Source organism: Diabrotica undecimpunctata, chromosome 8, assembly GCF_040954645.1.
Source record: "Diabrotica undecimpunctata isolate CICGRU chromosome 8, icDiaUnde3, whole genome shotgun sequence".
NCBI classification, from domain to species: Eukaryota; Metazoa; Arthropoda; class Insecta; order Coleoptera; family Chrysomelidae; genus Diabrotica; species Diabrotica undecimpunctata.
The window spans coordinates 51539954-51684132 of NC_092810.1; the positions used below are offsets into that span (position 1 = coordinate 51539954).

The 144179-nt window shown below is 33.3% G+C and overlaps 1 protein-coding gene across 1 annotated transcript; it reads left to right on the plus strand.

Moving 5' to 3' along the window:
- Nucleotides 1-28434: 28434 nt before the first annotated feature.
- LOC140447535 (uncharacterized) lies at nt 28435-102219 on the plus strand. Its single transcript, XM_072540238.1, has 3 exons — nt 28435-30130; nt 81297-81407; nt 93677-102219. The coding sequence occupies exons 1-3, from the start codon at nt 29783-29785 to the stop codon at nt 97076-97078; spliced, it is 3861 nt and encodes a 1286-aa protein (XP_072396339.1). The 5' UTR covers nt 28435-29782; the 3' UTR covers nt 97079-102219.
- Nucleotides 102220-144179: the final 41960 nt, after the last annotated feature.

Consider the following 144179-nt stretch of genomic DNA (forward strand, 5'->3'; position numbering starts at 1 on the left):
ATAATAATAATATGAGAAAAGTAAAATTTTGCAAAATAAATAGTTTAATTAGTTTAAACAAACTACTCGGTTAAAAAAACAATTCACAAATTAACTAATATTGATTTTTTTTAAATCTACGCAACGATGTACAATTTTTAAAAACATCAATTTTTGTTGATTAGAAACGGAGATATTGCGTCTTTTATAAATTTAAATTTATGAATTCAGTTTTTGAAAAATTAAAATCAAGAAATAAAAAAAGGCTAACTGTATTTTGTGTTTTTTTTTAATTCTGGTAAAAATTCCAACATTTCGAATAAAAAACCTAACTTCCTAAGTATATGTCGATGCGTCTGAATTATCGTCTGAAAAAATCTAGCTACGAGGAAAACTTTATTGACAAAAACAAAATTTATGGTGCCAAATGTGAAACATCATGCAACAATGTAATATTAAAGTCAAACTATTTCTAAGCTACAGGATACACTATACAGTATGAAACTGCAAATAACAGTTTCTTTCTTTATCAATACACAACGGTATTGTGCATTTTGTGCACACTATATATGTTTTCCCTGTGCAGCCTGGAAATTTGCATCTTGACCTAGTGCTCTCATCCCAATAGGGAAAATGATCAAGCCCATCTTTACGGATGTCTTCTTGGGATATTTCTTTAGTGGGTTCCTTTTTTCGTTTGTTATCGAACATCTGCTGAATGCTACTACTTGAAGGTCTTCCTACTCTGTTCTGTTTAATTGTTTTTCCGGCTTTGCATAGAGCATCGGCTATTGCTGGTCTGGTATCCAAAAAGGGTTAATCAAATTTCTTCGCTATTTTAGCTAATAACCAACTGTTTACGGCTGTCATGTCAATGAAATGAAAAATATTTGTAAATAATATTTCTTCAATCTGATTTTTATACGATAAAATCCTTACATGAAATCAAGGAGATCTACACCTCCCATGTAGTTGTTGTAGATTAGGACACTGTTAGGACAAGGTATCATTTTATGTATACTTTCTTGTTTGAAAAATCTTCTTTTTCTCCCTTTGGTTCACTTCCAGCATATGTTGACATTGTAGTAACGATTTTAATATCAAACCAGGACACGACACTGACATCCACATTGTCTATATTGGCTATTTTCTCTACCATATGACTTCTGCCGCGCTTCTTCATTTCTTTCTCAGCTGGCATCACAACTCCAAGAACACGATTAAGTCTTACTGTTCCCAAAGGTAAAATGCCCTCTTTCGTCAGATATATCATAAGAGGTATGCTGGTGAACCAATTGTCAAAAAACAACTTCTAATGTTGATGTTTTGGTATCGAATCTGCTAATTTGACAACCACGTTGCTGCTCATACTAAGATTTGGTGCTCCTAGAGGTACAATATTACTCTGGGAACCAGCAAACAAATTAAAGTCATAGCTGAATCCCGAAATACCACTCAGCACTAAGTTTTTGAAGCCTCAGTTATGTGTTTTTTTTTTGGGTTATACTGCTTTAGCTGGCTTCGCGCTTTTGTTGGTATAATCTGTTCGTCTACAGCTAGAAATTCTTTTTTCTGAACCATGAGTAGTCGTTCTTTGATTTGGCTCAGAACAGGTCTAATTTTGAATAATCTCCAATCTCCGAAAATTTTGAATAACCCTGGGCCCATAACGGCTTCTTAATATTGTTCTGAAGCTATTTTCTTGTGGCATTTTAAAGTAATTACTATTTTAAATGAGAATAAACCACAATTAAAGGTTAAAGTACGTTTATTGACGTTTCAATTTCCACTTCGGAAATCGTTCTCAAAATACAAACATTTAAAACTAATGTTTGAATAATCTGTCATGTTCAGGCTGATCATTTTCAATCATGTCATCATTGTTATTTAAATGCAAGAAACGTTTTATTTCTTCGAATCTGTTACAGCTCATCATATCGCTAACTGCTCGGTGGCCAATATTGGCATTCCAATAGTGTCTTGTAAATAGAAGTTGAATTATCGACATGTAAATAGTAATTCCTATAAATTGTTCTATAGGAGACAATATTTCACCAAAATTGTTCACGGCAGCTCTAGAGTCAATATTTAAGAACACCCAATGGCAAGATATGGGCATCAATATAGATGGAGAAAGATTAAATCATCTGAGGTTTGCAGATGATGTCGTATTAATCGCAGATAACTTACAGGATACGGTTTCTATGCTACATTCGCGTAAAAGTCTGTCTGAAAGAGCAGGATTAAAGATAAACTTTGAGAAAACTAAACTTATGACAAATCTCGTAATGAGTGGAAATATAACTATCGACAATAATACCATACAACAAACAGACACTAACAAATATCTGGGACACGAGATCAAAATAAACATAGACAATCAAACAAATGAAATACAGAGGCGAATAGGCCTGACATGGGCAGCATTTGGCAAACTAAGCCATATTCTAAAAAGTTCAATTCCCATGTGTCTCAAGCGAAAAGTTTATAACCAATGTGTTTTGCCTGTACAAACTTATGGAGCAGAGACTTTAACACTCACGCAGAAATCTGCGAATAAACTAAGAGTTACACAACGAGCCATGGAACGTGCAATGCTGAATGTGAGCCTCCGAGACCACATAACAAACCGACAAATCAGGCAAAGATCAGGAGTTCAAGACGTCATCGAAAGAACCACGAGACTTAAGTGGAACTGGGCAGGACACTTAGCCAGAACACAAGATGGACGATGGACAAGACGAATTATGGAATGGAGGCCCAGAAATTATAAAAGAAGCCGAGGACGACCACCGACTAGATGGACCGACGACATAAAAAGAGTAGCGGGAAACTGGCTACAAGCGGCCCAGTGTAGAGAACACTGGAAAGAACTGAGGGAGGCCTATGTCCAGCAGTGGACAGGATTGGCTGATTGATGATGATGATAAATTGTTCTATTTCATATTTTTTTTTATTAGCTGGTTTATCTGGATGTTGTTGTACTGAGTATAAATTTGATTGGTTTGTGAAATGCTCTATAAGACTATCAGGAAAGAGAAACTTAAAAAATTGGACCGGAGTTTCTAATTGTAAAATCGAAGAAGGTAAATTTTTAGAACCAGTATATTTTGTATCATTTTCTTATCTTCTCAGATTTCCTTTCACCCAATTATTTCTTCCTTTTATATCGTAGTTTTTCAGAGAAAGGGGTATCATCATCTGGGCAATCTTAGGATGGGGCAGAAATGACAGTTTCCTTGGCATTGCTTGGTCAATTTTCACACTGCTCATTGTTACTATCTTGACACAATATCACCTCATTTGTGCCGTCTTCATCGGAGAGATCTGATTCTTCACTATTAGTACTATTTGGAATTCTAACTGCATTCATTGTACCATAAAAGAGTTTCGGATCCATATCTACAAAAACAATCAATGAGTCCATAACTTCATACAGTGCCATATATAGCACAAACCCTTTTTGAGGTTTTCGAGAGACTTTCAACATTCTTAATTTTTAGTACTTACCTAAGCAGATATCTAATATCACAATACAATAAATTTCAATGTTTTCTCGCCGTAAAAAACGTTTTTACGCTTTCCCATTGTCTTCGGTACGGGTGACATAAAAAGTAAACGATCGTTGCTCATATTCCTCCGAATGCAAGATATGTTCGTTGTTGTCAAGTGTTCTTTGAAAGAAGAAGTTGCAATCTTTTGGTGAATGATTTTTTATGGCCTCTCCCATAAGTACTCTTAAGCTTTCACCTTGCAGGGGTTGCCGATGACTTGACGGCTTAGTTTTCGAAGAATGCTTACGTGATTTTGTCCCAAGTCACAGTGCAGAATATTTACAGCAAATAAAATAATTATAGAAATATAAATACATAATGGTCATTTTCAGACCACTGGACTTTATTCCATAAAATAAAGTCTTTGGTTTTAAAATTTTAATAAGTTCTTTGCATATTTTTACGTTTCATGCGAAAAATTACTTCATTGCATTATAAAAAATGATCCATTTATGGTTAAGTCAAAAAATGTTTGGATCTTCAGCTGGTATTGCAAAACTTATAACAATATTATAAGAGTACAATTGCAATTCTACACAGAAATTAGTTATTTATACTAAATGATTTTCCAATCCTGGCACTTTTTATTAGCACTGCCAATTTTTATCAAAATATTTGTGTTTTTTAAACTTCTAAATATCCAGGGGTTTTCACTCTATCACCGTTCACGACACATGGGAATTGTGTCAAGTAAGAAAAATAGCGAAGTTCTCTAGAATGAAGTGGTATATCACCAAAAATTATTTTCGGCTACTATGCATATTAAAGGAACAAGGGCAAATGAAGAAACATTTTTCTTTTCGCGTAATTTTAAATAGCTATCAATATAATTTTGTGAAATTTCCAAATAAAAACCAATGAATTACATTTGCATTTAATACATCTCTTTTAGATTTATTCTGTCAACTTACCAAATCTTAGCGGTGTGCAAGGGGTTTATGGTCTATACCTGCCACATGGTACAGGTAGGGCAGTGATGAGTTTACCAATCTCTAAGGGTCTATTTTAAAATCCCTACTTTTATGGCGGTGATGAGTTTGTACTATATCTGAGGGTACTTATGCTAAGTGGTGATGAGTTTACGTGTACCCACAGGGACTACGTGTTGATCTTTTTATAAATGCAAAAAACAATGTCATTTCATATCTCACAATTTCATAATTATAAGTTTATATTAATTTCAAAAACGCACATTGTTTTTTGCAACCCTGTATATTTAACACAATAAATATAAATATAAATATAAAATAAGTGCACCTGTCATATAGAAAAGTAACAAAAACTGAGTACGCAAGTTGCGTTTTAATACATCCCGTTTCGCTTGTCCGTAAATGTAGATTGTAAGGATGCAGCTGTAGTAGTAACCGGTTCTGAAATTTTTTAGTCATCTTGATTTGTGTAATGCAAAGCTATTTTCCTGTGGTATTTTACGTTTTAATTATTATATCTCTTTGATGGGAGTTAACAGAGAATATAATTAAAAATATTTTATTTGAATTTTCGACCTTCAGCTCGGAAACCCTTTTTTAAATGCAAATTTTTGAAAAATATTAAAAATAAATTTTTGTTTTTTGTTTGTTGAAAATTTTAATTCTTGTCATAGTTTCATTTTATCTGCTATACACAGTGGCGGATCCAAAGGGGGGTCACGGGGGTCATGACCCCCTCCCCAAAAAAAAAATTAAATATCAATCAAATAATCCTAAAAAAAAATAATTTAAAACCCATCAACCCTATAAGCAAGAAGTCAAGAATTGAAATGATTCAAACTCATTTATTCTAGGAGTAAGTGCAGAATTATGCGGAAGCCTTTATACATGGCTCTTTAAAAAAATCATTTTAAAAACAGTAATACCTCGACTAGCGCTACCCCGACTTCCTCGAATTTAGAGTAATGCGATTTTCAAATTTTGTCAATTCGTCATTTGAGTGCTAGAGAATCGTTCGATTATCGATGGGATAGAATTACCGCCCACACATTATTTCTCATTCAGTGTAGATAACATGACTTTTCGCACAAAATCAGCGCATTTTTATTTTGTATTAGGTATTTCTTACCTTCAGTTTTTTCTACGAATTGGTTGTTTGTAATTTGAATATGTATTATAATTGTTGAGGCTGTGTGCTGCAATTTATAATTTATTTATAATAAATAATATCAAAGTGAATATTGTTGAATTAGCTCCGTCTGATACGTTAGTAAATACAAATAATCATCGCGCACAGTCGATGAGCACGGACGGCAACGCACCGCAGACAGAGCTCTTCCAGAGCTACAGTCTGTGTAGGTTCGTGAGAGTACTGTTTGATTTAACTTTATTTAAAAAAAGTTAACTCTTTTTTTAGGTCTTTAATCGAAATAGTACTATTCTTTAATTGATTTTTTATTCGGTTCCATGCATCGTATATATCGTTCCAGTTCTTATGCTCTGGTGCCGTAGAATTCCATAAACTTGGTTCATTTTGATACCAATTTAAAAAATCAAAAATAACTTCGTTTGTCCATTCCATTTTTTAGCAAAAAACTTGGATAGGAGAGGACGCACCAGCACAGACGTGTCTGTGCTACCACGGACGAGGACGAGACATTTCCCACGGTGCGTCGGTGCAAGCTGGTCCGCACTCGTCCGCAATATCGCCGATGGGAAGCCGCTTTAAGGTATTTGTGAAAGTCGTTGGGTTGACAGGCATGAAGGTCATCTTCAGTTCCAGGGCGAATCAATCATCAAAATTTATAACGCTCTTCAGACAATTTCTACGTGGAAGGACAGTAAAAAACTATTAAAAGCCCATAATTTCTCATTTCAATACTTTGTCTTAGTAATGTTTTAGATACAACTGTATCACTTAGTTGTCTTCTTCAGTCACCAAAATTAGATTTGAAGAAGGCTACTGAGGCCATAGAGGACACTAAATGCATTCTTCAAAATAAAAGATCAAATGCTGAATCTGTTTTTAGCCAACTTTACTATGAAGTAAAGGAAATAGCTGAACAATTAGACATTGAATTGAAGATGCCTCGTATAGTTTCTCGTCAAACCTGTCGTCAAAATCAACCTGCTAACTCTTGCCAAGAATATTTCCGAAGATTTATTTATTTACCCCTTTTAGACAATATCTTAACTGATTTAGAAGAACGACTTTCACCGAAAGTTATGAATCTATTTAATCTTCGAGTTGTTTTACTTAACACTGATAACACACCAGAAGATAAAGTTGCATTATAAAAATTTGTTGACACTTTCCAGGATATTATTGGACCATCTACTGCATATTCCACAGTTAGAAGAGGTTTGATTTTACAGTCGCCACTCGCATTGGCGCAAAGTAGTAGAGTTAATTTATCTTTTATAGGTTTGTAACCTGTCATCGTCTTCTCCTTTGCCATTATGTAAGTCCTATTCGGCATCTTTTCCCAGAAAAGCCCTGTTTCATCACAGTTGAATACTCGCTGGGGATGTATCTTTTGGCTTCTATCAGTTCGGAAAATGTTTTGATGTAAACCTCATCAGCTTTCACATCCGAATTTGGTGTCTCACCATGTCTAACGACGGAGTGAATGCCGGTCCTCTTCTCTAAAGTTGTCAAACCAGCCCCGACTGGCTTTAAACAGGTCTTCTGATTCATCATTTGTGAAAATGTGTGGGATCTCCTTCAGCAAATCTTCGTAGATTGCTCGTGCCTTCTCACATTATGATGCTTTGTGTTAAGGTTCCTCCTTGAAGCTGCTTCTCTGTTACCTACACCATTAGTAGGTTCTCCATCTTTTCATTGAGAGAAGTCCGGAGCTTAGAAATTATTGTAATGTCCTTAGCTGGCAATGTACCATTTATCACCTCCTTCCGTTTAAGTACAGTATATATTATTGATGTGGTATGCCTGTAAATCCTCGCCAAGTCAGTTACTCGTACACCTTGCTCATGTTTTTCAATGATTTCACATTTTAGTTCAATAGACATCATATTTTTCTTCGAACCCATGGTTGTAAAAATAAATGAAATATTGTAATGTACAAAAAGCACAAAACGCGAACCCAACTTATCACCAATACTTCGAAAATGAGGGAAACAAGCAAAGCAGACAGACTGAGGTCTATAGTAAAAATTCACACACTGTAAATTACACTGACATCGAGACTGCAATGTGGTTAGTAGAATCCGAATTTTTGTCGGATTTAACTTTCAATGACCATTTAATTTGTCAGTCCAAGTAATAGTCACGTACAGACCCGTAAAATGATCTTTATGGCGAGGCCGTAATTTCATTGACCATTTAATTTGTCGGTCCAAGTAATAGTCACGTACAGACCCGTAAAAGGATCTTTATGGCGATGCCTTTTATCGAGGTACCACTGTATTAGAAAACTGCGATATTCATATGTATCTAAATATCATATTTCTGCAAATAATAATTACACTGCCAGTCACTGCAGCAACAGCAGAGCGTATTTACTCAAATCTAGGACTTCAATCTCCATTTTACATTGAAAATTTGTCATATATACTGAATTATCAATACTAGATTACCTATTGAATGAATTACCGACCCTTAGAGGTCAGCTAGGATTATCCGAGTTAGAATTACTTGTATAATTTAATGTAAGAATTTAAATAATAGGTAATAAATTTTAATTGGTAAAAAACGTAACTAGTTTATTGTATTTCCAATAGATATAAATATACACTAAATAATTATTTTTTTCATTATGTTAATATTTTTCCTATATTGATCATTAATGTCTTCATCTTAATTGCTTTTGGCACTAATAACCTGGCTATTAAAGCATTTATTAAAATACTTAATCCACAGGAATATCCTTTGTCTGCAGTATGTTTTTACGAGACCAATGGGTGTATTTGAACAATGTCTGGAAACATACTCTGCAGTTCGATGCATAATTTTCTTACCCCGATTTAGGTTTTCACCATTAAAATTTTGAAAATATTTTTCCATCGTCATTACTTGGTCTACCCATTCCGATGATGCATTTATGAGTCCACCAAATGATAAATCTTGTATTAATAAGCTCTCCAAGTTTTTGTGCTGCGATTTTTTATTTCTGGCTGCATCTTGAAAATAATGTTTTATTAAGGCTGTGTAAGATAGTAATTTGTCCAATATCAAGTCTTTAGAATTCATATCCGAAATTGGACAGTATAATTTTATCACCCAGTAGACCGAATGAATCTATTTGTTATTAAATACACACACGTAGTTAATTAGGTTACATACACATTTGGTCAATTATCAATAATATAATTTGTACATCAGTCAAAAGTGCTGACAAAGTTAAACTATTTACATAAATTAAATACACATGTCACGCGAGGTCCGCGAAAATATTGACCCAATTAAAGTTTATATAAAACTAAGATCTCTTGCCTAGAGAGGCATTCAATCAATATTCACTCAACGAACTTGATAGTCCTCAACGATCAACTTCATCAGTCTCTACTCAAAGTAATCCCGGGTCTACACCCATAGTGTACGTCTCTACAATAAACTCTGCTACTATTATTTCGTGTTTCCATTACAACTGAACGAACATCTTCACTGAGCCAACGAAGGGGATTTGTTCATGGTCCTATCGAGAAACAGAATACTTCAAGGAAGTTTGAGAGAGCCTATACAGTCCACGCCAGCAACACCCTCAGTAGCAGAGAGAGACCACTAGACCCGGGAGAACGAGAGCCATACCAAAGCCGAGAGCCACACTAGAGCCGAGAGCAGTACCAAAGCCGAGAGCCACACTAGAGCCGAGAGCAGTACCAAAGCCGAGAGCCACACTAGTGCCGAGAGCAGTACCAAAGCCGAGAGCCATACTAGAGCCGAGAGCAGTACCAAAGCCGAGAGCCACACTAGAGCCGAGAGCAGTACCAAAGCCGAGAGCCACACTAGAGCCGAGAGCAGTACCAAAGCCGAGAGCCATACTAGAGCCGAGAGCAGTACCAAAGCCGAGATCCATACTAGTGCCGAGAGCAGTACCAAAGCCGAGAGCCATACTAGAGCCGAGAGCAGTACCAAAGCCGAGAGCCACACTAGAGCCGAGAGCAGTACCAAAGCCGAGAGCCATACTAGAGCCGAGGCAGTACCAAAGCCGAGAGCCATACTAGAGCCGAGAGCAGTACCAAAGCCGAGAGCCATACTGTAACGCTTGCCGTGCTACAATAATATTACAAGGCCAGAATCGCTCGTTGTCGAAGAGAATAGGGCGGGGTTATAGAAACTATATCGTATTTTAAATTCAAGCACAATTAGATAATATGAAATTATTATTTATTATTGGACGCCACCCCTGGTTTATCCTCGAAGGGGAAGAGCAAAAAAAAATTAAGATTTATTGAAAGTTTACAAGAAAACTATTCTTTATTATTTCTTAGTAATGAACAAAAAGAAAACATTAAAAGTTACGTTATCCCAAAGGGATTGCAAAATATTATTTTATGTTAACATTATCATAAACAAAAAATCTTTGTATCGTATTAAATTAAGAATTGGTTATAAAGAAAATGAATGTATATATATATATTAACCCCAAATTTCGAAATTTGTTTACATTGAAAATAATATAGTTATTTATCAACTAGGAACAATGAAGAAAATAAACCTTTAAATTAAATTAGAACACTTCACTATATTTTCATTTTTTTTTTGAGTTCATAATCATTTCTGTTGTCTTGAAAGTAGGTATAATAAAAATTGGTACAACCTTAATCTGCTCTGTTTCTCTTCTTATTTAATCAGTCACCAAATTGATTCAGCTACGTACTATATCAAATCACCACCATCCTAGATAAGAGGGGTTAGGGATTCCATAAAAAGATACTGCTACTGGGCCATGATCTGGAATAACTCCATAGCAATACTATCTTGCGACGAGTATTAGAAATATAATATCAGCATTATAGCCTCTCCAATAAGGGTCTAAAAAAATAAATATCTCTGAATTGAGACCCACTTTGGAAACACGTCTTAACGGTTGGACGGTCTTAACAGAAAAAAGCGAAGCGCTATCATGGCGCCTGAATCTGGAAATTGGGCGTGAGTGACAAGTTGAAAAATATGCTCATCTACCGGATATATTTGGGAATTACAGAAGAATCCTTGAGTCGGCTACAGGTAGGTACTTGACAGATAGATGGGGCTATTAGTTTTATAAAAAAAAATATAATCGAAATATATAATGAGTTTCTTTTAAATCTTTTGAAACGGTTACAATACTAGTGCCGAGAGCAGTACCAAAGCCGAGAGCCATACTAGAGCCGCAGAGCAGCCAAAGGACAGGGCCGATTGCAGAACCCACCAGAAGCGAGGGATCCTCAACGTCTAAGAACACAAAAAACCGTAAGTTTTTGAATAATTACAAAATCTTCCAACTTTTACAATCTTACAATTTAACAAGTTTTTTTTTATTACAATTTAACAATTTAGAACAACAATCTCCACTCTATCAATCGTATAATAATGTACTTTAGAATGTATACCATTTAAATAATACAGAGAATTGATAAAACAAAAAATAAACATCATTCACAACTATAACTTACTAAACAGTAATTTTGTATGACAATTTGAAAAAAGAAACGTTCATACATATAGCTTGCTTTTAATTTCAATAACTTTATTTCGACAAACTTTACAAATACTTTATTTCGAAAAATTAAAATAATTACGTAGCAAATAATTTCATTTATTTTGATAACAATATATATATATATGTATATATATCATTATAAGAGTGTGTGGATTACATCTTGACCTACCTCAGTACAAAGAATAGCACAGCAGGCAAGGTCAAACTCATATTTCGCTAAATTGCACATTCCGATAGAAAAGAAAGTGTTATAATACAGGTATACTTATTTAATAAATAACGTACATTTCGTATTGTCTAATATATTTACCGCTGAATGTAAAAATTTATAAGAATAATCATGGAAAGCATATACGTTAAGCAAGCGGAATTAGGAACAGAAATAACGAAACTCGTTTCAAATACAAAAAAGGATTCCCAATCTCGGAAAAATCAACAATACATCCGGGATAGACAGGAAAAATTAGAAGAATATTGGGCAAAATTTTTAAATAACCACGAAAATCTGCTAGAAGGGGGTATAACGAAAGAAAAATATTTTGAAACAAAATACTATGATCAGGTATTTAAGATATACATTGAGGGGAAAACCCTGTTGGAAGAATATGGAAGGGTGCTGAAAAGAGGAAAAGCACCGAAAGTAAAGGAGATACAGATAAGAAAACAAAGAATCGAGGAATTATTACGGCCAGAAAATGAACAAGACTTGCAGGAGGATGAAGAATTGCAGTCAGAGTTAAGAGAATACATGGAAAAGGTGAATACACTAATGATTGAAGCAGCAGTAAATGAGGAACTAGACGCTACAGATAATGGAGAAGTAGAGAGAATAAATCATCTAAAGAGGAAAGTCAGGGAAGTTTTAAAGAAAATAAGGCCGGGAATGCAACGGCCAGAAAGCACACAGAGGAGGGACGGTGTGACATTGCCGCAGGTAAAAATCCCTGTGTATGAAGGCAGATATGAAACGTGGAGAACTTTCCACGATCTGTTTACTAAAGTAATACATGAAAACGACCAGTTATCAAACGCAGAAAAAATGCAGTACCTAAAAACTCAAGTAAGAGGGGAAGCCAACAGAATGATACAACACTTAAACATATCCGAGGCCAACTACGAAGTGGCCTGGAACATGCTAAAAAATAGATGACGAGATAAAACAAGGATTACTGGCACTAGGTACCCAGTGGCATGTCATACCTGCATATGCACCACATTTCGGAGGATTATGGGAGAGCGCAGTGCGAATAATGAAATATCACTTGAAAAGAATCATCGGGGAAACAGTTCTAACATATGAAGAATTGAGTACGGAGCTGGCACAAATAGAAGCATGTATGAACTCGAGACCATTATGTGGGTCATCAGAAGACCCTGAAGGGAAAATAGCCCTGACACCAGCTCACTTCCTTATAGGAAGAGAAATTATATCACCAAATCGGGAAGAAGAGCTTACGACTTATTTAAAGATGCCGACGAGGTGGAGATTAGTGGAGAAAATAAAAAGAGACTTCTGGAAAATTTGGAAACAGGAATACCTGCACCAATTACAACAGAGAAATAGATGGTATAAGGCGCACCCTAACATAAAAGAAGAAAAAATAGTTATAATTAAAGAAGAGGATACACCTCCAGGCAGATGGCCATTAGCAAGGGTAACAGAAACACACCCTGGAGCGGAGGGATTAACCAGAGTAGTAACAGTGAGAAAGGCAAACGGGAAACTGACTAAAAGACCCATACATAAGCTAATACGACTGGAAGAAGACAATCAGGAAAAGCCGAAGAAGGCAGCAGCACTAAGATGGAAGAAAATACTAGTAGCTATAATGTTTTTAACGATGTTAAAACCCATAAAGGCAGAACCGTATAAAATATATAATCCGGTACCAGGATTTTTCACAGAAGACCTTGGAGAGGTCGTCATAGACCGGGGAACATTTCGAATAAAGGTGTTACTCGAAAAAGGAAGAATTCGAACAGAGCACCAACTAATAGGAAATATGATACAAGGCGTACGAGAACTGTGTCATGAGATAAAAATCGTGAATTGTAAGGATATAATAGAGAAGTTAGAGGAAGGACAAAGAAAGGCGGAGTCAGTAAGCGAGGGGTTGACAGTAGAAATAAAAGGAAGGGAAAGAAGAGGAATATTAGGAACAATATTAACCTCAGTATTTGGAGTCAATGACGAAGCCTACAGTAACATTGAAGCATTAGATAATAACCAAAAGGAGCTAATAAAGAAAGATGCTTACTGTTGACAAAGGCGCAGATAGCGTGCTCACCAACGGCTATGAGAAACATGGATACCCAACCAAACTGCATACTTGAAGAAATTTATGAGCGATCTAAGAATAGCACATGTCCAGTGGTAGCCAGGACAATACAGACAGCTCAATGGAGTAAGATGGGTACTCCCAACCTCTGACTAGTTATCACGCCAGTCACGATACACATATCCATTATTTGCGATGGAAATCGGAACGAAAGAGTACTGGAACGAGTCACATTCCTGAAGCTTTCACCCAAATGTATCGCCCAAACGAAAAATATTACATTACTCCCCACTAGCAGTGGGGTGGACAGAGCAGTGACGAGTTACCTGAAGTCGCCAATCACTCCCGTGGCCCAACTGGTGGCGAGGACACCCCGCAAGTTTAACATGCCTCTAAACACCTACCTTGACATACCAGGAGGAGAGCTACGTCATGTGTTACTTGAGGAGGAGAGTCTGGAACAAGAAATGACGCATATGCAGTGGCGATCGATTCACGAATCTAATTGGCATTATTTTGTGGCCACCGGGATCATTACTATAATGGTAATAATTGGGATACTCACGTTATGGAAGTACCGTCCTGTTGCACGACTATGTCGTTCAGGGAATCCACAAACTCAGACTAACGAACAGGAAGTACCTGTATTAGTTAGTAATCGGCACAACAATGTACCGTCGACTTCCCAAGTTGACATCCCCATTTCCACATTTTCATCCAATTGCCCTAATTTTAATCTAGAGATAGAGTCGGACATTGATAGCTAGGGTACGGTTGGAAGATTGTTGATTATTCTTAAACTATTTATAATTTATCATGTTTGAATTTTACTATGTTATGTAATACTTATATGTAAACTTTGAGTATTGACACTTGGACCAGATTGCCCGATTCCGCAGTATGTCCAATATCAAATCTTTAGAATTCATATCCGAAATTGGACAGTATAATTTTATCACCCAGTAGACCGAATGAATCTATTTGTTATTAAATACACACACGTAGTTAATTAGGTTACATACACATTTGGTCAATTATCAATAATATAATTTGTACATCAGTCAAAAGTGCTGACAAAGTTAAACTATTTACATAAATTAAATACACATGTCACGCGAGGTCCGCGAAAATATTGACCCAATTAAAGTTTATATAAAACTAAGATCTCTTGCCTAGAGAGGCATTCAATCAATATTCACTCAACGAACTTGATAGTCCTCAACGATCAACTTCATCAGTCTCTACTCAAAGTAATCCCGGGTCTACACCCATAGTGTACGTCTCTACAATAAACTCTGCTACTATTATTTGGTGTTTCCATTACAACTGAACGAACATCTTCACTGAGCCAACGAAGGGGATTTGTTCAAATTCTGTAAAGTCTAGTAAAGTGCAACGTTTTGTCTCCGCATTTTTTTTACCTCTAAATGATCTGAAGTCAGCTTATATATGGAACTTATTTCTGTTGTTGCAGCTTCAATTAGTTCTTTTAACAAATCTTTTTTCAATACACTTGCATCTTTAAGTTCAAATTCTGTGTCGATTAACCAGTTTCTTATTAATTTTAGGAGATGGGGAGCATCAGCAAACATGTAGATATTTGCTTCTGTGACTGGATATGTAAAATGTCTGATGTCAACTGATATATTCAATTTTTTCCAAAGTCCTTGATTGCCTCCATCGCAATCAGACACGCATGCAACTACATTATATTTTACATTGTGCAATTCAGTGATTATGGTAGATAAACTATTGTCAGTCATACTTGTATCAAAGCCAATGTAGACTGGTTGCTTCAATTTATCAATACTTGCATGTAGCTATGAGGGCCAACCACTTCATCCTCTTTTTGGTCAATCATACTGGGCAGACTTTCATGTTATTATATGACAACACAAAACTACTCTTTGTAGTTCAGTTTTTGATTTTCCAGCAATATATATTACCTGAAGTACATCTTGTAGGAGACCAAATCTAAGATTAAAGATTAATCTTTTTTTCACAATAATTTTAATTTCGTTTTTGCTAAACCAAAGTGTTTCAAAATCTTTTGATCACTATCAAGGTCTTTTTCTTTAATTATTTTATTTAATTTTACAATCCTCGTTCTGGTAGTACACAAATCTTGTTCATTTTCTTCTAATTTCTCTTTTCATTTTTTGTTTTCTTCAAGCAAGTCCCCGTATTTTCGTTTTAAAATATCTACCTTCGATTCTTTACTTGTACCGGATACATAAGACAAATCAATGGTTACAAGATTAGTTTTTCCCTTTTATGTGAATTCACCTCTAATAAGTCTTCAATGATAGCTGTTTGTGTTGTCATTGCTACTCTTTTATCTCTTCTTGCTGTAGGTTCACATTCTCTTTGTTTTTAAACATCTTGAGATTTTAAGTTTTTACTTGGAATTGCTACAAAATAGTGATGATAATAAACAGAATTACATTAAGTAAACAACACTTACCTCTATCCTTTAATTTCAACTTAGGCCTAGTTTCCATTATTCGAGCATACATGTCATCCACAAAATCATCCTTGAAATGATTACTACATACTCTAGCAGTTTTTATATTTATTTTATCTTTTCTGCAACAGCGCATAACCCATATTTTTTCTAATTTTGTATTTTTGGGAAACGTGATAAATGCTATTTGTTGATCAGAATCCGCAGATTTCTTGTTTTTATAAAAATTATTTTTACAAGTGGCCACACTACCTGATAACCTGTGCCTGGCATTCTAAAATTTGATCAACATTATTATTACGTTAATAGACAATGAAATTTTAAAGTTTTAACCTACCTTATAAAAAGATATTCTTATGTAAGGTACTCTATGATAGGTACGATGTACAACTACAATAAAACTTTTCTTCGATAATTAAAAATAAGTTTTTACAGAAAGCAACACCAAATTTTCAAATACAAAAATATAAAGTAAACTAAGATATTTAAGAAACGATAAATAATAAAGCAAATAATAATCTGAAAGATAATTACCACGAACAAACTGTGATAAGAAATGGGCTTTGTAATTTTGTATTCTTGTGTACTCTGGTGACGTAACTCAAACATTTAACTCTCCCCTCCTCAGTCGGAAGAGGCAACCGTAGTAAGTCTAGTCTACGGTCTACGAACTGTGGCCCATTACTACCTCTCGCAGGGTTACCAGGTCTTCTAATTTTTCAGTAGATCTACTGATTTCACCTTCAATTTACTGATTTACTGAGACACTATATCGATCTACTAAAAATCTGGTGCCGGTTTGGCTTAAGTCAATTCCATACGATTACGCGCCCCTTATCTTTCCTTGTCTAAGGGTAGATACATCGTAAGGTTGCCATTTAATACCAAAAAAATGAAATTAGGTGATTCATAAATAGCATATTGAAACGTCTCTCCAGCAGGACTATTCTGGTCTTTCTTATATCCTTAATGGTCGGTACCAAATTGCAGGATGCCTTATTCGTCATTATTTTTCGTCATTCGTCAACATATATTCGTATTGGCAGTCGACACAGAGAAAATATGTCGCCAAATTCTCGTACATCTCTATGACGCTATTTATAAACAATTTTGTTTCGTAACAATCCACAAGAGCCAATAAAAACGTACATTCTTAATACTGTCACGTACGGTAACGCTCCGGCATCTTATTTATCAACTCGAACTTTTAAGCAATTACCTCAAGATGAAAGTCCTGCGTATCCTCTCGCAGACTTTTACGATGATCTTCTCACTGGTGCAAAGACTCGCGCAGAAGCTTCAGCTTTGCGAGAAGATCTTATCGCTTACCATTTTACTATAGAGAAAAAAGTAATACAACGCCAGTATAGAAGCTTCGCTTGAAAATTAAAAGAATATCTGTCAATAAAAGATTCGATTCGTAACAATTGTCAAAATTTAAAAGTCATAAATATCATCCAATTAATAACAATATTGAATATTTTGTTTAAATTTTTATGACTCTTCTTGTTTTAAAATAATTTCATATAAATACAATTATTATTTTTGAAGCGAAGTTTCTATATTGGCGTTGTATTACTTTTTTTCTCTACAGTAAAATGCCGAGGTAAGCGTCACGGAACTAGCGCCATAAGATGGCCATCGATTTATTGCTCTCGATAAATTCGTTTCTAGTCATCACTATATTTACTCTAAACAGTTTTAAATTAAACATTGCGTGAAAAATAACTGACAAAATATAGATATTAAATGAGAAGTACAAAATTAAAAGAATATTGACATGTTTTTCATAAGTAAACAACGTATGCTTTGTTAATAAGTTAACAGGTGGCGTTAGGAGCAAACATAATACTTTATTGAATTTGTTTTAAATATAAAAAATAAATAAACAATAAAATTACTTTATTTAATTTTAAATATATCGGGTAGAATGAATAAAAACGGAGTATAAACTCCGAGTTTGTTCTCATGAGTAAGTACGAGCATAAAGTATAAGGTTGTACTCGATTTCATACGAATAAAAATATTTTGATGTACCTTCTTCTTCTTGTGCCACTCCTATCAGAGATTGGAAATAATCAAGGCTATCCTGACCTTGTTTACAGCTGACCTAAACAGTTCATTAGTGGTACAGCCAAACCACTCTCTCAAATTACGCAGCCATGACATTCTTCTACGGCCTGGATTCCGTTTTCCTTCTATTTTTCCTTGCATTATATTTTGAAGTAATGCGTATTTATGTCCTCTCATACCGTGGCCCAAATATTCGAGTTTTCTTCGTTTGATCGTTGACAAAATTTCTGGGTCTTTTCCTATCCTTCGCATTACTTCAAAATTTGTAACTCTTTCAACCCAACTTATCTTCAGCATTCGACGGTAGCACCACATCTCGAAACTTTCAATATTTTTTATATTGTTCTGCTTGAGAGTCCAAGGCCTCTACACCGTATAACAGCGTGTTAAATACGCAGCCCCGTAGCATTCTTAATCGGAGAGGGATGCTTATATCTCTGTTGCAGAAGAATTTCCTCATATTTATGAAAGTGGCCCTGGCAATTTCGATACGTCTTTTTATTTCATTGTTTTGGTCTCCAGTTTCGTTTATTGAAGTACCCAAGTATTTGTAACTTGATACTTTTTCAATTTGAATGCCGTTTATACTAATATGTGTTGGTTGTGTCATGTTCTTACTGAAGACCATATACTTAGTTTTTTTGATACTGATACTTATGCCATAATTGTTGCAGGCAATATTTATATTTGTAAGTAATCGTTGTAATTCTTCTACTGTTCTTGTAACTAGTACAGTGTCGTCTGCGTATCGAATATTGATTAGGATTCGTTCGTTTGCTTGCAGAAGGGTTTCCTGGCAGATACTTTCACTATAAACATTAAATAGCAGCGGTGACAAAATGCACCCCTGTCGTACTCCTCTACCTATTTCTATTGCTTGTGATATCTCATTTTCTATTTTGATGTTAGCTTTCTGATTAAAATATAGATTGAGAATTATTCGCAGATCTTTATTATCTATGTCCTTTCTTTCAAGAATGTCTTTTAGCTTATCATGGCGTACTCTGTCAAACGCTTTTTCAAAATCGATAAAACATGCATGTACTTCCTGATTAACGTCTAGGCATCTTTGTGTAAGAACATTCAAACCGAAAAGAGCTTCTCGAGTACGTAATCCCTTTCTGAACCCCACCTGTGTATCACTAATATCTGAATCCAACTTTTGATAAACTCGGTTGTGGATGACTTTTAGAAATATCTTTAGTAGATGGCTCATTAAAGATATTGTTCGATGTTCTGAACATTCTTTTGCATTGGATTTCTTTGGCAGTGTAACGAATGTAGACAACAGCCACTCTTGAGGTATAATACCAGTTTTAATATATTGTGTTAAATAAGTGCAATATTATACCTATTGAGTCATCATTCAAGAGCTTTAGCAATTCAGTAGAAACCTCATCAGGTTTATTTGCCTTTCCAGTTTTGGAATTTTTAAGCACCGCTTCTACTTCACATTTTAGGATTTCAGGTCCCGTTTCACCATTTACCTGAACTACATATGTTATTTCTGTTGTCCTCAAACAATTCTCTTATGTATTCATTCCATTTATTAATTTTTTCTGTTAAATCTATAATAATCTTTCCGTCTTTGTTCTTAAGCAAACTTATTATTTGATGTCTTCTTTGAGTTCCTGTAATTTCTTTTACTTTTTTATGTACATTGAATGTGTCATATTTTCTTTCATAGTTTTCCATTTCTACACATTGTTCTTTAATCCATAATCCTTTGGCCTTCTTTATTCTTTGCTTTATGTTCTTATCAACCTCTCTGTATTTTTGTGCATTATTCTTCATTTTACGTCTTTCATCCACTAGTTCTAGTATGTCTGGTGTCATCCATACCTTTTGTTTCTTTGCAGATCTGGTTAGGTGTTTCTTTCCCGTAGTTCTTATTGTAGTGTTTATATACTTAAGTTTTTCATCTATGTTGTCTGTTCTGCGGATTTGACTTTCTGCTATTCTGAGGCTGGTGTTTATTTCTTCTTGCACTGTTTGTCGTAGGTGTTCACTTTTTAGCTGGCTTAAGTCTAACGCTGGAATGATGGTTTTTCTTATTTTATTTTGTCTAGCTTCTATTACAGATACTACTGGATTATGATCCGAACCGATATCAGCTCCAGGATAAGTTTTAGTAGATTTCACGGCATTACGGTATCTTCTTGTCACCATTATGTAATCTGTTTGGTTTCTGATTACTTTTTCTTGAGTGTGTTGAGGTGACGTCCACGTATACAGTCGCCTTGGGGGTAATTTAAAAAATGCATTAGTTATTATTAAATCTTCACTTTGACAGAACTGAACTAAACGGTCACCCCTTTCATTTCTGATACCTAAGTCATATTCACCGACATTTTCACCAACTTTACCCTGACCTACCTTGGCGTTCAGATCGCCCATTACTATGTTAATGTGTTGTCTCTTTGTTGTTTCATCGCCTCGTTTAAAGTATTATAGAATTGTTCTATTTCCTCTTCGTCTTTGTCTGCTGTACGAGCGTACACTTGTATGATGTTTATTGTGTTCTTCTTATCTTTCAATTGTATTAACATTACAAGCTCTGAGAATGGAGTAAAGTTTACTACGGCATCTTTCCATTTTTTTTAAATGATGACCCCAACTCCGTATCGATGGGTTGTGGTGTCACTTCCGGCATAATAAAACATTCCATGATTAATTGTGGGACATTTGCCATTTCCTGGCCATTGTGTATCACTCATGCCTAATATGTCTATACCCAAACGATTCATTTCCAACACGGCGTTTGTAACATTTTTTTATATAATTAAAATATTAATTATTTTTACTCCTTTTACCCCCGTGATGATACTCTCATGTTCGGTTTACCATCTTCAAAATTTTATTGAATGCACGGAATTTCCCTGCGCCCGAAAGGTTTTTAATCCTTTCCGTCTTAATCCGGAGTATGAAAGGAACTAATGCTTTTCGGTGAAGGCGGGTCCTTTATGATAGATTTGTAAATATTCCGAAGGCTCGTATAGTAGTTTTTCTGTAAAGACCCAATCTAGAAGATTTATATTTTGTCACGTCCAATTACTATTAACGTTAATTATCTCGAACTTTCCACTGTCGTTAGAATTTTACCTTCTAAGAAATGGATACTGTCCCATGATTTCTGAGTGGGAGATATCCCTTCTTCTTTTTTTGGGGGTAGTTTGGTAAAATTTGAGAGAAACCAAGTTACTTCGGAGTGGACACTCGTTAAGAAAAGTTATTTCTCGTGAGACGCTTCGCTCATATTATCGTATCTACTACCTTACCGTATCTGTGCATTTTCTTTATAAGTGTGTATATACTTGTTTATTTGTCCATGATCAGTACTTCTTCTTTGCATATCTGCCATGATGATTGTTACTAGGGGTACTCTATGAGTCTTTAATGCAGTGGTTCCCCGTTCCCTTCTGCATCCTTATGCCGTTGACCATTCTGTAGGGTTCATCCGCCTTCGAGACCGATTTCTCAGTCTCAGGACAAAAAAGTGCCCTAAACAATTACTGACTCATCGGGCCGAAGCCGTTGGTCAGTAAGTGGGGGACTGCTTATACCGGCAATCACGCGGTGAAATTTTCGCCATATCTGGCTACCCTCATTGTACATTGTACATTGATGTACCTTCAAGTCATAAACACCAGCTGTCCGACTATCAAAACCAAAAGCACATGAAGCCATGAAAAAACAATGGGAGCTTAATTTCGGTTCACAAATAACGACAAGTCAAATCTACAAAAAAATTAATAACATGAAATCGAGACTCAAGAAAAAGACTGATATTAATAGAACTGGAAATAAGAAAATTGTTCTGAATGATGGGGAAAAGATTTTGTTGGAAATCATGGAAGGCGATACAAATCCAGTACTTACAAAGATACCTGGTTAAGTAATATCTTATGTTCATTAACCTTTAGTTATCTTTGATATTTTGTCAGAAAAGGACATCAAAAGGTATATTATGTATTCTTACATTATAATAGAGTAAGGTTATGTTTATAATTATCGCCCATGTATAATATGATCGGTCAAGGATTCGGCTTTCGGTAATTGACACCTGGGGGAAGGTTTTAGAAATATGTTAAAACATACGTGTTCAATTTTTTCACATGCGAAAAATCATGTAATTTTTTCGTTGTATTACTAGGTACCATTTTACCACAATTTTACAATTATTTCCCGTTCTCCAACCCTTCCTACTCACATTTTAACCCCACTCCATTAGAAATACAGACAGTTGTAAGATAGCAAAGAAGAAAGTCTCGCTCTCTTGGCTGTTGTCTATCGATGATAACGGACACTCTCTCTTCCCTGTTGTCTATCGATGATAACTTACACTCTCTCTCCCCTGTTGACTATCGTTTGGTGACAAGGTTCTCTCTTGATTGCTGACTGTTGCTACGGACAGTCGTGGGCTTTTTTCGTCTGCTGAGTCCTCGCTAGGCAGACGTATAATCTCTTTAGCCTATTACCTATCGCTTGGTACAGACTTAGCACGCTTTTTCTCCACTCTAATTATCTATCTCGCTTATAGTTACGCGAAAAATACCGCAAATACTATTTTAAATCGTGAACAGACGCAAATGTGCTATATCTCGTGTTCTCAGTGTTAGGACCGCGAAACACGTGTTCAGAAACCGGTAACCGTACAGTTTCCCCGTATGAAGAACAACCGCGACCGAAAGCCTCTAAATACCGCGAGTGTGTGTATGTGCAGCAGAAGAATTGGTAAGACTTTGTATAAACATAATTTGCTATAATCTGTATAACCTTTTACCACATATCCTAATTTATTTGAACCAGCCCTATGTAATACAGTCCTCATTAACTGAAATTATATTCATAATTTCACATATGTACACCCTTTTTGTACATATTGTGGTCTATTCGAGTCGGATACAAATTATAATATCATAATCTCTCTCTCACTCTCTATCCCTCTGTCTCACATCTTGATTCTACATAGTTTGGCACATCTTTAAGTCATATGTAAATCCTTAGTCTCTCTGTTTTATCTCATGCTCAATTGAACATATGTTGATCCAATTAGGTTCAGATAAATCTTATCTCTGCTGTAAATCTCATTAGATTTGGTCCTTCGAAATTATGTATTTCTATATATGTGTATATGTTCTTTGATATATATGTATATACGTATGTATTGATAAATCGATATATTGATAGATCGTTGTTTAATAATTCTTATCTGTGTAAATTCCAATTTTATGATTCTATTGTTACAGGACGTTAGAAAGTCAGGTAAAATTACCCATTGGTAGATACCTGTGACGTAGTAAAAATCCCAGCCTTTGTCAACAAAAAATACCCATTATAATCCCAACTAATTGTATTGTTCTCTGGCACGTTTCGCCATAGGTACATATCTAGGTAAATAATTTGGGATTTTGTCCTATTGTTCTGAATAATAAATTTTTACAAGAATTCTCCACTGTTATTGTCATTAATCCCTAGCATAATAATTGCTTTAGTCAAATCGCTCGATGACACAAACTAAATTTTTACAATAATCTCTGCTCTTAGAAAGTATTTTGCGTATTAATTGCTTTATTAAATCAATGAAAATTATCTCTATCAGTGTTAATTTAAATTAAATTCACAATACCAAATATAATTTTCACACAAATAAAAACAAGAAACTGATAATCTCATTACACTCTTATATATACATATTTTTTCTCTGCTCTTTCTACTCGTTCCAAGGGTCGCTAGGTTTTATTCTCTTTATCATTAATTTCTGTCTGGTACACTCTTATTATACTCTATATAACTATAATATACTCCAATTCAAAATGGCAGAAATTGCAGAATATTTTTATGCAATGCACGTTTCACAAAGAAATATCGCCAGAATTGCGAACGTTGTTAGTTCAAATGAACAAGGCCTCTCTAATTGTAGAACTAGGGAATATATTACTCAGCTTAGGGCAGCTTATAAATCGTATTTGGATGCTTTGGAAAACCTGGCTGACGACGAAACTATTCTCGAAAGTGAGGAAGTAGATATTACTTATGAAAAATATATGGATGCTTTATGTTTCTTAGAAGAAAAACTGGAAGCTAAACAGGCTTTTAAATTTGATACAAAATTTAAGGCGAATACTTCCAGTAAACACATTGTTAAAAGTACTGATTTGAATATAAATGGCCAAAAACAAGTTAAAAATACATTTTACTCTGACTCCCTCCCCAATCAGTTCAAACAGATGAAAGAAATAACTATAAGTACTTCGTTTAGTTCTGCAATTGTTCAAGCTCAGACGCAAAAGCTTCAAAAACCGACTTATAAAAACACTTCTAATAAAATTAGTACTCAAGATGTAATAGGCCAGCCTTTCTTAAAAAATGTGTTACCAGCACAAACAGTCACTTTTCAAACTACTCCAGAACAAAATATGATTACTGAAACTGTAATATATGCATCTCCCGTGCTTCTTAACATTTCTCCCCCACAAATATTACAAGAATCCAATACCTTGGTTTCAAGTCAAGTTTTACATACACAAAATGTTTTAGTCTCTGCTCCTATTCTAAAAACTGTCAATTTGTCTCCATTGGTTATTGAAAACTTAACTCAAGTACCACCTTCTTGCGGTGTGCAAGCGGAATTGGCAAATATACCTCCCCAAACTCGTATACAAATTCAAGATATCTGTCAACCTGAAAATTTAAATTCTCTAAATATAAAACAGGTTAATAAACTCTCTATTCAAGCTCACAATATATTCACTCCCACTTTCTTCATTTTCAATAAAATTCCTACACAGAAATCTATTGATTTATTATCAATTGCTACACCTTGTGAAGAAGGTGATGTACATGTCAATTTTTTGAAAATTATCCCTCCTCGGAATAAATTCATAGTTCCTCCACTAATACACGAAAATCAAATACTCCTTTCACAGCCTCGTATTGACACGGATGTCATCAAATTTCTCTCAATACAAACTGTTCTTACTCATATCACCTCACAATCTAATTCATTAGATTCAGTAGAACCTGGCTTTTCTTCTGTTACCGTGGCCCTACCATTCGTAGAGGGCCAAGTACCAACAGCTCCTGAAGTGCCCAACAATATTCTGTTACTGGAGGCCCAGTCTGCATTGCCGCCTCCTGATATGGTGAACGTTAATGTAACGTGCCCTACTCCGTTGTTTACTGTCCCTCAGGTTCAAACTTTTGCTAACCAAACCACACACTCAGTAGCCTCTCATACTATAAAAAATTATGCAAATATCGACAATATCGTGACCAGCGCCAATAACTTGGAAAGGTTACACATACTTTATTCTCAACTACGGTCGCTTCTGAACATTTACGGTTTCCAACTGTATAAAATATATTCAAATTCTCGTGCCTTTTCAAATGAGTGTAATATGATCTTCACTTCAGAAGTCAATCTTGACTTAGTTAGTAGCTTCTCTAAGGTCCTAGGTATTAACAGGTCACCTTATCAAGACGATTTCTCTTTTAAGTTGCCTATTTGTGAAGAGGCGCCTTCCTTAACAAAAAGAAAATTATGTACCTATGTTTCTCGAATGTATAACTCCTTAGGAAAACTCTTATCTTTTAGAGTACACTCTAAATCTTTCTTACAACGTATCTGGTCATTGCCCTTAGACTGGGACAGTGATATACTGGATGAAATATTGATCTCGGATTGGAAATCATTATTGGATACATTCCAATCAATATATAAAATTCCATTTCCCAGATGTCTGACGCTTTCACTGCTTGTATCGGATATGCTACTACGACAAAGTAGGATTAAGTGGAACATCGCTACTGATCTTCTAAAGATAGTTGATGTGGTAGTAATCAAAGATAAAGAGACTTCCCCACTCCTCTGGCCTCTGACAAAGCTAATCGAATTGCTCCCAGACAAGGATTCTCTTACTCAAACAGGTGTATCCACACCTAATGCGAATACCTTAGGTTAATAAAGAAAGCTAGATTACCCTTTAACCAATAGTGGCACTTTCTGCCAAATATGTATATAGTTTCTCTAGATTTTAAATAGTTCTTAGTTATCTTAGTTTTTACAACAATGTCCCTACTGTATACCAGTTTACCCTCGTTCTCGAAGTTACTATTTGATACCCTATCCCAGTGGCGTAACTCTTCTCGCCCGCCCCCAGTATGTTCAATTTTTTCACATGCGAAAAATCATGCAATTTTTTCGTTGTATTACTAGGTACCAGTCTACCACAATTTTACAATTATTTCCCGTTCTCCAACCCTTTCTACTCACATTTTAACCCCACTCCATTAGACAGTTGTAAGATAGCAAAGAAGAAAGTCTCGCTCTCTTGGCTGTTGTCTATCGATGATAACGGACACTCTCTCTTCCCTGTTGTCTATCGATGATAACGGACACTCTCTCTTCCCTGTTGACTATCGTTTGGTGACAAGGGTCTCTCTTGATTCTTGACTGTCGCTAAGGACAGTCGTTGGCTCTTTCGTCTGCTGAGTCCTACTAGGTAGACGTATAATCTCTCTAGCCTATTACCTATCGCTTGGTACAGACAGCGTGCTTTTTCTCCACTCTAACTCTCTCGCATATAGTTACGCGAAAAATGCTGAAAATACTATTTAAATCGTGTACAGACTCAAAATGTGCTCTATATCGTGATCTAGGTGTTAGTATCGCGAAACACGTATTCATAAACCGGTACCCGGCAGATTCCGCGTATGAAAAACAACCGCGAGTGTAGCCTGTCAATACCGTGTGTATGTGCAGCAGAAGAATTGGTAAGACTTTATATAAACTTAATTCGCTATAATCTGTATAACCTTTTACCACATATCCTAATTTATTTGAACCAGCCCTATGTAATACAGTCCTCATTAACTGAAATTATATTCATAATTTCACATATGTACACCCTTTTTGTACAATACGTAAAAACGAACAATTGTTTTTAAAGTAACTAGAGGTTTTTTTTATTGAACACATGATATAAATACACCCTTTTTAAACACATGCATAAATTAGTAACCGAAATCAGGCAACGGAAGGAAACGCCCGCGGACTGGAAGTTAGGTGTAATACACCCTCTTCACAAAAAGGGAGATATGATGGTGTGTGATAATTATAGAGGCATCACTCTACTTAACGTGGCATATAAAGTATTGTCCAACGTATTGTACAGAAGATTGATCCCCTATGCTGAACAAATAGTTGGGAACTACCAGTGCGGTTTCCAACCCAATAAATCAACAACGGATCAAATCTTCACAGTCAGGCAGATTCTTGAGAAAACGCTTGAGTTCGGAGTCGACACCCACCACATATTCGTGGATTTTAAAGCCGCATACGACTTAGTCAACAGACAAAAACTTCTACAGGCTATGGTGGAATTTCAAATGCCGCTTCATCTTGTTTAACTAACGAAACTTACACTCACAGGCGTAGAGAGTGTAGTCTGAATCCAAGACGACTTTTTAAGACCCTTCCATTGTAAAAATGGACTGAGACAGGGAGATGGACTGTCGTGTCTCTTATTTAACCTTGCACTAGAAAAAGTAATTCGAGAGTGCCATATTAATACGAATGGCACCATCTTTAATAAATCTGTACAAGTGGTCGGATATGCAGATGACATAGACATTATTGTTAGGTCCACAGAATCTCTGATCGAAGCATTTCGATTACTAAGGGCGTCTGCACTGAGAATGGGATTAAAAATAAACGCACAGAAAACCAAGTATATTGGTTATATAAGGCCAGTGTTAACATACGGGTCAGAAACGTGGTCACTTACACAGAACGACCAAGAATTGCTTAAACGTTTCGAGAGAAAAATTCTAAGGAAAATATATGGAGGAGTCCAAGAACAGGGTTTGTGGCGTAGGCGCTACAACTTTGAGTTATACAGAAATTTTGGGGAACCTGACGTTGTAAAATGTATTAAATTAGCACGCCTTCGATGGATAGGACATGTAATTAGGCGAGATGAAGATGCAACAATCAGAAAAATTTTCGACCGAAGAGGACCAGTGGGAAGACGAGCTAGAGGAAGACCAAAACTTAGATCTCAAGATAACATAGAGGATGATCTAAAATCCATCGGAATTAAAGCATGGAAAAGAGTTGCCAGAGACAGGGGCGAATGGAAGATTGTTCTGAAGAAGGCTTTGGCTCATAACGAGCTGTAATGCCACACTGATGATGATGACATGATATAAATAATTAATGATTCAAATGAGGTAGAAAAACTATATTTAATCTACAAAGTTATTTAGAAAAAAATAAGTCTAGGTTACTTCATGTTACAATTTTATTTTAGGAGCATTGTCTGTCGGTACAGAATAAACAGACCCAAGACACGACAGTATTCATGAAGCCAAAATCCGCAGACCTTCTGTTTCTGCAACGTGTTTCACAAATAATGATACTACTATTGAAGTATTTCCACCTAAAAAAAAGAAACCTATTAAAATTAGTCCTCTTGAAAACGTCATCATCTTGAGACGTCATTTTCACGAATGGTCATTTTCAGGTTACGAGCGAACCAGTAACATCTCCAGAAGATGCCAACCCCTAGTGTTGGCGAAACGTCGAGAACTAATCTCAGAAGAAAACGGCCTAACAGCTGGAACAAACAGTTTAACAAGTTAGACGATGGCCGTGAAAGCCTAACTCAGTATCTCTCACTCCTGTTTGAAACCCCCGATCACCTACATATCTTATAAATATTTTCATTTTATCGAAGTTACATATATTTTTCACTCAAAAAGATATTTGAACGCCACTTAACATTTTTTTCATTAAATCGATATAATACTTTAAAGTCACGATCACACGTACTTCTTCTTGGTTTATAATATTTTTTTGAATGCAAATTAAACATGAACTGAGCCATAGCTTTGCCACGATGAAACTGAAGTCTGGTAACTGTTAGACTAAAAATTTATGGAGTAAATCTCATCCTGAAGAGCATAAAGATATTTTTATTCATACCAAAAATGATAACATGCCTACAACAAACTGTACATAAGAGTACATACTCAAGCCGGGTGGGTATCTACGTCTGTTTTATTCATAAAACCACGTTTTATACCACGTGGAGTACTTACTACAAAATTTGGAGTATAAATTAAATTCTCATTTTTATTCATAATCCCCATTATTTAAATTTTAAAAATACAGAAAATCTGATATGAAGCTTCGCGCTAGTTTTCTGTACCATATTTTTTTTATTCCTAATGCATACATGTACCTACCAGGTTTGGTAGAAAAAGAATTTGTTAACACGAGAAATAAATCACTTTACAGTTAAACAGTACCTAGGTAAGTTTATTTACTAAGACCAATGAGAATTATAGTTTTAAAAAATTACTTTAAATATTCAAAATACTCACAAAAGTTATTAAAAAGACCTTGGCAACTAGAAAAGAACAAAATTAGTAAATATAATTACACAAAAAAGTATATTGTCTGAAAGCTTGATCACGTTTCATTTTCTTCCAGCAACTCGGCCATTAACCTTGGTAGATTTATAAATATGTACATATAAAATGTATCAAAGGAAATTGTCAGCATTAAACAATACTTATTATTATTTATAATGCTGACTATTTCTTTAACATTATATAAATTACACAATATTTAAAATAGTGCACTCTTTTTTTATTCTACTTTTTTTAACACAAAACAAAGATAATAAGCATTTTATTATTATGACCGTAAACGAACTAAACAAAAGTAATATCTGACATAAAACCGAAAATAAAACCGAATTTATACTCGTATACACACAACACCCTAAGCCAATCAAAACAAAAATAAATAATTATTCAATTGATAGTGCGCATGCATAATATTCATCCATCGTCACCTTCAACCAGTTCAACCACCAACCCAACGAGACTTATCGCTTCGGCATTTGTCGGATTGTCGGTTGTGAGCCACAGACGAGTACGAGGAAACGAGAAAAACAAAGTTTCACTAGCAACGGAATGTAAACAAAACAGCGAGGTCGGAAGTTTGTGCAATAAAAAAGTTAGTTTTGGCGCGATATTAAATTTAGTTAAAATGGACTTAAAAGATTTGTGCAGATTGTGTTTATCTCGGGACAAACAATTAATGTGGGTGTTTGACGATAAGTTGGAATGCACTAAATATGTGAAGAAGTTAATTCTTAAAACTGTTGGTGTAGAGGTAAGAATGTTTGATTTCTAAGGTTATGTCAAAAGTCAAGGAAACATTGAGACTTGTTAAAATAAGGTTTTTTTCAAATAATGGATTGGAGAATGGCATATTATTATATTCGAGTATTATTTAAAAATCCGTATGAAACTGTTACAAAGGATTCAACTTTTGTAAATGAATAAATATTATTTTAACGAACTTGTCAATGTGGTCAGTTTTTTAGTCTATTATCGTTTTTAGTGGTTTTGCTTTTAATTTTTATTACCTATAGAGTTTTATTTAAGGTTTATAATTATTGTTACTAATTGTAATGAAAGATCCTTCTTAACTTATTGGAACTTATCGGACTTTTTCACTCGTTTAAGTTGGACTATAATATTGATAATAATATCGGGTTAATCTTTCGTCTATATTCTTTGATAATAAATAATAGTATGTCGAAAATTTCGTTTATACACACTCAAAACTACTGTTTATGACCGCAAATGGAATGAAAAAAGGCCCTATGACAACGAGAAGTAAGAGGAGAATCTTCATTGTTGGGTTCTTTTGCTTTATGTGAGCAGGTAGATTTTGGATAATTGGATTGTATAGTTTAAAAATTGTAAAAAAACGTTTAAAAATTTGGTCTATCTACACTCAAAATATTAGTAAACATCTCATCAGGTTTTTTTTTATGTAATTTAATTTACTAGTCATTAGGTACCTACCTTAGTAGTTTTTAGTTGTATCAAGTTGTATTCTCACAACATTAAGCCTGTAGGTTTTTTGAAATTGAAGTATGTTTTTATCTTTTGTTAAATTTCAGTAAGTTCTGAGTGTTAAATTAGAAACGCATTTGACTGAATTATAATACAGTTTATTTCTAATAAGAATTGATGGCATTATTATATCAATATTAGTAGTAAAATTAATTATCTGATTACTGTAGAATGCTTATTTACCGGCTTAAATTTTTTCTATTTTGAAATAATTATTTTTCATAGCTTTGGTAAAAGTATTTGGTACTAGTGTAGTAAACAATGATGTCTACGGAGTGATGTCAATGAAACAATGATGTCTACGGAGAAGAAATTTATATCAATGAATTCTTCTTCACTTACTGATGATTGTACAATGATTTTTATTCTCTGTAAAACGTTCATTTTTATATAATTTCCATTTAAAATATGTCTTTTAAAAGCCTCCGCCATTATCCGAAGTATTTATTATTATAGCAAGGATCGTCGAATTAATCTGAAATTGAACAGTGGATTGTGGTTTACTTACTTTACTTTACAATGCATATTCTTCCACGAAAAATTCTAGTTTTTATACAGTTATTTCTTATTGAAAACACTGATATTTTGACATTAATTTTAAACTGCATCATCCTCCATGATAGGTGCTGTCAACGACGCACAAAGTGGAATTTTCCATAAAAGCTGGTCAAAAAATTAACATTTTACATAGCATTTCCAGCCTATTCTTCTGGAAGGCCGACTCTAAAAATTAGCTAGCTTATCTTATATGTGACGTTATTTGGAACCACCCCCACCCCAAATAGACTTAGATTACAAATTTTACAGCACCACTCGTTAAAATAATTTGGCTGCGTGTTTAGTTGTATTGTGAGATTTTACTACACTTTTTTTAACTATTAGCAATTTTTTTATTTTTATATTTCAACTGATTTTTGTGAAAGGGACAGTTGGAACCAGTAAGTACTCAATAGTTGGCAGTAAGTACTCAATATTGAACCATTTTTTAAATTTAAAATTTAGCATTAAGTATCTAGATTCATAAATCGCTTGTACTACTCACAGTATTTTCGTTTTTATTTTATTTTGTGAAAACTCTGAAAACTGTTCATGAAACTGTTTACTCTAATCTTTATTACTAAATAACTCTTAATGCGGTATCGATGAGTAGAGGGTAACTAAACAAAAAACCGTTTATATTGAAAATTATACAAAAAATTGGATTAATTTTGATTAAAGTTCTAGAAGGGTAAGGTTTTAAAAAATGGTTTAATATTTGAAGACTTACCTTCCTCTGGCATATCCATAACTACCCCTTTCACAAAAATCATTATCCATAACCGCCCATTTCACCAAAATCACTTACTTAAATTACAAAAATAAAAAAATACTAAATCTATCGTTTTCATTTTTCTACTAATAACTGTCCTTAAATTTTGATTGTGATGTGTACCTATGCTATTTCGTAGACTGTTTTTAGTGTGTCTAACTACGCCGTATTTTCAGTTCTCCTATAAACAATTTCGTCTGTTTAGTCTAGTTATAAAGTAGGTAGTACTCTGCTGTATAACCAATTTTGTATTATAAGCACAGGCGCACTTTCTTTCTCCACGACTATTAAAAATATTTATATTAACATATAGTTTTCAGTTGTCTGGCCAAAGGGTATTTATAAGGATGCCAGGATTTGAGACATATTAGTTTTGGTGTACAATGGCGGCATATGTTAAGTAATTACTTAGTCTCTTAAATACAGTTTTGTCGCAATAACTCGCATTTGCGGTAATTTATTTTAATTTTGTAAACATATATAAAGAATTTAGGAGTTCTATCAGAACGCTGGTTTCTGTCGCCGTCCGCATCATATCATAACCTCTCCTGATTGTTTAATTTGGGTCGACCAGATATGGTTAAATTTCTTACCTGCTTGAAGGGGTATGGGACGATTGCGCCTTTTACCTGAGGTACGTTCAACCGAGGGCACGATTATGCCGAACTAATCAGATGGTCCCTAATCCCTAGGTATCATTGCGCCACCACACGTGATGACGTAATATCTTAATGCACCGCCGTACCGTAATGCATTAACAGACGAAATAGGTTAGGTCATATAATTAAAAATTGAAATAAAATATAAGAATTTATTCCAAGATTATACACTTACACTTGCGAACTTATATTTACTAAGTATAAAACATTATTTACTATTGTTTGAGATATGTACACCTAATTAATTAGATTAAAGCTCTAAGTAAGTAGCTATAATAATTATCGTGCTGTAAGGATTAAATCCGCTGCCGGCGCAATCGTGCCACTGGATTATTCAGAGTGGATTATAGCAGGTACCATCGGCGCAATTGTCCCCTCCCTATTTGAAGGGTCGTGCCTACCTTTTTGTGCTTCAAGACACATGCCTTGTTGTTAATTATTGAGGACAATTTGCCACCGTTGCAATGGTCAGTTGGACGGATCACGTCAGTGCACCCTGGCAGGGAGAGTACAAACGCTGCGTGAAGAAATTGTGTCCACTTCGATCAGTTAGGTCATCGATGTCGATCAGCTAGATCATCGATGTCAAACGACCCCTTTATTTGATTTTCAGTAGTTTAAGGCGGCGGTATGTTTCGTCTCCTTATATTTTAATTAATTTTATTATTAATTAGTTTTTATATCTGTAATTTTTGACATTCCTTTGGAAAATATCTTCAAAAGATTAAAATATCAGTTTTAATATATACATTTCTGTGGAAGTTCGACAATTGTAATTGTTATTTTTGTGAATGGTTATAAAATTTACCGTCAGGTAAAGTAAATAATAAGCCGTCTATTGTTTGTTAATAGTTTTAAGAAGGTACTTTTGCCGTTTTCAGATGAATATTGTTTGCGCGAGCCTTGGGAATTTACCCAAATTGAAAAGGTAGATTTGTAAATCTAAGACGATGTTTACTACCCCTTCTCTCTCGATATTTTGTTAATCATTTTTGTAAGTTTGAACATTTTTGTATCAATACCAAACCAAACGTGAGCATGTACACATCGCTATGGCAAACAATAAACATTCTATTTAACTATCGTCGTATGTTATTTTAAATATTAACATCAGGTGACCATTCTGAAACACTTTCGGTCGGATGTGGTCTGTGAGGACCAAAATGAAATACCGCCTCCCGAGCAACAGCATACATTTTATTGCTAATTTCTCATCAACGTGTTTTAAACAAATCATTTACTATATAATGTTTATTACAGAAACAATTTCAAATTTTTTTTAAGTTGTATTAGATAAATTTTAAAAATGTTTACAATTTCAACACATATTTTTTCAAATTTGTGAACAGCGCAGCGACTAAATAATGAAAAAAACAAAAAAAAAAACATTTAAAACTTTAATTAGAAACAAAGTACTACAAAAACATATATATATATATATATATATATATATATATATATATATATATATATATATATATATATATATATATAAACTAAAAAATTAAATTGTGGACACAAACTACAGTGGTCAAACTTTGGTGGTCAAATTTTCTAAGCAATCTTTGCAGCATGCCATTATGTGGTCCATACATAGCCAGGATTTGCAAATTTTGAAAAAAATCGAGTTTTGCGTCTTTTGCAATATTTACAATTTCCTCTCTTACCTGGCTGGGGCTCTGGTACAACGTCGACCTCAATGCCTGAGAGTCAAGGCCGAAGCACGCACAGCTTTGTCAAATGCGTGTCAACTGCTCTCCGTCGTATACTCTCCTGTACCAATTCCATACCTAGGTTTTTTTGGAATAATCTTCGCGTTTTGGAAAATTCTCCATCTGGGTTGTTGCCTTTGTAAATTACAAATGCATTAAGTGCTGCGAGATTAAGGAGATTATAAACTACTACCATTGCCCAACGTTTCGTATTTCTGGAAACATTATATGATGTGATCATTCTGTCTACCACATCTATTCCACTCTTTGTGGAATTGTAAACAGTAATTATTTCTGGTTTTTTCTGATCACCAGTATCTTCATCAATCCGATCATCTCTGTGCATAGTGGAAACAGCAATCACATTTTTTCCTTTCTTCGGTATGCGGCAGTCATATCGTTGCTAAATGCAAAAACTGAAGAATATACCTGCCTATTTTTAATTTGCGTTGTTTCTGGCCAAGTGAAACAAGATTGCAAGAAAAATACAACTAAGAAGTGCAAATATTGTTACACATTTGATCGGGTGGGGTCTGTCAGGACAAACAGCCATGCAGCAGCTATTTAGAAATTTCAAAAACAGTTTTGTATAAAAAAAATGAATTGTATTTAGTTTCTGGGAAGGTACTGAAAAGGTAGAAATTTAAAAAAATAAAATGAGAGAATTATCCAAAATTTTTCTTTTGTCGTAGACTCACAGACCACACCCGATGGACGGAGGGTTAATAAAGTAATAATTTTGCAATTATATCTTACGGCAAAGTAGTCGTGATTCAACACAGGCACCACTTAGCAGAAACCCAGTATGACTGCCAATATGGGCGACAAGTAGACGCTGGGCCTTACCTGACGGTGCTCGCAATCCTGTCGATAAACCTTCAACAAAGTCTTATAGTGCATTTGTTACTGTTGTGTCTTGTCGACTGTATGTCCGGCTCGCGGAAATAAGAATACAGCCGGGGCGATTTTCCCTGCCTGTCGTAAGAGGCGACGATTGGGAAGGAACGAAGAGGTGAGAGCCATCGTTTGAGGTGTCGGGTTTGTAGAAACGCACGCAGGGCGCTTCGGCGTTACGGTCACCGGTCTACACTCCTAGTATCCGAGACGAGCCTCTCGTGGGACCACTCTACTGTCATTCCACAAAACTAAGGTGAGGTTGAACGTGTCGCGTCCCAGATACACCCTTTCCCTATTAAGGGCGTGGGGTTACGGCACGTACCCACCTGGGAGACTTAAAGAGTGGTAGAGGAGTGCTTCCAGCGGCGACCTGTCAAACATGCGAGGTCGAGCCTCGACCTGCGTTCACCTTTTCGCTCCACTGATAACGGACGGGTGTGCGTACCGCAACACAGGTACTACGGGGAGAGTGGAGCCCCGTGTTACTTTATGTAACACGCTACCCTCAAATGGTGTTGGACTCGTAGGGGCAAGTGGATAGCTAACGGACGTATGCCGAAAGGTCAGGTAGACCACAGTCCAGCTGATGCTTTATCATCAGAGGGTACATGAATTCGTCAATGTATGTCCGGCGTGTACCTAATAAATTAGAATCTGTGAGATAATAATTTTTTCATTTTGCCGTACCATAGACCCGAATTGAGAGTAGATAATTACGTCGCCATATATGGAAATATAAGTCGCCTGATGAAAAATACGGCATATCGTCCTACTTTAACAGAATGGCGGTATTCCACAGCATATGGGATGCAAATTATAGATTCCCTTCCCGACTAATTCCTCAATCTGTCTGCTTTGCAAGTTTTAGAAAGCACAGTGGTAAAAATTTGAATTTAGTTTCGCCAAGTACGAAATCTTAGGATTCCTAGTGTTGTTATTAGATGGCGCTGTAACGCCTGTAAATAATTATTGGCCTATGACGGGAGAGATTTTGTTTCGATTCAGAGGAACTGCATATGTCACTCTGATGGGACCTAATGAGGTTGAAATACGTATAAGCGGCTTGCAGATGCCCTGCATCGAAATTAAATCTAATTAAATTAAGTCTTTCTGTTTTAGTTGTTTACTCGGTTTCAAGTACCAGACACCCCTTGCCGACTATAGATTCCCTTGCCGACTAATTTATCAATCTGTCTGCAAGTTTTAAAAAGCTTGAATTTAGTTTCGCCAAGTAGGAAATCTTAGGCTTCATAGTGTCGTCGTAATTTAAACTAATATTTTGTCTTACTTCACAATAAAAAACTAATTAACAAAATGAGTATGAAAACTATTAGAGGAACACAAATTCAATAGCTGATACTATAACAACAACGATAAACATTGATTCCAATAACATTTTTGCTGACTGATCATTTACCAATGGAATTCCCGCTAAGGGTGCGGGGGAAGCAAAAATATACCCCATTTTTGCTTTTTTTATTCTTTTTATTCGCTATTATCCAGTTAAAATTTCAGAGTAATCTGAGCAAACTTGATGGAATTATAAGCATTTAGCGGTGAGTGAGTTGAGTGAGTGAGGTGAGTGAGTGATTAGGGTGATTGAGTGAGGTGAGTGAGCTTGATGAATGAGTGGGAGAAGTGAATAAGCTAAGTGAGCACTAACATAGAAATTGGAATAGGTGCAGTGTAAAGTTCTAATAAATATACACTCGCGGCAGATAACAATCGGATTAACAGAGCGTATAAAATGGCTGCAGATGCAATAAAAAAAGTAGAGGTCATCGAAAACAGGAGCAAAAAGATGCTCTAGATGTTTTAGCAGGAAGCACGTCGCTATATGGGCCTGGAATAGACGATACTGTGTAAGTATCGAAAAAAATAAGCTTTTTTTTAAACGCGTTTTTCTCGGAATAATTTTTTTCAAGTTGGTATTCACTGTATCTCAAAAACTACTTGATCGATCCTTCTCAAATTTTGCACACTTCTTTTATAGATAAATTACTAGGTCGCAACGTCGAGATATTTTCCATTTTATTTTGTAACATCAAATTAGTAAGATTTTAACAAAAAATTTTAGAAAATTCAATAAGTTTGTTTTTTTACTTCGAAAATTTGAAAAATCGATCAAATGAACAATACCTCAACGATTCGACATAGGAAAAATCATAAAGTAACTATAAAAATAAACTTATAAATTTATAAATTAATAATTATAAATTTTTTTGGTATGTTGTCGACAGATGATCCGGTTATAAGTTTGAACGAACACCGCAAAGTAACTTTTTTCAACTTTTCTTTCGTAATCAACAAAACTGTAATATGCTGACAAGTATGTGGATAACAGTTTTTAGATAACATGAATAATTTTTCAATGATATGTGTGGATTTAAGAAATTGATTCCGGTAAAAGCTTTATTACATAACGATAGAATTAATTTCTAATATAATAATTAAATTGTAATAAAAATAATTAAATTAAAAAAAATAATGAAATAACCACGCCGCTGGAATTGTATAATATCCCAACAGTTGGTAGTTTTAAAATCGGTTCTTAACAATGATCGCCCTCCTTATTTTCTTGTCAGATTATAGCTTGTAGGAGAGGTTCTACACTATCAAAATTAGGTGCTAAAGTAACACTTATCGTTCCATTCAACAAAAAGTATTCCTACATTGACATTAAATCGAAAATCATATGATCCACGAGCTTCTTTACCAGACATTTTGTATCTTGCATAGGCCACTTCGCTAATCTATTCTTGTCTTCTCGCAAGTTTCTGCTGGTAAACAAATTATTAAAAAATACACAGTGGTTTGCAGGTTTAGAAATGCAATCTAACATATTACGTACTACTCTTGATCCCAAGATCAAATATTCGTGGTCATTTTAAGCGATTGTTTTGCCAGTATAAAGGTCAAAGGCCAAATGAAATAAGTTTTCTACGTTTAAATCGGTTCAAAAAGTTATGTCCATATTATTTCACAATCATTTTATTTACTTATACATATTACAAAATACTATTCGTTAAACTATTAGTTACTGTGGAATTATTTTTCCTAAATATGATAAATTTTAAACCATTTTATGCAAATCGCAATAAACAAATATGAAATTAAAAAAAATACAGCGACGCACTGCACATTTTGATAACGCTAAGTATCAGTGTCTTATTTATAGATCAGTAAAATATAAATTATAATGATGATTCATTAATTTATATTTCCGATATTCATGAATATAGTTTATAACAAACATTAATCAACAAGAATAATCCAGTAAATGATAACAAAGGGTCGATATGAAACTTTTATTATTAAATATGTAAATCTAAACAAAGTCACCAAATTCGTCCTTATAATTGTTTATATAGGAAATATAACACAACAAAAATTATAATTCAGCGTACTGCAGCCTAAAATATATATGGAAAAGTGTTCTTAAAATTTAAACAAATTTTAAGGGTTGAAAAGAAATAACATTTTCGGTGATCTATATATAGGACGCTGGCTTATAATGGGTTCCATGTATATTGCAACACGGAATGTGATTAAAAAATCTTTCAGAATTTTGAAATCACGATTTCGTGATTTGTACAAGCACAGGGTTTTACATTACATTCCTGTTAAAACTACAAATATTATATATTCCTGTATTGCATTGCACAACATGGTAATGAAAGAACAGCTTCTTCCTTAAGATCATGAAGAAGATGCACAACATCCTGTGGTTCCAATTGAAATGATTCCAAATGAGGTAAATAGAAACAATGGTTGGTTGTTACAAGGTCAGAAAATAGAAAGAAATCTTTACTACTGCAAATTTTTTTTATAAAATTAAAACAAATTGTTACCTAAATAAAAATGTTTAGTTTAAGATTATTTCATAATTATTGTGATATAATTTTATAATCAATATATTTATATGTTAAATGAAAATATTATTAAAATATAAACTTAATATTATAATAAACATAAATCATGTTTGTTGCAATATTAATTATAAAAAGATCAAAACAAAACAAACCAAAAATATATTACAAAGTGGTCCAAAAGTTCTCAAACCCCTTAAAAATACGAAAAAATGTTGTTGCTGCAAACTATGTGTTATAAAATTCATCATCATCATCATCATTTGCCTCTACAACTCGTATGTGAGTCTTGGCCGCGTTTACTATTTCCTTCCATTGTTGTCGGTCCTGAGCAGCTATTTCCCATTGCTGTATTCCCATTTTCCGTAGATCACTAGCAACTGCGTCCTTCCAACTCTTTCTTAGGCGGCCAACTGACCTTCTGCCATCGGGCCTTTCCCAGAATGTAGCGTTGAGGAATCTTTCGTCACTCGATTTTAGTACGTGGTCCGCCCATCTTATTCGGTTTGCTTTAATGTAGCGTACTACGTTTTTATCTCCATATACTTTCTGGAGTGCATCACTGTGTCTTCTTCTCAATTCTCCTGTTGTCTCTTCTCTGCAAGGCCCATAGATAGTCCACAATATCTTTCTTTCCAGTACCAGAAATTTTGTCGTTTCCCGCTTGTTCAGAGTCACATGTCTCGCTTCTATACGTTATTGTGGGACGGATTATTGTCTTGTACACTCTTATTTTTGATTTAAGTACGGTCATTAATGAGTAATATGCCCTGTTTCCTGAAATGATCCTGGCTGCCACGTCCTTTTCCTATTTATTTTCAGATATTATGATCGCTCGCAGGTACTTGAATTTTTTGATGACTTGAAAGTTGTATTCATTGATTGTTACGTTTTGTCTAACCCTTGGTCTTGGGTTCTTCGTAATCACCATGTACTTGGTCTTGTCCTCGTTGACCTTCAGGCCAACTTCCTTGGCTACGTTTTCGAATAGGGTGAAAACTTCTTTTGCATCTCTGGTGGATTGTGCAATTGTGTCCACGTCATCCGCAAAAGCCAATAGTATTTTTGATTCTTGGGCGGCAAATCCGTTTGTCAGTTGTGGTTGAGCTTTCCTTACCGCATGTTCCAGTGCAAACTTAAATAGCAGGGGAGCGAGAAGATCTCCTTGTCAAAGCCCGGTGTCAATGAGGAATTCCTCCGACGTGGTTCTACCTTTTCTGATCCGTGCGGAAGCGTTCTCTGTGCTCACCTGTTCTAATCATACCAGCTTTCCAGGTACTCCCATTTCTACCATGGTCTCCCACAATGCTTCTCTGCTAACGGAATCGTAAGCTTGTTTAAAGTCCAAGAAGATTTGGTGTACATCGCGGTTGAATTCCCAGTTTTTTCCCAACACCTGGCGTAGGACGAATATCTGGTCTATGGTCGACCTTCTTGGTCTGAATCCGCTTTGGTAGTCGCCTATTATTTCCTCTGCGTTTGGAGTTAGCCTTCTAGACAGTATTATGGATATAATTTTGTATGTTGTATCGATTAACGATATTCCTCTATAATTCCGACATATTTGTTTGTCTCCCTTCTTGTAGATAAGTACTATATAGCTTTAATGCCAGTGTTTCGGTATTTCTTCTCGTTCCCAGACTTCTCTTATAAGATGATATATCTCAAGGTGGAGCTTTTCTCCCCCTTTTTTTAGTAGTTCTGCCTATATGCCGTCTGGGCCTGGGGCTTTATGGTTTTTTACGGACGAAATTGCGGACTTTACTTCAGCTAGTGTGGGCCCTGGTATTTCAGGTTCGGCTAACTGGTACTGTCTTTTTTGCCCTGTCGTTATGGGTTTTTCTGTATTTAGGAGTTGCTCAAAATGCTTTCTCCATTGGCGTGCTTCGGTGCAAAAAAAATGTAGATCTGGGTGAATATTTGCCCATCTGAGATAAAAAATTGTTATATGTATAGTTGGTTCTGTGAAGAGGAACATAAGGTTTGGTTTAATCGTGTTCTACGGAGATATACATGCACACCCACCTGCTCAAGCAGCTGAGGATCCAATACTGTAGAATTAATTATGCCATAAAGCATCTTTAATTAATCATCGGTCATACAATAAGAAAATATCAAGTTGGGTTTCAATTTGATTATAATTTACTTTTAATTCGAAAGGTATACCCTGTTTATATGCTACATATTTCAAGAACTTGTATCGAACTCTCTGGATTTTTGATATGTAAATATTGTAAGATGGAGACCATATACAAGAACAAAACTGTAGATGAGGTCTAACTAAAAAACAATATTGTAATTTAATCGCTTTAATATTCTGAAAGTCTCTAGTGCATCTTTTTATAAAGCCAAGCATTTGTAAAGCCTTGAAAATTATTGACATATCGTCCCTACCATTTCCAACTATCGAATGTGAAAAATCGGGTTTTTCAGATTCGATACCTTGTCTTTGCATTAGACGTGATTCACCTTGTAGCAAAATATCGAAATTGTAGTCTGATAAGGAACGCGGGAAATATCTTGATTAAACTATCGAATATGAACATTTTGTCATTTTGTTTTGGTCAAAATATCGAATATACTGCAAAATGATGAAAATGGAATATTCCATACTTTTGTTTTGTGAAAATATAACTAAAGGCATATTTGTAGGACACAAACTGACGAATGTGTCACATTTATGAAATTTCACAAGCCGAAAAAAGACCTTTACAAAGTTTGTGTCACTTATGATTGTAGTTCAGATGACGAAAAGGTTTTAAACCGCGAAGACCATCACAATCACCTCGAAAGAAAAGATGCAGCGAGAAAAAAAGGGATGAAGATAAACAGTCGACTTTGGAGAATAGGAAAATATAAGCATTTAATTTCGATCTGCAATCTGTTTTGTTAACGACTAAAGGAGCTGCAGGACCTTATTTATGCGAGAAAACTTGTCATTTATAATTTGAACATTTATAATTTAGGAGACGGGAGCGTCCAGTGTTTCATCAGGGATGAAACCGTGGTTAAACGCGGTAGTACTGAAATTGCTACATGTATATTTAAATACATCATGTCTTACTCTGATATTGAACATGTCAAAATGATGTGCGACAATTGCGGTGGACAACAGAAAAACTTTGCTTTTTCTGTCATGTGTCAATATGTTGATAATTATCACCCAAATTTAAAAAAAAAATTGACCATGTGTTTTTTATACAGGGTCACTCAGAAATGGAATTCGATTCTGTCCATTCAAAAATTGAATTCAAGTCAAAAAATTCTCCTGTATACACCCTTGAAGGATGGGCACAAATCATAAGACTTGCACGCACTAAGCCATGACCGTTTGAAGTGGCATACCTACTTCATGACGACTTCTTAGATTTTAACCAAAGAAAGGTAACATTTGCACTAGAAAATAAAATAAAACCAAAGAACAAGCAAAAACAACATGAACAAGAAAATGAAGTAAAAGATGAACAGCAAGCAAGTAAAGAAAATACTAATTTTAAATATAGTGGTGGTATATTAGTTTTAAATATAGTACCAGTATCGGAAAAATGAAAATAACAATTTTTTCATGAAGACTAGCATTGGCGGAAACTTTTTATCTCTTGAAACCAAACAAAATAGTATAAACCCCATTAAAGCATACGAAGAAAGGCTCCCAATCACGGATGCGAAGGAAAAAACCTCTTGTCACTATGTGAACAAAACTTAATACTTAGGTCATACCACCAATATTACCAATCTTTACCAACATCTAGTACTGCCAGAGATTGTCCTCCAGAACCTGAGGCACATGAAGACAGTGATAACGTTTAATTCAAAATTTAAGCTTTTAATTTACCATTATTTTACAACAATTGAGGGTGAGGGTCATGACTGAGTACTTGAGTTATTTACAGGATGTGGTTCCATCATTAGTGTATTGTGATTATTTTAATTTTTATGTTTTTTACGTTTCTAATTACATTAATTTTCTAGTAATTCATACTGTCATAAAAATACTTTTAATAATTTCTTTAAACATAATTTTCCCATTTTATCCTACAACTTCAATTTTGAATTAAATGATTTGTAATAAACATTAAGAACATTAAAGTTATTTTAATTTTCCTCCTTTTTAATTAAGAATATGAATGTGTTAAAATTAGACCAATATGAACTGTCGAAAATGCCACATCCGCAATTTTGAAACATTGGACCAAAACAAATCGCTGATTAACACAAAAAGCAAAGTGACGAATGTGATTTTTTGGAAAGACAAAAACGGTAACCAGTTTAATTTTTTTATCAATCTAACAAGGATTAAACATTAAATATAAAAAACATACAAATTTTTTCATTTGTCAAGGCGCTGATTTAGGATTCTCTAAAAAAGAGTTATCTTCTTCTCATGAAAAGTACTACTTTTCACATTCGATAGTTGGAAATGGTAGGGACGCTATGTAATGTACCTATCACCCTGTATAGTTGTTATTAGTGAAATATTTCCAAATTATCACTAAAACTATATTTTTCACCAATAATCTAAAATAAATGTACAAAGTATTCTTCCTATACAAAATATTTTGTTAATAATAATCAAAAACTAATATTAGCTAATTGATATAGTTGACCTTATTGAATTTTCCCAGACGATTTCTAATTACTTTAGCATAGTATAAAAAGAACAAAACTCACAATCATAAATCATATTCAGACTACCAGTTGAGTAAGTTGTTTCTATATATACTATGTATATTCTCTATTTTGTACTCGTTTATCCTTACTGTGTATGTAGTGTTGTTTATCAGCTTTCTATATTTTTCGACAAGTATTTATATTTGTATCAATAAATATTAGAAGAAGGTTAAGTGTTTTGACAAAGAATCCCATTATACATATGATGCAATCCAAATAAAAGTTTAGAGTCTAAATTAATTCCCAGATCACGAATTTCGGTCACTCAGTCAACAAGAATGTATATTTCCTTGTATTATGGTTACCTGTATATTATAATTATATTCCATTGGGTTTCTCGATCGTCCAAAAGAAACAGCGTGGAATTTGGATGCGTTCGGGGCCATGGCATTCAATACACACCACTCACTCAACCGATCAAGATCGTGTTGAAGATTAATACAATCTTTTGAATATGTTAAATGACAGGGGCTGCAAACCAGAACCCTGGGGTACTCCTGAATGATCCTTAATCTCACTGGAAACAAAATCTCTGATACGTACCATCTGAAATCGGTCAATCAAATATGTTCTCAGAAATCCAAGAAGTGAACCATTTACAGTCATTTTTTTTAAGTTTTAATATTAAAATATTATGATTGACCCGATCAAAGGCCTTGGAGATATCAGTGTATAGTGTATGTACCTTACAGCCCTCTCTAAGGTCTTCCTCATGAAGTCCACAAACACTAGTATATTACATTCGGTTGATCTGCTATTCCGAAATCCAAATTATTGGTCTACTAGCTATTTTTCGAGTGATGCTTTGAGATAGTCACGTACAAAACATTCAACATATCATTGGTATTACACTAATTATACTAAAGGGCCTGTAATTATTCACCAATGAATTATCTCCCGCTTTAAAAATAGGTTTTAAAAAACTATTTTGCCAGCATTCTGGAAATTCACCCTTATTTAAGGATAGATTAAAAATGTGAAAAAGAGGTCTGGATTATAAAACAACAATTCTTGAGAAAGCTGGGAGGCGATTCATCAGAACCAGGACCCTTATTCGCATCCAGTTCTGATAATTGTAAATAAATATCAGATATAGTTATGCTGAAACCAGTCAAGTTAGTACTCGTAAGACCAAGTGAAAGTGAGTCACTGAGTGTGATACATATTTGAGCGGAATAAACCGTAGAAAAATATTCTGCAAAAGATTTACAATATCTGGTTCATGACTGCATTCAAGACCACCATACTTCAACACAGCGGGCAGGGAGGGTTTTCCACTCCGGATTAATAATAATAAAATATTGTAAGGTGTTAAAATGATGATTAATATATTTGTCTAAATTTCGTTATGCTGCTTAAATCATCCTGTATATAGACTTTAATTTTTTATAAATATATCCTAAAATAGCTTACAATGTATTCAATTTGTTTAAAAACCTTATTCAAGAATATCACCAAAATAATATCCTTTTGTAATTCTTTAGAAGTTCTACCGAAGATATACGTAAAATAATCGGTGTGATAATAATATGATCGTTTTTGCTCTGAACAAAAACAACCGTCAAACAATAAACTCATTGATTATGGAAATGAATGAAACGAATTGTCTGCAAATATTGAAAGATAATATATGAAAGAAGCGTTCTACTATTATGAAATATGAAATATCCTACTTGTCGAAAATGAGACCACTCAAAGAAATAATTACTTTGTTATTGGAATATTCCTCCTTTGATTTGTGTGTATCCTATTTCTCTTTTTGGTCATACAAGCATTTAAAAACTGTCGCGCCGTGTAAAAAGCACTGTGTGTGCTTTTTTGTGTTAATGCATGTAGGATATCTTATTATGTATTATAATAATATTCCATCTTATTATTTAAGTTTATTGTACAATTTTATTTATGTGTGCGCCCCTGCATACTACAAGTATAGTCGCCTCGTATTTCGGTGAGACTGTGTAAAAATATATTTATCTGTAATAAAAGCAGGCAATACAAATTAAAATAAAAGTACTTTACCAGGAGTAGTTATTAACTGCGAAATTATCAATGACTGAGATGTATAATAATACAAAGTTTTAATATTCTCTTCGATATTTACATTTAGATGAGCCTGGTAAAATATGTACAGTCGCTCAGATAAAGTTATCATCGATGCATTCTTTGCCTAAGATAACAATATTTGCATGAGCGACCGAAACCATAAAGTAAGTTACCCCAATAAATTTTGTTTCGACCGTCCAGTGGTTTACACTTGGGTAGGTAGTATAATATTTTATATTATTTTAAACTTTATTTTTAAACGAAATATTGTTTATTTGGATGAAACCTGGTATGGTACTCATGATACCGTGAAAAAAAGTTGGACGACTAATAACAAAAAGTGTTCTAATTCAGTACCGCCAAATAAAGGACAGAATTATAATTTTATACTGCGGTGTAGAAAATGGATGCATCGACGATTAATCTAGATTATCATGAGGATATGGAGGGTGGAGGGATTTTTTGTGAATCATGGATTGAAAAATCTCTTCTTCCAGAATTATATATATATATATATATATATATATATATATATATATATATATATATAAACAACACAATTTATTAGGGTTGCAGTCAGAAAATTGGCCGGGATGTTAATGAAACACTCCTATGACTTTTTGTCTAGCTTTCGGAATGGTTTTATTCCTTTTTCAAGACACTGTAATAAGAAAAAAATGTAAATATTTATAAAATATTACAATTCTTCAGTGCAACTTACTAGTCGTTGAGATTATTTATAAAATAGTCGAGCGTCAATTTTAATGCTTTCAGTTATCAATATGATGAAAATGAAGTATAAAAAAAGTTCAACTCAGGAACCATAGATGTAAACGTTTAATGTTTTTTTGAAAAAAAAAAACAGAAGTTAGTTTTTATAAAACTCACAAAGAACGGAAGTACATAAAAATATGTAAAAGAACAGTAAACTTTATAATTTTACTAAAATACTTTTGAAATGTGGCACCCGTGGTGTGATAATAATTCTGCAGCTGAAGAGCCAGTGGAACCCTGTAATCAATTGGAATATTTTTACAAAGCCGTGTAGTAAAATGTAAGCGACATTTTCAATACCTCTCTGATGATACCATCCAAACATATGCTGAAACATGTTTATGAAGGATTGTGTTCTAAATTGTCTAAATCAGAAGCAATTGTAGAAACGTATTTATCAGAGTGTCCAAAGCAATCTGCTACAAGACTATAGGAGAAACATCTTCTAGACAGAGGAGAAAGGATTGTGCAAATTCACACAAATAAAACCGCACCTAAAGGAACCTATAATCAGAACAATATACAAAATGGATGCGGCTAATATTTTTTCAACTATTGAAAGCCTTCGAAGTGAACTGGTTCGAAAGGATATTCTCTTATCTTCAGCAACAACACTTCGATTATTTCATAAAGAAAATAATTTTAAGTACAAAACTTTAGACAAGCGCCATAATGGAAAGTACTAGAATAATTATTTCTTTAAGAAACATTTCTATCAGATAGATAACTTAGTATCAAAAAATGAAACGAAACGTTGTTTATTTAGATGAGACCTAGTGTGATACTCATGACAGGACAGAGAATTATAATTTTACACTGCGGTTGAGAAAATATATGGATCGATGATGTATTATTAATATCTGCAAAAAAATATTACAACGCGTCTCTAGGTTATCATGAGGATATGGAAAGTTTAATTTTTGAATCATGGTTTGAAGAACCTCTTCTTCCGAGATTACCTAAATATAGTGTGATTATCATGGACAATGTATCATATTATTCAAGATTAATGAGAAAATTTCAAATATTACCTGAAACAAATTACAAATTCAAGAATTTTTATTTGAGAAAGATTTGTACTTTGAGGCATCATATAGTAAAAAGCAATTGTTGGAGGTTGTTTACAGTAGACAGTACCAGAAGGAATATGTTGTTGATAACTGTACTCGCAGTAATGGGCATACCGTGCTTGGTATGCCCAGTATTACAATTTACAATCGTACTTCCTCCTTACTATTGTAAATTGAACCCAATAGAGTTAATATGGACACAACTTAAAGGAAATAGAAGAAGAAGAAACGTGGCTCCTAAATTTTTGTCTACTGCTCTCCAGTTAATTAGAAGAGAAGTCACAAAGATCACAGCAACCAACTGGACAAGTGTAATCAAACATGTAATCGCAGTGGAAAATGACTATGTTAAATATTTACTAGCATTAACCAAATTAACTATAAATATAGAAGATACAACTGATACTAGTGATAACAGTGATTCTAAGTAGATTAGTAAGTTCTTCTTCTAAATCAAAGTACAGGTTAGGTTATTAGAAAATACCTGCTAGATATATAAAAAAAGATGTTCATACAAGTTTTAGACTTCTTACCCATTTTTAAATTATTGAGGTACTAAGTCTTCTCTCACACGGTGTCAAACCAAAGTTGTTAATAGAATACCCTGTATATAATTTAAAAAATGAATTCTTTATTTTTTTTATTACAATAACTAAGTTATCAGGGATAAAATGTGATCATAAGTTTTAAAACTTATGAGCAGTTGTGTTATTAAAACGTTTGTATACTTAAATACTTGTACATAAAACATTTGTTTAATTGTATGTGATAATTACTTTTATTAACAATTTTTTTATAGGTATTGTTATTTTACAATAAGTTCTATTTAGCCGAGTCGATTAGTGTTATCTCTTCCTAGATATATCACAGAAGTTAACAACACCAATATTTTTTATTTAAACTTTATAGAAAATGAAACTTTTTCTTAAATAAAATTAAATAAAAATAAAAACTTTTATTTAATTAAAAATTAGATATCTACGCTACTGTTCAATAAAGTAGTGACCACTCTGACATTGTTGCCATTTTCTAGTATTTTACCCGTTCTGGTTCCTATAAATTTTCTCACGAAATTACGTGTCGACTATAATGTGAACACATAATATTATGTAGCTGGAAACGAAACGAAATATTTTAATTGCCACATAAAACAACCCCTAGCGGTGAGAACCAATTTTTAAGAACATGTAGAGAGACGAAATTAAGTACCAGAACGAAACGGGCATTTGGATACAATCAGCAGTGTTGCCAACTTAGTGGATTCTCCGCTAAAACTATTGGTTTTAAATCCCGATTTAGTGGCATAATATTGCTTTTAGTGGCTGGTGGAATTTTCTAGCGTACGGTTGTAAAAATACCTGCATATAAAATTACAGGAAACTAAAATTTTAAAATTGCTACTACAGTTTTCTGTATTTTAAGTCTATTACTAATTATTACGAAAGAAATCTGCTAGGATATATGACATGAACACTGGTTATCATCAAATACTATATCATTGCGAGTTTATTTCATACGTAACTATGCCGAAACCACAATAATATATTCAACATTTTCGGGATTATTGGCTTTAAGAGCCACATTACAAGATTGGCTACAGATTATTGAAAGTAGTACAGGTCAAGAAGTAACGAAATGTAAATTTTGTGGTACAACTTTGTGGCCTCAACAAAGAAGCATCAACCAAATAAAAAGGTAAATAACTGCTGTAAGATTGCATGGGAAATAAACTAGGAAACGTCTCCAGACAACCGCTTTATAAAGAATTATACAAAACCATTAGCGATGGACAGAAACCGCTAAAAATAGTTCAAGCATGCCAGACAAGGTGATTGTCAATAGAATCTGCTGTATCGAGAATATACACGCAATGGCTAGAGCTAAAAACACATTTTTCCATAGCAAAGGTACATAAAAGATGTCACTCGGCTGAGTTATTGCACTCTATGTATACGAACGAGATCAATTACGCATACAATATACGTGAAATGAACAGAGTTAATAAAATGTTCGAGTCAACAGATACGGACCACACCAAATTGTGTGAAGAGCTGATCAACCTGATAGGTATGTTCGTCAACAAGGTTACTTTACCTACGAATAAAGTTAATATTTTTACTCAAAATATTCGTGATTTTTTGGATCAAAAATGTTATCTCGGATTCCGATTTGAAAATCAAATACTTGAAATGAGAGAAAAAGGATTACCACGGAAAGATGAAGAAATGATTGGGCATCGGTGCATGACATTTATAGTAAATCTAATTGAAGAAATCAAAAATAGGTTACCAGAAAATTTGACACTGATGAAAAAAATATCCCGAATAAGTGTTGTACAAGTACTCAATCACAATAAAGAACCACTAACTGACATAATGGCTCAGTTCAATCAAAGTGCAGAACAAACAAGAGTCGATGATCAGTGGCATCAAATTCATGTATTGAAATGGAATGAGACTAAAAACACAAATAAATTTTGGAGTGAAGTATTGCAATTTAAAGACGCTCAAGGAGAATCGCGGTTTGAAGAATTAGCGACTTTTGCGTTTATTCTACTAATACTGCCTCATTCTAATGCCGATGTTGAGAGACTATTTAGCAGTATGAATGTAATAAAAAACAAGCAGACGAATAGAATGAAGTTAAATCTTTTAACTATTATATTAACACGTCGCATGCTTACAGCCTAACGATATGTTATTGATAGGTGATGAGAGTATTTTTTTTTGTAAATTGTTATAACTGTGATTGGTTTCTTGTTGGCAGAATACAATTATAAAGATTTTGCTAAATTTTGTCTTTTCAGGCGTCGTCAGCTCTAAATCATGTTTCATCCATATGCTAAAAGACTCACATGTGCGTCTTTGATTTTTAAATTGCAGAAAGTCATTATTGTCAAAAGAAACATTTGGTGAAAATTTTAATAGAAAACATACTTCAATAATAATATTAATAATTACAAATTATTATAATATGTAACTGTACAACACAATGTCCAACGCAAATTCCAGGTTTTTCAGGACAGAAAATGCACTCAAATATCGTGTCTTTTATTAAATTTTATTATTCTTTGAACATACCTTACATCTTTTTCTCTTTATCCGGCCTTTACTATCAACATTTAAAATTTTTGAAATGTTGTGCTTGTCTGTTGTTTGTTGTTTGTATGCTGGAGTAACCAATACTATTTCAGAATTTTTTAAAAGATGTCTTATAATTTTTAAACGATATTCATATAAATTCATTTTTCTACCAGTGTATGGAGTACAACTTTTGTACAAATAATAGGAATTTAATAACAAAACTTGAAATATGTGAAATATATGAAATACCTATTTTTTTTATACCATCTGAGCGCCTTTCGCGCACATTGATGGTAAGTTATAGTTCTATACGCGCGTTCGACGTTGGAAATTTGTACGGGAGTCAATCGGCAAAATCATTACATATGTAAGATATAAGTAAGAGAGAGACAAAAGATATATTTTCTCTCTCTTTTTCTCTCGAGAATAAAAATGTTCCTTTTGTAAATATATTTAATATTTATTAATATTATTAATATTTTTCCATTCTGTTCAGATTTGTCTTGAGCCTCGTTAGGAATGTTAAATTATAAATTAAAATTTGTAAATACCTCAGTTCAAATGTGTACTTATATACACAACAAACAACAATTAAATTTTATATTTGTCAACGTCAGACAAATTGACAGTTGTATCACAAAACAATATTTTTTTTATTAATATTATTATCATGGTAAATTAAACCTATGCGTAAGTAAGTTATGTATATTGTCATTTTTAAATATTTATGTATATTGCATTTTAATTTGTATTGTATTACTATATTGAATTATGTTGCAGTGTATTGTATTGTATTTTTATATTAATAACAAAATAAACAATGAATTTTACTGTGTAATGAGTATGTGTAAAATTTTTTTTTGCATTCAACTCCCTTCATACATATATGAAAATAAAAATATACATTTTCATTATATACAACGTATTATGTATGTGTATTTTGTACAGTAGTTGTAGTTGTGTAACATCAGGAACTTTTTTTGTTTTTTAAACTTTCAAAGTAACGATAGACATTTTTTTCCAATCATAATACTTGCTTTCATAAGGATTTATAAAGAATTTGTAATAATTAAAAATGTATGTCTTGGGGCGTGGTTAGCTGTCATTTTATAGTGTATTTTTATGTATGAGAGAGTAATAAAACAATAAATTATGTATGCAAATCCCTAAACTGTTGATACGGGCGACTCAATGAAAAACAGATATTTGTCAACAAGTTTACAGAAGTATATAGGAAAACAATTTTAAATTGAGTATGACCACCCGGTATAAAGGTTGGAGCAGAATAGAATACAATAGTTGTGAGGTTAGTAATCCCTAAATAAGGTTGCCAGTGTCGGAGTGATGGAGGTTAACAGGTACTAATGAATTTGTAAGAAATGTAAGATGTTTATTTTATTGGTTATATATAACCAATAAAAGTTTAATAAGTACCTACCTATTTGCAAAATAAAGTTTAATTCTTTAGATAAAATAAAACGTTTTATTTTATCTATTTGCAAAATAAAGTTTAATTCTTTTCCTATTTGCAAAATAAAGTTTAATTCTTTAGATAAAATAAAACGTTTTATTTTATCTGAAATGAGTGCATTCCACGAAGTAAGGGTTTCAACAATCAAACATTTAATTCTTTAATTCCAGGAATCTACGACAGTAATTGACTAGATAATTACCTTCTAAACTTATTCCACAGAAAATGTGATAGTGGGTTTTTCCATTTTGTATATAGGAAGGTCCAAGTGGCGTATTCAAAATTCTTAACAGTTCACTAAAAGTAGGTACTTCAGTTGCAAGGTGCAGTTTATTGTGTATACTAGTGTTATGGAAAATTTGGAAGTGCCGTGTAAACGCCGAAAAATTGGTCCTCTAACAGTTAATGAAAAAACATTAATATTTAATTGTTTTAAATCATTTACAGACAAACGTTTATGTGAAAGTGTTGATGAGACCGTTGAGTTAGTTAGCAGTACACTTGGTGTTGGGAAATCTACGATTTACAGAGTTATTAAAGAAGAGAAATGTGGTAGTTTTCAAATGCCACGTAATGCTCCAGGGAAACCAAAGTTTTAAATAGAATATCATTTTAAAGAAGGACTTCGACAGAAAGTGCATGAATTCTTCTTTAGACAAGAATTTTCAACATTGGATAAAGCTCTTGTCTCAGTTCGAGATGATAAGGATTACCCAGAAATGAGTCGAAGTACGTTATGGAAACTTTTAAAAGAAATAGGCTTCCGCTGGAAAAAGAATCCCAGAAAGTCTATTTTATTAGAAAGAAGCGATATTGTCGTATGGAGAAGACATTTTCTAAGAACCATAAAGGAAATGAGAAACCAAAAAAGAAAAATATTTTATCTTGATGAAACATGGATCAACGAGGGTCATACACCAAATAAATTTTGGCAGGATGAAACTGTTACAAGTCAAAGGCACGCTTTTGTAAATAACTTATCTACTGGTTTAAACCCACCATCAGGAAAGGGACGCAGGCTGATAATGGTACACATTGGCAGTTCAGACGGTTTTGTTGAAGGTGGTTTATTAACTTTTGAATCAACTCGTACCGGTGACTACCATGAAGACATGAACGCTGATGTCTTTCAAGAATGGTTCGAACAAATGATAGATCTTCTTCCTAAGAACTGTGTAATAGTAATGGATAATGCAAGTTATCACTCCAGACTTATAGAAGGACTGCCCACAACCAAGTGGTTAAAAAAAGACTTGCAGAATTGGCTGAGTTCAAAAAATATTACTTACCATCCCGGATCTATAAGAAAGGAACTTTATTCGTTGTGTGCCCTTCATAAAGAAAAATTTAAAAAATACGAAATTGATGAAATTGCCAAAAATCGTGGAATGACAGTACTTAGATCCCCACCATATCATTGTGAATTAAACCCGATTGAACTGGTATGGGCACAGATAAAGAGTGAAGTTTCAAGAAAAAATACCACTTTTAAAATTCATGATGTTTTACATAATTCATACAGTTGTTTTTGGAGGCCGTAAATAATGTAAAACCTGAAAACTGGGAAAAGGCAGTAAATCACACTATTAAAGAAGAGGAAAAAATGTGGATGCTGGACAATATTACTGATAAAATGATCGAGCCAGTTATTATAAATCTTGGTTCTGAAAGTTCATCTTCTGAATCTGATTTGGATTTGTAACAAGTAGCTGTAAGTTTTATATTAATATTTTTATTCATCTATTTAACATACCTTAGACGGTTTTAAAAACTCATTTTCTCTTTTGTAATTTTTAAAAATTAAAAAAAATATGAATTTTTTAAAACCCTTTTTAATGTAGGCCAGTCAGTTCTAATATAGTGTGTGATAAAAGAGGTCACTTTTGTTTACATACACATAACACTTTATAACACTGAAATAATTCATTTATTTTTTACAATTATTCAAAGTAATTTTTCAATTAATCTTGAGCACGCCCATGGAGTGGTCGGAGCTACCAGTTAAAATTATGCTAATTACTCTCTCGTTCATAAAAATAAACTATAATTGTTCTGTTTTAAAATTGTATGCTGACATATGACAGCTAGCTTTATTATTTTTGAAATTAGTTTGTTTTGGTTTTAGAAGGTCATTATACATGGTTTCACTTAAAAAGTTAATTCTTTATTTGTAACGATTTTTTGTAAGTTTTGTAGCACCCCCCCACTTGTAAACATCAACAAAGTGTTTCTTTGTTATTTTGGTATTTATCTCTGTAACTATCTATAAAGTAATTTGTAGCATTTATTTTTGTCACTGTTTGTGGTGAAACAACAATAAATGTTTGATTTATTTCTCTAAACCATTTTTTTATTTATTTAGAAAAAAAATTTATACTTAACCCTTTTTTGAGTTTCGTTTAAAAAGATATATTTTGCATTTTTAATAATTATTTAAATAGTTAACAACTAGTTGTTGCAATCGTTATAATTTGTCACCTCGAAGCGGCGTCCTTATTTTAAATAGCTAGAGGCCCTTCCTGTTGTTTTGTTTGTCCATTTGTCCCAGGAGATTCATGTAAGTACCCCTTTGGTTCATTTTTGTAGTTGCCCCAATCCAACGCCCTTGCCATTCACTTATCCACGACTCAGCTACTCCAAATAAACCCTGAGTGCCGTTCGCATACGTATCGTTTATTTTGTTTGCCTTATCTCCGCTCCAATTTTCAACTACCCATAGTAATACCCTATTTGGTAGGCAAAATATTTCGTTACAATTTGGCGCCCAACGTGTGGAAATATTTTGCCTACCACATAGGGTATTGTTATGGGGGGTTGAAAATTTGGGACAGAATTTATTGGGGCAGAGGTAGGGCAATCAAAATAAACGAAACTTATGCGAACGGCACTCAGGCCGTTCTTCCTTCTCTGCCACACGGTCAAATCCATCTCCAAACTGTGAAAGATGCTCTGAGACGGTTTCTAGGACAAATACAAACTTGAGGTTGAAAGTTTGGAACACAAACTTTGGACTGGGCTTCTTAAATAACAGGAACAGGTAGAATTAGACTGCAACTACACATTGAACTTTACAATTAACTGCCACTACACACTAGATTTTCATGAAAAGGGGCGAAGAACGAGAAAAAAATACAAATTCCACGTATAATTTGGACTAACCGCTGGATGTGATTCTCCTCAGCGCGAGTGACGTGATTCTTAAAAATCATTCGCTTCCTCACTTAGTATAAACAAAACATATAACTAGAATATTTCGTTCATTTGACGATGAAATTTATCTTAAAGCAGTTTCAAAAGGATAAAAATGATATTACTTGGCGACGCAAAAGGGATCGAAATATTATTTCGGTTTTTTTACACATACCTGTTATGAAATACATTGAAAATATGCTTCGATGTTCTCATACATATACGAGGGGATTTTAATATATATCAAGGAATTTGCAAATGCTACAAGCTTTTATATTGGAACTTTCAACTTGCTATGTTTATATACATTTTCTGATATTCCAGACATTACTAGACATTTCGGGATTTTTGGATGGTATCTCGGTCACTCCAGACTTCTTTAATAATTGTTCTTTCTCGTCACGGGACTTTTTCGATATGGAATAAATCTCTCGGAACTGTCGTAACACTGCACCCTTCTTTATAGTAGTAACGTCTCAAATAACTGGACTATCATGGACCGATTAAAACTAATAGGGTGGATCAGTTCCATGGTATGGAGTTTCGGTCGCACTTGCCATTGTCAAGTCAGGTAGTTACACTTCGTGCTAGTGCTGGAAGTAGACTTCCAACAGTTAAAACAAATTGTAAATATTTTTATTGACATTATAGAGTAATTTTTTTCGACAGCGATGATAGGAAGTCGTAAAATTTTATTACTACATAACATCTTTCGTCGTAATAGACAAAAAAATGCGTCGCGTTGACTAATGAATCTTCAAGCTAAGAAAAACATAAGTGTTTATTGGAAATATTCGACATCGTGTGAGCTGTACTTAAAACTACGTGCAATTCAATATGAAATTAAAATAGTTAATGTTTTTAGGATTCTTTTTTTTTTCGGACATGCGTATTACCAAGCTTTGGTACAAGCTTGGTATACCAAGAGTATAAGGTTCAATAAGCTTTGAAACATTTCCAGATGTCCACTTCCTTATTGAATGTACTGAATGTAAGGCCATATCTCTTAAAGAGTATCTTTGTAAATTGAGAGAAAAAATGTACTAAATTACTTACATTTTTGGGTTAAAATGTACCAAAGAATAAAAATCTGTAGAAAATTATGTCTTCGATAGAATTTCGAATCGGTAGAGCTGGCATCGTAGTGCACACGATGGCAAGACCAGAAGCGCCATTCCTTGCGCGGATATTGCATAATATTCTCTTAATTTTTCCTATCGAACATACATTATTATCTCGATACACTTTGTCAGAACTAGGAATGGCTTTGAAAATCCTAAAATCGGCACACCCACTTGATGCGCACCAAATTACTGGAAATAGTAGGAGAAGTAAACCCGACCTGTAAACTACGTTTAAAAATCACGTAGTCGAGTCCCGGCATTCATCAATCTCTTTCTCTGCGAATAATTTCTCTGTCTGCTCTCTGCGCAGATGGGCAAAATTTCGAAAGTAATTCCCAGTCTTGACGAGTAATATATTATGAGCGGCGCGTGGGTAAATTTGAGTCTACTGATTCAGTAAATAATCAACTAACATCAGTGCGTCGACTAAATCCAAGATCTGCCGAAAACGATATCGGAAATAGTTTGTTGTAGATATTAAAGGGAAATGATAAATACCTTATCAAGTTGGAAAGGAAGCCATTTCCCTTGTATTTCGATATCAAAAAGTCAACAGGCGGAAGCTACATCCGCCTGAGTACTAATTAGGTGATATGAACGAGTATACAAGCGTATGTAAGTCCACACAGTTTATGACGGGTATTTAAAGGCAACCGTAAATGCGAGTAGAGTACTTGTATTCACTTTTGACCATAGAACCACAGCATAATGCTGTGATAGAATTAAAGGTCGCGGCATATTATCGTGCACGTATAGTTTCCGGCACGTAGCGTTTCCACTCCAGCAATTGGGCTGCGCGTTCACATTTTCATACATAGAACGTTTCAGTTTGGTTCGGTGAAGATATGATCTCACTTTTCTCGACAAAAATTATGTGCAATTGCTCTTCTACTTAACGACGAAGAATGAAAAACTGTTAAAAAGAAGGTTTGAGGTACATCCAATGCTAAGAGAAAGGAAGAAGGAATGTGAATACTGGACTTTATACAGAGAATTAATTGATGGCGATGAAAAATATTATGGATATTTTAGAATAAATGGGATTCAGTTTAAATGTTTTAAATTTAATTTCACCTTCAGTTAAAAAACAAAATACTACATTTAACGAAGCCATACATATCAAACCAAAAAGTATTTTTAAAAAGAAGAGGTATCACTTCCGTACAAAAGTCCTAATTGTTTATCACTTCCGTGATTAATTGTCACAAAGCAATAAAACCACATGCATAAATGACGAAATAGCCTCGAAAAGTATTTTTTTTAAATACTCTGTATCAAAATCAAACAAATACCTAAATAAACAAGGGGAAAATGAGGGACATCTAATTCACATTATCCTTATACCAACCGGTTACGGCTCATTACGTAGCCGTCGGCATCAGTAAAATATTGTTTTCAAATAGGTATACTGAACGGAAAGGTTAACTGTCTGAAACGCTATGTTCCGGACAGTGTGCGTTGTCCATATTTAAAACCATTTAAATTATATTTTTCGGAAACTAAACGCTATGTGCTGGAAACGCAACGTGCATGATAATATGCCACGACCTTAAGGTCGATGCAAGTTGTGTTTCCAGCACGTAACGTTTAGTTTCCGAAAAATATAATTTAAATGTTTTTAAATAATATGAACAACTCACACTGTCCGGAACGTATCGTATCAGACACCTAACGTTTCCGATCAGTATATTCGAAAACAATATTTTACGGATGCCGACGGCTACGGAACGAGTCGAAACCTGTTGGTACGGATAATGTGAATAAGGGCTCCGTTGTTTTCTCCTTGTTTATTTAGGTATTTGTTTCATTTTGATACAGAATATTTAAAAAAAATATTTTCGAGGCTATTTTGTCATTTATGCATGTGTTTTTATTGCTTTGTGACAATTAATCACGGAAGTGATAAACAATTAGGACTTTTGCGCGGAAGTAATACCTCTTCTTTTTTAAAAATACTCTTTGGTTTGATATGTATGGCTTCGTTAAATGTAGTATTTTGTTTTTTAACTAAAGGTGTAATTAAATTTAAAATATATTCAAACTGAATCATCCTATTCCTTCTAAAATATCCATAATATTTTTCATCGTCATCAATTAATTCTTTGTATAAAGAATTTATATTGATTTTGATTGATTGATTTCAAACCTTCTTTTTACTACAGTTTTTCTTTCTTCGTCGTTAAGTAGAAGAGCAATTGCACATAATTTTTGTCGAGAAAAGCGGGATCATATCTTCACCGAACCAAACTGAAACGTTATATGTATGAAAATGTAAACGTGCAGTCCGATTTGCTGGACTGGAAACGCTACGTGCCTGAAACTATTCGTGCATGATAATATGCTGCGATCTTTATACCAACCAAACTAAAACGTATATGCGAGGAAATTAACCGGTATTATTAAAGCACTGTCTCTGCTCTCTTACTATGCCCCTAAAATATCTTTATAATTTATCTCTTATGACTGGTGAGTTCCCTTCTTTCTGGAAGAACAGTTATATTGTTATTGTACCCATTTTTAAGTCAGGTAAAAGGGAAGATATTGAAAAATACCGAGGAATTTGTATACAGTCAGCAATCCCAAAACTTCTCGACAAGCTAGTGACTTCTCACTTATCAAAACTAACAAATAATATAATAATACCCCAACAGCATGGCTTTCAAAGGGGGAGGAGCACAGTGTCAAACTTGTTGGTCTACCAAGATGATATATTGGGTGCCTTTGAGAGGTCGTACCAGGTGGACAGCATCTATACTGACTTCTGAAAGGCATTCGATAAAGTAAATCATCGTTATTTAATCAGTAAATTAGGAGCCATTGGTATAACTGGCAAATGGCTTGATTGGTATGATAGTTTTCTTGTGGGTAACACCCAGAGCATTAAAATAAATGGTGTGTTGTCTCAATCTGTTGACGTCCTCTTTGGAGTACCACAGAGGTCACATTGTGGTCCTCTACTTTTTGTCCTCTTGGTTAACGATGTTGAGAAAGTCATTAAGTATTCAAAATTTCTCAACTTTGCTGATGATAAAAAAAATTATAAAGTCATTACTTGTCAGTATGATCAAATTCAGCTACAAGAGGATCTCAGCAGATTTAGCGATTGGTGCAAACTAAATGAATTAAAATTGAACATTGATAAGTGTTGTGTTATTACTTTTCACAGGAAGCAAACAATTTTAAATTACGATTATAGCTTTGATAACACTCAGCTGTCTAGGCAGGACTGTGTTAAGGATTTAGGTGTTTATTTTGATTGTAAATTAACATTTCGTAAGCATCTAGAGGTCACAGTAAACAGTGCATTTAAACAATTCAGGTTTATAACTAGAAACACTTGTCAATTTTCATGTTTTGTTTTACCAATTCTTTTTAATAGACTCATTCGCTCCAGACTAGAATATGCAATAGTTGTATGGGGACCTTACTATCAAACATCTATAGACAAGCTTGATCGTGTTCAGCATAAATTTGGTAAACACTATCATTATCGTAGTGCTTTTCATGACCTCTCTGTCCCATACAGTTATAGTATGATAGCTGATCACTTCGTTCTTTCATCTACCATTTCATCAATTTAATTATGAATACTTCAAGCCTCTTACTCATATGGTGAGACTATATAATAGGTACCAAATAATATCACACAACTATTTGTGTGATATTAGTTTGTATTCCAGTTAATTATTAGTTTTGGTTAAATTTTACTGATTATTTTCCAATGTTATGCTTACTTTGAAAAATTTTATATATTATATTTTGTTCCAATGTAAATGGTTAATAAATAAATAAATAAATAAATTACGATGGGTGAAATAGTTACAGTGATGGACTAAGACCCATGTGATCAATAAATTGCGTCGGTGCATAGCAAAAATGCATTTTAAGTGCATCTCGTTTGTATTTTGGATTTTTCAAAATTTTTTAAAACAGTTCACATCCTAGGTCACCTTCATCATCGTCGGTGCCTGACTACGAACACGAACTGTCGAAATCGTCTTCGCTAACATGTATAATCAGTTCAGCCACGTCATCTATTAAATAATGTTCTTTTCAAAGGTACTGTTCTACTCCAATAACCTAATTGCAAGTTTTCTTCCACACATCTTCTTTGAAATTGATACATTTTTCTTCTATGGTTAGGCTATCTGCCTAACGTTTGAAATTTTGAACGACACATTTTTGATGCTACAACATGATTTTTGACTACTCCCCAAATTTTCTCAATCGGATTTAGTTCAGGGTGGTATAGAGGAAGACATAATGCAATGTGTCCTAGTTTGGTCATCAATGTTGGGTTCTGCATTTCGTTTAAATGCATTTTTCTGTGAGCCTTCGCTGCATGCCCTTTTTCCCATGAAAATGTATGAGCCGCTTCATAGGCAACGCTGTGGTACGACGCGTTATCCAATACAAGCACGGTTTTCTGGTTCAAGTTGGGAATTAACTTTTTTTGAAGCGATTTTGTAAAGTTGTGATAATCTCCAGTACGCTGACCAAATTTGAACATTAGGAGGCCATTTAGAACAAAACCTTTTTCCCCTTCTGCTTGTACAATAATTAACCTCTGACCTTTGGCAACTGGGGCGTTTAAACAGTTGTTTGAACCATCATCCCATGATTTAGATGCTGTATGACTGCTGTGGAGATACATTTCATCAGTATAGATAATATCATAACCCTATGCTTTATCTATGTTTTATTAATTTTTCTTAGATATTCTGTTCTTTTGGCTCGTATATCAGTATTTTTCTATTGTCCGTGGGTTTAATATCACCCGTAGAAATTAATATCATCCTTCAACAGCTTGTAAACAATTGACATTGTAGGTCTGCTGCGGGCTGCCATGAATTATTGCAAAGAAAAATCGGAAAATCTATCCTTCTTTAATAATTTTTTGGTCGCTTCTTTTAGAATCTTTTAGAAGATGGCTGTTATTCATTATGATGTAGGCACTGTAAAGGCAGTGAAAATAAAAAACAACATATTTTAATTAAATAATTATGGTTGATATAACGTTAAATTAAAAAAACATATCACGTGTATGTTCGTATTAAAAAACACAAAGAGTTAAAAAAATGTTAAGGATTAACTATGTACCTATATAAAATAAGGATTGGAATTTTTATTTTTATTAACAAAAATTATTTTTTATGTTAAAAAAAGGTGTGCTTTTTTATAATTTTATTTTACACTTTTAGAACATGTTGTATAAATCAAAGATTTTAAAAAATATAGACTCAAAATCAATATAAATCATAGTTTGAAGTAGTTTTGGAAAAAAGATTATCTAAAATCAAATTAACAAATCAATTGAAGCAGACTCCAATTTTTATTGTTTTGCACCAGTCTGGAAGAAACAAAATAAATGAAGAAATTTTATTTAAATTTGATTAATGCGCCCATATTTTTATTTATTATAAAGTACCTACTCATCCTATTATACATTTATCAAATCTTAAATGATAAGTAATAACTAATAATTGATAGACTTATCCTCTGAATTACCTAATTAAACAAATGTGTGTTGAGAAAACAGTTCTTAATAAATTTGAGTAAGCGAGAAAGAAACAGAGAACATAATATACACAATTGGGTTGAATTTAACACTGCCAAGTCAACAAAACCAATAACCAAATTTTCAAGTCGATATTTTTAAGTTGCTTAGTATACTGTTTCGCATGGAAGGGCCGACTGAAACTAATTTCGTCTGCCGCACCGTGGTTAGGGGTGTTTGCACTATAATATAATATAGCTTGTATTTTTTTTATACTACTTGTATAATAATTGTATATACTGTTGACTATAGAATTGCGCGAAGGCGACGTTAAAATTCACGTAAAGGTACTGGAAGTGGAATTATACTAACCAAACTAAAATGTATAGACAAAGAGTATAAGTCAGTTTTAGTGTCTTTTTAGTATAAGTCAGAAGTAGGTAGAAAGATATGTATTCTACCTGGTACTAAAAGTTCAAGTCAAAATTTAGTGTTTTTATAATGGTATCTTGTATTTTAATCCAAATAATCTAACTTAACTGAGGCCATTTTATGCTCGGGAGTAAGAGTATAAGTCAACTTATACTCTTAGGTTCAGAAGTGTCAGATTTAGTTTATAATTGTTATGGCTTTGAAGCACGACTTGTACTGTTAAGATCAGCCGAAAGTGAGGTTAAGTTTTGTTATTGTGTGTTTCCTATCTCCTCTTTAAAAGGTGTTTTGTTTAAATTTCTTGCTTTAACTAAAGAAAATATGGACAATTTTAAAGTTTTAAGAGCCTAAAACGAAAAGAAAACGAACTGAAGATCCCGAAAAAGAAAAATTTCGAATCGTAACGCACACATTCCATTTTAAAGTCGAGGGGAGCTCATAAAAGTGTGTAAGGGGTGTTTTATGAAAGCCCTGGATGAAACAAATCTGTTTATTACATTGGCTATTAAAAATGGCATAAGTAGCTCTACTTCTGGCATACCTTCTACCGACAATAGAGGAAAAGACCCACCTGCCAACAAGAAGTCTCCTGAAAAGCTTAATGAAGTGCGAAAGCACATAGAGTCATTTCCTGCCTACGAATCCCATTATACCAGGAGAAAGAATGATAAAAAGTACTTACCTGCATTTTTAAACCTCAGCACAATGTATTCTCTTTATAAAGACTCTGTATAATCCTGTTTGCCGCAGTATTTACCAAAAAGAATTTTATAAAATGAACATTTTATTTAAAACTTCAAAAGTGGGCACATGCCACAAATGTGACACTATGGCAATGAAACTTAAAGTGTCCAGCGATGAAGAAAAATTGATAATACAGTCGGAAGTAGATAAACATCATGAGGAAGCTGATTCTACTTATCTAATGAAAGATGCAGATAAACGAAATTCAAAAGAAGATAGCACCAAGAGGTGTTACACTTTTGACTTACAACAGTGTCTGCCAACACCGTTTGTGAACTCTTCTGTGTCATTTTACAAAAGGCAATTGTGGACCTATAACCTCACTATGCATGAAACCGGCCTAGGAAGTGTAAGATGTTACATGTGGCATGAGGCTGAGGGTGCTCGAGGTACAAATCAGATAGCCACATGCTTATTCAAAGAAATGTCTGGTCTTCCAGAAGATATTAAATCTGTAACACTGCCAGAACAGAAACTCCCATGTATTTGCTATGTTTTTAACACTTATGCAAAACTCGAATCATTTAGATGTAATCGACCATAAATTTATGGTAAGCGGGCATAGCCATTTAGAGTGTGATATTGATCATGGCTTGATAGAAAAACAAAAAAAGAAATTACAAATCTCGATTTCCCATCCACATGACTGGTACCAGCTTGTCCGTACTATAGGCAAAAAAAATTTGATGTTGTGGAATTGAACCATAAAGATTTTTTAAATTTTGCGGATTTGTATAAAAATGGTCTCTACCTTAGCAAGAAAGACACAGATGGAAACCCATTCAAATGGACTGAGATTAGATGGTTCTGCTACACACATGAAAACTCTATTTTAAATGCACTTTGAAAGAAGAAGATCCTTTTAAAATTAGTTAAACGAAACTCTGTGGACCCAGAAAACCTAATGCATGTGCCATGTTATGAAACCACCCTTCCTATCACACCTAAAAAGAAAAAAGATGTTTTGGATCTATTGCCACTTATTAATCCGACCTTTCATGATTTTTATAAAAATTTGAAAACGCACTCCAATGCGAAAAAAAAATCTTCCTTGCCAGATATTGAAGAATTTGGTGACTAAAAATTAATATTTTTCCTGTCATGTAGCTAATATTATATTTTTTTAATCATTTATGGGTATGAATAAAGCAGTAGAGTAAATTGTTATCTTACGAAATATGATTTTTTATAAACAGTTACCTTTTTGCAAAATATTTTTCCAAGACTTTCCCATTTTCCTAAGAATTTCCCATTTTCCTAAGAATTTCCCAGGAAATTTTCTACTTAGTACTAATACCATTTTGATATTAATCTACTAGAAAAAGTTTGGACTGATTAGTACAAGAGCTGGTCCTAATGGTACAAGTCAGTAAACAGAGTAAATCTAATAAGATAAGTCAGGTAATTCACCATGATTTTTTTCATCTTTTTATACTTTATTTGCCTCTTTTTAATAATATAGGGATGTGTTGATTTGCATAAAATCAAACCATTAAAATCTCACTGGTCAGTAAACTCTTCGAAGCGCGCTACTGAAAAATATACTTTTTTGACTTATACTCTTAATCCCTAACACGTTAGAAATAAAAAATTGTATCGGTGCATAACAAAAATGCATTTTAAGTGCATCTCGTTTATATTTTAAAATATTTTTGTTCAAAATTTTTTAAAACTGGCATTAATTTGTTATTTTTACTTAAACTTTCGGTATTAAACGTGACAAAATCTCTATTATTATTCATTTCGAAATTATTATTTATAAGTTTATATTTTCAATATTTTATTTTGTGTTAAGACAGACTTTATAACTAAACTACATTCATACATAAATGGGGCTCATCTATACATTAATGGGACGCAGATAGAGCGAGTAAAACAGTATTGCTACCTGGGAACTATTATAAACGAACAATGGAGCAATGTACAGGAAATAAAGTGCCGCATAGGAAAGGCAAGAACGGTCTTTAACAAAATGAGCGCCATCTTCAAAAGTCACAACATATCCCTAGATACAAAAATGAGACATTTGAGATGCTATGATTTCTCTGTGTTGTTGTACGGGGCGGAGGCATGGACGCTTACAGACACCACTATTAAAAAACTTGAAGCATTTGAGATGTGGCTTTATAGAAGAATGCTGAGAATATCATGGACAGCAAGGATCACGAACAAGGAAGTTCTAGAAAAAATGAAGAAGGAACCAGAGGTTGTGTTTACGATTAAACGCATAAAATTGCAATATCTGGGACACGTTATGAGAAATCAGCACCGTTACTCCCTGCTGCAGTCTATATTGCAAGGTAAAGTCAAAGGTAAGCGTGGACCCGGTAGAAGGAGAATATCATGGCTGCGGAATTTAAGAACATGGTTTAAGAAAACCTCAACGGAGCTGTTTCGAGCCGCAGCGAGCAAGGTCATGATTGCCAATATGATTTCCAACATCCGAAACGGATAGGAACCAGAAGAAAAAGAAGTCATTCATTTTACAAATTCTTAACTGTAAACAAACGCACGTGGAAGCCAAACATTGTTACTGAGGTGTATCATATGATTTTTAAAAATATTTACTTTTGAAACTATTGGTGTAAGAATTTCTTGAAATTTAATCATTGTGAGCAAAATTTAATGTCCCATTGAAGAAAAATGTGCAAAAATAAAATATTCATCAACTGAGAGATCCATAACAAAGTGAACATTTTGAACAAAGTAGCATTGTCATAGGTTTATCAAAGCATAAAAACCATTTAAATTACTCAGAATCTGAGGAGCTACATGTGCTGCTGTCTTCGTCTGGATTTATTATTATGGGTTCGATATGGTTCTCGATTATATTTTCCAACTTCCACATTTTGGACTCGACTTTTTGTTGAACGTGTTGCCCACATTTCTGCCAAATAGTTGGACTAATATTATTTATTGCATCATAAAACTTTTTACTTCTGCCCAGATGAGTTCAATCGGATTGAGCTCACAATGGTTATGGGGCAGCCTTAACACTACTTTGTTTTGGCTTTTTGCCATTTCATTTCAACAATGATATATTTATTATATTGTCCATTATGTTCCTTAACGATAGCCAGCAGTTGCACTTTTAACATGGAGTCCTCAAATCCTATATTTTTTGATTTCAGCCACGCTTGGATGTCAGCTTTTCTAGAAGCAGTAGTTGGAAATTTTTTCCAATTTTCTGGAATGATAAGACGCTTTGTCTAATACGATGATGGAGTTGTCTTCTAATCGGGGCAGTATATTTTTGAACCAATTTTCGAAAGATTTCCCGTCCATCTCTTCATGGTAGTCCCCACTTTTTTTTTATTCAAACACCCATAGCGCATTCTGGAACAAACCCACTTCACTGGCAATGTGACAGATTATTAGTCTTTTTCCTTTTTCTGAAAATTTTATTGTTTTAAAATTTACTTAAAGTGAAAAAGCACATAAACATTTACCTGCAGGATTTTTTAACCCCGTAGAAAGTCCATCTAAAAACGCTTGTTTATAAGACGTTACCGAATTGCCGACCCATACTTTAGATTTGGTGTGTCCAGCGTTTAGCCAAGTCTCGTCTAAGTAGTAAATTTTGGGATTTTCATTTCTGTAGGACTTTATTTTTATCAGAAATTCTCATCTCCACAAGACACTTTCGTCCCTGTCCTTCAAAATGCTGTTTCGCTGACAACGTTAAAACTTAAAATTTATTTTTTTCAATAATTTAAAAAACGTAGTTCTTTTGAAATTAGGCAAAACCGGATCTTCATTAACAACCCTCAGAACCTTGTCTATTGTGGGTATTTCATTTCGAAAAAAGAATTGATGGATTATTCTTCTTATCGCTTCTATGTCAAATTCATCCAGCGAGTTGACAATACTTTTACGATGCTCAACTGATTTTGGTGTCGACAATAATTTCATATTCATGAACCACATTGCGTACACTACGGCTACACACGCTTACAATAGATAAAAAGTAACAATATTTTTTCATCAGTACCTGTTTTATCTGCTACTCTAATAGAAATAGCACTTTTCGATATTGTAGGGTTCTCCTGCATTTCCGTTTTAAATACATTTATAATCATTTCCTTCGTTTTAACGTCAATTACCATTTACTGTTCTTTTTTTAGGTGGAGTGAGGGTTAAATCAATATCAAGGAGTTCATCGACTGTATCAGTGCTTGACATTTTTGTTATTCTATTTATCTTCAATAACTTAATGTACTTAGTTGATTGAGAGAATGTCAAAATAGCCTAGGAAAAAAATAATATGTATTGCAATAAAACCAGCATCATCTAAAATATCGTTATGAAACTGCATTCTGTATATTTTTTCGACTCCAGAAATATTCCATTCACTTACGATAAAACCTCCCCAAAGAACAGTTTGGATTGACATGACATTTGGCATACACATAGCTAACATGTTAAATAAAAAAGTTATATTTTGCCGATGGGTGTCTCTGTCCTAAGGGTGAGTTTCACCCATTCTCAGGGGTGAAACAACATACTTTCAAAGTAAGACAGGAATTGGTTAAACTGACTAATTCTAAACATCCTTTGTTCTAAAGAGTTTTTTCACTGAGTCAATACTTTTCAACTAAAAGTAAGTATTTTATCGAAAAAATATTCTTAGCAAAAGTATAGCTTATAAAATAGCAAAAAAAATGGTGTACATATAAAGCCAGAAGCACATTTGTAGCTAATGAAAAGTAGGTTCTTATTCGTCAAATTCCAAATCGAATATTTCAACGTAAAAGAATAAAAAAAAATTGGCACTTTCCCCAACAGCGAGTTTTCCCCGAAAAGTGCTTCATTTTTTTGTTCTCGTTGAAATATTCGATTTGAAATTTGAATTACTTTTTATTAGCTACAACTCTTCTTTTACTGAGTCTACAGACATCGTTTTTTTTTAAACTTTTTTATAAGCTATATTTTTGCTGAGAATATGTTTTTCGATAAGATACTTACTTATTGAGCTATTTGCAGAAAACCGTCTAAAAACGTGTTTTTTTTATTGAAAAATGATCATATTCACTCGCAAATAACTCGATAAGTATTGACTTTGTGCAAAAACTGTATAAAATAAATGTTGCTTAGAATTAATCAGTTTATTCAATACTGGACCTATTTTGAACGCATGTTTTTTCACACCCGAGAAGAGGTGAAACTCACCCCCATGGCAAAAGCACACATCGGCACAATATCACTTTTTATCTTTGCCGTTAACTATGTATATGCTAAATTTCATGTCAATCCAAGCAGTTCTTTAACATTTACAGCAAAAACCGTGAATAAATGGACTAAAAAGGAAATAAAACTTTCCGAAACATCAATCATTTAAAATATTGGTTTCTCTTACCTTTATTAAAGTGATTACCGCAAGCTATTTTTACTTTTGATTAAAAAATACTTTGTTTTTGGATACTAAAAGTTCACTACACACTATAAAACTTAATACTAAACACTTACACTAAACTCTAAAAAATAACACGACCAGTAAATAACTACTATAAGATGTATCACACAATATATTAACTTAAAAACCAACACGCTACAATTTGAATTTAAACAGACTGACAAGTTTGGACCTGTAAAATGAGAATCCGTCGGACTTAGACAATAAATTATATTTAATAGCCTCTTGACGTGCGTTTGTTTACAGTTGGGAATTTGCTGAATGAATATACTTTAATATTATTTTTAAGATTTCTTAACAATTGTACTTAAAAATTATTTACAAATCAAACAATTTACTTTATTTATAATAAACCGACTGGATAATAACAATACCATAATAATGCAATATTAGTAGGTATTAAAAACATGAATATCGCAATAAAAACCAGCTTTTACAAAAACAGAAAAGAAAGAAAATTATCCTGATTTTGTCACTATAGCAGTTCATAGCAGTTCATTCTTCCACACATCTGCTTCCAGATTGATACATTTTTCTTTGGTTATCTGCCTAACGTCGTTAATGTCGTTCTGAAGCTATTTTCTTGTGGCATTATAAAGTAATTACTATTTAAATGGGAATAAGCCACAATTAAAGGTGAAAGTACGTTTATTGACGTTTCAATTTCCACTTCGGAAATCGTTCTCAAAATACAAACATTAGTAAATTAAACACATTTTGTTTTTTTGTTGCTTAGTGAAAAATTCTTCTAAAAATTTAATTTTATCTTACTCATCTATATTGATAATTCAGACATACATTATACATTTTAAAGTAGACGACTTTAAAATGATATTGCCAATATTGTTGAGTTGCGTTCCTGGGACGACTTTACTTATAAGATAGTTCATTCGATTATATGAAATCAACTTTAATTAAATCAATTTTAACTTTAAAATGTATAATGTATGTCTGAATTGTCAATATAGATGAGTCAGATAAAATTAAATTATTAGAAGAATTTTTCACTAAGTAACAAAAAAAAACAAAATTTGTTTAATTTACTAATGTTTGTATTTTGAGAACGATTTCCGAAGTGGAAATTGAAACGTCAATAAACGTACTTTAGTCTTTAATGTCAATGAAATACGTTATTTATTTTACTAGTTTAGTTTTAAAGTAGTAGATTTTATTATTTAAAGTTGATATGTCTTACTAATTGAATTTTAAGTATAAATATCAATATCAAACAAAGATACAGAAATAGAACCAGAATATATAGATAAAGAAGTCGCAGACAATAAAACCGACTAGACGAGACCACCCACACGAGGGACAAACAACACTGTAAGCTATAAGTTATTACTTATAAACAATATAAAAAGACTCATTAAAAAACATGTATTCATTCTAAGTTTAGAATTCAACAGTAGCTGTTAACTTTTGTATTAAGTATTTTGTAATTGCATAACTTAAAAAATAAAGTGTTCTGAGTAAGAAATGTCTATTTGGGATGGAATTTTAAGAGATTAACACCTTTTAACTTGGAAGTTGTTATAGTACGAGATCCCGCCACAAAATAACTAAAATGTACGTTTATAACGTAGTTAATCAAACTCACATTTAAGAATAGGAGAAAATATTGATGACAGCTTGCCAGTCAGATAATTAATTTTTGTTCATTTATTTTTTAAAATATTCTGCTCATGACGTATATGCATGTTTTTTTTATATCAAATTAAAGCCAACTTTTTTTAATATGATGATATAAGGTTGTCTGAATAAAAATGGTCGCAAATTAGTGTTTCCAGCGGTTAAAAACTCAAGTTTCAAAGATAAAGGAAAGAGAGCTAGCGCACAACGTCACTGGTTTGACAAGGATAGCCAGTGTCAGATTATTCTGGTCAAGTTTTGAACGTCGTTATACCGTTAGACTCGTTATAAAGTTAGTAGTTTAGAAAAATGAAAAAGTGTATTTTTAATTAAACTATGTTCATAACTACGTTATGAACGTAGTGATTTTGCAATGGGATCTTACCTATTATTGTTTGTTTTTAATTGAATGTCTCCTATATAGTTGATTTGGAATATTTTGTTATTTATACGCAGTATGCTCAACGAGTAAGGACATTGCCATTACGCGATTTTATTGTGCTGTTTAGAGTAGTTTATTTTTTAGCTTAAGAATTTAGCTTTATTAATTGTTAGATATACACACACATAAATCTACTAAGTTTATTATTTTCAATGTTTTTAAATAAACTGTAAGTACACCAGCTCAAATTTTTCAATTAAAATAACTTGCTTTGAACCCATAAATTTAGCCCATAAAATTTTAAATCCTTACATGCTATATTTAGTTCAATACTTATAAGCGTCTGAAGGTTAATGAGGTGGTATTATTTCGGCTCATTTTTAAACATATAGAAGTGAATACTTCTTATCGCTCAATATGATGTTTTTCCACGACCCGAAATAATATTTAGCGTGACACGAAATATCGAGACGCCTGCAAAAAATTAAATTACGTTGTAAACAGATGTCACTTTTTTATAACAACTATAAGAACGGAAATATAAAAAAAATGAAACAAAGTAAATTAAAATAAATAAAAAAGAGTAAAGTAATATAAAATATAATGAAATGAAATGTACTGAAACGAAATCAAATCAAATGAAATGAAATCGAATAAAATGAAATCAAATGATACGAAATGAAATCAAATGAAATGAAATCAACTAAAATTAAATGAAATGAAATTCCAATGAAGTAAAATCCAATGAAGTAAAATCAAATAAAATGAAATCAAATTAAATTAAATCAAATGAAATAAAATTACATGAATTGAAATCAAATGAAATGAAATCAAATGAAATTTAGTTAAATGAAATTAAAAGAAATTAAATGAAATTAAATTAAATTATATGAAACTAAATGAAATTGAATGAAATTGAATTAAATTATATGAAACTAAATCAAATTGAATGAAATTGAATGAAATTAAATGAAATTAAATGAAATTGAATGAAATTGAATGAAATTGAATGAAATTGAATGAAATTGAATGAAATTGAACGAAATTGAATGAAATTGAATGAAATTGAATGAAATTGAATGAAATTGAATGAAATTGAATGGAATTGAATGGAATTGAATGAAATTGAATGAAATTGAATGAAATTGAATGAAATTGAATGAAATTGAATGAAATTGAATGAAATTGAATGAAATTGAATGAAAATATATGAAAATATATGAAATTATATGAAATTATATGAAATTATATGAAATTACATGAAATTATATGAAATTATATGAAATTACATGAAATTAAATTAAATTATATGAAATTATATGAAATTGTATAAAATTGTATGAAATTATATGAAATAATAATATGAACTTATATAAAATTATATGAAATTATATGACATTAAATGAAATCAAATGAAATAAAATTAAATTAAATTAAATTTTTAAAGAAAAAATATTAATTATTATTTTTAAATTTTAAAAAACTTAAATATGTGGTGTTATTATAAAAAATATTAATTCAGTAATCATCAGAAATAAAATTCTTTTAACACATATATAGTAATAATGCGCGTAATATAGTAATAATATAAAAAGTATTCACTTCTGTTGGTACTCCCATAAGTGCCACGCGCTGTTATAAAGTATAAGAAAAAAGAAGTAAAATTTAAAAGGGAAATTGTCAGTGTTTGGCTGTATATCATAGTTTAAAAAAAACTTACAATGAAGTAAAAACTTCTTTTGTAAAATGGTATAAAATGTTTATTAAAATTTTTTTCTGTCGGCCGTCCATTTATGATTAATTTTAACACCCTCAAAATCATTGATTAATGACCCCTATTAATGAATGATTTTCTGTTTATGAACGATTGAACGTTTATGAATGAAATTGAATGAAATTGAATGAAATTGAACGAAATTGAATGAAATTGAATGAAATTGAATGAAATTGAATGAAATTGAATGAAATTGAATGAAATTGAATGGAATTGAATGAAATTGAATGAAATTGAATGAAATTGAATGAAATTGAATGAAATTGAATGAAACTGAATGAAATTGAATGAAATTGAATGAAATTGAATGAAAATATATGAAAATATATGAAATTATATGAAATTATATGAAATTATATGAAATTACATGAAATTATATGAAATTATATGAAATTACATGAAATTAAATTAAATTATATGAAATTATATGAAATTGTATAAAATTGTATGAAATTATATGAAATAATAATATGAACTTATATAAAATTATATGAAATTATATGACATTAAATGAAATCAAATGAAATAAAATTAAATTAAATTAAATTTTTAAAGAAAAAATATTAATTATTATTTTTAAATTTTAAAAAACTTAAATATGTGGTGTTATTATAAAAAATATTAATTCAGTAATCATCAGAAATAAAATTCTTTTAACACATATATAGTAATAATGCGCGTAATATAGTAATAATATAAAAAGTATTCACTTCTGTTGGTACTCCCATAAGTGCCACGCGCTGTTATAAAGTATAAGAAAAAAGAAGTAAAATTTAAAAGGGAAATTGTCAGTGTTTGGCTGTATATCATAGTTTAAAAAAAACTTACAATGAAGTAAAAACTTCTTTTGTAAAATGGTATAAAATGTTTATTAAAATTTTTTTCTGTCGGCCGTCCATTTATGATTAATTTTAACACCCTCAAAATCATTGATTAATGACCCCTATTAATGAATGATTTTCTGTTTATGAACGATTTTATTATAGGCAATACAACATACATTGCTTGTATAAATTAATTTAACCACACATAACGCTCTGTGATTGGCAGTTACCTGTGGTGTAAGCAACCAAACATACCTATTTATATTCCCACTAAAAATGATTTAAAATGAAGTAGCCGCTGTAAGTACTGTCTGTCATTGTATGTCATTATTTATCGTTAAGTAAATAAAAATTTAAACTAAGATATTTTTATTTCTGAAAAGTACGGTCGACGGAAAAGTTTTGTAACGAACTCGTGAATTAAAATGGCGATTAACAATCTCGAACATTAACGCACTCGCTTCGCTCGCGCGTTAATATATCTTAATTGTTAATCGCCCTTATTAATACACTTGTTGGTTAAATAACTATTAAAACTATCCATTTACAAACCCAGAAAATGGGTTTATAAATTTTCAGAACGTTTTTGATTCTATCAGATTATCATCAGTAAAAAACCTACACTTGAGTATAGCCACTTGAAAATGGAAACAAACGGGTAAAATTTTGACTCTTAAATTTAAGATGTGGTTAGTACTTACGTCTATAAAGTAGTTTAAAGTAGTCGCGTAGTGAGGTCAGATGACCCTTAAATTATATAATTTGACTAACGAACATAATTATTAAGCATGTTAAAGGATTACATTCTTTAATTAGTACATTTTCCCATCTCAAAAAAAAAGAACCTTACGCCCTGATAGGTAACAAGCAACTGTTGACAGAAGGAAATAAAAATTGTTTTAAAATGTCAAGACCTTCAAGATGATGATAGGTACTATAATGATAGGATTAAATATCGCTTACCAAAATAATATGCTTTTGTAATTCTTTAAAAGTTTTACGGAAGACGTGCTTAAAATAATCTGTGTGTTATGATCGTTTTGTAAATGCTATGTAAGAAAACAACCGTCAACTATAACAAATTCATTTAATTTTCTTATAAGTCTACCGCTCTTTTTACTAACTTGTCGTGGGTCTATTTGTCTGCAACATTCGAAAGATTTTTGCTTTCTTTTCGCCTATTTTGGACTTTTTTCTTATTTAATTAGGGTCCCAAGTATGATCCAAAATATAATTCCAGTGTCGATCTGAGTATAATCTGAAGTATCAGTCTAATATTGTTTATATCAGTCAAATATTGATCCAAGTATGGTCCACCGTTAATCCAAAGACGGTCTCATGTGTAAGCCAAATGACTGCCCATAATCTGCCAGTACTAAGCAGCGGAGCCTTCGAGCTTATTGGGTACCGGTGTCTTAAGATTAATTCTTCATAATCTAGATCATCTTAGCCCGGTACAATAAAATGGCGCCCAACGTGTAGGAAGCAGGTGGTTCGTGTATGTTTTTGGGGCGGTATATCTTTATAACGAAAAACAGAGCTTTTGTTCGTGCTCAGTGGTGGCCACGGATTAGCGGACATTACGGATATTCTCTAAGTCCATGTTGTTTCTTACGCCGGGTACATAGGCAATGACTTCATCCTAATGCATGATAATGTGGACATCTTTTAAACTGTTCGAAACGCAGTCTCACAAACCCCTCAGGTGAAACACAGCACAAACAAAACGATGATTACTCAGACGAAAACTGACACATTACACTTGAGTATAATATTCACTTGTTCACATATAAATTTGCCGGTTTCTTGAAGAATTCACACCTCAGCTCTTTTCACGTCATGATTTTAAACCTACCTCCTTTTAACTTCACATAAAACCTCACACTGCTACTATATTACACATTTTCCCATGACAAAAGACGAAAAAAAAACATCACGAATTTGAAGAAAAATTCAGACTCAAATAAAACTAGACAACAAGGCATACACGAAAATATTGCTGTTTATTGGACGCGCAAAATATCCTAAAGCAGTATCTCGATCAAAGGAATACCATCTGTCTTATATAAACAAACTTTAAAATGTGTTTTTATAAATCTCGGCGACGCAAAAAGGATTGAAATAATATTTCGGTGTTTTAATACATACAGGGTGATTTTTAATACATACGAAAGAAAATACAAATGCTACAATACTACTGTTCAAAATATTTTACTTCTAATTTGACATATATGTGGAAAGACACTTGCCAAACAGCATAGACAAAAAATATAACTTATTTTACTTTTGAGTGTATTTTTTTGCTCGCAAGTGTAGTTTTGAGTAATCTATTTCCACGGATAAAATGATAGAATTATTTATTTTGCTAATTGAATTTTAAATATCCAGTTTATAGGTAATGGATTTTGACAAGAGCTATGACCTTGTAAATTACAGGTAAACTTGTGTACTGCATTCGCATGACTCAGCTATTGTCAAAATCCATTACCTCTATTATTGTTTCTTAATTTAATGTTGATGTTATAATTAAATTTCAAGTATCAATATTGAATAAAGATAATTTAATTTGCCTATTTCGGATAAAATTTTAAGACTGGAGGCCTTTTAAAACTGAAGTTTACTATTGTTCATTTGCTAATTTGATATCTCATAATACACTCACCGGCACGAAAAACGGAGCACTTCCGCTCTTTTATATAGAATTAAAAACTAAGCCAAATAATAAAGACATATATGATGTGAGAGCACTCCAGAACATGATTGTGTCCTTCGAACCACCATATCCCAAACGTCAGGTTCCCCAATGTACCAAATATCAACGCTACGGTTACACACAAAAATTCTGCCATATGCCTCCAAGATGCGTAAAGTGTGCAAGTAATCATCTTACTTTACACTGCCCACGAAAAGAACGCAGCAATAACGTAAAATGTGTACTTTGTATGGGAAACCATCCGGCCAACTATAAGGGCTGCAGCGTATACAAACAAATACAAAAAGAAAAATTCCCCCAACTCAGAAAGAATCAAGAGACCCACAGAACAGACACCCATGAAACCAATAGTCAAAGAGTAACCCCTGGTGTTTCTTACGCCCAAAAAACTTCAGGAAATAGTCAAGCGGATGAAATCACAAATCAACAAACTAATGTCGGCTCAAACCATTCAACGAAAATTGCCAACCTTGAAAACCTGATGACAAAACTAGTAGAGAGAATGGACACTATGCTTAATCTTCTTACGACCATGATTTCCAAAATGCACTAATGCAACACAAACTTAAAATAGCCGTCTGGAACTCAAATGGCCTAACGAACCACATCCAAGAAATAAAAATTTTCCTCGACGAGAAGAAAATTGATGTTATGCTTGTATCAGAAGCTCATTTAACAGACAAAAACTATATCAAAATTCCAAAATACATTGTCCACTACACAAAACATCCAAATGACAAGGCACACGGTGGCACAGCTATTATTATCAAATCTAATATAAAACACCATGAGTTAAATAAGCTCAGTGAAAAGTACCTGCAATCAACTAGCATTGTCATCGAAGACTGGCTAGGCAACCTTACCTTATCTACTGTCTACGGTCTACTGTCTACGGTCTACTGTCCTCCTGGTCAACCAATCAACGAAAACAACTTTAGCGCCTATTTCAGTTCTCTTGGACACAAATTCATAGCAGGAGGAGACTTTAACTGTAAACATCATCACTGGGGCTCTAGGGTAATTACAACAAGGGGTAGACAACTGCTGAAGTCAATAACAAGAAACAACCTACAACACATATCTACAGGAGAACCAACTTATTGGCCTACAGATCCAAATAAAACACCAGATCTCTTAGACTTCTGTGTGATTAAAGGTATCTCTCTTAACTATTTAGCAATAGAATCATGCTGGGACCTCTCTTCAGATCATTCTCCCATTCTAATTGACCTAGACTCCAAAATCATACTCAGAAATAAGCCTCCAGTCCTAACCAATAATCAAACAAATTGGAAAATATTCCGAAGCGCACTAGCAGAACAAATACCAACGAACTTGCCACTTAAAACAGAATTACAAATTGAAAATGCGGTACAACAACTTACTACCTCCATACAAAAGGCAGGTTGGATTTCTACTCCCGAACAAACAACATGGAAGGAAAGCATAAACTGTTCGCAAAGTGCAAAAAACCTGATCGATGAGAAAAGAAAACTTAGGAAAAAGTGGCAAAACACACACGCTCCTATTGACAAACAAAATTTAAACAGAATTACCAGAAGACTTAAAAATCTATTAAAAGAAGAGAAAAACAGGGGGATCCAAACTTACTTAGAAAATTTGACTCCGTCCAAAGACACCAATTATTCCCTATGGAAGGCGACGAGAAAGGTAAAAGGTCCACAAGACGTCATACCTCCTCTAAAAAATGTCAAAGGTAAATGGGCAAGAACAGACACAGAAAAATCTGAGACATTCGCTGAACATCTTTCTACAGTATTTAGTCCATTTAACAGAGTAGTGCCATTAGAACAAGAAGAACCATTTAATTCTTTTCTTGAGGCTCCATATCAAATGGATCTACCTATCACCAAGTTTAATATTAAAGAAGTAAAACAGATAATAAAGAATGAGATACAACCCAATAAGGCTCCGGGATTTGACCTCATAACGGGTAAGATCCTCCAGGAACTAACCAATGACTGTTACAGAATAATCACTATGATCTTCAATGCTATGCTTAGTCTGCATTACTTCCCTCTGCAATGGAAAGTGGCACAGATTATACTCATTCAAAAACCTGGTAAAGATCCAAAAGATGTCAACTCATACCGACCGATTAGTCTACTCCCAGTCATCTCTAAGGTCTTCGAAAAACTTCTACTACGAAAAATCAAACCAATATTGGACGAAAAGTGTCTCATACCTGACCATCAATTCGGTTTTCGTAACCAACATGGTACAATAGAACAAGTTCACAGACTATACACAACAATAAGAAGTAGTCTCGAGAACAAGCAATATTGTACTGCAGCCTTTTTAGACGCCTCTCAAGCTTTTGACAAGGTGTGGCATACAGGACTTCTGTACAAATTAAAGAAAAATTTACCTTACCCTTACTTTAAACTGCTTCAATCATACCTTACAGAAAGGAGATATCTGGTAAAATATAGTGAAGCCTATACAAAACTCTACCCCATCCTATCTGGTGTACCTCAGGGTAGTGTGCTCGGACCGATTCTGTACCTGATATATACGGCTGACTTGCCAATAAGCAATAACCTAACGCTTGCAACATTCGCAGATGATACTGCTTTCTTGGCCTCTCATAGCAACCCAATAATAGCATCAGAGAGACTGCAACTACATCTGAACAAAACAAATGAATGGCTTAAACTCTGGAGAATTAGAGTAAACCCCTCAAAATCTACACAAATTACATTCACTCTAAGAAGAGGTACATGTCCACAAGTTAACCTCAATGGACATCCTTTGCCCCAAAAGCATGACGTAAAATACTTAGGTATTCACCTTGACAAACGTCTAACTTGGACCAAACATATATGGACGAAAAGGCTTCAATTGGGAATTTTATACAGAAAACTTTACTGGATGTTGGGAAAAAACTCTCACCTATCGATTGACAACAAGCTGCTGATATACAATACAATAATAAAACCCATTTGGACATATGGCTCACAGCTCTGGGGTTCAGCTAGCAAATCTAATATTATGATAATACAAATATTCCAATCCAAAACTCTGAGAACAATCGCTAATGCACCTTGGTATATCCAGAATGATGCAATACATAGAGATCTTCAGGTACTAACAGTCTCTGAAGAGTGCAAAAAAACTTCTGAACAATATCAAAACAGGTTGCGGGTGCATCCTAATACCCTGGCACACAATCTTCTCAACAACCAGAAGCGAAGAGATTGAAGCGACATGACCCCTTGGACCTACCTCACCTATCCTGACAGAGCCTACAGCAGTGGGAGTTACGCCTTCAACAGCACCCAGCCATTGTGATCAGTGCCGCTTTTAGTGCTCGCGTATCAGTGTATGTGCGCATCCTACCGGTAAAAAGCCAATTTGTGTCGTGATGATTTGGTCACTGGACCTTACATCTCTCTGTCATGTAAAGACAAAAAATTTTACTTATTGTTTTCACTGCAAAACAGATTGTAAAAATCTTAAATGTTAATAAAAAAAAAAAACTTGCATTTTTAAAGTAGAAACTTAAAATTTTAATTCTCTTTAAACTTTTATTATTATAATAACGTAAACACAAACGAAACAAACTGTTTCGTTGTAGTAAGTTGTAACTAATTTCTAATAAAAATTTAACTTTAGAACAAAGAATTGTTTCAGTAGATAACAATTTAAAAATTAAGAAAAAAAAGTAAGTAAATGTAACAAAATCAAGCTCAATTAATAAAAACTTAAATAATGTGCCCGGACAAATTAATTTTAATAATGAATGTTTCCTCCACGTGCTCGAATTATTGCCTGAATTCTCCTTGGCATGCCTAAAATCAAATGAGAAATGTCGTGTTGAGGAATAAATTCCCATTCCTCTAAAAGAACTGATTTAAGGTTAAAGGGGCAGGAACACGACTTCGTATCCTTCGCCCAAGCATGTCCCAAACATGTTCAATTTGGTTTGCGTCTGGACTAAATTGAACTCCATTGATTTTGCTTGACATGACAGCGGCGCCATCATTACTTCGGCCAATTAATTTATTAGGAGTATTGTTCAATTTTAAATTATTAAGTTGCTTCAAAATACACTTAATAATGCCGTCTGCATTAGGCGTATCAGGTAAAAAATATCCCCAAAATCGTTCAAAGATTTGGTTGCCAAGGGTATATCTCAAAATTAAAACCATTTGATCATGAACTAAAGCGTCTGTAGTCTCATCAGCATCAATTGCTACATAAGGAGCTATTGTTATCTCTTTGCTTATTAATCCACGAGCGACATATAACATTGAATCCAGCAGTTCATTTTGAATAGTTTTGAAGTTCCCAAAAAGGTTGTATTATTTTCGCTTAAATGTTTTTGCAATATAGTGTCAATTTCTCCCATTAAGTTGATAAGTCCCCGGAAATACTCCAGGATTCGTAGATGTCAAACTTTCATCGTGCCTCTTAGAGCTAATTCAAACGCTCCGCAAAATTTAATGCACTCGATTATTCTACATATTTAAAACATACCAGTTTTTGGTCACTATCTCGTTATTTTCCATTATTGATCTTCTAAAAGTCGAATCTGTGATTGAATATTTACTAACAATAATAATTGGCATTCAATACAATAATGGATATGTTTAGAGCTAATGCTATGTTTTTTAATTTGCTTCGAAAGCATAAAAAATTATGACATTGAAAACATACAATCTTGGCTTTACGAAGCATTTCAGAGAAAAAAGGTTAAAGCAGTTTATTCTTGGAAATGGCATAAAACTCAATTATACCAATAAAATGACAATATTTAATGTAAATTTTTTTAAGCCACTAAAAATGAATTCATATTAAAATTATTAAATATGAGATTTGACTTAGAGTTCGTGAATACCTTATTACACTGGAAATATCTATATTTTTAATTCTATAACTATTTCCTGTCCGCATCAATCTTCTAGAATAGCCCTCTGTATATTTAAATAAATATTACATGTTAATATTATTGTTAAAATATTATAACTAAAGACGCGCATCTCTTGAGATACGCGCGGTCATTCTAGTTACTTTGGTGGGCGCGCCTATCGAAACTCATTCTTTATTAAACTTATAATTAACGTGATTTATTGACATAACATCAATTAAACTATTTATTTTTGTTTCAGATCAATAAAGATGACGTCATATCACAGAAAATTTGTACAAAATGTGGTGAAGACGTCTTAAAACTGTATCATTTCCGAGAGCAGTCATTGAAAAATGATAAACTTTTAAAGGTAATATTAAGTTTTTCTTTTTTTAATCCAATGCCATTTTCTTTAAGGATACAAATTAGGTGTTCTTCTATTAACGCCTACAGAAAACTCTGTTCTTTTAGAATACTCGTACTATTTTAATGAAAACCTTTTAAATGATTTTGTTTATTACTAATACGATAATCTTTTATAATAATCTACTAAACACAATGTTTTAATTGCTTAACACATTCGCTGCTGACTTTTTTCGAGAGGTGTTACCCAGGAGTGGCGGCAATAACTGTTCTAAAATATGTATTGTAATTGATATTAGAATACATAATACTATTAAATTAATTAAATAAAGTGCATATTTTAAATATACTGAATATAAACGAATACGAAGCAGATATAAGTGCTACAATCAATGACGAAGAGGTTGAATCAAAGATCAGGAAGCTAAAAAACAGAAAATCACCTGGAACAGATGGAATACCCAATGAACTCTTAAAATATGGAGGCCATGAACTTGCAAGTAAACTGTCACAACTATTTAACAAAATCTTAAACCACACAGAAACACCAGAGGAATGGCATAAGAGCATCACAATCCCCATATTTAAAAAAGGACAAAAAACTTGCCCACAAAACTACAGAGGAATAACCCTCTTAAATACAACGATGAAACTTTTCACAAGTATTCTTAAGGACAAATTGGAAAGGCAAATCACTAATGCTGAAGAACAACAAGGTTTTACAAGAGGACGGTCTGTAACAGATGCAGTATTCATAATAAAACAAATAAAAGAAAAATATTAATAGAAAATAAAACGCCGACCAACATAACAAAGATAGTCCATAACTTAAATAACAACAATGTAACCAAAGTTAGAGCGGGAGACCAAGTCACTGAAAATATTCCAACACCGGGAGGAATTAGACAAGGAGACAGTTCAAGCCCCTTCTTGTTTAACCTACTCATGGACAAACTTATAAACAAAGTAACATCTCTCAATCTCGGATACAGGATGGGCAACAAAAGAATTGGGATGGTGTGTTACGCAGATAATGCAGCAATTATTGCCGAAAGTAGATGTGACAGGTTCGTTCTGGAGCGGAAGTGACCTGTCACTCTAGGCGATGCCCCCTGGTGACGTAGGAACGTCCCACGTGTCTCAAGGCCACGCCTTCAGCCAATGGTGACGTAGGTACTCCCCTTGTCTATAGGCCACGCCTCTCGACCAATGGTGACGTAGGTACGCTCCCACGTAAACGCCTGACCAATGGTGACATAGGAACGTTCCCACTCGTGACAGAAGATATCCTCGACCAATGGTGGCATAGGAACTTCTCTTCGTGATGTAAGAACATATCGTCGACCAATGGTGACACAGAAACGCCCCACTCGTGATGTTAGAGCATATCCTCGACCAATGCTTGCATAGGAACGTCCCCTTGTGACGTTAGAATATATCCTTGACCAATGGCGGCACAAAAACGCCCCCACTCGTGACGTAAGAACATATCCTCGACCAATGGTGACAGAATCGTTCTGTCGTGACGTTAGAACATATCGTAGACCAATGGTGACACAGAAACGCCCCCAAGTAAACGCCTGACCAATGGTGGCATAGGAACGTCCCCTCGTGACGTTAGACCATATCCTTGACCAATGGTGATAGAGAAACGCAACACTTGTAACGTTAGAACGTATCCTCGACCAATGGTGACACAAAAACGTCGTACGGTGGGAACGTGTGCATCGACATCCAATGAGAACGACGTACATCGACCAATGGCGGAGGCTATTCCCCCACTAGGAGTGGAGCTGTGCCCCCCTCCCCCCCATTCCCTAATAATAACGAAGATACGCCTCAACGTACACCAATAAGAACGACTGGTGGAGGCGTATCACGAAAAGACACCCAAACGCCCCCAATCCCCCAATAATAACGAAGATACGTCTCGACAAACACCAATGGCGACAGCCGAAAAGAATACGAATTGACAGCCGAAAAGAAGAAGACGAATTAACGTTGACATACAAAGAGAAGTGTGTAATTTTTAATTAACCTCGTATATATTTTATAGACGATGATTAACGTAAGAACCTTTAAATTTTCTCAATTTATATTTTGCGAGTAATTTTTAATCAACCTCGTATATATTTTATCCACAACGAATAGTGTATTAGCAAAAATTCGTTTATTTTTCAAATTATATTTTACGAGTAATTTGCGAGTAACCTCGTTAATATAATTAAACTTATAAATCTTTATAAAAATTCCAACCAGCGGATGTACATTTCCTTTTAACATTTCTCACACGGTCGCCGGAAACACGTGCAACAATTTTTTTCAAGAATCAGCTTGTTAGTCATAGAACCACCAGACGTAATATGACGCGAAATACTGCTAACGAGAACTTTGGCGGATATTATTACATTCCTTTCTAACATTTTCTCACGATTCAGCGTTTTCACAGTCGACAATATCCGGTGCACGTTTAAACAGGCTTGAGCTTGCAATTCTCGATAATTTCCAGTCGAGTTACGTCATACCAGCCTGCCTATTTAATGAACGACTACATTCTGTAAAGTAAATGTATATTTATGTATACAGGGTCCAACGAAAAAGTTTTGTGCACAACAAATATTATTTATTGGATTTGTAAAACATTACAACCAAATAATTAGGTTAGAATAATACCATAGCAGTTGGAATTATCGAGAATATTATTTATATTGGGGTTAGAATGAAAGTCATTTATTTAACTGATGTCGCTCTTACAGTGCAGGCTAGAAGAGTTTTGCGAAAAAATACAAAAGTTGAAGGTGGACATACAGTGGTACGAAGATATAACGAAAATTGAAAAACGATTTGTAGAGTTTCATTTGTCTGATAGAAAACTACCAAAAACACAATACCCGTTAAAAAGAATTCAGTCGACAACATGTCTCAACTAACAATATCATTCATCATTCTCACAGCTATTGTTAACAATGTCCTTTATTTATACAAACGTTCCAAACAATGTTAAGAACTTGACGATATGTTTTATTGATGTAAAAACGGATTGTAATCGAACTGAATGGACTCTAATGAATCATGAAGTTGTGAAATATGGACAGCTTCCAGTATTTTTCAAATCAATACCAAAGTCAGAAGGAGCATTCTACAAGATCAGGCTAATATCCCTAAATAACACCGAAAGTGATTCAAAATGGTGTACAACTAATAATGGTATCATCGCTCAATATGGTTCATCGATTATACTGTTAACAATCATATTAGTAATAAATGTATTTCTGACGATTAATATCATTATAAAATTTTTTGCAAATCGCAAATGCGAATCATCTTGCATTAAATGTAAAAAAGGAAAACTGTTAAAATAAAACTAAAACAAAACTTTTAATCTTTTATTTAAAAAAATCCAATTTACATAGGTATAATCTTTTCACAAAACCATTGTCGGAGGCGATCGATCCACATTTATTGAGGAGCAGGAAAATAATCCAGTTGTGTGACAAGCATTTGAATCTGCAACAAATTTTCCTGTTGCACACGGTGTACCATCATACTTGCAAACATCGATAATTATGGGGAAAACTCCAAAAATGTGACACTTCTGTTTTAAAAAATCTGCTTTTTGTTCTCCGCGAACGTATATATAGTCGGCAGCATACAACAACTTAGATTCCAGTATTTCATTTATTTTGGAATATTCAATATCTCCATTAGAATACCGAAGACCATGCACGTTTTTCTCCAAGTACGCAGCAGTCTTCTTATCTTGATTGCTCAATGTAGCAAACGGTTGTGGAGGTTTAAATATATAATGACCATGTTTAAAACCAATTTCCATACTTAGTTCTTTGGGTACGAACCACCCATCTACGGTGAATCCCTGTATGTCTACGAACGCTACTCTCATGATGACTGCTTGTCTGCTACTAACACTTCATTCAACTTAGTTAAACTTTTTAAATGATGTTTTTGACAACTTCAGTTAGAGGAAAGTATTCGAGTAGACTGTCAATTCGTCTTCTTTTCGGCTGTCGCCATTGGTGTTTGTCGAGGCGTATCTTCGTTATTATTGGGGGAATGATGGACGTTTGGGTGTCTTTTCGTGATACGCCTCCACCAGTCGTTCTTATTGGTGTACGTTGAGGCGTATATTCATTATTATTAGGGAATGGTGGGGGGGAGGGGCACAGCTCCACTCCTAGTGGGGGAATAGCCTCCGCCATTGGTCGATGTACGTCGTTCTCATTGGATGTCGATGCACACGTTCCCATTGGGGGCGTTTCTATGTCACCATTGGTCGGTGAGACACGAGGACGAACTCAATTCGATGTCATGATGCCGCTATTGGACGTAGATACGTTCTGACATCGCGAGTAAGGCGTTTTTGTGTCACCATTGGTCGAGGATACGTTCTAACGTTACAAGTGTTGCGTTTCTGTACCACCATTGGTCAAGGATATGGTCTAACGTCACGAGGGGACGTTCCTATGCCACCATTGGTCAGGCGTTTACTTGGGGGCGTTTTTGTGTCACCATTGGTCTACGATATGTTATAACGTCACGAGGGGACGATTCTATGTCACCATTGGTCGAGGATATGTTGTCACGTCACGAGTGGGGGCGTTTTTGTGCCGCCATTCTTCGAGGATATGTTCTAACATCACGAGGGGACGTTCCTATGCAACCATTGGTCGAGGATATGCTCTAACGTCACGGGTGGGGCGTTTCTGTGTCACCATTAATCGACGATATGTTCTTACGTCACGTGGGGACGTTCCTATGCCACCATTGGTCGAGGATATCTTCTAACATCACGAGTAGGGTGTATTTGTGTCACCATTGGTCGACGATATGTTCTTACGTCACGAGGGGACGTTCCTATGCCACCATTGGTCGAGGATATCTTCTAACGTCACGAGTGGGGACGTTCCTATGTCACCATTGGTCAAGCGTTTACGTGGGGGCGTACCTACGTCACCATTGGTCAAGAGGCGTGGCCTATAGACAAGGGGCGTACCTACGTCACCATTGGCTGAGGGCGTGGCCTTGAGACACGTGGAACGTTCCTACGTCACCAGGGGGCGTGGCCTAGAGTGACAGGTCACTTCCGCTCCAGAACAAACCTGTCACATCTACTGCCGAATCAGAAGATGATCTTCAGAGACAGCTCTTTCAGTTCTTTCAAATAAGCCACCAACTAAATATGACCATTTCTACCAACAAAACTAAATTTATGACAATAGCAAAAGATCCGCTCAGATGTAAGTTAGTGGTTGAGAACAACCCCATAGAACAGGTGATGCAATTCAGATATCTGGGCATAGATATATCAAGCAGACACGACCCAGTAAAGGACCTAAGGATTCAGATCAAACAAAGCATCCGCATTTTCTGGATGTCTGCGGGAGATAGTCTGGTCAAATCCGTATATGCGCACAGAGAGTTAAATTAGAATCTACAAGACTTGCATACGACCGATCATGACATATGGCATAGAAGTGTGCGAAGATACCAACAAAATGAAACAGATGCTAAGGGTTGCCGAGATGAAAAGCCTAAGAACAATAGTGGGCAAAACAAGAAGAGAAAGGGTGAGAAATACAAACGTTAGAGAGCAGTGCAAAATTCAAGATATTGTAAGATGGGGAAGGCAGCGTAAAAGGATGTGGTACAGTCATGTAGGACGAATGGATGAGAATAGACTCCCAAAAATTGCCCTAGCCGGTTCAAGACCTCCCGGAAGACTACCTAAAAGATGGAGGGATAGTTGGCAATCTACCTCCCAGGAAATTAACCAGAGGCAGCTTCAGAATTAAACAGATCGAAAGATCTCCAAGAAGTAGAAGAAGAAGAAGCATATTTATTTATAAAATGTGACTACAATTTTTGACTCCGATGGGAGTCATGCGCACCTGGCTAAGAATTTCTAGTGTATCGCTGACTGGCTCCGATCGGCACAAGGCAAATTATAACGTTTTTCTAGAAAAATATTATATAACGTAATTTTAGAAAAAATAAGTTTATTTATTCTATAAAATACAGAAAGATTCACATATTCTTTTGATTCACATATGAGCAATTTCAAAGCATTCAACACAAAATCCGGGTTGATCAGGACATTTTTTGCAGTGATATGTTATCTGCTGTATAATTTTGTTTTCGGAACATATTTTACAACGTTGTCTCTTTGTTCGTTCCTTATTAACCATAGGAATTTTCGAAATACTATGCCTGGAGGCAGGAAGATTTCATTTTTTTCAGTGTTAAGGGCCCGTCATACTTTCCGCCATTTTGAATCACGAAACTACCACAGCAAAAAACTGATAATATTTTTTTGACAATGAAGTCCTCACTCATACCCTGACAAACATTAACTAACTTCGGCGTCGTACTAAATAAAATATACCGTCTTAAAAAACAACGGGTTACTGTCCCCGATCGGATTCATGCTCACCTAACAAAGGACCACTTTGACTCCGATAGGAGTCATGCGCAGCGAAAGTATTAAGAAATGTTAAAAATATATAATAAATATATTATATATGTTAGGGGTAAACCCCGGAAATGGATAAAACTAGTTTTACCCGGAGACTTTAATTAATATTTAAATTGGCTGGGTAAAAGGCAAGGGAGATTCTTCTTCTTTATTTTGTTTTGGAGAATAACCCATGCATTCAGGCTACTTGAACTAAGCCGCTGCAGATACCCTCAGATGTTTGCTGAGTTATAGTGAAATAACGTTTTCGGTTTTTTCTTTCTTAATATAATCGTTATCCTCTCCCCTTTCATATAACGTATCACACGCTCCAATCGGACCGATAACAAGGAGATATGATGTAATACTCTTTTGGCAATGCTGCCATGTTTGTTTTTTCTGTCATTGTACTAGTTACCCTCTTCCCTTTCTAACGAGATCTCATACGTCTCGAGCTGTGCGATTTTGCGACTAATTTACGTAGCGGTAGCAAACTATTTCTATAGGGTTCAAGTCTGGATAATATGCTGAAGTTTTAAAGCAACATGTTTTAAAGAAACACAAACTTGTTTGTGTCGTTTGATGATTTCATACAATTGCGGTTTTAACATTGACGTTACAAATGGTAAACTTTTTCTCTCAACCAAGATATCATATTCGTTTTTTAGAATGACTAATGCTTTATTAATTTGTACATTTTGATGACGCATTATCAGTAACAACAACAGATCCTACAGCCAATTTGGGGATTAACTGTTCTTTTATTTATTTTTCGTAATTTTCTGAATTCATATCATCATACTAATCTCCTGTCTTGGCTTCTGACATCACCATGTACGATGACTAACCTACTTCCTTTTGAAATGTTTTTGAACAATCCTTTACCACTGTCATCTGTCCAGCTATTTGGCGTAGTGTGTCCTGCATGTAAATAGGTTTCATCAACATATACAATTGACTTACCTTCGCTTCTGTAATATTCAATTTTGTCCAAATACTTAATGAGCACGAATGTCATTCCGTTCAATTAATAAACGTCGATTATCTTTCGTTTTCTTTCTTTTAAATCCCAAATATTTCACAATTCTGTAGAGAGAAGTCACACTTGCAGCCCACTCGTGCCTCTCTTCAAGCCTTTTTGCAAAAGCTTCAATGATACACGACAACCTTCAGTCTCATGAAAACGGTGAGTAGTATTTCTAATGAACTGTTTGTCGTACTTCCTCAAGTCTGTCACGGTTGCTTTCCATTTAACAAGTGTTGTAGCTGGAAATTTTAGTGAATTATTTGACTCTGCGTTTGTTAACATATTCGCTTGTTGAATGATCCTTTCTACTGTACGTAAAGATACTCCAGTAGCTTCGCTTACACGTTGCTTAATATTGGTTAGGTTGTCTTCGGGAAATAGTACTTATTATTTAAATAGAGTCTAAACTATTCCAATCTGATCTGTTTACTCGTACTACACTTAACCATCTCCATTCTACAAAATAGTTCTAAAACGCGTATTATCACCTTTCTTTTTGAGACTCGACAATATAATGAGACTAAATTACGAACAGTGACTAGAAATTCTCGGAAATAATTCTTATAAGTTCTTTATGTGTCCTTAATGAGTCGTTAAGGAGTCATTAATAATGACTTTATAATTACGGTTTTAAGGTAACCGATCATCATCATCAACCTGTATGCGTCCATTGCTGGACATAGGTCTCCCTCAGCTTTTTCCATCTGCCTCTGTCTGGTGCGGCTTACATCCAGTTATTGCTAACACGTTTCAGGTCGTCAGTCCATCTAGTTTGTGGGCGTCCTCTGCTCCGTATTGCTTTTTGTCTTGGTCTCCACTCTAAAATACGTTTTGTCCATCGCTTATCTGATAATCTGGCGACGTGTCCTGCCCAATTCCATTTTAACGAAGCAAATTTTTCGATAGCGTCTGTTGTTCTACGACGTATTTCTTCGTTTGGGATTCGGTCTCTCAGGGAGACAACCAACATCTGGCGCTCCATAGCCATCTGAAGCACGCGAATCTTATTAACTACCTTTTTTTGTAAGTGTGAATGTTTACGGTCTATAAGTGAGTACAGGTAACACACACAGGTAACAGGTACTGCATTAAAAATTTGGGAACTTTTACCAAACTTTATAGAGTATCAATTAAAGATGTTGTTATAACTTAACTATGTTAAAATTTTAAGCCCACGTGCAATAGAAAATTTTGAAAAAAATGATCACAATTATTCATATTTGAACACTGTCAGTATTGAACATGTTTACTAAGTTGCTGATTCGACTAAAAAGTTTGGTATCGATAAAACAATATGTGTAAAATCAAACTCTATTTATTTTAAGTGAGTAATAGTTTTGTAATTAGTGCGGTTTCAAATTTAAAACAATCTTCTCAAATTGTTTAATATTGAAACGCCACTGCATGGCTCTTATCATAGATATTCTATTGTCTGCGCGATAAACTATTTCGTGGAAGTTTTGTAATAATTAACCAAAAAATTAACACCAACCCTCATTTTAAAAGGGTCCAAAAGTTTACAAACCCTTATTTTAAATGATTTTCTATGCTTTTTCAGTAAAATTGTGTCACTTTTCCATATAATTGACTGGTCTTTACATTTAGTATTTAAAAGCAAATAGCGATCTTGTATTGTTAATATATTGTTTATAAGTAAAAAATTATGTTTTATCTTTAGCATATTTTGTTTATTATACTAAAACAATTTTTAATTGAAGGTGATTACTTGGCAACATTGCACCTAACGAAGCCCGTAACGATAATTTTTTAACGAAATCATATTCCACATCAATTTTGCAGAGACGTACCAAAAAAAAATTTAATTATTTATTTAAACACATAAGTCATTACGTAAAAATTAAATCTAAGACCGATATAATTATTAAATTATCATTTGTCTTTTAACAGTTATCTTATAGTTGTCTAACAAAATAAAGTAAAATTTTGTTCTTATTAAGGCCGTATGACACTATGCATTTTCTTGTATCATTTCTTATATCGTTTATGATATAACAAAAAAATGGATAGTGTCATACAATCGTATAGTTCTTATATCAGAAACGATACAAGAATTTGTGCCCGCTGCAGTTTCTTGTACAAGAAATGCGCCAATTTGAGCGCAGAAACGTAAAACTTCTGTCATAATGGCGGCTGAAGGAGAACTTTGATATACAATTAGACCAAGCAGACATCAGAGAAAAGTGCCCACCAACAGTAACCAAGATTAGAACAGCAGTAGCCAAATTGAAAATCAATAAATCACAGGGATTGGATAAATAGCATCGGAACTACTGAAAGTAAGAGATGTATTACTAAAAACAATACATAACCGCTTTAAAAATTCGTGATGAGTTTAAAGATTATTTTATATTTCCAAATAAGAGAGTAGAATTTCAAGAGCATGCCATTCAAACACATAATTTGTAAAAAAAAACAAATAAATTATTACAACCAAATTATTTATTATTTCTGTCTTCCATTACAGCTTGTTGAATATCTTCAAAAATTATGGTTTCCAATTTAGTTTTAATATTGGGACATTTTATTTCTTTAATTTTTGAACCACAGTATTGCAGTATTGCTCAGGTACTGCAGTTCTATTTTTATATGTGTCAAAATTTCGACCAATCATGTGCCGAATCACGTACAATTTCCGGTAAAAGAACTTGCATAGTGTCATACAGAGCACAAATGTACGTGCAAGAAACGATACAAGAAAACATAAATAACTTTCTATATCAGAAACGATATAAGATATGATACAAGAAAATGCATAGTGTCATACGGCCTTTAGAGAGTACCTAATACAGAACTTCAAAAAACAGAAAATGTTGGAAAATACCGCTTTTTTCGTTAGACTAAACAATCTGAAATTTTAACATACAATCTCGTCATTACACATCATTCTCTATTTAGAGATTTGCTGTGTGCTGTAGACGTTATATTTGTTTTGTTTAACTTAATTTGAAAGTTTGCTTGTGTTTATTTGTTTATATAAATATGTTCATATATACTAAAATGAAGTATGCTAAACTATTATCATGTGAATGCATTTATATAGTAGTGCATTTGTTTATTTCAGTAATTTCTCGAAATATGAAATGAAGATGGCACTAACTACTAAAGAGTTAATAGCTTTGTTAGAAGAACACTCAGATTGTGAAAATGCTGACTCATTTAATGTGGTTTATTTGCCTCCGAGATTAGATTAGAAAGTTTCTGATGTAGAAGACATTGATGATAATATTATTTGTGAAGAATCAATAAAATCGTTTATTGCAGGTACATATGAAATATAAGTGATTGGGAATTCTGACGATTCTGATTATGATATTCCTTTGAACCACAGATTAAACGTCCAAAGAAAAAACAAGGGAAAAAAGTAAATCCAAATGTGTCGTAAGTTGTAACAACAGATACTCATTCGTGCTCAGTACTAATTCAACATCAGTCTGATTGATATTTAGACAATATAAAAGCCAACCATGAAGGCAAGTTATATATTGAAGTTTTTTCACTCTTTTTGATAAAAAAGTAATTGAGAGCATTCTATATTTTATAAATATTTATGCATCCCAGAATAACCGTCACGATTTTGAAATCAATAACATAGATTTAAAAAAAAATTATTAGCATAGGTATATTATCTGGTTTACACTCTGCTTCAAGTTGATAGGCATTGGTTAAAGGATGAGGATAAAGAAGTGTACAGAATAAGAGAAAGCATGAGCCGACATAGATTTATATTTATAATTTATAATAGTGAAGAAACCGCTACATCATTGTCAAACTTAGTAGGTACATGGACGTCAATCTAAATTTGCTTTACCAGATGAAACCAGATTCGACAATATTGGCCACATTACAAAAAGAGACGATAGTGCAAAAATGTAGGATGTGCAAAAGTAATACTATTTATTTATGTAAAAGGTGTACAATGCATCTACACCCCGAATGTTTCGAAAATTTTCACCTTACAATTTAATTTACATTTAAGATACAATATGTTCCTTTATTAAAAATTGTACTGTTTTCCTTGAAAATGAGAAAAAAAAATCTTTTTGGTTGTAAATTAGTCTTAATTTATGTGTTTTTAATCCAATCTAATAAATTAATTGTCAAATTTCTCTTTGTATATTAAGCGGCCGTTAATGGGTTAATAGTATATAAAGAATAAACTTGCCTCCAATTTACTTTACTTACCTCAAAACTATTTTAAAGTTAATAATAAAGTCTATGTAATAAATATATTCCCAAGAAATAGAAAACACTACGCCTATGCACATATATAATCTGGAAGGAATATATATATATATATATATATATATAGACCAGCAAAATATTGATAAATTTACCGATGTTTCAAATTATTCAATGAACTATACACTCGTGAATCGCACCAAGTTATGTTTAGTTAAATTTGTAGATTAGTCACCTTTAATTGAAAATTGTGCGACTATACATATTGTTATCACAAAATGTATCAAAAGCAGTTGTTACGTAGCTGAATCGACAAGTGTCATGAGAAAATCGTTAGTTTCCTGGTCTATGAAGACTTGTAGGCCAACATTCGCCACGTTATTGCCGATAGATAAATGTCCACAAATGCTGTAAAAACTTATTAAAAAATTTGACTTTATGTTGGACAGCCACATGCCAGAAATCATATTCAAATAAAAATGGTAAAAGATTATCTTTTGTAGAATCACTTTCATGTCAATTTAATAATTGTCTGACGAGTGTATTTAGTATTCTAATGTTATTTTTTCTTTTGTTTCAGGAACTCTACCGAAACGTTCGAAAGAAAACTATGCACAGGAGTGTGATCAATCTTTTCAAAAAATACCCAGGTCTAAAAATACCAAATATCGCTTTAGATTTGAATATTAGTCCCATGGTTGAAATGGAAATGGATGAAGTCCAAAATTACTTCCGAATGCATAATATAAATATGGCAAAACACACACAACAGGTTCTCAGAAACGAAAGTTCAAAAGCCTGTTGCTCATCCAAAGATTCTTCCATTTCTAAAGATACAGTCTCTCCCATCAGTCTGAAATTTGTGCAAGATACTTCCAGCTATGAAATTATCCATAAGACAAATAATACCGAAGATGACGGAAGACTTCAACAAGAGATAATAAATCTTATATCGACTCCCAAGTCTGATCCCAAACGCATCTCTTCGTATGGTAAGAGAAGAAATTCCCTTGCGGACGTATCTCCTCCTCATAAAAAACTATGTGAAGCAGGTGCATCCCAACATCCGTCGACCAGTTATCGTAGAAAATCGGATAGTAATAGTAAATCAGAACATCTAAATAATAAAAGAATTTCGAACAATATAAGTATAAAAAAGAGTCCCGTAATAATATCAAATATTCTTTTACAAACGGAAGATTGTCTAACAAAACCAGTCAGTGAAGCTCTAAAACAAACAAACTGTAATAAAATGGAAAAAGAAATATGTAAAACGTTGTCTAATGATGCTAAACCGCAATCGACTCAAACTGCCGGAACATATGTAGATCCTGAAATACAAAAATCGAATCAACGCGAAAAATTAGATTCGTCTGTATATACAAATATAGAAGGAATTAAACCTTTGTCGTCAACGATAATCATTGATAAAACTTTATGTAATGATCGGAATATTACTTCTAATTTACAAATAAAGCAAACTGCTGAAATACACGATCCTCAAATACCAAAAAGTGTATCGTTAATTAAATCTATTGGTGCTATAGAACATCAGGTTCCAATTGTTGATAGTACTTCTCCTAATTCTCCACCTGCCATAATACATAACATAGCTTTAAACTCTAGTGATATTAGTGAGAAATCTATGACTGAGGGTAATTTTAAGGAAACCGCTGTGACAAATCAGTTAATTGGTGCTAGGAAAGAGCCTAACGTTGTATTTAACACAGATGCTTTTACTAGTAGTATTAAATTAGATTTTAATCGGGATTTTTCTCCGAATAAATCGAAAACAATAACAGAGCTAGAAAGTAAAATTGAAATTTCTTCTCCAAAAATACTTCAAGTGAATTTAAATTCAGAAGATGAAAAGCTTAAAGGTTTACCAAATTCATCAGATATTAAAAATAACTTAAATAATAGTCATATATGTATACAAGATTTACTTGCGAATTCATGTTTGTGTGTTCCTAAAAATAATGCTACAGCCGATTCTTCACGTCATGTAGAGGAAAAGTTAGCGGTTACCAAAAATCAAAATTCAAATATTGATACTAGAAATGGAAATAAAAATTCTACTGAAGTTGTACCTGAAATAATAGAAATTTTATCGGATGACGAAGAGCAAGCAACTAGTACCATTACGTCGTCTATCGTTATACCCAACATAACGATGCCTGATAATGAATTTATTGATATTAGTTCTAATGGTAATAACGAGATTATCATTAACCAATTGTTAAGCGCCATAAAAGATTTACCGTGTCCCGAAAAAGAGGCACAAACCAATATATCATCCCAGCATTTAAAAGTTGATAAACTGGAAGGAGATTTTAAAGTAATTATTAATGATGAATCTATAACTACATACAAGTCTGAATACCATATTGAACTTAAAAATTTTAAAACCTTCTTGAGCTTGTGTGTAGTTCCTGTCACCATTAGTAATGCAAAATATTTAACAATTAAGTATAATATTAACGAAGGAGTTAAACCTAAACAAGAACATAAATATTGGGACGATCTCATACCTATAGATATAAAATTGGAAAAATCCCATATTAAACTAGAACCTCCAGAAGTCAATGATGATCAAGTACTTAATTCTCCAGAGAAAATAAGTGCCGGTGATATTAAACCACCAATTTCTGATATTGATAATGCTGCAGTCAATGTTAAAAATATTCCAGAAGTTACTCCAGAAATATCTTTAGAACCTGCTACACCAGCACTAGTAACTCTAGAGTCGATTCTGCCAACTCAATTAGCACAAGTCTCAGCTGAATCAGCTGAAATGACCCAATCTTCTAATAGTACCAATGTTTGTTTACCTCAGTCTACAGAAAAGCAAATAACGCAAGAAATAACATTTAATGATCCAGGACTTGAGTTAGACATTGACGCTACAATACGTTTAAATACCGAAGCGCTAGCAGATTTTCTAGAAAATATTAGTGATCCTTCAAGTAGTTGTAATAATGATTATTCCAATTCGGCAATAAATTCGTCACATAATTTAAATGTGACTCCAGCTATAGAAGCCAATTTAATAAATTTATCACAGCCTACACGGTTTCCGTCATGTTCAAATGAAAACGTGCCAGTTACTTTGCCTTCTACCAGTTTTCCAAGCTTACCTGAATTAGGATTAAATATTGAAAATTTTGATTCGTATATTGAAGCACCTGTCGTAACTGAAAATTTGCCAATTCATGCAAATACCTTTATAAACTCAAATACACGTAACTCTACATCTTTACAATTACGAGATATTTTGTCAACTATCCCACGACCTCCAGTTAAGTCTCGTGATTCTCAAAACATTCATCTAAATGGTATCAATAATGACACCCTCTCCAATGCCACCGAACTTGAAAAATTAATGAATCAAATACCTCCCAACATAAATATAAGGCCAATTAATAATATGTTGCCGAACAATCCCTCGAACTATCAATATTATCAACATCATATTAATTTTAATTTGAACGTCTACAACAATGACTCTCGTAAAACGCCCGATATAAGACCGAGAAAGAATTATTGTAGAAGTCAAACAACTTGGGTACCACCGGAACAAACTAACGTACGCAGCCATGGTGTACGTCCACCGCCCCCTTCATATGCTCAATCTAATTATCTCCAACAAGGTTACCCAAATTCTTCTCGATCAATTCCTACTATTAATAATCGCAATTATAATTCGAATCCACCATTGAATAATTACAGACAGGTTAATAGGCCACAATCGAATACTCGCAATTATTACACCCCGTATCCTCCAAATAGTTCAACAAACTTGGCTCAACTAAATAGTAGAAGCCAGAATTATGAATACTTTTCGGAAAGGATACAATCTCATCCGTCTGTGAGAAATAATTTACAGCATGTTCGTGATGGATCAAATGAGCTTGAGACTGGCACTTGCAATAATTATAATGCATCTAATATAAGAGTGAGGTCAATTAATGATCTAAAATAAGAATTTATCAGTATTATTATTATTTTTAAGGATCTTAAACATTGTTTTTCAAATTTCGTAATAAAAATTGGTTAAAATAATATGTATGTCAATTGTATAATATAAAAAGGAGATGGTAAGTAAATCTTCTAAAGAACGTATCAGGCCGTGTCCCGTTAAGGATGAACTGGCGTGTTTTGGATTCAGTTGTGTTCCCGGGTACACCCAGAGCTCCCTGCCTACCAACTTAGGTCCATCTCCTCACGCGTAACTACTCATGCACAGACCGGTGCATCACATAAATAGCCCGTCTTCTATATCTATTATTATGTTTGCTCCAGATGCCTCTCTAATACCCCTTCTTTTTGAAAATTCGAGTTACAGTCTCCACTTTTGCCTTGTATTCAGTATTTTCCTTATTACTAGCTGCGTTATTGTATTTGTACTTACCCTAAATACCTTCCTATGTAATTTGTTTTTTTGTCGTCGTCAAACATTATGCACTCGAATACACAGTGCTATTCGGTGTCAGCTACTCCACAGTATGTATAGTTTCCATCAGCATTCTCTAGTCTCTCCAAGTAGGCCCTGAAGGAGCCGTACCCTGTTAAAAGTAATTAGTGTCTCTGTCATCGCACTTCATCCATTCTCCGATTTTTGGAATTAATATCCTCGTCCAAGCCGCCCTAATGCGCATTTGTCAAATCTTCCTTCCCGTAGGTTTCCGCCCTTTCCTTTACCATTGGGTGGATGGGTAACACACCCGCAATAACAAGTATAGGCGCTTTTCTTGCTTTGAGCGTTTTGCCAACTTCCGTCACTTCTTTCCTCGTGAATTCAGTCACTGGTGTCTCCACCTGGAGTGGCGTAAAGCTTATTTCTTCCCTCTGGGGTTAGTTCTTTTCTCCGGCTGTACTCGATATTGCTTGTCAAATATAGCTTAAGACTTGGCGATTTTGCCATCTGTATAGAAGACTAAGTTAGAATGTATTCAGGGAAAAAAGATAAACAGTGCGCTCTCTCCTCGCCTCGTTGGTATACTCTGTCCAATAATTTTACAGAGTATGAGCTTAATTTGTAAAGGAACTTCTTAAATGAAACTAATTTTCCGAATTACGTATTTGTTGTAGGAAAAGATAAGTATGTACCTGTAAAATGTGCTTTACAATTTCGGTAATTGTTCTACAACAAAAAAGTTATCGTACCTTGTAGGCGCGCGAATCTGACATACGTAACTGGGCGTGTGGTGCCTTTGAGACATTAACTGTTGTAACTGCTTCTATTCTTCTTTAAAACGTTTATATTTAGGGTCAAAAACTTGTTTAAAGAAACAAAAAATATGAAACACAGTGTTAAAGTGAGCTTTGGTCGCTGTTAACACTATCATTGTCACTACATTCTTCAATAACATGTTCACTATTTTGAATCTGTTGAGTCTTATTCATTGTCTATATCTGAGTAATAAGAATCACTTTCATACAAAAATATTTCTAATTCGCTCTTTGTCAGTGAATGTTTTCTATCCCACGCACTACTTCTGCTCTGTTTACAACTCTATATTTCTTTAGTAAAACTGCACTACTAAACGCTTGCCCTTAGAAGAAACCCTAAGTTGCGCTTATAAACTTTCATACAAGAACTCAAAATAAAACACTCAAGGTATATGTGAAGCGAAATTGAACACAAAAAAATGTTAAAATTGGCAATTGTTTAAATATGAACTGGCGCCACACGCTTAAAACGTTAAATAAAATTTTCTTTGGGATCCTGTATACATACAACAAAAGACAAAAGACTAGATTAAAGTTAAATTTCAAAAAGTTCGTCATCTGTGTCGGAACTGCTATTTTCTAGAGAATCCACGCTATCATTGCCACTATAGTTCTGCAAATATATTATTAATTCATCTATGTAATAAATCTAGAGCTAGTTCATTTTCTAGATCATAACGCTGGAAAGTAGAGTGGTCGCTATATTGGTTTCACCCCTCTTAGGAAAGTTTGGTGAAAAGGTAATTACAATATTTGTCAGCATTTGGAAATGTATAGTCAATATTTTTATCTGTCACATATCATTTTAGAGCAGCTAACTCAAGTGGAATAAGTCCGGGTTTTAGGGTGGTAGTCTTAAGACAAGGTGACCTGCATCATTTAGAATCTGATCTATCTTTTACGTTTTATATCTGGGCATATGAATTTTTATTATGCTATGCATTTCTATCTATCATTTCTTCTGAAAATCTTCTTAACCACTATTCTGTTCGGTTCCGCTGTCTATGTATTTTCTACACTGCATAGTGGGATATTTTCTAACTTGGGCATTGCCACATGGTGAATTGTCTATATCCAATACACTACGAGCTGGTATGTTAGGAATACGCCTTCGTTCAAATAATTTCTTTCATATTCATTAATTTAAAATCATATATTTCTCTTTATACAGCTGCTTTTAAATGTTTATCATTATAACCATCAATAGTTTTATCCCATAAAGATGGTCAGGCTTCTACTTCTTAATGTGCCATCTTCTTACAAAGGTTGGCGATGACTTCCGTGTGAAATATCTGTTTAACACTGAGGTTAGTCCAATCTCTGATATTCCTCAGTCAAGATTTCTTTTTTCTTCCTAAGCCTTTTCTTCCCTCTACTTGCATGATGTCGTGTAGTAGAGAATATTTATCGTTTCGAAATATGTGGCCCAGATACAATGTTTTTCTTATTTTAATTGTGTTCATAAACTTTCTGTCTTTCGAATGCCTCAAATTTTTTACAGATTATGCTTTCAGAGTCAAAGCTTCTAGCCCATATTGGAATTGGGACCATACATAACATTCGACGAACCCCAATCTGATAACTATACTTAATTTCTTATTTGTAAACATTGACTTGATTTTATAAATCCTATTCGAGCTATTTCAATTCTGAAATTTAGGCTTCTACTAAACTTATCAAAATTTCGACGCCCACTTAATTCATCTTGTAATACTTACAGCTAATTAAAAAATTTCCTTACCTACGCTTTTTTGGTGTTCGACTAAATCGACAAAATTTGAATCATATGAAGGATCTCACGTTGTTACAAGCGCCACTGACGTTCAATTCAAATGTTTAATAGTGTCACGACATACGGCTTTTAGTGACCAAATCGAATGTGAATTTGGATGTATTCAGTAAATTTTCCGAGAGCGATACGATCGAATCGTCGGAACGTGCCAATTTAAAATTATGGACGACTGAGCAATTCGACATTTTTATCGATTTGAACAAAAATTCGAATCTGTACCGTCTGAATAAGCTATAAGTATTTTATGAATCCATTATTAATTATAAGTATTATAGTTCATTTCACTGTGATAATCTCTGGACTTAATATAATACCATTTTTTTTATTTAAATTTTTGATATGCTTTTTTTTATGAAATCCATTTCGCTGCTTGCGTGAACAATGATCATTATCTGCCCTTTGGACACTGGATTTCGCATACCTTCGACGGTAGTGTTTCCCCAGTTTTTGTTATGGGTATTAAAAGAGGAGTGGATGTAAGTTTAATTCATGTAAATTATAGGACCGATTTTCTTCCCTTCTCTGTAATGCTCTTTAAGAAAATTTATCCGAGGCACCTGTATATCAGGTTTTTTGTTAGAATATTTTTCGGTTTCCTCCATCAAAATTCCATATTCCTCGTGATTTTTCTCGAAACTTTCATGTGACTGTATAAATATTGTCTTTACTAATTTTTTTTGTTTTGAATCGTCAGGTATATACTCCTTTTTTTCCGTAACATAAAAATTTATTATTAAGGAAAGGTGGGGGAATTCTGCGCACTTAGCAAAACCGTCAATATTATTGTGTGTTAACTTTATTAAAACTATTCAAATTAATATAATTACCTTACGAAAATTAATCCTAAACGTATATGGGTGAATCTCCACTAAATAGAAAATCCCTGTCCCAAGCTAATTTTATGTAATAAATGTTAATATTTTTATCAATAACGATACATTTTTAGGCATTCTCGGCACGTCACAACATATTTAGTAATTTAATAATGGTATATTTAAATAAATAAATTTCAAACACCTCAAAACACAGTATCCTAGTACGCCCACAGTACGCCCCTTTTCTAGAATTACAAATCTTGTTAGAAGTATTTTTTTTGTCGTTAATAGCTGAATAAAAAATATCCAAATACATAAAAAAACTGGTAAACATCTTTTACGCATCACCATGATCCTAGTACGCCCACAGTACGCCCCTTTTCTAGAATTACAAATCTTGTTAGAAGTATTTTTTTTTGCCGTTAATAGCTGAATAAAAAATATCCAAATACATAAAAAAACTGGTAAACATCTTTTACGCATCACCATGATATTTTTAAAATAAAATTTTAAGAAAAATTTCTATGTGCAAATGCTGTTCTCAAATTATTCAAACAGTCCTCTGTTAAAATTTAAGAACCGCGCTCAAATTTTGTTTTGGTGCGGAGCATTTAGATCGTGAAACAGAACGCAATTGGTGTGACGTTTTTTCTGTTGTGGAACTAATAGGCTATTGGTTATGTTAAAAAAAAAATAAGGATAAAAACAACTACAACCTTACAGAATTTTTTCGAAAAAATTGTTCAACTCTTTTATACGCAGTTTTAGGTATATGCAATGATATTAAATATGGCATTAAATAGAAAGAAAATCATAATTACCTTTCAAATATTCTACTGTAGAAAACATTAAAATGTGACATTTCGATAGGAAATTTAATTTTGAACAAGTTTTCTGTAGATGCATATGTACGAAAACTGCACAGAATTCACCCAAATGCACCCCAGTGTATAGTGATGAATTCACCTTTTTCTCCAAAACGCACCCCTTTAAATGGTAGCACTCCACTTTCATATTTTGGGGGTCCATTGACCATATGAAATAATAAAACCCCTTTACCGTTGTAGTTCCTTTCTTAAGTACATAATCAATAAGCGAGCAACCGTTATTTTGTTTAGTGCTACAACTGCGTCTGCTGCTGAACCTCGTGCCCCAGCCGTTAGTGAAAACAGTCCCCTGGTAAGCTTTTTTTACTATTTTAAGAATTTTAATAACGACAATTTATTTATAAATGATTATCTAGTAAGCAGCCACAGCAATTTCTTTAATCTGATATGTTTAAATTATTTTGTTTTATTAATTATTCATGTAAAAATAACAGTCCCCTAGTCAACAGTCTCCGGCTGTTTTATAGCACAGGGGACTGGACTTATTTTTCCATGAATACTTAATAAAATTAAATTACTTAAACATGTCAGATTAAAAAAATAACTGTCGCTACATACTAGATAATCAATTATTTTAAACAAGTTTTCAATATTAAAACTATGAAAATTGTTTTAGTTTAGTTGTCACTAACGCCTCAGACGCGTTGTTAAAACAAAGTAGCCGTTGCCCACTTAGCTCTACAACAGATGCCAGTTTTGACCAAATATTGCAAATTTACCAGATCCAGATTTATGTCTAAAAGGAAGAAGATTATTTTATTACTTTCCTATAACTGTACCGGTTATTGAGAAATACGTATAATTTAACCCTTTCAGTCACTCTACAAGAAATAATATAAATAAAAATCTGAAACTTGCCAGACTTTTTCCATTATTTTTTTGGACAATTTTAAAACATAGAATTTGGTTATAGCTCTGTTGGTTTTTGATTTATTGAATGTCCTTATACAAGGACAAAGTTACTTTAGGTAGTCCACCAGTAAAATCACAAGAAAAAGTTAAAAACTAAGTATATTGAATTATCAGAAAAGGAAATACACAATTCGCAGTCCGATTTTTATATACTAAGAAAAAAATTAAACTTATTAAATCCTTACATGATTAAGATCCATAGGAATACGAAGAATTTCCCGGCTAAGAAACCTAAGAGAGTGGTATAGTTAAAGCTCGGTAGATCTTTTCAGAGCAGCCGCCAATAAGGTACGGATATCTGTGATTATAGTCAACCTCCGATAGGAGAAGGAACTACAAGAAGATGATTTGGTTATACAACCTAACATCTTTAGGTTGGAGTATATCAATATACAGGATGGTCCTTAAGTAATTGTACAAAAAGAAACCGTAGATTCTACACTTTAAAATATTACGACTTAAGCCAAATTGCTTTAATAAAATGTTGATATTAAGAAAGATACAGGATGTTAAACTGCAAAATTAAAACTTTATTTTTCGCTATAACTTTCATGTTTGTAAACATTTATGCATAAAAATTTACAACTGGGTACTTTTAAATATGGGAAATTATAATTTGATGCAAACTTTGATGTAACTGATAGAGGGCGCCACTTATGCCACATATGTGGTATCAGTTTGCACCTAATTTTTGCTCTTTAAGTTACCTGTATTTGGGATAAAAAATATTAAAGATACATTAATTTAACAAAAAAAGGTATACTTATTAATAACTTCAAAACTCAACAGTTTTCGAGATAATCGCATTTTAAAAATCAGCTGCATAATTCTGATCTAAGGCAATTACTCCAGGCAACGAAGAAAAAATAGACAAAAACATTAATACTTCTGAATTTTGGTATAAAATACCTTTAACTAAAGTTAATAGTTAACAAAATATTAAATAAAATAAATATATCAGCAGGATAATTAATAATAGGATTTGACAAAATAACAGAATAATAGGATTTTACATCAAACGTTTTACGTTTTATGTTAAATTAAAGTCATAATCAAAACATTTTGTTTACAAACCAAATTAAGAAATAGTTAAACTAAATAACATAACTTTTTTTTAAAGTAAGTGTTCGATATGTCTACCATTTTCTTTAATTCATTTGTCAATATATTTCATAAAAGATCGTCTCATATTAAATAGCATCATTGGTTCTAAAGAAAGTGCTGCAGTATTTATTTCTTCCCATAGTTGGTTTCGAATGTTTATGGGATTCTTATAGACACGTTGTTTTAATGCGCCCCATACACCAAAATCAAGCGGATTAAATTCGGGGTTACGTGGTGGCTTTAATGTATAATGGATGAATATATTATTTTGGATATCCAAATCTTATGTTATATTATTAACACAGTAAAAGTTAGAAAAACATCATACCTAGGCCACATACTGAGAAATAATAAGTACCAATATGCCCAACTTATAGTGAAAGGAAAAATCGGGGAAAGAGAGGCCTAGGAAGGAAAAGACTATCGTGGCTCAGAAACATCCGACAATGGACAGGGCTAAATTTTGAACAGCTAATAAGAACAGCTGAAGATAGAGAAGAGTTTAAAATTGTAGTAGCCAACCTCCATTGAGGAGAGGGCACTTTAAGAAGAAGAAGATGTTATATTATGGAACCACATCTTATTTGTCGCAGAAGATGTCATTACTTATTTATATGATTACGTTACAGCTTACGAGTAACTATAATTACATCTCGAACAAATGGACTATTATGATTTACTAACGAACTAATATTACGCTGAACTAAAGTGCCTGTGTGTTTACTATATTTATAACAATATCGGTTATTAGAACAACGATGATGTTTTTGTAAAAATGCTGAGTCTTTCAGGTTAGATTTGTAGCAAGTATTATGAAACAGGACACATAATATGTGTTATTCACTACCTGTGCTCTAGTTTCTATTTGTCCTAATAAAAATGGGTACTTAAATAATTTACGTAATGAACAATAAGTATTCTTTCGGATTTTTTTATGAATTAAATAATTATGTCTATATTTGAACACATTGCCAAGGAATATGACTACCACGACCAATACAACGTTCAGAAAAGTTGAATTTAAGTATGTTCTAACTACCTTCTCTATAGAATGTGGTGGTGTACCATCTTGCATAAACCACATATTTAGCATTTTACAATAGAGAAAAAGTAATACAACGCCATTATAGAAACTTAAGAAGCGATAGCAAAGGGAAATTGTAAACATGATGACGTCTGAATACGGACACGGCACCTAAAGAAGAAGATGAAATATCTTTTCCCCAATAAGACATTTAGCACCCATAACAAAGCATTTTGTGATGTTACATTATCATCTTTAAATTGTTTTAATAAGAATAAACTATGAATTATGCGTATCTACAGGTTTTCAGTGCTTTACCGCACAAATATCAAACTAAGAATTATTGTGCAGCTGACTTATAAAATGTATTTATCTCGAAAACGGTTGAATTTTCAGGTTACTAACAAGTATATCTTTTCTTTGTAAAAATAATGTATCTTTAATATTTTTTAACACAAATAGAGCTAACTTAAAGAGCAAAAAAGTTAAGCGCAAATTTATGCCACACATGTGGCATATGTGGCGCCCTCTATTAGTTACATTAAAGTAAGTATAAAATTATAATTTATCCTTCTCAAAAGCATCCAACTATAAATTTTTGTCCATAAATATTTACAAATGTAAAAGTTATAGCGAAAAATAAAATTTTAAATTTCCACTTTAACACCCTGTATCTTTCTTAATATCAACATTTTATTACAGCAAGTTGGCTTAAATCGTAATATTTTAAAGTGTAGAATCTACGGTTTCTATTTGTACAATTACTTAAGGACCACCCTGTATATTGTTTATTATTTTTGTACCACCTTTGTAAATTAGGTAGTTGTCATATACCAACAAAGTTAGATACAACATTCACTAGTTTGTTATCAAACTATTTCATAATGATCATTTTTCTTTTTGACATTTCCAACAGCTGTTTTTGACAGATCCTTAAATTTTTAAAAATAGTATATGAAATATGCCCAGATGGTGATGACAAAGTAAATTAGAAGTAAATCGAAACTGGAGTAAACTAAAATCGAAAAATTTTACTCTCCAATTTCTGTCATGAAGTACGTTTGTCCTTCCTGGAGATCGTCGATGTTTACAAAAATATACCAAATTTACAAGGACGCATAAAGCATAAACTATTAAGCTTCTAGTTACAATCAAACCAATTGTATATATATTTCAGCTTTTAATTCTACTTGTAAATCAGTAACAAATTTATACGTTTATGGAGGTTGGACAGTTCGCGCGAAACTGACGTAATCAACTTTATGTCACTAGTACTGCGTTCGCTGCTAGGTAGCGCCATCATTCATAAATGAGTAAATATATAGTCCTTTTACAGGGAACATGTTATTTCGTTGGATTAAATGTCGCTATTTGGCAATATGATGCTGATTAAGTTTGTGTCCTCGTAGGAGGACGCTGTCACTGAAAGGGTTAAAGCTTTTTCCTGAATTAACACTGATTTTTTTGTAAGGCATCGTATAATTAATATTAATTACTTTAGTTACTTCAGAACTCCCAATTTTTCAAAGTATTATGTCAACCTAAAATATCGATTGTATAATTAGCAGAATTAATGTTTTTCTTTGTGTTTTATATTTTACTTTGACTGACTTTAGTGACAAAATTAGAGTCTTAAAAATATTGTCAAATTAAACTTAATAATTGTTTTTGTCCCTAAAAACATTCCCCTGGATGGTTTCAACAGTCACCTGTCACAGTTTTGCATAAAATTCATTTTATTAACATTCTCAATATTTAATAAAATTTGCTTAGGGACAGTTTTGTATATAAAATTTCCAAATAGCAGAGAATCACCCATAGAACGCATATTGTACAGTCAAATGATAAGATAAATACACATTCTAAAATTATCAATTCTATTTTTTTGATTGGTGCGTAAAATTACCCATCTACGTGGTAATTTTATGCAGTATATCGGTAATCTTTACGCAGATTAAAAAAAAATTTAAAGGTTGATTGTTTTATTACAAAAAAATATGACTATTAGCGAAGAGCCGCGAAGTGCGTAGATGATAGAAAAAGAAGTGGAAAAGGATGCACGTCTATACCTAATTCAGAACATTGTTGCCAAGTCTTTTCCGACAGTTTGGTATAAATATTTTATTTACAATGAGAATACAATTTTTGATTACTCCTTACTATTGGTTATTAATTTTCAATTAACAAAATACGATGAAGAAAAAGATGGAATGACAAAAGGAAAACGAAAAAATTCGGTCTCGAGGCGAATTGTATTTTATTGCTATCTTTTCTGTAACTTTATTGCTTTTCTGATGTAAATTTCGTTAAAATTCACATAAAACAGAGTACCTGACCCACCAAATTCAACAACGAATATGAATATCAAATTAATAAAGTTTTAAATTTTTAAACCGGTGTATAATTTTAACGGTATAATTTTACTCTCAAGTAAAATTTAAAGGGTAGATGTTCTACTCTGTGTGTTAAAAGTATACTCTCTTTATCCGATGTTAAAAAAAATTTAAATATAATGACCAATTTTTTTTTTGTTAAATTTGATTGCATTCTATTTTAAATGCAACACATCTAACTCCAAGAAATTGTTCTCTAATTGTTAAACTATTTTTCATTTCCACAAATCACGGAAAAACTAAACAAATCTAAATAACTTTTTTAACATATGATAGATCAACTTTTCCAATGTTGTACTTACTCCGAATCAGACAGTAAAATGTTATCAAACACATAGAGTAAACGTTAAACATTAAAATTTTGCTCTACAGTTGGTACAGTATAAATCCCGATGCACGTCATTATCTACGTCAGAGATCCAATTTGACATTGTTGCCAAGTTACAAAAAAAATCCTGAATTCATTTTAAATCAAATATTTTACATAATTATTGCAGAGGTGGATTGTGGAACAAAAAAAAACAATTTGAGCCGCTTGTGTAGTATAAAGAAGTAAAATAGATTTAAAAAAATGTTTTGCTACAAAAATTTAAACGTTTTGTCACAACTAGATTTTCAAATGTTAAATCAATCTTTTTTTTCAGCTTTATTTAAGTTTCCGTTTTTTGATCGATATATTACAATGTGCATGTGATGGTTTTATATAATTTGTGAACAATGTAAAAAGAGTGTGGTGCTTAAAAGTTACACAGTAGTACATGCTTCTGTTTCCAGATTTTAGTCTTTCTTATACTTTTTTTCATCCATCTTATGTTTTTTTTAGAAAAACTTTGCTTCATCATCAGTTTAAACTTATAAAAAATGAAGCTTACTATTAATTCTCAAAGAGACATAAGAACCTTTACTTACTAATCACTCTCTATGTCACAGTTGCTACTGTAAAAACTGTCGCCGTTTATATTAATTATAGCAAGTAGAATTTCCTGTTGATCTAGTATATGCTCTCTGTCATACCACTTTTGGATTACATTTTCTGTAAGACTATTAACATTTGGCCATATCTTGAGTGTAACAGTTTGTAAAGCTTCTTTCCACATGTTTAAAGCATCACATTCTTTATAGCCATCTCTACAACTATTCTATTCTATAGCATTGAAAATACAGTGGTAGGGTGACAGTCGTAATACTTTATGGTCATATTCTTCTACTAAATCATCAACAATGTATTTTGGAGGTGGCTTGTTTCTGAAAATAAATATTGATAACCTGAACTAAACTCTCAATAGCCATACTTACTTCGCAACAATCTGCAAAAGCTCGTTTCATAGTTTTAGTGACTTTTACACTTCTTTTATTCTCATCTTGCCATGAGCGACATATAGATCCATTCTGAAAAATCCAAGTTTACTGTTAGTTAACCAATCATTTCAGTCTTGGTTGAAGACATGTTTGGTGCTTTCTCTAACAACATGCTATGATATGGAGCGTTATCCATTATAATTAGGGGTGGCTCAGACAAAATTTTTAATTGTTGATTTTCAAACCATGAAAAAAATTTGCTTAGCTAATTTCCCCATGGTAGTCTATTAAAGCCGACTTAGAGAAAACTATAGCCTCTGCACCCTCAATGAAGCAAATTACCAGCATGAAGGATAATGTATCTACAAAAGAATTTTATTTCAACACCTTGATGTTTTCAATATGATTAAATATATTACTGCGTTTTATCAGTTTTAATAGATTTTACACTTCTTTTATTCTCATCTTGCCATGAGCGACATATAGATCCATTCTGAAAAATTCAAGTTTCATCTATAAAATGTTTATATTTTTGATATATCTCAAAAATTCTGCTCTCTTCTCAGCAATATGAGACTGTTCCATCAGTCCTCGCCTTTCTGTAGTGTCTTTCATATAGTACTGAGTAACTTACGTCAAACACTTCACATTTATTTTTTCTTCAATTGAATCCATAAAGAGATCAAAGTCACATGTTCTTCTGAAAAGAATCAAATTTATTTTCATGTTAAACAAATCTGTTTAAAATCCACAAGGAAAATGAAATTCCTGTAGTTGGCTGTACACCATGAGTCACAAAAGTTTTATTTAAAAATCCGTTAAAAGGTATATAATTAAAAATACCCTTTTGGGTTACATCATAAAACGTTTTCGGACTAGAAAGTCCGAATATTACCTGGAATAAATATTACCACTTCAGTGAAAGCAAACGTAAAGGTTAAATTTTGACTAAGGTTGAAAAATCAATGTGGTTAAAAAGTAACAAAATCTTTTGTGTATTACATAACAACATTACATAACAATAATGTGACACACAACAAATTTTGTAACTTTTTAACGGTTTTTACCCCAGATATTTAGTGGCTTGGCTCATGTATACCTGGTAAGTATTTAACCACATTGCCTTTTCAACCTTAGTCAAAATTTAACCTTTATGTTTGCTTTCACTACAGTAGTAATACTTATTCCAGGTAATTATGCACTGATGATGGACTTCTTAGTCCGAAAACGTTCTATGATGTAGCCCGAAAGGGTCTTTTTAATTATATACCTTTTATAAAGGATTTTTAAGTAAAACTTTTGAAAATCTGTTTAACTTAATACACTTTATGATATCCAGGGAAAAATATACTGACTTTGTTCACACATACTGTAAATTGTATTACAACTTTCGCTTGTATTTATTATTTCAGTATTGGTAATTTTCTAAGGCCTAGTACGTTTTTGGGTGGTGATGTTAGAGGTGTATTAGTTTTTACGGCGGAAATATGTGGAACTCAGTGTGGAAATATGTAAATTTAAAGCTGCAGCTATACGCTAAAACAAATATTTATATTTTAAGCATTTACATAAACATAAAAAATACATTACATACTTCCCTAACAGTATGTGGCCGTTTTTATCACGTGCGTGTTCGAATCAAAGAAGCTACCATCTCTTTACAACGAATATATAACTTATGTGACATTTTGGAATTATATTATACTAATTTTGTTCTAAAAAGAACAGAGTTTAATTAATAGTAAATAATAAAAACAAATCTGAATTGTCAGGTCACTTTTGTTCGATCGCAGATAGAGTCCGACGACTTAAATATTTTTTGTGTTGGTATCATATAACGTCACTTACTATGACGCGGATGACATGCATCGGAATTTATACTGTACAAATGGTAGAGTAAAAATTTAACGTTAAAATTTTACTCTAAAGGTCGCGGCATATTATCGTGCACGTATAGTTTCCGGCACGTAGCGTTTCCAGTCCAGCAATCGGACTGCGCATTCACATTTTCGTACATAGAACGTTTCAGTTTGGTTCGGTGAAGATATGATCTCGCTTTTCTCGACAAAAATTATGTGCAATTGGTCTTCTACTTAACGATGAAGAAAGAAAAACTGTAGTAAAAAGAAGGTTTGAAGTACATCCAATGCTAAGAGAAAGGAAGAAGGAAGGTGAATACTTGACTTTATAAAAAGAATTAATTGATGACGATGACAAATATTATGGATATTTTAGAATGAATAGGATTCAGTATGAATATGTTTTAAATTTAATTACACCTTCAGTAAACAAAATACTACATTTAACGAAGCCATACATATCAAACCAAAAAGTATTTTTAAAAAGAAGAGGTATCACTTCCGTACAAAAGTCCTAATTGTTTATCATTTCGTGAATTATTGTCACAAAGCAATAAAAACATGAATAAATGACAAAATAGCCTTGAAAATTATTTTTTTAAAATACTCTATCAAAATAAAACAAATACCTAAATAAACAACGAGGGGAAAACGACGGACATCTAATTCACATTATCCGTACCAACCGGTTACGACTCATTACGTAGCCGTCGGCATCAGTGAAATATTGTTTTCGAATATACTGAACGGAAACGTTACGTGTCTGATACGATACGTTCCGGACAGTGTGAGTTGTTCGTATGTAAAACCATTTAAATTATATTTTTCTGAAACTAAACGCTATGTACTGGAAACGCAACGTGCATGATAATATGCCACGACCTTAAAAGTAAAAATTTAACTGAGTAAAAATTACACCGGTTACATCGGTTTTTGTCCTTGTTTGAATAAACTGTACGGATCTCCTTAGACAAACCTTAATAAGGTGATAAAATGATGATTTTGTAGAAAGCTTGTATTAAATTACAGTGTAAAAAATTTTGTACGCATTTATATTTATATCGAGTTCTTTATTCGTTGTTCTATCGGAAGATTTCTCATCAAATGCATTGGAATCTTCATCAAGATTAATATCTGATCAAAGACTTCTCACTATTGACTGGTGCTATTTTGTCAATTGTTGGTGAAAATTACTGACAGTGCCACAAAGCAAACTCTCATCAAATTGATCAATTTTAATTTTTGATGCCCACGTTTGTTATAACGGAGGAGAAATCACTTTTTCTTTAGCATCAACTTGACGACTTTTACCAGCATTTCTTTTTTTATTTGAAATTAAACCTAAAACTGTAAACCTTAAACTTAAATTGGATTAAAAATTAGAATTATTCAGTGGTAGGTACCTACATAAATACCTGTCATATACTTTCATAAAATATATTAACAATTGTTCATTTTCTGTTTAATTTTTTGTAAATCTTGCGTTTGATTATCTTATAGAATTTGTCGTTTTCGAAAATTTGCCGTAATAATTTAACAGCGCCAGCGTTACGATTAATGACGTATAGTAATAAATAGACCCGCAGGCTTCTGTACTTGATAAATAAAGGCAGATGTTTATTACGACATTGGCGTGTTGGTTTATTTTATGAGTTTATTTTTCTTCGTCAAAGGAAAATCTATGAAAAAAAAACTAAATAGAAAAATTATATTTAAATGATTCTAATAACAAAAAACAAAAATATTTAATTGAAATTGTTAAGTATTCAGTATGATGATTTAATAAATACATTAAACGCCTTTACTGACTATCAACACATAACCTAATGTTTATATATTTCAAAAATGACTTACCTGAAAAGTGATGTTTGGCTTCTCGAACTTCCGCGACCACAAACTTAAATGGTATTTTACTAAAATATGGACTACAGTAATCCCTCTTTAAAGCACGGGGTTTGCGTTTTGAAGCGAAAGGTACGGTTGGTGAAACCGTGGTTGACGAGGGATCCACGATCCATAATAGAATATGAAATATAATCCCAATTAGGATACGTACATATATTAATTCATATGTAGATATACGATGAAACAATAAAATAAGCAGTTAGATAATCATATTTAATAAATGTATACCTATGTGTACACATTACTAGTATAGAATGGTTTAAATACTTCATTTTTTTTAAATATGACAAGATGGTTAGATGCCTATTTTCTTAATAATTTCCTTTTGCGCTTATTTGTACGGTGCCAATAAGCCTTCTAAGCAATTCTTGAATTTCAAACTGCTTTCCATAAAAGGATCTACGTCAAAAACCATATCTTGAAGTTTTTGAGCAGACGGTAATATCGTGTTTATGTTGCTTAAAGTGAGAGACTTGATTGCCGTCTCGACTGTTACTTCTGGTAGTCATCGTCTTCATCGCTTTCTTTATTATTTTCCAGTATTTCGAGGAGCTCCTGGTCTGAAAGTTCACGCTCATTGGCGGTTAGAACTTCTTTATGAATTACCTGACTGTAGATTTTCAAAACCTTTCATATGTATTTTGTGCATCACTTGTATAATATCATTGACTTCCTCTGTTTTATGGGACACTGCTGAGGTTACCATAATAAATTCTGGCCATAGCTTTTTCCAACACGCGTTTGTAGTTGATCGGCGTATTTTATCAGTGGCTGTTTTGATAATAGTTACACAGTGAGAAATATTAAATTATCTCACAACTATCGGTAACGGTTAATAAAGGATCTAGTTCCATACAATCAAAGATACGGCGAGTGTGCGCCTTAGGTAATACCGTTTAAATGCAGCTTTCATTCCCTGATCCAAAGGCTGTCAAAGCGAAGGGATGTTGGGAGGTATAAAATTAATTCTTATATTTGCATCAATTAAGTTCAGGGATTCTGGATGTCCAGGAGCATTGTTGACAAGAATAATTACCTTAAACGGTAGCGATTTTGATGTTAAATATTGCTTAACGCTAGGTACAAAATAGTTAGTTCCGTCAACAATGTTGCCTTAACCCACGATTTTTGATTTGCCCTCTAAAATACTGGAAGTTCGTTTTTATTTTTATGTTTAAGAGTCCGTGGATTTAGAGACATAAATCAGCATTGTTTTTACCATGCTGATTGATAGCAAAAAATGGTGGCTATTTCGTCGGCGTTAAAAACTCTTCCCGGCTTATATTCCTCCCTTTCTATGAGTTCTCTAAGTTTATCTGGATACTGGTTGGCCGCGTCTTGGTCTGCTGAAGATGATTCTCCCTCAATTTTGACGCTATGTAAAGAAACTCTTTTTTTTAATCTCCCGAACCATCTGTTACTTGCTTGGAAACTAGAAGATTCGTTGTCAGTCTTTAGATTGTCGTAAAGACCGAGAGCATTTTTTTGTATCATTCGTGTGCCAATTGGCATCCTTTTTTTTGTTTGACCTTCGATCCAAACGGCCAGTGCTTTTTTCATTTTTTCCAAGGTTTGAGATCGCGAAAAAGAAGTTTTTTGTTGCTTGAACTAGTGCCATACAAAACACTGGAACGAATGGTTTTCTCACTCTTTAATAGTCCTTGCATAGATTCATTCACTTTTAACTTCTTTGTGGCACTGGCATGATTCTCGTGCACCTTAACAATCTAAAAACTAAATTTTTTATCTAAACTTATTAGCAAATTCTTTACTATTCCTTTCAGGCGAAGACATTTTTCAGTATAAAAACTATGTACATTAAAACGAGAACAAGTATTGTATAATTGCTGTTACCGTACGCGAAATGCGAAGAAGTAGATTATGTATGTACATATCTCTGAAATACCTCTACTAAATGTGGCGCATAGGAGTGATATCATCGGACGCCACTGAATTACCGTGTAGACTGTATAGAGTAGCACATTCGTCAAAAGTCGATTGGGCGGATAAGCGGAACCGCGGTTGATTGAGTCCGCGGATAACGAGGGATTACTGTACCTAACTCTGACGTCACAATGGGCGGGGGTTTTAAAAACATTTCCAAACGTTAAAATTGACCCACAAGAAGTTGGAAATATTGGTATTTTTTTAATGTGAATTTGTGAGGTAAGAATATCAAAAGCATTAAGATATTTATTATGAATGTTCATATTTTACGGTTTTGTTATTGTATGATTAAAACTTTAATATTTTTTTACTGTATTTCAAGGTATTCTGTTGTTTTTTTTATCAGGTTTATTTCAACATGAATCGATAAATAATTGAATTTATTTGCGAAGTTAAAAAATATTTAAATTAATGTTTTATTCTTTTTCCGTTGTCAGTGATTAAATCCTGTTAAAGACTAAATATATTCTTTTCCTCGTAGTTTAAGTTGTAATATACCATTCTGCGGAAACCTTTGTATCAAATTGTCATAGAGTGTTTAAAAAAATGTTGTAATAGTTTTTGGGTCTATTTTTTAGATCTGGGCATATAATGGCTAGTAAGAATGAGTTGAATGTATACAGTAATAAACTAAACTACTATTAAATATTTAAACTACGAGAAAACGATTTTATATTTAGTCTTATAATACGATATATTTAGTCTTTTAGAGGATAAAATCAGTATCACCTTAAAAAGATTAAAACATTAATGTAACTATTATTTAACTTCGTTAATAAATTCAATGATTTATTGATTAATTTTGAAATAGCCCTGATAAAAGCAACAACAAAATACCTTGAAATACAGTAAAAAATAATTACAAGTTTTAATCAAACCATAACATAACCTTAAAATATCAACATTCATAGTAAATATCACAAATTCACTAACAACATATAATACCAATCGCACGGAATGAATGTTCATAACCAAAAGTCCTTATTTATTCTTCAAACAATTAAAAAAACCAATATTTCCAACTTCTTATGGGACAAAACACACAAATTAGAAATGTTTGAAAGGTTTCTAAAATCCCCGCCCATTGTGACGTCAGAGCTTAGGTAGTCCATTACGTAAAATTTAAAATCAAATTTGCTTGTCAATAAACGTAAACAAAGGCAATCAATCATGTTTGTGACACTTTGTACAGAATTCGCTGGGTCTATATATTATACGTCATTGGTTACATTCCCAAACAAAAGTAAACAGCAAACTTAGCCCACTTTTTTGAATTTTGTCGTTGGGCATCCCGAACTAGTGTACGTGGGCATAACCGATGGCAAATTATTCTGATGAACTATATGTATTTTTTTATGTAACGGGATTGCACGCAATAATACATGTGATTATTTCTTACATTGAAAACATTTGTTAAATACTGCCTGGTGTAAATGTTTTGTTGTTATAATATTACCTATACAATAATTTTTCAAAATTTTTCCAAATGATTATTTATTTGGTGATTTTTTTTTTGTATTAAATGTTTAAGATCTAGCCAAAATATGCATATTTTGATGTACAATATATGCATACATTATATTATGTTTTTATAAAAAATCAACATTAATTTTTATAAAATTGTTATTTTTTATTGTCAGATTTGTAAATTTATTTTGTTATAAAAATAAATGATTATTTAAATCGTCTTTTTTTTTAAACCCTTTATAGACTATTTATTTTAAATTTGTTTTAAAGTCATAATAACTGTCTAGTAGACAAGAAGTACAGCTCGGTGTTGTGGATGTCCCTTTATTCCAATATAAAGTCCGCTTTACATTTACAAGTTCTCGGATCCGAGTAGCTCGGATTTGAGTTACGAGTAGAACTGCGATCGTTTACATTAAATCCGAGCGATCATTTGAGATTGAAGAAGGTTTGCTCACAACTTTACTAACGCAAGATGGAAAGGAGTTTAAAAATTTTATGCGTATGGAATACGACGTATTTATGATGTTACAACAGAACGTAAGTTTTAGCACTTTAAAATAGGTATTTATGTTTAAAATTATTTTAATTTAAGGTTCGTCCATACATCGATAAACAAAATACTGACTTACGAAGTAGTGTAAGTTCTGAGTTAAAACTTACAGTATCTTTGAGGTTTCTTGCCACTGGGGATAGCTATAAGTCATTAGAATACCTAACAAAAGTGTCATCTTCGACAATAAGTTTATTTGTTATAAGTTGGAAAGAAAGAGAAAGTAAAGTATTTTTTGTAAATATATAAAGTTTTATATAATCGACCCCTTCTTTTCCACTGTACATGTACCCAGAGACTCGATTGGGGTCCCCTAGTCTTTACTTGATTACTAAATGTTAACCGAATCGGTTATCTAGGCATGGAGAAAATATATGTGAAATATAAAAACCTTTATCCCATAACCATAAGTGATATCCTGGGTGGTAATCTAAAACAGCGATTATTGCAATTAAGTTCATATAGGAACATTAGTCAACGCTGTGGCTTGAAAACTCCAAATTTCGAATAGTTGAGACACAGTTGTAAAGAAGTTGCTGAAATCTATTACGAAGACGTACACGAGAAGTTAGGAATGGAATGTCTGCATTAAACAGAATACTTGGAAGGCACTAACAGTATTTTGGAAATATATCATTATTTAAAAGGGAAAAAAATTGAAGACACCTTTCCTAGTGCTACTATAGTATGCAGTCTACCTGTCTATTTATTATAATGTGCAATATAAGTCAATTTTGTGGCTCATTCCCAACTAAAATAGTAAATTAACATGAAAAAGTATCAGTTTTCAAAATATAAATAATAATTCGCCTGAATTATGCACCTTTTCACTTTGTAAAGATTTTTTGTTGACAGTGGCACTTGTGTGGCTAAACAATACCATAATATTGTAAGAATACCACTTTTTTCTTTTCTTGGTAAGTACGTGGATCTTATGTTGTTGATCTTTTTCTTGATTTGGTCTGTGGTAATGGTCATGATATCCGCAATAGTCTCGTACGCCTTATTTCTTTTGATAATGTCCTGATACTCCTTCAGTTTCACATTCCATAGACAAAGAACGGTAAAAATCGATAAATTGATCCATTTGATCTGCAGAAAATCTTAGTTCCGTCATTTTTAATTTGTAATTTTCACCACTTTGGCACTCACTCGTACAGGAACTGACAGGAACTCGTACTGCTACTCGGTTTGCGTTCAACTTCAATCCGAGTGACAAGGCTCCGAGTAGACGTTTATACTTCCGAGTTGCACTCCAAGTAGAGTAACTCGGATCCGAGTACTCGTAAATGTAAGACGAGAACCAAACTTCTAAGAGGTTATAACAGACTCACGATAAACTAATCTTCGTCCAAGCAGGTATAGTTCGATGTTGAAGTAATATTGCGAGTTTAAGTATTTTGTTCGAGCACAGTTAATTTTACAATTTGTCTTAAAAATAATGAAGTTAAAAGGCTGCTTTGCTATGTCGAGTATGTACGTTTAATACATAGTGAAAGCAAAATGTGCACTAAGGCGAGATATGTAATTGTACGTCGAGTGCGAGATATGAATTTTCCAACTAAAGAATGTGCGATTCTGATGTAAGAGCGTCACAATTTTGCCCTAACTTGAAAGTACTTATGTCAAAAGTTACGCCAAAGAACCAGTAATTTATAGGGATGTTCACAACGAGGGTAGATTTTTTATGGCTTATAGTTTTGTAAATTCAAATACAATAAAATGTTTTAATGGTCGACTATTAAAACCTTTTAGTGAGAAAATACAGATGTGTGGTTTAAATTATTTCTTCATGGCCATAAAAGAATTTTAACTTAATAACTCACCCTCACCAGAGTTTGGCGGTTCAGATATTGTGTAAATAATATATGCAAAAAGTCTGATTTTTATATGCATCTATGAAAGGGTCGCGTCGGTTCAAATTGTTTGTTTTGTACCGACAGGTTGGTGCTATAGATAATATGTAAATAATATTTCCTTGTATGAAAAGGTATGAAGTTAAAAAAGGTAAACAGATATTTAGCGCAACCTTTTTTGCTAGAGTTTTTTGCTAAAGTAAATATAATGAAGCGAATTATACACTCAGCGGCACAATTAACCGCCCACCTTGTATTTCTTTCAATTTGCAGAAATTGTAAATCTTGGACAGCATTTTATGTAAGGTACGGTGAAAACTACGTTTGAGGAAAGGAAAACAATAAAATTATTGAAAAAAAAAAGTCATGTATCAAGAGATGCTTAGCAAAAATCTTCAAATAATATTCAACCAAACATAATTTTGAAAGTCATAGTCCAATTAAAAAAATTATGGGTTTTAATAATGGGTGTTGCCGCCTCTGCCCCTTAGGAGTTCTTGGAACCGGTTCGGCAATCCATTTATGATATCCTATTGGGAGATATTGGCTGGAGGATGTCGGGTCTGATATTCTTGCTCTCACCCATCTTTTGAAGTTGTTCCAAATAGGTTAAGATCCGCTGGCCATGGTAAAACTTTACTCCCGACCTATTTGACGTACTTGGATCTTGTGGTATGGCAACGTGCATTGTCAAACAATCATCTAAAGTTTTCACCAATGAACGGTGCGAAAGGCATGACATGGTCTTGGAGAACTTCCACATATCTTTGAGCTTTCATACTACCTCTATTGAACACAAGTGTTCGGTTCGGAGTGTACAGACTGTTTCAGTTATATTGCATGGAGCAAACCTTATATTTTGACGCCTGTAGACACGCTGACGTCCATCTGGACCTCTTAGGGCTATTCTGCTCTCATATGAATGAGAACAGTATGTTCTTTCATTCCACCACAGTCCAGTCAGCATATTCTCGCGCAAAACCAAGTCTAGCTCTACGGTGTTGTGGGAGCAGTTGTGGAGCGCGAGCTGGACGGAAAGCACTCTTTCAGTTCTGCCAGTCTTCTTTTAATGGTACGTTCACTCACTAACATTTCTCACCTCAAAAAAACGCATACGAGCTTAAGGAACGCAACGGTGCAAAAGCGATTTCTCAACACGTTGATGACAATGAAGCGGTTATCTTAAACTGCAGTACATAGATGTCGGCCTTGACCTGGCCTGCAGGTGTATGAATCTGTCTCCCGAAATCGTCTGATAGCATCCCGTACCGTAGTTCGGAGTAGCCACTGCCCTAGCTGCATCAGTAGCAACGAGTGGCAATTTATAGTCGGAAACAATAATCAATCACTAAAATCTTAAATTAAATCATATTCGTACACTATGACATAAAATAACAGGAAATGCTAACGTGGGTTCGAAAAAATATTCCCATGAGATATTTTTGCATAATCACTTTCTTGATACGCCCGAGAATAAGGTCAAGAGTCGCCGCCCGAAAAGTGTTCCTAATTTATTTAAATATATTTTTAATATATCATACAAATAATTTTTTTCAACTATGAAATTTTTTTTGGATCATTCTGAACAAAAAAATCATCTTTCCGTTTTTCTCGAATGTTGATCGCCTTCCAATTATAAACAAGTTACCGCAAAAAAAAAATTTAATAGAGATAAGAAGATTAATTATTTTGTTTTGAATAATACAGTAGCGACTCATATCCGAGCCGCTTAGCACACATAGTAAAAATATAACTAATGTGCTTACGACTCGGATCCGAGTCATTTTTTTAAATGAATTAAATTAAATTATATATATTATGTTTAATATAACCCTTTATTTAATAAATATTTCATTTCCTAATCAATATTTTCAATGAATATTGATTAGCATAGGGCTGCATTTCATGAAAATGCTTTGAGCGGTCAAAGAGTTAGGTAATCACACCAGCACAACGACTTGTAATTTCCAACACATGTCCTTCAATTCCAAACAATATCATTAAAGCAGAATTACAAAAATTAGGCATCACTGCAGTTTCCAAGATGACTTTCCTAAGAGTGGGTATGACAGAAACCGAATATAGCCACGTCCTAAGCTTCAAAAGGCAAGTATTTATTTCGCCTCCATTCCTGACTCCTTTAATGTATTTCACAATAAAACTTATCGTTTATTCCTCTCTATTGATGGACTAAACTGCTCTAAGTGCAACAATATTGGACATAACGATGAAGATTGTCCCATGATAACAACTGCTAACTCCTCAAACGTAACCTCAGAAACCTCTCCAAATACGACACCTGAAACAGACGATAGAGATCCTGAAACACAACAAAACATGGAAACGAACGCCAGCATAACTGAAACTATAGAAAACGTAAGTCAACGCTTCTTACCAAAAGAAACAATATCATCAGATCTAAATAATATTAATAATCCTGCTGAAACTGTAACTCTGCGACATATTAACAAACAACTTACTCAAGTTAAAAGACAAATCTCATCCTCAACTGACATCGACCAAAATAACCCAGAAACGGACTCACAAATCTTTGCTCCTCCTATCGCACATAAACTAAAAAAAAACTAAAAACCAAACTAAAACCTCTGATGACGACATTATTTGTTCTCTAGAATTGATAAAAGACAAAGTTGAAAACCGATCACCCCCATTCACATTTAATTTTAATGAAATATGATACTTTCTAGTTAATACTCTGCATGTTAAACATCCTGAAACTATCTCAAAGAACTACTCAAATGAACCTTCCGAATTAACCGATATCCTTAACTTTATTCATTATTACTCTCACAACTCTAAATTAAAAAACAACATCGCCAGATTAAAGAAAAAACGTAACCCCACTCACACATCTTCAACGAAAGAGACCGAAAAATCCGATGGATAAAATCACGTCAATAGAATCCAAATGGGTATTTCGCTCACCTCGAATCACTCAAACTATTAATTCAAAAATATTATCCACTAATACCGTGTATACAAGAAACTCACTTCAAAGAGAATTCTATAATAAACTTAAAAAATTATACTCCCTTTCTAAAAAATAGAAGTACAGAACACGCCAGTGGGCGCGTGGCTACCTTTGTCAGAAATGATATTGAAGCTAAGCCTATTAATCCAAATACCAATCTCGAAGCCGTTGCAGTTTAGGTCATAATATATACAAAATGAAAATAAACATTTGTAATATATACATATATTCCACACCCACATGAAAATCAAATACAAGAGGTAACTAATTTACTACATCAGATTCAGCCTCCACTAATCTTATTAGGGGATACAAACTGCCATAACACCACTTGGGGAAGTTTAAAAACAGACAAATGCGGGAACTTATTACAAAACATAATCAATAATTCAAATCTAATACTTATGAATACTGCGGAACCCACCAGGTTTAATTCCTATAATGGGAATCTTTCATCTACTGATATCTCACTATGCAGTCCATCACTGGCAACTATATTACAATGGTAGACACTAAAATACTTATATGACAGTAATCACTTTCCAATCATAATTGACATCTTAAATGACAAACAAGAAACAACACATCCAATTTACCAGACGTGGAAAATAAAAACCGCTAATTGGGACCTTTTTCAGCAGTATATCGATGAAAAACTATGCAACTTCACATTATATAGAGATATTGACAAAAACATATGTACAAAATATATGTAAAACGTAAAATGTATATATGTAAATAATATAATTATATCGGCAGCCCATAAAGCTATCGGTAAAACAAAAACTTGTTATAGGACACCGGTCCCCTGCTGGAATGATCAAATTGCCAAATCATTATCTGCAAGCAAATACGCACTGAATATTTTTAAAAAACATAAAACAGATGCTAATCTGGAATTTAAAAAGCTTAGCGCAAAAATTCGATATTTAATTAAAAAAAGCAAAAGAGAGTCTTGTCATAATTATGTTGCCTCAATAAACCCCTCTACTCCTATCGAAACCATCTGGAAAAATATTTGAAACCTTAAAGGATCAAACAACTACATCAATATTAATACTCTTTTTTACAATAATAATCTTGTTACCGACAAAAAAGACATATCTAACGTATTAGCCGATGTGTATCAACTGAATTCTAGTGATAGCAACCTAAACTCAAATTTCATTAAATACAAAAATCATGAAGAATTCTTTAAAATTTCTATCCATGATAGCAAATCGCCCCTAAATGAAAAAATAACTCAACAAGAATTTGATTATTCTCTAAACAGCCTTAAAAGGCTCAGTTGTAGAATTCGAGAAGTTGGATGAATATATGTACTTGGGTACTCTTACTGATCAGACCTGTAAGGAAGAAACTGAAATCAACCTGAGACTGACCAAGAGCAACAGGTGTGCTGGAGCCATGAGCAAAATAATTAAGGCCAAAGATATATCTCGTAACACAAAAATAAGAGTATACAAAATTATAATTAGACCCACAATGCTATACGCTGCCGAGACATGGACTATGAACAAAACCATACAGAACACATTGGAAGCATGGGAAAGAAAGATACTTCGCAGAATGTTTGGTGGAAAAGTAGTAGAGGGAGAATGGAGAAGACGAACTAATGCAGAAGTGTACCATTTGTATGCTAACCCTACAATAACAAAAGTGGTGAAAAAACGTAGACTAGAATGGCTCCGTCATCTAGAAAGAATGCAAGGTAATAGACTAGTCAAGAATATTGCTTGGAGAGTACCTGAGGGCAAAAAAAGAGAGGAAGACCAAGAAAGAAATGGAGAAATGTAGTGATGGAAGATGTCAAAGAGATGGGAATCAGAGATTGGAAGCTGTTAGCTAAGAACAAAAAACGATGGAAATTATCCATCCAGCAATGGACCTAAAAGGCCTGTTAACGCTGTACATAGATACTACTGGAACATTTGGAAAAAATAGTAAAAGGTTAAAGTAAAAGTTCAATACAGAAAAATTATCAAAATTTGTTTTATCAGTTCGAAATTCACCCTAGTAGAATTATTGGCTTCTCATAACAGATAGCTGAGGGGTAAACTAGGTTGTTAGGGTGTTAAACGAATAGCAAAAACTTTGCAGAACACAGTGGTACTTGAAAATGCTTTTTTATTTTGCTGCCGTTAACATGACATAACAAGGGTTAGTTGAGGGATGAAAATTACTATACTTTATTTTATGTTAAAACGGAATGTTTGGCTTCTCGTTACCAATATTGTAATAGGACGCATCCCACAAATCCAAAATTTTACAGGAGGTGAAAAAAACGTTTATTTTTAAAATATGTTTTTTGATAACGTGGATATTTTTGATATATATTTTAATAAATGACAGCAGTAAGTGGGTTACGTCTTATTATAATTATATAACTTAATTGGATACGACATATTTTTGTATGTGTCATATTAGCATCATAACTATTGTGGGTTAAGACAAATTACACAATGATAATAATTAAAATAATTAATTTTATTTTTCATAAAATAACTTTTTTAAATCAATAATAATTATTGGAAAATACAAATCTTCTTATATGTTTGAATACAAAAATCCATACTTTGAATTAGGCGAGCGGTTTACCCCTCAAAAGACGCTTAGAAACAGAATATACCGACTAAAATTCTTTTTGCATTTCTAATGCACCAAACCTTTTTTATTCGATTCTATATATTTTTCCAAGATGAAATGTATTTTTTATTAATTTTTACAAGTGGGCCGGCAATTGTTATTAACAAATAACTTATACAAAAAAGCAATTTCACCGAATTGCTTCGGAATAAATTTTTTTAGGCGTATCTTATCAAAATAAACACTTTTTCTCTCTTAATAATTTTTCAAAAAATGGTTCCTTTTCGAGTTATTTGCATTTTTTTGTTGAAAAAATGCCTTAATTAGTGATTTTTGGGATTTTTTTTTCTAAAAAACTACTAAATGAATTGCAATTCTACAAATAGCTTTATAATCTTTAAACCGTCGAGTACAAGTTAGAATATTTTGACAAGGATAATTTTTTTCTATCTTCCTAAAAAGGTGGACCCAAATATTTCGAGCAGTCTATCGCTAAGTGTGTACAGCGGTTGCGGGATACGGGCGTGCGGCGCGTAGAAATATTTGGTTAAATTTAAAAAATTAATTCAATACAAATATTACGTGCAATTTATTAAAAAAAAAGATATTTCTAATTATTTTTATATAGACATATTATAATTAAAACAATTAAAATTATTTTTTTACAATGCTGTAGTAATGTAATTTTTTTAGGCATATTCGAAATATTTGGGTCCACGTTTTTAGCGAGATAGAAACCATTTATCCTTGTCAAAATATTCTAACTTGTACTCGACGGTTTAGAGATTATAAAGCTATTTGTAAAATTGCAATTCATTTAGTAGTTTTTTAGAAAAAAAATCCCAAAAATCACTAATTAAGGCATTTTTTCAACAAAAAAAAGCAAATAACTCGAAAAAGGAAGCATTTTTCTAAAAATTATCAAGAGAGAAAAATTGTTTATTTTGATGAGATACACCTAAAAAAATTGATTCTGAAACAATTCGGTGAAATTGCTTTTTTGTATAAGTTATTTGTTAATAACAATTGCCGGCCCACTTGTAAAAATTAAAAAAGAATACATTTCATCTTGGAAAAATATATAGAATCGAATAAAAAAGGTTTGGTGCATTAGAAATGCAAAAAGAATTTTAGTCGGTTGATGCTCTGCTTATAGGGGTAAACCGCTCGCCTAAATACAAAACTAATGTAAATCTTTACAAAATAGGACACTAATTCGTCTTTTTTAGTTTCAGACGTTATTAGGACGGTATTTTTATTGTTAGTTGATAATTGTAATTCTGTTTTTTTTTTGTCTTCTTGTTTGATTCTTCTTTTGTCTTTTCGTAATATTTTATTAAGTCATAAAAGTAATATGTGTCTTTTGAAATAACTTTTGTTATCTCTTGTAGGTCAAGCCATTTTTTCTTTGAAATTTGTAACCTTCTGCTGTATAGTGGCTTGGGTAGGTATTCATCCAGAATAATTTCTTTTTGTCTTTGTGGTAATATTTCATAAGGGCAGTCGTATTTGGTTTTAAACAAAATTTCTCCAAAAGGTAAATATTTTAATCATTTTAAGTGTGCCACCTTTAACAAACTGTTTAATGTTCCCGGACGAATTGAGTCATCAAGTTCGGGTTATCAAAATTAAGAAAGCACGAATGGTCCAAATATTCTACTTTCAGAGGCATTGGTTTTTTCCTGACGTCTGTTAAAATATTTATCTAGTCTGTCAGTAGAAACATATTTTTTTCCTTCATTCGTGTCTCAATAAGACTATGAGAAGAGTCACTCTCCATTTGAGTGTGGCCGTTCTCAAGAATCTTCTGTTTATCTCAATATCAAATTGTGTTGCAAGAATGGACAATGCATTTAACAGAATAACATTTTTATTTTGATAAACGCAACTGTACAAGTATAAAACTATAGGTTTCCTGTTTATCTCCAAATTTCTTCACTTCTCTACCGATCTCTCAGCGTAGTTCCTGTAATTCTTATCAGTACTCTCATCTCTGCCGTTTCCAGTGGCCTTTGCGTTGTGGCTGTGTCGGGTCTTACACTGGCTTTATAAATTCTTGAATTCATCTCAGTGTTAATGTGTCTGTTTCGCCATATAGTGTTATTAAGGCATCGTGCCAGTCTATTTACATTTTGTACTTGATCTCTCACTTCTTACTCCAGGTCTCCATAGCTAAACAATGTAATTTCCAGGTATTTTATTTCCATTACTTGTTCAATTATGATGCCATCAATTTCTATTTTACATCTGGTTGGTTCTTTGCTGACTACCATTGTTTTAGTTTTCTGAAATGAGATTGTCATATCAAATTCTTTTGTTCTTATGTTAAATCGGTGCACCAGCCTTTGTAGACTTCATCTTGGGCTAGCAATATTGCGTCGTCTGCGTAACAGAGTATTTTTATTTCTTTGTTTCTCATTCTGTATCCTCGTTCGTTAAACCTTTTGATAATTTCATCCATGATTAAATTGAAGAGCATGGGGCTCAATGAATCCCCTTGTCTTATTCCGCTGCCTATTTCTATAGATTCTGTAAGTTGTCCATCTATTCTGACTTCCATTTTGTTATTTTGGTAGATGTTTTCGATAGTTTTTATAATATTTAGGGTAACTTCTCTATTATACAGAAGATGGATTACATCTTTGAGTCTTACTCTGTCAAACGCTTTCTTTAGGTCAATCAGAAACAGAAATACTGGTCTATTATACTCTAGTGATTTCTCAGTAATTTGCTTTATTACGAATATTGCATCTGTACACAATCTTCTACTACGAAGACCCTGTTGTTTATTTGCTAAACTTATCTTCTATTTTATTAGCACTTGTAAAATTTTAATTGTTTAAGAGTTTAATTGTTTGTAAGTTTTAGAGTAGTATTTAACAAGTTACTACAGAAGTATACTCTGTAGTTTTCTGGCTTTTTTATCTCCTTTTTTGGACAGTAGAATTGGTTCGCTTGTTCTCATAGGGATACATGTGGTTAAAATGGATGTAGTTGTCCAAACAGTAATATTACGTCGCCTTCGAAGAAGAAGAATGAGGCAACGAGGAAAACTATTTTGGATTCATCTCATAAATACTAGAAGACCTGTTGTTGACTCTTTCACTCATATGTTTCCTGATTTACTAGATGATCCTAAAAAGTTTTACAACTATTTTCGAATGAGCATAGATTTTTTCATTTAAAAAATGCTGTATTTGAAAGATTAAAAAAAAATAATAGAACTGCAATTTCACCAGAGGAAAGGTTCGCAGTTTTTTTTCAGTTGAGAGTAACATTTTAGTCCAAGTATATACTTAATAAATAGAGCGCGGATTATATGCATATTGCATATACATGCATATTTTGCATATTTTGTCAGTTTAAAAAAAAATGTATATTTTATACATTTTTTTGTATGTATAAAATATATTACATATATACATATTAAAAAAAATGTATATTTTGAGAACATTTTAATTTACCTGCATATTATGGCCAATTTTACACCCAAAAATTATATTTAACAGTTCCCTCTGATAAGGTCGAAAAATTTAAGGCATTTCCAAGTTGAATGGTCATATTCAGGTAATTTTTTTAACCCGATCTCACTATGGGCATTAGACAACAATAGAGTATATACAAGGGACTATTTATTATTATTATTCTTATATAAATGACTTTTATAATAATGAATGAGACACTATATGTGGGGAATTAACAAACAAATGTACTATTACGAATTAATAGTAATTAAATTAACACGAATATTCCTTCGATAACTCTGGCGAGAAAAATGAACTTTTACTCATAGGTGCAAATAATTATTCAAATTTAAATGGTTGCAATAAACAATCAAAGACAATTTATAGGTTTAGATAAAACTAGGTAAAACCTTACCGCTGGGTCTAATTATCGTGGTTTGCACTACGAAACAACGAACAAAACCAATTCAATATGCGTGCATGGGTTCACTTGCCGGGTTACGTCTTTTCCTCTTAACGACTGGTGTCCTTGTGTTTAGCGAAATGTATTTCCGACCTCAGCGGTACTATTAAGGGACCGTAGGAATACAGGGGGGACAAATGTTTTGATGTTAGTTCACACAACCATATTTGAATTTAAACACTATATTTGTGAATAATTCTACTATTGTTAGAAAATGGACAATCCTATACCATTTTAAGGGGGTTTTTATGATCTTATAATACGTTGTTGGTTTGCACATTAAATATTGGGTAATCATAACTAGACTCAGGTTAGTATTTTCAGTTTGTCGAAAAGCTTTGGTGTGTTATATACATATACATATATATATATATATATATATATATATATATATATATATATATATATATATATATATATAGTATAAAGTAAAAAGTATAGTATAGTAAAAACTGCGACGTGGATTAAGGGAATTTCCGAGTTAGAATTTAGTGAGGAAAAAGTTTTTTGCAAAGTTTCAAAAATAATTGATTGTGAAGTTTCAAGTGAATCTATTTCAAAAAGACTTGTGTAAAACTATGATGGCAGCTAACATACCACTAAGAAAACTTCAGCATTCCCAATTTAGAAGTTTTTTATAAAAGCATTGCAACCAAACCATTCCTGATGAGTCGACCATCAGAAAGAAAAATGTCCATTCGGTCTACGAGACAGTTATTCAGGAAATAAAATCTTCAGTTGCCGAGAAAAACTTCTACATAGTTGTGAATGAAAGTACCGATGCTTGTGGCAGATATATCGCACATCTGATGAGTGGAGCACTTCAAGAAAATAATTCTACAAACGCATACTTAATAGCTTCTAAGCAGTTGGACAAAACTAATAATGTGACAGTATCCAGATTTCTACCTCTATCAAGCTTCTTTCTTCCAAACCCAGTGCCAGAAGAAAAGTTATTGGTGCTTCTATCGGATTCCGCACCCCATATGGTAAAAGTAGGACATAATCTTAAAGTATTTTACCAAAATTTGGTGCATGTTACATGTCTTCTGCACGGGATAAACCGAGTAGCAGAAACTATCAGAACATTTCCGTTAGGAAATAAGCTAATTTCAAATATTAAAAAAGTATTCATCAAAGCCCCTCTAAGAGTGCAGATGTATAGGGAGAGGCTGCCTGGGGTTAGTTTACCACCAGAACCTGTAATTACCAGATGGGGAACGTGTTTTTACGCGGCTATATTCTACGCTGAACATTTTGATGCCGTTAAAGACTTATTGTGGACATGGAGGACGATGCTCAGAGTGTAGTTCAAAGTAAGGACTTGTTACAAAGTGCAAGTGTAGCTGGAGATTTACTTTTTATTAAAGTTAATTTTGGCTTTATACCAGATATGATCACATATCTGAAAGAAGGGTTTATGACCAAAGGGAATCTGATTAAAGAATGAAGGGTTTAAATTTTTAAAAATAGTCAAAAATATCTACGAAGATAAGTCTCCTGACGAACATGTACCATGGCCTTATAGTATACTGCCAAAACTTCAATATTGTTCAATTACGTCAGTAGACGTTGAAAGAACCTTTTCTATGTCTAAATACATTTTTACTTCGAAAAGTATCTTATTGTAAATGCCTTTTATAGTATTTCCAAACGAGAAATTGTATAATATTGTAATACTTTTTTGTGCCATTTTAAAATAGTAAATAATTGTTCTGACTCTGTTTTTCTAACTTATAATGTGTATTTTTCCAAATAAAAATCAATTTTTGAACATAGTACTTTTTGCATCCTATTTTGTTCTATTACATCATTAAATTTTATTACATATTGGATTGCATATTTTGTAATAAAAGTTAATATTTGTGCATATTTTCATGAAAAAGATGCATATACTCGTATATGCGCATATTTAAAAAAAAATGTTGCATATATTACGCGCTCTAGTAATAAACATTTTTATATTTTATTTATTTACTGTCACTTACAAGTTTCCCACAAGTCGTGAAAAATATTATAACATTCTGAAGTCTGAAGCAACTGAATAGGATCGTGAATAATTTGATAGAGAATGTGAAGTATCTACTGACACTGGACTTGAAAACTTAGATATGACCTATAGTTTTTGTTTCAATAAATTAATCATCTGTACTTTAAATTAGAAATTATCAAGTGGTCTTGAACTTTGTCATCATGCGCTTTTTCGGCAATTAACGGCAAGTGTTTGAGATATTGCTTATCGATTTCATTTTCTGGTTAGCATTATTATTTTCGTTTATTTATTTTAACTTTTGTATCATCGGATCCTGTAAAATTATTTAGGATCAGAACTTCTTGTCGCAACTTTTGTTGAAAGTTGTGACTCTTGTTGAGATATCTGTTGAGATTTGTTTGTGGTTTTGTGGATTTTTTTTAAATCAACATTTAAAATATCTATTTCAGGTATATTTCCTGAAGTTGCTTTAGGATCGAAAGTGGGATCTAAGAATAACCGAAACTGAAAGTATGGCCAAGTTGATTTCGGCATACTAGCAGAAAAAATTTAATGGATGAAAAAAAAATAATTTTCAGTGATCTATAAATAGGACGCCTGCCTATAATGGTTTTACCGTATTGGCCTATAATGGGTTTATATTATTTGTTTTTAAACATAAATAATTATTAGTAAACATTAAATCGTTAAGAAATTTTTTATAAACCATTCAGATATATCAAGACTGTACTTCTTCTTCTTCTTCTTCGTCTAGCCATTCACGTCCACATCTGAACATAAGCCTCTTCAAGTCTTCCTTTCCATTGTTTTTTATTGTACGCTACTTGTAGCCAATTTTTCCCGACAGTCCTTTTCAGATCATCTGTCCATCTCATAGGAGGTCTGCCTCTGGGTCTTTTGTGTTGGTATGGTCTCCAGGTTAAAATTGATCTGTGCCATTTGTTTAGATCGCTCCTAGCTACATGTCCAGCGTATTCCCATTTCAACTTTAATGATTTTTGCACCACATCGGTGACTTTGGTTTTCTGTCTTATCCATGTGTTTGTTTTCTTGTCCTTAAGTGATATACCTAGCATTGCTCTTTCCATCGCGTGTTGAGTGACACTAAGTATATTCATATTCTTTTTTGTGATTGTCCATGTTTGTGCCGCATAAGTTAATATCGGAATAATGCATGCATCAAAAACTTTAGATCTAAGATGTAATTGAATTTGTTGATTTCTGAGTATATAGTTCAGTTTACCGAATGCTGCCCAAGCTAACTTTCTTCTTCTTTTTATTTCTTCAGTTTGAATTTCCCTATTTAGTATTATTTTTTGTCCTAAGTATATATATTCTTCAACTTTTTCTATAACTTTATCGTTTATTATTGTCACGGTGTCTTCGGAGTGCATGACTTTTGTTTTGTTTAAATTCATTTTCAGTCCTATTTTAGAAGATTCGGTATGTAGTTCTAAAAGCATGGTTTGCATTTCTTGTAGGTCAGTAGCTATCAGGATTATGTCATCTGCAAATCGTAGATTACTGAGATAGCGGCCATTGATGTTTATTTCCTTATATTTCCAATTTAGGTTTTTAAAAACGTCCTTCAAAACTAAGGTGAACAGTTTGGGTGATAAAGTATCTCCCTGTTTGACTCCCCTGTTTAATGGTACAGGGTTCGTGTGTTCATTTTCATTTAGGTAGTATGTAGCTGTAGCTTGGTTCATAGTTTCTTTTATTAAGTTAATATATCTGCTGTCTATTCTACAATTTTGCATTGCGTTTATTACGGCCATGTGTTCTATGGTATCGAAAGTTTTCGTAGTCTACAAATGCTAGGAAAACTGGAAACTTGTATTCGTTACATTTTTCTATTAATATTTTTGTGGTTAACAGGTGATCGGAAGTTGAATAGCCTTTTCTAAAACCTGCCTGTTCATATGGTTGGTATTCGTCTAATTTCCTTGTTAGTCGAGTAGTTATGACTTTGGTGAGTATTTTAAACAGGTGTGACAGTAGGCTGATGGGTCTGTAGTTTTCCAATTTTCGACTATCACCTTTCTTGTGTAATAAGATTACTTTAGAGTTGTTCCAGCTCTTAGGGACTTTGCCCTGATGTAAACAACTGTCCACAAGCTTAGTTACAATTGCAATTAGTTCCTTACCTCCTTCTAATATCATACCTGTGGTAATATTATCTTCTCCTGCAGCTTTATTTCTCTTCATATTTTCCAATGCTGTAGTTACCTCTGAAATTGTTACTTTTGGCATTATTTCTGATCCAACATTTTTTATTAATTTCCGTGCTGGTCTCATCTCATCATCTTGTTGATGTGTTCTGTAAAGTTCTGTGTAAAATTCTTCTATTCGTGTCAGTATGTTTTCTCTAGTTGTGATTTCATTTTCGTTTTTTCCCATTAATGATATCATCTGACGTCGTCCTAGTGTCGGTCTGAGGCATTTCATACTCTTATTTTTTCAATAGTTGTTGTTATTAATTTTTCGTTTTCTTTTCTTTTTTGTTGTCTGATTCCTTTTCTAATCTGCCTATTAAGTTCTCTATATTCGTCGGTTCCCCTTTTGTTAGATTTATTTAAGATCTTCCTTCTTTTTATTTGTTGTAATATTTCTTTGTCTAATTCCTTGTATGTTGTTTTTGGTTTTTTCAGTTGCAGAAGGCTTTTATTCACTGTTTCGGTAATAAGGTTATTCAAATCATCAATATCATTGGAGTTTATCTGCTGCATGCTAACTTGATTTAATGCATGCGCTATCTTTTTATTAAATTCACTATTTTTGATTTCTTCAGATGTCCATTTGTATCTTTTTTCATGTACTCTTTTTCTTTCTAGTTTTTTGTTAATTATTAGTTTTGTTCTTATTAGTCTATGATCGCTTCCTAGGTCAAACTGATTTAATACTGATAAGTCTTCTACTATGTTTCTATTCTTCGTTAAGATATAATCTATTTCATTCTTTGTCTTTTTATCGGGGCTCATCCATGTCCATTTTCTGCTTGGTTTTTCATTGAAAAAGGAGTTCATTGAGTATAATACATGTTATGCTCATTCATGAAATTGAGAAGCATTTCTCCTCTGTACAAGTTCGTTAAAATAACAGACATAACAATAATAATTTAGGAATGTATCAGTTGTATTTTGCACATAAAATTAAATATAACTCTTTCGAACGGAAATTACAATCAACCGCAACCGGTGAGATTAAATTTCTGTATGTCGTAGGTGCACGTGGGTATACAGTTGAAGTGACCTCCGTCGATGTTGGATAAAAAAATTGCAATTCCAGGATTAAAAATTGCATTTATTTTTATAGTCGCCTCGTATTTCGGTGAGACTGTGTAATAATATATTTATCTGTAATAAAAGCAGGCAATAAAAATTAAAATAAAAGTAGGTACTCCACCAGGAGTAGCTATTAACTGCAAACTTATCAATGACTGGAATGTATAATAATACAAAGTTTTAATATTCTCATCGATTCAGATGTGCCTGGTATTATGTTATGTTTGAAAAAATGGGCAGTCACCCATCTGAAGTTTTCATCGGCATGTATCGGCTATGCATCCTTCCGGTAAGATAACAATATTTGCCTGAGCGACCGAAACCATAAAGTAGTTTATGAGAAAAAATCACGTTTCAACCGCCCAGTGGATTACACTTGGGTAGGTAGGTAGAGGTCCCGTCATTTCGGAAGGCATATAATTTGCATATTATGAGGCATGTCGAAATTGTATAAGAACCGCCTTTCAAGTTGGTGATTGGTTACTGAAATTTTAACTAAACGACAGTGGCGCGCACTGTTTAGTAGATACAGCTAAAACATTTTATACTGAATAAAGGCGATTTTTTAGTTTTCAATAATTTTGAACATATAACCAACATTTGAAAAATGATCAGTAAGGTATTTGATGGGACAAAACAATAATACCTTCGTAATACGTTTTACCTGAACAAACAAACTATTTTTATTGTACAAAAGAATTATTAAGTTCTGAGTATTGATAAGTTTAACAAAATGGATTTTTAAAATAGCAATTAATTGTCAAGCGTATTTTCCAAAATATCAAATACCAATACAATACCAAAATATTAAAGAGTGAGGATAGTTATATGCTAATGAACGGTCCCAATTACATGTACCTAGAACTTGTACCTGATTTAATTTTTTTCTTGGAAGCCTTTTAGTGATATAATAAAGTCATGTAAACATAAATATTCCTGTCTTTGGGAAAGATCTAATTTCATGGACCTACCCGATTTAAGACGTTTGTTGGAAATATATATTAACGATATAATAAAGACTACCGTCAATATTGCTGTCCTTCTAAAATATGTATATCCACATCTAAATTTGTAAATGAAAACTTTAAAGATATAAAATTAACTCTATATACATACTCTTTAAAAATTCATATACCTAATGTGAATGTTTCAAAGAAGAACAACAAAATCTAATTTAATTTTCTTCTTCCGAAGAACACTCGATGTCACTATCGTCACTTCCTAAGTTTATTATAATGGGATTAATATCTTCTTGACGGTCTATTTGGACTTGGGTGTTAAATAACTGTCTTCTATTTTAATTGCATGATGACATCGTTTTCTACACTCATCTGGGGTTATTTCGGAAGCTCGTGTTTCCAACAGGTGTCTCACATCTTCCAATTTGAAAGTTATGTTATTTTGTGCGATATTATTTTTAATCGCAGCCCATATTAACTCTATCGGATTTAAATCCGGATGGTATGGAGGTAACCGTAAAGAAGTGTAACCATATTCACGCAAAAGTTCATCGAATTCATACCTTTTGAAACGATTTTTATGGTACTTAATCAACGCGTACAATTCGGGTTTAAAACTTTGAGGATTAAATGTTATATTGTTTTCAATCAGCCAATCAAACATTTCACTTTTTTTGAAATTACTAATAGGCGCAGGATTCACTTGTACCTAATGGTATGAGGCATTATCGCAAACAACTACTGAGTTAGGGGGTAAATTTGGAATTCGTTTTTCCTTGAGCCCTTTACGGTAATTCGTGGCATTCATTTCTAAGGGATAGTTACCGGATTTACTACCAGACTTAAATATTAAAAGCGCGTTTGGAATAAATCCCATTTCACCACCAGCATGCACTATTATTAAACATTGACCCTTCGAAATGTTGTTCGATATACGAATTCAATTATATCTCTTGAAAGACCGTACTCGAATACTAATTAATTGTAATTTAACGATTAAATACTATTTAATATACACAAAATTATTAAAAACTAATAGAAGAACTTTTAATTATCAAGTTTAACTTTAACAGTTATTTGTGTGTGTTTTTGCAACAAGATCAAAGTGCAATTGTGTCTTCGAAGCAGGTGTTAGATATTGGAAATATGTAGTAAAGTAGCTATTGACACCTCGACCGGATTCATATCATTATCCAGAGATGTCTTAACTCTGGGTAATGGACTTAACCTAACAGACTCGAAAGAGGAGCTTATTGAACTTTGACACATTATTTAATTCTAAGGCTGTACGAAGTTCGCCGTAATAAATAAAGCCCAACAAATTAATGTAATTCCATGATGCTGTGTACTTATCCCATCGTCAGTTCTTCTGAATAATAGCAAATAGAAGAAGTTTTAGGGTATACGAGTGATGTGCAGAAATGTTTATCTAAATAGACGACAAAATAGGAGCTAAAACAGAAATAGTGCCGTTTTATGGCAAACACGGGTACTAAAATGTGCGTACCAAATTAGTTTCTTTTCTAGTTATTCTATGTTACTTTTGTCTATGTAGTGGACAATTGGTGCGGTGGTTAGTAGTTCCTCAAACCTTGTAAATTTCGCTGATGACTCAAATGTGCTTTTCTGGGAAAAAACTTTAGAAACACTCCTCACAGTGGCAGAGCAAATTCTAATCAAGGCTGAACAGTGGTTCAGTGGAAATCGGTTGTTGCTTAATACTTATAAGACAGTTTTTGTCTACTTTAGAACCAGCCAGTCACGAGAACAGTTTCCAGATACAATTAATTTTCTATCACAAAACACGGAACCTGCTAGTTAAATTTCTTGGTATTCATATTGACCAGAATCTGAATTGGCGGGAACAAATACAAAATACAACAAAAAAACTGAATAGAGCCTGCTACTCATTAAGAGTGTTAAAGAGCTATCTAGACCACGGGATTTTACTATCAGTATATTACTCAAACTTTTATTCTGTTATGCGATATGGAGTAATCTTCTGGGGTGCTGCAGTAGATAGCTCAACTGTCTTTATAGTCCAAAAAAGGCAGTCCGTGTGATCTTAGGATTAAAGGCGGGAGAATCCTGTAGAGGCCGATTCAAATCACTCAATTTTAATTTCACTTTTTTTTAATCTGTAATTAATAATGAGACGTTATTTGCTCAATTATGTTTAAAAATTTATGCAAATAAAATTTACTCTACTCTATTACTCTAATTCGATGTAAATATCAGTATCGAATTGTTTTGTAATGCCGCTTTGTCCGATTCTTCTCGACCGACGATGGTAAATAAATGGTTGAAGTGTGGAGTAAAAATTATAGTTTTATTGACAGCTACTGATAATTACACTCTAGTTGTTGATTAGGTAACTTTCTATAATATACTGCACTCAAACGAACTCAAATCCCCAATTTTTAATTTCACAAATAATGTATACCTCAGCACAGAGGTTAATTTTTCTATCATACTAACAAACTTTGAACTATAAGCTTACAATCCAATTAAATCTAGGCCGTTATTGCAATACTTAGGAAGTTCAATTGGAAAATATTTTATTTGGCAATTTATTAAGTGCAGGTTTACAGGTTGGATAGACTCTAATTATTAAAATATTACTCGATATGTCTCACAATGTTTTAATTATACACGGTGAAACTATAAAAGGTCAAAAAGTTAATATTAATGTGAGATTACAAATTAAGGGATTAATTTGTGATTGAACATATTGGCCAGTATATAAAAGAAACAGTCGACCAATAGAAAATATCTAAACACATATAAAATATAAAATAATAATAAAACAATAATCATAACACTAATTCACTCGGTTTTTGAATTATTATCTCACCCGAGCAGTTCTACCTATAACTTTAATATTTAGAATTTATGATTCAGCTAAACTATCTAATGCAAATCTAAGCTCATTAAGTGAAACTGATCTAGGAAGGGCTTTCTCTAAAGTTTTACTTAAGTTTGGCTGTGATACCGTATGTCTTTGAGGCGCTGGATGAGGTTGGATGCAAGAACCTTGATGCCTTTGTTTTCTGGCTCTCTTTGGAGCTTCGAATATATCTGACTACCTTTTACATAATGACAAGCGACATAACAATGAATATAGTGACTAGTCCCGTGGTTAAATGAGGAATCCACTTATGGTTAGCAATGGTTTTCCACGTGTGTTCGGATATATCCTGGTCAAACTCTCTGCCTCAAATACAATATTTGGTAACTCATCTCCCCGAATATCTATATTATGTCTGGGAATGTTGATCTGCTTTATGATTGGCCTCTGCAAAAGCTCCTCAATGGAACTGACGGGAATCTTTAAATAACTTCGAATTGCTGTTTCCATTCCATTACTAGATGTGAGTAATGTTATTGTAGCGAGATTAAATAAAACGAGCGGTTCGAATTTATATAAATACATTTATTTATAAGTTTACAGTTCGGTACTCTCTTATCAACTAACTCAACTCATAACATCCTTATATATATATATATATATATATATATATATATATATATATATACTAAAGTTACTATTCGAGAACATTCTGGCGTAGTCCCACCTCTAATTCGTCTCATCGAAAGCGCACGAAGACGAGCGGTATTGAAATGCCAATTCTTGTGTTCTCTAGATCTTTTCTTCTAAGGATTATGACGTATCGGAGATGGGCTATTTCGTTACATTATGTTTCGGGTCCGAGCAACGCATTTTGGTGACAGCTTTATAAAGCTCGCTTGATTGATTATATATTCAGATTGAGAACCGTCGCATATTATAGCTAAATTTATAGCGTATGGTGGAATATCTAGCCAGATGTTCGGTGTGCTCATTTTCAACCAACTGACTTCCTTTATCGTGTACTCTATTATATTGCAGGTGGTGTTGGTAGTTCTATCATATAATTCATTTAAGATAGAGTTTGGCTGGGTATCTATATTAATGATTCCCATTGGTGAACATGCCAACTCTCCTTTGTTTAATTCTATACACCTTCCTTTATCTTCATATGTCACTTCAAAATAGTGTAAGTTATTGTAATCTACTGCAAGTAGATTCCTTGGGACCAACAACGAGCGCACAACACCACCTCTCACTGGCAACGGAAGAGCTGTGGCTCTCAGTAGGTTGTATCTAGTGTTGTCAATTATTAGGAAATTAAAAGCCATTAATAACTATGCCCCCTTCTTCATTTTGTACGATCGTATCTATTATTGGCTGCCTTATTATATCTACTCCTTGTGGAAGGAACCTTGTGGCATTCGAAATAATTGACTCTATTTGTCCGGGTTTTATAACATCTATGAAGTGTCCGTGATTGTAATGAAGATTTAATATTTTTTCGTATGTGTTCGTATATTCTTTTGCATATTCCATTGCATGGTTATAAGTCGCTTCCACTTTAAGTCGGATGTACTGTTTCTCTAATGTGTCAGCTCTATAATAAGACCCCTCTTCGGCCCTCTTTTAACTTCCAAATCTAAGGCTCGACTTATCATTTTTGCTCGTTCTTGTTCCTCTTTTAGCTGGCTCGATAGTGAATCACAATGTATTATATTGCTTGTCTTAAACATATCTTCCAGCGTTTTTACCATTGAATCTATCGTTCGTTCATCATCTAATTTTTTTTTCTTTTCTAGATGAGTTTTTATTCTAAATATCCCTCGATTTATGTATCCATCCCTTAGATGCTCTGAATATAATCCAGTAATGGGGTATAAATTTTGTATAAATCTGCATTTGATGGCTTCAAAAATACTAAAAATAGGATGCAAAACATAAATTGTCTCCACATGCTACGTGCTCTATTTGTATTTCGTGAGGTGGGCTCTTGTACTATTGGTATTAACTTGTATATAGGATGAGTAGTTACTTTTCCGTTCGCCTTTTGAACTGTTGCGACTCTTGTCAAACCTTCAGCTCCGGGATGTGTTTCGATTATCTTCGCTAGTGGCCATTTCCCCGGCGAGGTGTCATCCTCCTTTATTATCACTTCTTCTTTTTCTAGGTTTGTGATGGTTTTTGCCACTTATATCGCTGTTGTAGATTTGACAAGTAGTCATGTCTCCAACTGTTCCAAAAATCTCTTTTTACTTTTTCTAACTGCCTCCACCTTTGGGGCATATTCGTATAATGTGTTCAACTCTTCCTCCCTATTTGGCGAAATTCTGGAATTTATGAATGCTTCTATTTGAGCTAGAACTGTGCTTAGTTTTTCGTATGTTAACGAACTATCCCCAATTATTCTCTTCAAGAGATATGTCATAATTTTAACAGCGCTTTCCCATAAACCTCCAAAATGGAGGTTTAAATTTCCCATACGCTGGTTCAAATCCGGCTCGTAGTCGGTTTCTAAGTTATTCTATGTTACTTTGGAAATATGGTATAGCGTCATTATAGAATATTATACTGGGATTGTTAAAAATTTATATCTGTCAAATTCATATTTTATTCATACATCTAATTTAAATTTTCGGGAATTAAGTATCAACGTATTTTCTACATTGCATATAGTTGGTTTGCGGTTTATTACTAAACTAACTTAATAGCTTCCTATTAATTATATAACACATGTCGCTCGCATCATGCTTTTCTCGAAAATTTAAGCCAATATAAATTCTACAAAATAATACTAAATGCATTTTCCGTACAATTCTATAGACATCGGAATGTTGATGTGACAAGATGTGACTCGTTGTGAATAAAATTTATTTATTTAATATTTATTTAAATCCGTCGCTTTCCTTACTAATAACAGAGTCATTAAAATAAAGACTAATGTGTTAAGTACATACTTTTTACTTGATGAACGAGATTCCAACGACATTCTAAAATATGACATTTTGGAAGAAGGCACATAAACCCTAGGATGGTATTATCAAAATTCTTGAAAGAGGTGCTAAGAGACATAAAGGTAATAATAATAGAAGCTTTTATTCATCATATAGTAATATTTACATAAATTAATATTTGAATTTGAATTATATGGCAACGTGACATTGAAAGTGCTTAAGTATTTGATTTTTCGCCAAAGATAATCCCGAAAATTTCGAGATGCGAAGATGGACTAAGCTCTGACGTCACAATGGGCGGAGATTTTAGACACCTTTCCAAACATTTCTAATTTGTATGTATTTGTCCCATAATAAGTTGCAAATATTGTTTTTTTTTAATTAATGGATAATTGGAGAAGACCAAGCAGGGTTCACATTGCAATAATGGCGTGCCCTCCAAGTAAATACTTGGCCGGACCCTGAGCTTCCTGGCCTTTCGGCATACGCTCTTAGTGAAACCTCTGCCCCTACGAGTCCGACACCAAAGTGAAGGTGCCACGCGGCGTATACCAAAAACGTCCCGTGGGTCCCCCCGTGGGGGTACCCCGTGGGGTTACCACGACACGTCTACTATACGCGACCCGTGGGGGCTCCACCTTCCCCGTAGTACCTGTGTTGTGAGTACCTTGCCTACCCGTTACTCCCACACTACGGGCGGGCAGGTTCGGCAGGCGGAGGAATTTCCACCTCACACGTAGACAGGTCGCCGCCGAGGATCTCTCCTCTACCACTCTTGGATCTCCCGGTGGGTACGTGCCGGGACACCTACACTACTCCTGACCGAGGTCAGGAGAGGTATATCCACACCCCTCCTGACCGAGGTCAGGAGAGGTATTTACGGGCCCAGCTCGTTCAACCTCACCAGGCTCTTTTGGAATGGGAGTAGAGTGGTCCCACGAGAGTCTCGTCTCGGATACTAGGAATGTAGACCGGTGACCGTGTCCGAAGCGACTGTGTGCGTTTCTACCAACCCGACACCTCAAACGACGGCTCTCCACCTCCCTATTCCTACCCATTAGTCGCCTCTTACGACAGGCAGGGCTTTCTGACCCCGGCCGTATTCTTATCTCCGCGAGCCCGACGAAGAAGCAGGGTTCACAGTAGGAAAATCATGCCTAGATCATACGTACACATTAGAACAACTGATAGAGAAGAAAATGGCAAAAGGTAGACCGGTCCATCTGGCCTTTGTTGATCTAAAGAAAGCATATGACGCAATACCTAGAGTCAAGCAATGAATGATCTCGGAATCCGACAAACACTAATAAAAGCAGTTAAAGCACTATACAAAGAAAACAAAGTAGCTATTAAATGTGGAAATAAAGCCTACAATCCATTTAAGACGACAAAAGGACTTCTACAAGGCTGTGCTACGTCCCCTACTCTGTTTAAAATATTCTTGGAAAAGACACTCAAACCATGGAGGAGAAAGTGCGAAGGAATGGGCATACCAGTACGAGACGAATACCTATACACCTTAAGTTTTGCCGACGATCAAGTAGTCATCGCACAAGATGAAGAAGATCTCAGCTTTATGCTCAGAAAACTAGAAGAAGAATATAAAAACAACGGAATGGAAATAAACTTAGAGAAAACCGAATACTTAACAACAGAAAACAAGGATATGAGAAACCTAGAGATAGACGAGGGAAGACAAATAAATGGAACAGATAAATTCAAGTATTTAGGAACCATAATATCGAACCAGGGAACAACAGAAGAAGATATAAACAACAGACTGAGACAAACAAGAAACTGTATAAGACAACTAAACTCAGTGTTGTGGGATAAGAACATTACGATAAAGACAAAAAAGAGAATCTATAATACCCTGACAAGAAGTATCCTGACATATGGGTCCGAAAACTGGACAATAAACAAGAGAAATAGAGGTAGAATAAGAGCAGTAGACATGGAGTTCCTGAGGAGAAGCTGTAGACTTACAAAAAGAGACAGAATTGAAAACGCAGAGATTAAGCGGAGAATGGGAGTGCAATCAGACATAATCGACTATATAGAGGAGAAGAGACTATCCTGGTACGGCCACGTCAGAAGAGCGGACAGAGGACGCTGGATAAACAAAATCACAGAATGGAGCCCGATTGGAAGAAGAAAGAGAGGAAGACCCCGAAGGTCATTCAGAGATGAAATCGACGAGGCTATGGAGAAAAGAACCGTGCGAGATGGAGACTGGAATGACAGGGAAAATTGGAGAAAACGGTTGAGTGAAGGAAGACAGTGAAAACTGTGGAAATCTTTAGTAGTAGAGAATAAACAAGGGCTTTTAGTTATAAACCTTCATTCTGTGCTATTGGTATTATTTGTTGTTAGTGAATTTGTGAGGTAAGAATATCAAAGTATTAAGATATTTACAATGAATGTTTTTATTTTAAGGTTATGTCATTGTTTGATTAAAACTTTAATTATTTTTTACTGTATTTCAAAGTATTTGTTGTTGTTTTTATCGAGGTTATTTCAAAATAAATCAATAAATCATTAAATTTATTTACGAAGTTAAAAAATATTTAAATTAATGTTTTAATCTTTTTTAAGTGCTAGTGATTTTATCCCCTAAAAGACTAACTATTATCGTTTTCTCGTAGTTTAAATAGTTAATAGTAGTTTTGTTGTCATTACTGAAAGTAATGACAACAATTTTGAAGTAATGAGAGTAATACTTAGTATCTTCAACATATGTTTACTAGTTCTAATATGTTATATTACAACTTAAACTACGAGAAAACGAATATCTTTAGTCTTTTACGGGATAAAATCACTAGCAAGGAAAAAATAATCAAACATTAATTTAAATATTTTTCAACGTCGTAAATAAATTCAATGATTTATTGATTTATTTTGAAATAACCTTGATGAAAACAACAACAAAATACCTTGAAATACAGTAAAAAATAATTAAAGTTTTAATCAAACAGTAACATAACCTTAAAATATGAACATTTATAGTAAATATCTTAATACTTACTTTGATGTTTTTACCTCACAAATTCACCAACAACAAATAATACCAATCGCACATAATGAATGTTCATAACCAGAAATCCTTATTTATTCTTCAAACACTTTAAAAAATCCATATTTTCAACTTCTTATGGGACAAATACACACAAATTAGAATTGTTTTTAAATATTTTTAAAATCCCCGCCCATTGTTACGTCAAACTTGGGTAGTCCATTAAATACTAACTGACAGTACGAGGTGATTATAAAGTAAAGAACAATAAAACAAGTGTAAATCCACTGCGAAAAAGTAATAGTCAGTGTAAAAATAAAAACTGATAATAATAGAAAGAAGTAAGGTTATATTGATAAGATAAACAAAACCGTAGATATATAATACAAATAGACTGGCTGTTGCTATACTAGCCTGTTCCCCCAGTGCGACAGAGAAAACTGACGCAAAGCAGTCCCTGCATCTCTTATTAATGGATTGCGTTTATCGACCACGTAACCTTTCCATTGGTCATTTAGGTTGGCAAGGAAAGGTGGTAATCGCAACACTTTAACTCCATGTTTTGTTGCTATTTCATATATATATTTAGGGATTCTACAGTATTCACTGCCTTCCCTCGCTCAACCGTTTCCATCTCTCTCTGTTGTTCCATTCTCCATCGTTTAGTCCTCTCTTACTCATGGCGTCGTCTACTTCGTTCCTCCAGGATTTTCGGGGTCGTCCTCTTTTCCTCCTTCCTATGGGGCTCCATTCGGTTATTCTTTTTATCCATCTGCTGTCGCTAGCTCTTCTTACATGTCCATACCACTTTAGTCTTTTTTGTTCTATATATGTTAGTATGTCTGTTTCTATTGATGTTCTTTGCTTTATTTCGTCATTACTTCTCCTATCCATTCTTGTTACTCTGCAGCATCTTCGCAGGCATTCCATCTCTGTTGCTATTATCTTACTGCTGTTTTTCTTGTTTATGATCCAATTTTCGGCCCCATATGTCATAATACTTCGCACTAATGTTTTATATTTCATCTACACTATATTTCTTAAATTTTGGTGAATATTGTTTTCATAGCTGCAATAACTCTTTTTTGAGTAAACCTTCTGCTGGCACTACTATTTCTTTGGTTATTAGCCAATTCAAGAGTTCTTGCTTTCTCCATTTAGTGTTAAGTAATTTTAAATGTTAACCGGCATTGTCCATGACTATTAAAGAATTGGTCGGTAATAAATCAATCATTTGATAAATTATTCCTCAAAAACAGCAGTTAGATCTTCATGGTAGTCGTTCGTAGAATTTGAAATAAAATCTAGTAAACCTCAAGGATTAGAAAATTAATTTAAGCACATACTATATTTTATCAAATACAATACATATTAACTAAGGTCTAGGAAGTTTTTCACTGTGTTAAAATAATTACAGTCCTTATGGGAGAGTATAACTCGCAGAGGTGCTTCTGTTCATAGTCTCCTTACCGTCAAGGAGAC

Bases quoted from the DNA above. Each gene is read 5' to 3' on its own strand.
- LOC140447535 (XM_072540238.1), top strand. From the start codon at position 29,783: ATGCATAATATTCATCCATCGTCACCTTCAACCAGTTCAACCACCAAC. The intron at 30,131-81,296 runs GTAAGAATGTTT...TTTTTGTTTCAG, and splicing joins TTAAAACTGTTGGTGTAGAG to ATCAATAAAGATGACGTCAT. The intron at 81,408-93,676 runs GTAATATTAAGT...CTTTTGTTTCAG, and splicing joins AAAATGATAAACTTTTAAAG to GAACTCTACCGAAACGTTCG.